The sequence below is a fragment of the Sebastes fasciatus genome, chromosome 1 (genome assembly GCF_043250625.1).
Source record: "Sebastes fasciatus isolate fSebFas1 chromosome 1, fSebFas1.pri, whole genome shotgun sequence".
Classification (NCBI taxonomy): Eukaryota; Metazoa; Chordata; class Actinopteri; order Perciformes; family Sebastidae; genus Sebastes; species Sebastes fasciatus.
In genome coordinates this window covers 4,614,111-4,758,289 of record NC_133795.1, presented here as the reverse complement: position 1 = coordinate 4,758,289, position 144,179 = coordinate 4,614,111, and the positions used below count along the sequence as shown (strand labels likewise).

At 41.6% G+C, this 144,179-nt stretch overlaps 1 protein-coding gene across 11 annotated transcripts; it reads left to right on the top strand.

Annotated features, from left to right (window-relative positions):
• The first annotated feature begins 34,392 nt into the window (after positions 1-34,392).
• Positions 34,393-117,566, top strand: chl1b (cell adhesion molecule L1-like b). 11 transcript variants are annotated; one of them, XM_074646875.1, is made up of 29 exons: positions 34,393-34,532; positions 79,419-79,616; positions 82,060-82,077; positions 84,561-84,669; positions 84,911-85,101; positions 85,707-85,829; positions 87,041-87,211; positions 87,517-87,543; positions 87,685-87,799; positions 87,934-88,115; positions 89,235-89,366; positions 90,891-91,031; positions 91,967-92,078; positions 92,936-93,102; positions 93,187-93,352; positions 93,472-93,596; positions 93,971-94,072; positions 94,415-94,612; positions 94,826-94,896; positions 95,616-95,838; positions 97,986-98,101; positions 98,316-98,520; positions 98,656-98,778; positions 103,982-104,161; positions 106,251-106,322; positions 111,490-111,621; positions 113,173-113,245; positions 113,368-113,447; positions 115,593-115,733. In XM_074646875.1, exons 2-28 carry the CDS (start codon positions 79,517-79,519, stop codon positions 113,426-113,428), a joined length of 3,435 nt encoding a protein of 1,144 aa, XP_074502976.1. In that variant the 5' UTR covers positions 34,393-34,532; positions 79,419-79,516; the 3' UTR covers positions 113,429-113,447; positions 115,593-115,733. The 11 variants fall into 11 exon arrangements, with proteins under 11 accessions (XP_074502976.1, XP_074503044.1, XP_074502223.1 ...); XM_074646943.1 differs by lacking the exon at positions 106,251-106,322 and having other exon boundaries at positions 115,593-117,566; XM_074646122.1 differs by lacking the exon at positions 113,368-113,447 and having other exon boundaries at positions 115,593-117,566.
• Positions 117,567-144,179: the final 26,613 nt, after the last annotated feature.

Here is a 144,179-nt window from a genome sequence, read left to right as displayed (position 1 = left end):
GGACACAAGTTTCCCCGTCCTCGCAATGTCAAAGATCTGGCCAGAATTTATGTTTACAACATTAAAAAAATGAACTAACACCATCAACAGAATGTGAAGAGGTTACAGTGTAGACGTTAAGTCAAAGATATCTAGGTATTGTGTTGCAGAGATATCTACTGAAATGAGCTACCGGCTAGCCTCGACCCGTCTTGTCTTGTAATACCACCTTTACAGGCGATAGTGGGTCACTGTAGCGTCCAGTCTGCCCAAAGGGCTTGACACGTTGAAGGTATAGTGTCCATCTAGCCTTTTGATAGGTGGTTTATTGGATTAAATCCAAATTGGCAGATGTGAGAAAACAACTTGTATTTTCATTTCATCCTCGCCGCCACCAGAAGACGACTTCGCCGGTAGTAGGGCGGGCGACGGTTCCGGGAGACGGGCCTTCAGTTCTCAATTAGCTGTAACAATTAGCATTCAGCAGCAACAGAACGTTTGTTGATCCAATGGGGAGTCAGAGCAGTCCCCCTGGATAGACCCTGGCACTGGGGTTTGTGCTGGCTGAATTCATGTTTCTACATGTCATCGTTTCCCAAATGCTCCATTTTAAATGTCCACACAGATACAAAGAAGCCAGTGTTTTTAAAAACTGCACATTCGAAGGCGTTTTCAAAAATATTTGCTTTTGTGACCAAAAACTCTGTTTGCGTGCGGACAAGAGGCCAAAATGTAGAGAAAAATATCCGTTTTTAAAAATATCTGTATATGTGTGGACAGGGCCTAAATCACCAATATTGACAAAATGTTCCTGCATACATTTCTTTATAATGTTTGACAGCCCATATGTTATAATACCTCGGGCTAAAATTAGAAGGGTTCCTAATTATTTATTTAAAGGGGACCTTATATGCTCTTTCCCTTTCCTTTAGTGTGTTATATATGTTTTTTTTGTGCGTGCAAAAGGTCTGCGAAGTTACAAAGCCCAAAGTCCACGCCAAAGTTACAGCCTCTCCTGAACTGCCTGAAACGCCTTGATTGAAGTCCCGCCTTTTCTTTCATAATGTGGTGATGTCACCAAGTAACAACTTTTGCATAACGGCTAGTTTGGCACACCCTCAAACAAAGCTAGTTAGAGCGGAGCTGGAGCAGAGTCCGAAGAGTTTGGTTTGGTTGACCAAACAGTGGGCCAGCTGACCAATCAGAGCAGACTGGGATTTTCAGGAGAGAGCTCAAACAGAGCATTACAGACAGAAACCAAAATAGAAGTGTGAACCTGAAAATAAGCATAATAGGTCCTCTTTAAAAGTGTTTTTTTTATTAGTAAAGCCCCGTCCTGTGGTCCCCCACACTGGACATTATTTATTAGATTTAACACTTTCTCAGGAAAGTAGGCTGTTTCTACTATAATACACATTCAGTATACTATAAGTGCTTATGAAACATTCACAGTAATGTTATTTTAATAGCTTGCACTTAAGCCTATACACAGGCTGTATACCATTGAATTTATTGCATCAAGCACGACACACGTCGTGTTGAAACAGGCCAACGCATTTACACGGATGCTTTGTTTTCCAACCCAATCAAGGGCAAATAAAGCTTCCTCACAAAGACCGAAGCATTGTGTGGTCCTCCGCACGACGGTCAGGTGTGTAGATGATAGATTCCAGGCTACGAGGGAAAGGTCATCTTGCCTTTATTAAGATGTCATCTAGACTTTATCAGGATGGAGAGCACTAAAGGCAGGCACACTGAAAAGATAGAGTTGGATGGTAGATGGGCCATCAATAGGCTAGCTGGATGAAAAATTGCACAATGGACGCATCATGTGAAAAGGATGGCGATGGCTAAGGCTGCAGTAAGGACACCTTTAGTGTTTATGATACAAATAAAACGCTAATGAGGGCTTGATTGTATCCACTATGTACAACACAAGTTTGTGTGGGACATTAATGTTCTACAACTGAACCATTTCATCACCGTATCTCTCCAGTCTCACTCAGTCAAGGACCTTCACCGTCCCGAAATGTGAAGTCGCTTTGCTGAAAGGGCTCTGCTGAAAAGGATGACAGCTGTTATTATTCTCAGTAAACCTGAGATAGGACAAAAAGAAACAGGCGCCAGAGAATTTGTCATCTGTAACATGAAGTCAAGATTAAAAAAGAAAAGAAAAAAAGGAGATGGAGAGAACAGTCTGCTCTCAAACTCCAATAAAAAAAAAGCCCATATTGTAATAATAACCTCACATGAGCTCCATCTGAAATGTACACGCTTCAATACCTTAAGTCTCCATGAAAGCTGAATTATATTGTAGCGCTGAATGGATTCAAATCAGCGCCGAGCTTCGAGGATCTTGCCCGGCAACAAGTACATATTGCTGCATTGTGACTATCGCTTCCCTGTTAGCGAGGAATGGCTCAAGCCCTTGAGGTGACCACAAATCCATAAGAGCTTCCACCTAAAAGGACACTGGCAAGTTTAAAACTCAGGAAGCAAACACGGAATATGCCTTTTTTATTATTTTTTTTTACTCAGGGTGTTTGTTGTTCGAGTGGGTAGTATCAAGAAGGAAAAAGCGCAGTGATCACACTCCCTTTTATTCCTTGACATTTCCTCAAGAGGATGTCACAGAAGACTTAACCTCAACAGAAAAAAATCTTGTTATATCGAGATCTTTTTTTTCTCCTCCCCCCTCCCACACCCCATCATAACAAGATACAGTACTTTCATGTTATAATGACATATTTTTCTTATTATTTTAGAGACACACCATAGTATTTCATCATAAAAAGAAACTTTTCTCGTTAAAAAGACATGCAAACTTTTGATTCTCTCATGATAACAAGAGTTGGCTCGCTGTCATAGCAGGGAAGTTATATGTGGCTTTAACAATAAAAAGATTTGGACCCAACGGACATCAGAGAAAATGACAGTCCAGTTTTATTTATGACTCAGAATTTCTTGTAATTTAATAATAAATCCATAAAATGTAAAGACTTATAAAAATAGGGGTCAAAACTGCACTGTAGGTTGTAGACACCCGTACTCTCTTAAGTACTCTTACAAAAAAGAAATTGGTTCAAGTATGCTATTGGTATACTTTTTAGAACAAGTACACTTGGCTTATACCGACAAGTATACAAAAAAGTCTAAGTGTACTTAGCAAGTATACAGAAAAGTCCAAGTATACTTGGCTTATACTGAAAAGTTTACGGAAAAGTATAATTGCCTAAGTACTATAAGTTCACTTAAAGAAAACTTACAAGTATACTTGCAGTAAAATCTATTAAACTAGTCCTTTATGGAGAGTATACTTTAAAGTCAACTAAAAACTAAAACTAAAAAGTGGGCTGCAAGTATAGAACTAGTAAACTACTACCTATAAGTCCACTTGTAGTTCATACTATAGTTGCAGTACAAAATACAACTTGGATGTAAACTAGTTAATGTAAACTAGTAGTCTTACATTTAAAGTATACCTAAAAGTATAGTTTTATAAACTAAAAAGTGGGCTAATTTAGTCCCAAGAAGTATTTAAGTATATTTACAAGTATACTACTAGTACATTGATATTAGTATACTTATTACATAAAGTATACTTGGGATTATACTTGAACTATCCTTAAGTTTACTTCATAAAATAAACTTGAAGTATAGACAATCTTTTTTTGTAAGTGTAGCTCCTCTTCCAACATGGATGGTTTTACATACTGTCATTTTTATTGTTTCATCTGGACAAAGGATATATCTGAGCTAATGTTTTTTGTGAAATTGGGAAAATGTGGTGCCAAAATGTTACTGTAAAGGTGTGTTTTTCTGAAGTTCGTGCTTATTTGCCGCAAACTGTACAGACATTAACCATAGCTAGCTAGCTAGCCACCTAGCAACTGCACCATGTGTGTTTCTTTCTGTGACAGTGCAGACTCTGACTGATCTCAAGACCTACTAGTCTTTTATTAGGCTGAAGCTTTGACCGTTGCCATGGTAATCCACGTCCAAATCAGTATGCAAATGCATCAGTTTTCCTTTTTATTATGATGACACTGTATATGCATTACCCCAAAAACCCTAAATAGCCCATGAAAAAGACGGATAGCGCTGTTTATTGTGTGTAGAGGATGTGTGTGTCCGACACGTTCTCACATACTGACGCTTTGTCAGACCCCTCGGCGTCACTTTTCGCTGGCAGTAAACACGTGCTTAATGTTGTGAATTAAACAAAAACACTTGTTTAGGATTAGCCAACAAAAACACTTAGTTAGGTTTAAGGAAAAACAACATGATTGGACTTAATATTACTACGTTTGTCCAGTGAAAATGTGACTTGATGTTGTGAACACGGGACACGTACGAACAGCTGTTTTTTTATTTGATGGTTGATCTGGTTTTGTCTTTTCAATAGGCTACAATATAAGTAAATAATGACCGTAAGTTTGAGGAAAGTTTGACAGCTTGTGTTGTCGTCGTTGTTCGGTTCATACCCCGGTTTAGGAGTCACAGTTGGGTGCAAAATCTGTACAGCGGGGAAAAAAAACAAGTTCTTAAGGATTCTTTTGAACAGTCAGTGTCAAAGACAGACACAACCCTCCATCTGGGGACTGAGGCAGCATTTTGCCCACTGGCAACTTTGGTAAACTACTTTTATTCTAATAAATAAAGAACACTTCTGTATTACACTGTTCTTGACTCATGCTGTAAATTTTTCATTACAATAAGAGAGAGAAAATAAACTCTAGTAGTTTACAGCATGATCATACACTAAAAATAAAGTAACTTAAATACTGCACACACATTTCTGGACATGAATAAAGACATAATGGCTAATATAGATAGGTGTATGCATGTTAGAACTCACATTCCTTTATTCGAAAGTGCACTATTCTTCCATAATCCAGTGTAATGCATATCGGTGGATGACAGAGGAAAGAAGAAACCCCGAGCTTCAACTCCAGGTATAAATTTCCCTGATTTATTGTATAATTTACATTAACGTGAACTACTATTACATGAACTGAAAGGTAAGCAGCTGTGGCTGCTGCAGCGCTGGAACAGTGAGGATGCATGATAGATAATGACTGCTATAACCTTTACATGATTACAGTATGCATTACCCATTAGAGCTTGTTAACCTGCATTAACCACATTTTACTGCAAATGTCCGTTTTATAAATGCCATTTATGGTGATGGTGTGTACCGCCGTGCATTGTGCGAGCTATAAATGGGAGTACTGTATGTTGTATAGTTTTTAAGCTCGGTTAGGGGAGCGCTGAGCCTCCGCTCCGTGAGGTTTGTGTTCAGCTCTTAAAGAGATGTGATCTGACCTTATGGCTCAGGATTGATCTGCGGTAAAAGGATTTTTATAGTGATCTCAAATTTGACTGAGTCAGGCCCCGGCACGCTCTGTATCATATTTTTCAAATGACATTGCTGTACTTCTCCACGTTAATACGTATTCTGTGTCCGTTTTATTTCATTTTTTCAACACCGTATTGACTGGCTGATATTTAAAGCTCGCAAGTGGCTCAGCCATCAGCACACGCCAAGGAGGGACTCAATCACAGACTTCAGAGAGGTATCAGGTTTGTTTTCAATCTTTTTCCTTCTCTATGCACCAATAATGTCGTCAATCTGTCTGTCTCGAGATGTCCCCTGCACTTCGGTGTCCATTTGGCTTTCAGGTCACAAGAGATGGAGTTCAATATGAATGGGTGATCCCCTTGAATTTATTGAAATAGTCTTTTAAACCTACCGGACTTATTATTAAATATTCATGTTGTAATATAAAGCCAGAAATACATTGTACCGCCAAAGTATGTTATGTGGGATGCTTCTTTGCATCACGCTCAAGCAGGGGAGTATTTTATAACCATGCCAGGGGAATCTATCTCGCTACAATAAATCAAATGTGTTGGCCAGTAATTATTGCCTCTGCTCTCTCTCAGGGATCGAGGGATTTCACTCGTGAACTTCCTCTCATTGGGCTTTGGAGTGCTAGCCCTTGTGTGTTTTGAAAGACAAGTGAGCAGAGAGCCGAATGTCAGTTTAATTGGTGTGTTTGCGGCTCCCGTTGCACGCTCCTCGCCAGCTGCAAATTAGTTCCAGGGTGCAACTCAAGGACAAAAGGGCTTGACACATTGATATGTGCACACAACCATGATCAGTTACTGTGCGGCGCGGCGTCTGAAGAACGTTGAGTGCTGATGTGAGAGGGAACGGCTGTCTGCTGATACTTTTTAATGATCCGGAGGTGCATGTTTTTGCATTCCAATGTGGCCTCTGCTGTACAGTGTGTACACTTGTGTACATTACGGAGCTCCTTCTGGGTCGTGGTTTAGTAATAATTGATAGTAATGATGCTAATAATGCTGTTTGCATCAATAGTAAGGGGGCATCATGGAGTGCTGCTCCGGAGCAACATCCCTGGTTCAGTGTAGCGTGTTGCAGTGCAGTCTCATAGCTCAGTCTCTTTGTTCACTGTAGTGCAGTGCGATGATGTAGGTGCATTTTCATGCTCCACACTGTTGACAGCCATAGCTGGAAAACCTGGCTCAAACATCGATGTATATAACATCAAGTCTCCAGGAGGAGCCCCCCCATCCTCCCCCGGCCTCCCCCAATCTTTGTCTATTCTCTTTGTGTTTCCTGGACCGGCGAAACACAGCGAGCTGGAATAGGCTCCTGGACAAGGAGAGACTTCGAAACCAACACATCCACTGGAAATGTGATAGAAACCATGTTCAACTGCACTGAATGTGATATCAGCCATCAGAATTTTCAACACACACATACACTTTAGACACATAAAGGTGTTTGCACGTCAAGTCCGTATTTTTCGTATGTGGTTTTTCTTCTTAATCTGTCATCCGATAAAAAACGTTACACACTGAGTCCGATGCTTTCATTATTCTGTTCTTTGTGAAAAGAAGAGACAAACCTGAATGAATAATGTGGGTGCAATGGATAGCACACGTCCCAAACGGGGCTAATGAATGAATGACATTATGAAGAAGCTATCGTTTATAGCTGCCTACAGCACTATCACTACTGTCTAATCTTTACGCATCTTTTCTTTGCAACCATCTCCGATTCCATCTTTAAATTCTGCATCTCTGTATTCTTTCATTTCTTTATCGTAAAGTGCTTTGTTCTGGGAGACGAAATGAATCAGTTTATTAGATGCCATTTTGGATGATGACATTTGCCCGAACGGTGGCTCTCAGTGGTCAAACAACTCTCTTTTGCCTGCGAAAAACGCATACAAATTGAACCTGTTCTGGAAACTTTAATGCCGTATAAAGTTTCGGAGTCGGTCTATGAACGTGTTTGACACAATGTGAGGTTGTATCTAATTTTAAATGCACGTCAATTTAGGACGAAAATACTGACTTGGTGTGTAAAGGCCTCAGCAGTCAAGTAGGACTTTTAGCATTATTTTTAAGGTGACATTACTATACGATCATCAGCTACAATACACGTCCTTTCACTGTCACCATGAAGGTGGAAGTACAGCAGGAGTTCAAGTGTTGATTGCTTTCAAAGGAAATGTGAGATGTGTGTGAGAGCAGAATATGTGACTAACATGGTGATGGTGCTACAGCGGGTGTGGAGGAAAAATCCACACGGAGGTCAGTTTGCCAATATATTGAGCCAGTATTGTCCTTTTATCCTTTTATTAAACACTGGATGGAATATTATCGCTCTGATATATTGGAGGCTCCTCACTGACCACGCAGTGCAATTTCATTTTCTTTGGATGGTTTTTGTTATTGAGTTCATTTGTTCATGCTGTGTGGTAATGTTTTCTCTATACGTATTCATCATTTAAATGGCCTGTGCGTGTATACCAGGCTGGATTAAAGGGATACTTCAGATGTTTTTTAAGTGGGGTTGTATGAGGTACTCATCCATAGTCAGTGTATTACCTAGAGTAGATGACGGTCGGCACGCCCCCAGTTTGGAGAAACAGACAGGGGTACCAGCACGGGAGCAAAGCAATGTACTGCTGTGGACGGAGGCAGCAGCAAAATGTGTTTTAGCCACCTTAAAAAAACAATATCAGTTTAAGTGTACGCTATATTTTGATTGCTTTACCTTGCTGTCAAACAGCCCTTTCTGACGGGGAACCGTTATAGCCTTTACTATCATACATATTATCCCTTTATATAGTTATGGCTAAAATATTATACTGTATAGCAGCATTACCATTCATTCATTTGGAGTTGTGTTTTTTGGCCCCCTGACAAATGTAACTTATTTTAGCTCTGTTTTGGTCTTCAATGACTTATGCCAAGAAGCTGTTTCTCACCAGTACGATGCGATAATGCGTTGCGGAAATGTGGAAAATCAAGTGCGAATTATCCGCGTTGCCATGTTCCATTTTCGTCAATGAGGCCCATTGAATTTCCTCCTAAATAGTGCCGTGTCCACTCCACACAAGAAACACCTATCCAGATAGAGAATGTCTAAGGGTTAGCTAACGTTAACTACACAATAGATAAACTAATCGGACCCCAAATTTGATGCTAACGCTAGCTGGTTTCCGTCGTTCCGTGACCAACATATAATGTTAGCAAGTGCACATCAGCAACATTTCCATCTTCATCGTATCTCAGCTGCTGGGATGTCAGGCCAGATATTGTGCTTTCTTTGTCGTACATTATTGGCTGTTTTGTACGGGACGGCCCATTGTTATTCTGAAACACCAATAGGCTGAAAAAAGTCCCATTGGACCGAAAAAAGTCCCATTGGACCGAAAAAAGCCCATTCCGTGCAACAAACAGAAGCACATGGCTACTTATTATGCAGAATGAAAGCGATCAGAGGATTTCATTAATCAAAAATATTTCCTCATGCAGAAATCCGCCAAACTGAGGTCTGTCTGAATATTTTTTCCGCTGCATGAATGTTCCGTCGGGGTGTGCAAGCATTCATAACAACCCACGCAATCTGTTTTTATGAATTTCCGTGTGATTTTTGTCGGACGAAAATCCTTGCTTGGTGTGAAACGGCTTTAAGTCTCAGAATGTCTCATACAGAATGTTCACCAAATAGTTGCTGAAGCAGGTAGTTACAGAGTCCTACAGATAACCGGAGCTTTTTCAATGAAAACAGGTTCCTGCTTCAAATGGAAATGAAGTACACATTCGATGTAAAAGGGACTTTAAAGATCGCCAATACTTCTCTGGGGATTTGTTACTAACAGCGACGTCTTTCATATTACACAGTCATTTCATCCATTGTTAATATAAAAAAATATAGATTAGCGGGGCTTTAAAGAAAGTGAATGTAGTACAGATTAAACTGTCTATGGTTTTAACACAATAGTACAAATAATGACACATGAAACACTTTGAGGAAAATAGACCATAAACTACTTCCCCATACTGTGTAAATAGCCTGCACTTATATAGCAATTTTCTACCTTGAAGGATAAAGAGCTTTACAACTTGCTTTCACCCGTTTCACACACTTGCACACGAGTTACCCCGAGCCACTGCCGCCCATATATCTATATGCATCTGTATGAGGAACTTGATTTATATAACCTATTTTCTCATAAATATGTTTCATATTTATACAGTATCTCTTATATCTTGTTTATTTTATTAATGTAGTTTATATTCCCTCATGAAATCTTTATTTTGAGCAAGTCGTAGCGTGTATAGTTTATCATGTTGGTTAATAGTTGTTGTATTTTTGGATATTATATACTTGTTCATATTATATACTTGTTCGTGTTATGATACCAACGGGAGTGCATCTCTTTTATACACCTTTCCATCACTGGCAGGATGTTCATGCAGCAGTGAGGAGGCTGTGGAGAGCAGTATGCTATAACTGCCATGCTGCCTCTGCATGTCGCCCCGCTCTGATAATTGCGCCTTGCATCGCAATCACTTTGGCCCAAGATCCCATCGGCGAATGACACAGGTTGTTTTTCAAGCTGCTTCTTGGGACAGAGCAGGACTGTAAATAGTGTAATGTTTCTCTCTCCAGGGAGCGATGAAGCATTGTTGTATTCACTCTTGCAATCTGGGAGCATCACAACACCATTTTTCTACTTGGAAAAGAAAAGAAAAAGAAGAATGAACGCCTGGCTCTCTTGGTTTTAACAGTACTTTCATCCTGCAACAGGTTATTCACTGGTGATGTGTCTTCTCTCAGGTAAAGCTGCATTAATTTGTTTTGCTGCAGTTAAACAGAGGATATGAGGGAAGGCACGGCTGACTCCAACCCATTTTATTGAAGTCTGCGATAAATAAGTACCCGAGTGCCGCTTTCACCGCCTCGTCTGCTCCTCTGGATATACCTCGCTCCCATCGCAGCCGTTTAGGGAGGCTAGAAATGTTATTGCTCTGTCAGTTTTATCTCACATTACCTGAGCTGCAGGATGTCCAGCGGTTTGAGTCTCAACCCAGTTCTGGAAATTGGAAAACAAAAATTCCCCGAGACAGACAAAATTGCTAACGTGGCTCCTTTGACAAAAAAAAATAGTTCCAAGGAACGTTTTAAAACTAGCATCAGAAATTAAAGACACCACTACAGAGCTGGCTATGAGCTCCAGCCTGCAGGCTGTGGGAGGATAATTAATGTCAAAACAGTGCAGTGGTACAAACACACTTTGGCTCTGCTCTCGGCCTGACATGGCTACAACGCACCAGCAGGCTTCACAGCTCTTCCAGCGTTTTGGTGGAGACACATTCCAGCAGACTGCACTGCAACGAGCCGCCTCTGACTAGCCCTCTAATGAGGTTGGGGACTGTCAACAGCCTTCCCTGGTGCTTTTCCAGCCGGCCGGGGTGCCTGCTCCCTACCCGATGCCCTGCTCCCTCTGGCCCTGCCACACACTTCACACTGGCTGCACCGATTAATCAAATAAGGCCTTCTGCTGCTCACTTTTGCATTTTTTTTTTTAAAGATTGCAGCCCTTGAGAAGTGGTCTTGACGGGTGTAATAATTGGAAAACTCTCCTGGCCTTGTTAGCAAGGCTAAAGTAGGGTGGCGAATGTGCTCCGATGCTATAATTGAATATTTGCAGCAGCAGCAGAAGCAGCAGTGTTTGTGCACGTGCAGATTATGGACACGTTGTTATTGCATCAAGTCACACAAGGCCACTGAGCCGTCTTCATTACAGAGCACATCCTGCCGCCTGCAGCCTCCCAGTTGTGTGTATGCTTAACACTCTACTATATGAGCACTTTCATTAAATTCCAATACTTTTTTTTCCCAGAGACCAAAGAGTTCTTACTAGGGCTGTCAAAGTTAACGCCATAATAACACGTCAGTGCAAATTCATTTTAACGCCACTAATTTCTTTAACGCATTAACGCAATTTGGGATTCTTAGGTTGTAGCAGGCTCAGTTTTAAAGCTAGAGTAAAGATACTGGCATCATATGAAACTAGAAAACCTAAGAAATACATTAGTACTAACCATGTCATACTGGTTGCCTGTTGGACTTGAGTTTACCATGTTATAATTTGAGCATATTTATTTTATGCCAAATGCATAAATGCAGTACCTGTGAGGGTTTCTGGACAATATCTGTCATTGTTTTGTGTTGTTAATTGATTTCCTGACAAATGTCCCTTTAAGGTACATTTTGAACGGATATAAATTTGAGATTAATTTGCAATTAATCACGATTGACTATGGACAATCATGCAATTAATCCCGATTAAATATTTTAATCAATTGATAGCCCCTAGTTCTTACTGCATGCTAAATGTATAGATTTTGATTCAAAACATATCTTTATAATAAGTGCTGTTATGTATTGTACAGAGGATATCCACCATGTGAAAGCACAATGTCCTAAAGCACTAACTAACAACTAATTCAATTTTTCAAATAATTTGAAGTGTGAGGTTACAGCACAGTATTTTTGCTGCCAGTCACTACAGACTGTACAGATTTTTACAAATAACAAGCTGTTTTCGATTAGTCCAAATGAACAGATGCTCTCATTCTCTCATGGCCTCGGCGCACAAGCACATTTAGTCAACCTCATAAAGCCAGAGTACAGTTACTACACGTCTAGTTCTCTGCTCACAATTAAAAACTGATTTACCGCAACTATTATTCAACCCAGTTCATGAAAAGTTTTATATTTGCTTCTTCTTTTTTTAACACCTGGTGTCTTTCCAGGGAAGAGTCCACTGGGACCATAACATCATATGTTTTTATGTTTCCTGCAGCAGAAACCTATGGTTCATTTGTAATGAACAGCATCTAAAAGTGCACCAACAGAAAATCCAAGGAAAAAGACATCACCGTGCTGACAATACATCTGTAAGTGCAATGCAACACACAGCAGCATAACGGCAGCTCACTAATGATGCAGAATGTCACATAATAAATGGGGGTCTTGCAGTGTTCCACTTTGAGGGTGCTTTATTACATATAGCATACACACCAACATACACATATACCTTATTGATCAGAAGTCTGTATGGAAGATTTAAAATGCCTAAATAAAATGTTGGAAAAAGCACATGTTAAAAGGACAATTATCAAGCTTTTTAGTCGTTAATAATGTAATTGATTGTTTTCCATTATGACAGAGCAAATCACAGCAGAGAGCAGCATCGACCGGCCAATAAACACAAAGTACTGTAAGTTTTCATGGGGAGGTGCAAGGTAACTACTTTTTTCATTTGTCGATTTTGTGCCTCCTCGTCTCCTCGCTCCTCCTTCCCTGGAAATCGATCTCAGCGCTCCATCTTGAAGGACGTCCCAATTCCTAAAATGCATCTCGAGGAGCAAGGAGCGAGGAGGCTTGCCAGAGGAGCTATAAGCGAGGATACACAGTGGGGTCCTTTGCAAAAGTCTTCTCAGCACCCGTGACAAATAAAAAGAGGCGTAACACACAAGCTGGAATAATCTCAAAGCATGGCAGAACTTTACAAATATAACTGTTCCTTTTGTATTCATAAGATGTACTGTAGTTATTTAAAATCATCAAATGCACAATCAAACTTTGTTTGTGTAGCGCCTCATAAAGCTCTGTTCTAACCGCATTCCTTCATGACATTTCACCTTCATATTACGTATGTTTTTATCGTTGATTGTAAGCTACACCCAATTCAACTGCTATAATCATGACATGAGGTGGTACCAAGAAAGATGTGGCTCTATTGGTATCCACAACTCTTGCAAATGTTAACGCAAAACATAACCCTTCTAATGTGTTCCGAACTGAACTGAACAGGACTGCTTGGTGCCATTAATGCCTGTTGCCTCGCCTCCTCCACTAGCATCTCCCTTGGGCGGGAACAAAATACGACGAAAGGAGGCGAGGAAAAGAATAAAGGATGTATAACTGGGAAAAGAGAAAGACCCATTGTCTACGACTTATGCCAAAATGAAAAGCTAGAAACTGTCCAATCCCAGCTTGGGGGGGCAGAACCACAGTTGGAGCTTTTCATCGCTGACACAAGATAATGGCAGCTATGACAGACAGCCTTTCACATTAACTGTGCATTCCAATAAACCCATACTACCCTACTATTTAGTTTGCCAGAAACAGATTTAGTATGTCCCAAAACACAGTATGTCAAGTGCAGTACGCCAAAAATACCAGGATGTCCTCCTACATCCAGTCGCATTTTGCAGTTTGCAAGCCAGCATGCTTTTCTGGCTGTTCTGACCCACAATCATCTGTGCAGCGGATTAATGAGCTACAGGGTCAAAGTTCAAGGCACAATGTTGTGAAGAAGTGTTATGTCCAAATTGTATGCATCCTGCATCCTGCATGTACGTACTTTGCAGCTGCAGTACGTACTAAAAGTAAAAAGAAAAAGTATGAGATTTGGAACGCAGCTTAAAACAGTTTCTTCCTCCTATGGTTCAGCCCCCAAGACGTGATATGTGAATGCTATTTCAATAGATTTCTTTGTTTGATTTGTTTTTATGTGGGCTTTTTATATCTTCCATATACATTAGAGATCAATTAAATTGAGTATTTTCATTTTATGCTATATATCAGATGGACATATTACTTCACCATTTACTTTACTTTTCATTTACAGTGGCTTATATAAAACCTATAATCTTCAATTATATGTCATTCATTTCACATATCGGTTTAAAACAATTTAATAATTACATGCAAATAACTTAAACTTAGCTAGATTAGAATGGATATTTATTCAAAATACCAGCAAGATAAAGTAAAAGCTTTCACACTAAAAGCACAAAAGCTTCAAAACTGTAACTTCTCCAGCATCAGTTGATGGTTCACAAACACAGCGTGAGAGTGAGGACAGCACTGTCGCTCTGTTAGAACCACTTTGGCAACACGCGGTGTAAAGAGCAACACGGTCTCTGGGGCTGACAGAGGGGGCCAGTGGGTTTCTTAATTGTTGAAGAGGGCCAACTACAAAATAGAGAAAAAAGAGAGCAACGGATCAACTAAAGCTGCTGGAAAAAGGGCATGCAGACTCTACCCAAAATAACATGAAACCTCTGTGGTCAAAACATTTATGTTGTGACCGCTTAACTCATTAATTCATTTAAAGGCCATTAGAGCTTTACATGTTATAGTTTGGTGGTTTTATTGTAAGAAGAGCTGCTTGTGTCTTGGTTGATAACCTGCGTGCTCCAGTCAGCGTCAGTTCAAATTGGTCAATATGTGGCGAGGCGTGAATTGTTTGGTCTCTCCCCGCAGAGCGACGGGTGCCACGTTGGGGGGGCTGGCGGCAGATGGTGTGGGGTGTGAGATTAGCCTGGCGTTGGCACATGGCAGGAGGCTGGGCTGGTATGAAGTATAGCTGTGGATTGAGAGAGGAGTTCAGAGATCTCCACCATGAGAACCAGCGCCGAGGAAGAAGAGGAGGAGGAGATTTACATACGTGTCAGTATCACCAGCTCAGCTTCAGACAGCGTTTCTGCAGCACCTCGGGGGAACAATGTTAAATGCAACATTTTTTTTTTTCTCTCTTTTAAGTTAATCCAAACAGTCAGCACATAGTACTGTATGCTTTTTATGCTCCATTTTCTCCCTCTGGGCTGAACTGTGTGCCAGAAGTTTATATATAACAGGATGAATTACTAAGTAATCACTGACCAGCCCTACTTTGCATACGGCTGCGCTGGGAAAAATAGACTTCTTTATGTTATTGCTACCATAAAGCAGGAGGATGCTGCTGCTGCTGGAGTTCATTAATAACAACCCCGGCCCATAACTCTCCAAGAAATATGATGTGTTTTATACGTACAGGAGCGCACATTGGAACAACTATATCTTTACTGGGGGCAATTAAGAACGAGAACCTCGCTCAAGGGCATGAAAAGGAGTGGCTCTTAGGATTCATCTCCCCAGTGTTAAAACGCTTGGCTATTGACCCTGTGCAATACACCCTGCTGACACAGTCGAAAAGGGACTTTAATTATATATTCAAGAGAAAACGGTGGGGGGAAAATAATGGGATACCCCAGTGGCAAGGAAAGCTCAAAGTCAAGAGGAGCTTGAAAAGAATATTGAATTAAAAAAAGATCACTTTTTCTTTTTGTTTGATGGTGACAGTCGCCTCTGCCCCTCTGTGGGCACGTGTTAATAAATTATGGTGCTTGATCATTTTCAGGCATTTCATTTGTGATATAATTTTGCAACGTGAGATCTGGGTGTTAAAAAGAACTTGAAAAAACACTGTAAGAAATTGAATCCCATGGGGTTTTGAGGAGTCTGGATTTGCAGGAGGACTGGTTCAAACTGTGTAGGAGCACATGCAGCCAGAGGAGGGCGACTGAGACAACAACAATGAAAGGAAAATAGGTTTCGCTTGGAAGTTGTAATTCTTGATGCGACCAACAGAGAGAAGCAGAGCACAACTTTTATACCAGCAGGCTCATGTTTGAAAGAAAGGGATCTGCATTTTGAAATCCTCTGAATGTTTCCGTGGATCTTAGTCCGTGAATCAATTTGTGTCAGTCACTGCCCACTGAGGACACATCTGAGGTTATCTTTTCTCAACAACTCACCTCTAAATCCCCATTATCTTCCAAGGATTCAGACCATGTTTGACAAAGTAGACTGCTGAGCATTAATCCCCGTGCACATCACTGATTTTGCCACTGATGCAAGGTCACACCGTGACACAAATTATTAGCACAGGGCGAATACAAATCTACTTATCAGAGCCTGCTACTTGTAAGGGCAGCCAATCAACTATTCAACACGCTGGAGGACATGTCAAAGTGAAAAAAAGCACCAGAATGATTGAACGAGAGCAAGGAATGGAAATTCTTTTTTTTCTGTTTTGAAAATGACTTGAAGCCCACAGCTGTGGATCGAAGTCTGAAATACATTCTTAAATGAATAAATTGTGGAAAAAAATATAAATAAGCGAACAACATGTGGAAGAATTTGCCTCGTTATTAACAGTTTTATGGGAGTTGAGTTTTGATTATAGACTTTTTTTTACTTCATAACGCCCTTTTTTCAAATATTTGTATTTCATAATGGTATTTTTTCACATTGACACTTTGTCACGTTTTATTTCATGTCACTTTTCTATTTCATATCACTTTTCATGATCGTGATGTTGTCACCGCCCCCTCACCTGTCAAATTTAGCCAGCTTTCTCCTCTCTTACATTGAACAACAATGCCAAAGTAATTCTGAATCAGCCAAGTAGTTGCCGCTGCAAGTAGTAAGTAAACACAGTACACAAACCTCTACCTTTATTTAACTTAAGCCAATTTCACACTACACAACTTGCTGTCTCATAACCGTGAGTCTTAAAGTTGTTGTCGTTTTCCCACTACATGACTGACCGGTGCCAGGAGGTCACACACTACAAGATCTTTCACCAGGAGGAATCTCAGATGAGGTCTCCAAACTATGCGAGACACAGTGCTAATGTTGTTGTTGGCACGCGTTCACAAAATAGCCTGTTTCCACCAGTTTCCATACTCTTTTTTTTTACTATTTATTCCTCTCGGTGCAACAACAGCTTTGGCATGTGTTGCAAATGCAACTCATACATTCAAGTTCCTATTGTTACAGGCGACCCCCTCGTCCTCAGGTTTCCCCTCAACCCGTGTCTTGTGCTCTCATTGGCAGAAGCTTGTGGCCTGGAGTCCCCGACAGATCCAGATATTTAGTATGCTAGATATCTGGACTGCGTCTGTGAGGCGTCGGCGAGCGTCGGCGAGCCTCACACCGATTTGCGTCTGATCTAGGGCTTTCGTCAGGGAGCTCTAAAAACTGTCGGAGAGTGGAAAATCAGGGCTAAAGTTGTGTAGTGTGAACTAGGCATTAAAGGTGCAGTGTGTAGGATTTGGTGGCATCTAGCGGTGAGGTTGCAGATTGCAACCAAGTGAAACTTCTCCATTGTGCCAAGCGTGAAGAGGACCCACTCCCTATGTAGATATAAACAGCTCATTCTAAGGTAACGAAAACACAGTTTTTATTGTCAGGTGATTAAACACTAAAGGAATTATATTCCATTTCTACCAATAGATCCCCCTAAATGCTACACACGGTTCCTTTAACAAGGCTGCTACCTACCTAGCACTGTCTCTTCACTTCAGCAGCATCGACATACACTGAAAATCCAAACTGTACTTTTGACTGATGGAAACATTGTTAAGTGAAATAAACAAGCTCTGAATTAATTATCCAATATTGACGTGCTTTTATTGGAAAAACAATCCAACCAGCGCTGCAATATATATAATAAAGCGTTCTCACTACTAAGTTTTGTAATAAATATTCATTATGTGTACTGAAGTGGGAAATAAGTAGACACAAACACGTTTAGGGGTGGAGGGGTAGTCTATATGGAGAAGGTGTGGGGGGGTGAGGTTCTGTGGAGGGGGGGACTTCATCAGATCTTCATCTGAACACAAAGAGGCGAGACAGAAACTCAATTACTGGGAAATGGAAGTCTCCTGTCGTGTGACAGTGACAGTGTGGGGGGGGGGGCTACGACTTCCGAGATGATACCATCAAAGTCCTCCTTTATTTTGCTCGGCAAGACGAAGAGATGCCGCATCCCCGGTGCTGCCCGAGGGCACGCTGATGTCATCTGCCTGTCACACACAATGACAGGAAGCCCTTCGCCGCTGCACGTAAATGAATCGCTGAATGGACTGGTGGATTCATCAGGTCCTACAATGAAACTGGTCAAGGCGGTGATAATGGACGGAGAATGCATTAGCATTTTTCCCGCACACTTGTGACCTGATATGTGCTGCGATATATCCTGTGCTCATGATAAGCTCCTCACCGCCTTTGGTGAATCCATATTGCTTTCATTAGCGGAGGTGTGTGATGCTGTTTGGAATTCATATTGCAAATATCAGACGCTGCTCTTCGGTGCATCTGGGAGTTGTTTGGGTGGTGTTCTCGCTGCTCATGCTCCACCCTTGATCCTCAGAGACACAATAGAGACAGAAAAGAACTTCTTGGGAGTGTTTTCTGGAGGCTCATGCAAATCAGGGCATAATCGTGTGTGTCTTTTGAGGACTTTGTTGCAGAGGCAGATTTATCAGCAGGGCCCTTTTGTGACGGTTCCCAGTAAAAAGGGAGCGGAGACAAACATGTGGTCCGTCCAGATTATACCTCATTTGAGATCTACAATAGCCACGTTAGAGCGTTTAAATGGAGGCCCGAGTCGTCAACCTTCACCCTGGTGACGGGTCACAGATGCACGGATTGTTAACTGACCGCTGCTCGCTGAAGCAGACCGCGAGGATGAGACATCCATGAATGCCTAGAAGAGTAATTCCCCCCTGATAAAAATAAATCCCAAACTCACCGCTGCCACACAACATTTAATGAGATGCAGCCAGATTGCTAATTGACTTCCTGAATTCCACGTAGCCCCTTATCTCCATGGCAACTAAACCAGACACCTCTTTCGTATAGCAGGACGAGAAGAAAAGTTTTTTTTTTTTATTTAAAGCCTCCATTCACTCCGTTCTCTTTTGTTCTCTGAATAACCCATTGATGATTACATTTCAACTCCGCACTCATTCCAAACTATTAACAGCTAATGTTATTAGAGGAATAATGAGGTTTAATCAATGCAACACATGATTACACAGATCCTATCTGTTAGGAGCATGAGTATTAATGACTCAGATGTACAAGGCAGGATTGTGAAAGGAGGAGACTGTGAGGTAAGGTCATTAAAAGAGAGGTTGCGGCAGAGGGAGGGGGGAGGAGGAGCAGGGTTTGTCGGAGTGTCTGGCTCCCCGCTGACACCAACATGGCCCTCTCTGTTCTCTGTCAAAGTGACATCAACCAGTCCTGAATCACTGTTGCCGGCCTCCTGACGGCGCCTGTGTGAATCCCTCTCCCTCGCTGACACGCTGACCCCCCCCCCATAGATCAGATTATGTGTCCACATCAGACGGGTAACAAGATCCAGGATGTCTCGTCCTGCTCGGGCGACACAGGAAACAGGCGTCGCAGGAACATGCTGTAAATTGCACGAGAACACGCCGCAGACGTTCGTTCCTCTAAACAAACTCTTGATTTGTTTTTTGTGTGGTTTGCTACACTTGACTTCCTCTGCTCGTGTTTACATCAGCGTGAACCTGTGTTTTAAAGTGAAATACATATTATATTTCATACAGGAGTTTTTCCACTCTGGTGTCAGGACCACATGTAGGGTCAAAAGGTATAAGCGGCTGTGTTTGTAGATTTCAAAGACTCATATGTGTATATATTTTTTTATTTAAAGGGTTACTTCAACAACTTAATATTGCACTTCCATATAGTTGGAGGATTGACAAGCTAAAAAAAAAATTCAGAATTGAAGCAGGAAAGGTCCAGATATCCTGACATTTAGTTCCTGGTATGAGACAAGCTCCAAAAGTGTTGGATCCTACATTTTCCATATAGCAACTCTAGACTGTATATAAGAAGTGGACGTAGTCAACGTGACGTCACCCATTTGTGGACTACGGTTTTGAAGCCTTGAACTCATTTTAGGTAGGACTGAGTGCAGGATACATGTAGGTTGTCAACCATCTAAATCTCCCCTTGATGCTGTTAGTTATGTGCCATGCCATCATTCCAACGGCCCATTATTCCAAAACCCAAATAGTCCGAAAAATCCCTTTGGACCGAAAGCCCGTTTGTCCAATTTGTAAAGATATATTTTTTTTCTACCATGGCGAAGGCATGACCTGCCCTTCTCGGCCTCTGATTGGCTTACCCAGACATTCTTCCCCTAAACATAACTAATCGCACTCCTCATGCGTAAAACTAACCAACCAATCCAACCAACGAAGGCAGCTATAAGAGGCAGAGTGGCGGATTATGTCTTTGGTAGTAGAGAAAAAAAAATTGGGAAGGTCAGATGACGTCATTCTGCATTATAACCAGCCATGTGCTTCTGTTCGTTGCAGGGATAGTGTGTATTTTTGGACCGATGGGCTTTTGGAACAATGGCCGTTTGTTTTTGGAAAAACGGGCTGTCAACAAACGGGCTTTCGGTCAAATGAGACATGTTTTGGGGGTTTTGGAGTAATGAGACGTTGGAACAATGGGCAGTCCCTGTTAGTTAGCCGTTTGTCTCAAGCTAACTGAACAGCAGGCCTCTCTCAGTGAACAAGTGAATGGATCCAGTTCTTGAGTGCCTACTGGTAAACTGGTGAACAAAACAACACTTGTAACCATATTAACTGTAGCATGTATTGAATATGGCGACGAGAATGGAAGACAGAAAAATTAAAACTGCAATGCAACATTTTGCTGGTGAAAACTAAAGAAAAATGTCTTTAGTTTTTTTTTTTTACTGAAACTGGACTAAAACTAGCAAAAAATAATTGTCTAAATGTGACTAGAACTAATATATGTTTTGTAAAAAAAAAACTAAAATTAAATCAAAATGGATATGGTTTTTTTTACAAGCTGAGTAGCACTCCCCACAGCTAGTAAACTGACTGTTAAATAGGTCCACCATATAGCACCACGATATATATTATATGGACCTTCCTCCACGCTCTTATACAATACAAAATATGTCATTCTTAAATTCACGTGACAACCCTTTAACTGTTTTTTTTTGGGGAATTCTGGGACCTAAAAACGGGGTCATAATCCAGAAAAGGTGAGGGAACACTGATGCAACCTCTTCTAATTACTAATATTATTATTTTGGCTGAAAATGTCACTTGTCACATTTAATAATGTCATGACAACTCAGTGATCATAATGTGCAATATCTTATACAAATATCTTCATACAGGCAGCTCTTTGTGATTAGTCTTTTTTTTTTCATTACTTTAGCAGATAATAAGAGAGTGTGTGAATTTTCACTCTGACTAATTCTCCAGATATTAAAGGAAAAGTGTGAAGACACTGAAGCAAATGCGAAGGATTATTTCTATCGATTCCCATTGTTTCTTTTTAATTTGCTCGAGGGTTTAAGTCTTGATTAGATGGGGTTCTGGATCTAAAGTTATTGATTTGTTGGTAGACTCCTTTGCAGTCGCTTTGCAGGTTATTACCAATCCTCCCCCCCCACCGCTCCCCTGTGGGCAGCGTTTTGCCCCTCTTCCAAACATGCAGTCGTCCCCTCGGATGGCTCCCGAAGACATTTAATTGAAACGGACAAAATAACACCCCTGTTATCCCGTGGGCCCGATTCTATTACCTGCTTATGCACCTCCCCTGAGAGCGGTGTGCTGCCGCAAAACCAAGTGCAACACCGGTGCATCATTCACACCTTCAAATCTCATCTCGTACAGCTCACACAGCTCACACAGCCTGCAGGGCCAGTCAGAGCAGGAGACATGTTTTCTTGTTGTACTACAGCTGCTGTGTGACATCTTCCTTATCAGAAACCTGATGATGTTTATCCAGAAAACAATCATGAATTAATATACAAACATCGCCGTGTATAAATTTGAGCTCCTGCTTGTGTTCCGGGAGATCTGATATGACCAAGCCTGTCGACCTATCTGCCCGAGTACAAGCGGAAAGGCAATTATTTGCATGATCACACAGTCATTGTGTTGCATCCAACCACAGAGAAATTTAATTATCTAATGGTAAATTCTTTCACAAGAGCAGCGCGGTGACTCTGACCCGTCTTTTCTTGCTGTACTGCTCCATTTCTTTCACCTCACAACATGGTCAGTTGCCTTTTCAAGTCTTGTGTATAAAGATAAGCTGCTACACATGTGAAACTCAGACAGGAAACACAGCTCTTAGCTTCGGTGGCTAAATTGTGTTAAAGGGTGCAGTCAGCGATTCTAATCCAATACGCTTTTTGATAAATTTAGCAAATATCTTTCACGGTCTGCTCTGTGTGTGTGCTGAAAAACAATCTTACACAGCCTTGGCTCTATAAACAGCCCATTCTCACTCCCAACTCATCAAATACCTCAGTTTGGTAAGTGCCCCTTGGCAACCAACGCACAGAGGCACCCTTTAGTAACCGTATGTGAACCAGGCTTTCAACTAATTCCAATGTAAACCCACCTTTGCCGTTAATAGATGGTCTGAGCAAGTGATGTAGTATTAATTGTGAGAGAGTCCATCAAGGGCGGGCGGAAGGGGTGGTGGATGGGTCAGACAAACACAAGACTTTCAACCATGAGGCCGCTGTTCATGTCCCGTGACACTTGACGTTAACTTCACCGACTAACGTCTCACGAGACTCACGATATCGACGAGTCATGTGACTAAAGAGTGACGTGACAAAATCACGTTACTTCTAGTTTCACACGGGACACAAACAGCGGTTTCCTGGTTGAAAGTCTTCAGTCACGTGACTCGTCAGTCCTGTGAGTCGCTAGTCAGTGAAGTAAACGTCAAACACGGCCGTTTCCTAAACCTAAACTAAGTGATTGAGTTGACTAAACCTAACTTCCTGTGAAAACATAGGTTTAGTTTGAAAGGACACTATGCTTGTAACGAGCGTATATTGATACGTCCAAAAGTGACGCAAGAGGGGCACCCCGTGTGTTGGTCTCCGATGCCGAGGGACGCTGACCAAGCGTATGTTTGACGAGTTGGGAGTGAGAATGTGTTGCTATAAATGGAAAACAAACAAAGTGGCTCGGACTGAGCTACACAACACTATTCCAGCCGATCAGCAACAGAGGGGCGTTCACGCTCGTGCACAGGACCGGGGAAAGGCCGTAAAGAGAAAGGCAGTGGGAGCGAAAGGGGCGGAAAATCTGGAGGGGGGTATTTGTTTGTGTGTTGAGTTCAAATATCATCAATCTCACTCCAGAGTTGCTGACTCTACCTTTAATGTTTCATGTGAAGTGCACAGCTTCACCTGCGCTGATTTATCTGATTTTCAACAATAGAAGGTAATACATATTTTAATAGATTTGGAGTATGGATCCCGTACTAAAATCAAATCAATTGTCTCATCCCAGTGGTTACGAAACACAAAGCTACAACCAACAGACAACCAAGCTTGTGCACGCTTGTAAAAAATCCCACATGCTCAGATCTAATGATAACACTCCGTCTTCATCAAGTGGTCCAGCCGTTATATTACTGCAGGAAGAGAGGGGAAGCTTATTCCCCATTTCCTCCTCTGTGAAATGATTGACGGCCGTTTGGCACCAGTCTCCCATCTCAGCTCAAATTTCGTAGCTGCAATATTTGGATTGCTATGGAAACAGCTTTCATACTGTGAGCCTCCCCCTCCCTCCTGCCTTCATCCAGACACCACGGTATCTCCCAGCCTTTATTGGGTGAGAGGATGCTCCTTGTCGCTCTCATAAAGAGTAAATGATTCCACGAAGGCATATGATGAAGCTCTACGAGCAGAGCGATGCGTTGTCTCTTGGGGGGGTTGTGGGGGAACGCCTACGCACAGAGCAATCTGCCACAGGAAAACGCCCTCTCCCAACCTGCTGCTGATATTAATTACGAATCGAAAGCTACGGCTGTGCCTCCAGCGCTTCCTGTGTGATGCTGGGAGGGGCTACGGGACTGGCTCGACAGGAGCTGCGGGGAAGCCACAGATGCTGCTCGAACATTCTCATATAGTAGAAAGTGGGAAAGGCTCTGGCTTTATTCTGATCTCTATTGCTGCAGGTGGATCGGTGAGAGCCGAGCCGCTATAAGTCGGAACAGAAAGCCTTCATGCAATAAATCACAGCTGCCCTCGATCATCGTACAGCATGTGCTCAGCCAAAAGATTCGTCTGTGTCGACTCCCGTTCTGTATTCCTGCAATACAGCCTACAGCATACTGTTAATACAAAAAACTGCTCAGAACCGTCATTGGTTGTACAACTGGTTCTTGTAGGGGGATCTTTATGTGTGCAATAGTGCTATTTCATTCAGCAGTCTCTAATGCCCACAAGGTTAAAAATGATACATTAATAAATTAGATTTGCAAGAGCATTATGCCAAACCATGTAATCTGTATTCTGAGGCATCTGCTATGCAGGGATTCAGACGTGGATTTTCCGGTTCAGTATCTTTTTTACTACAATAATGTTTTGGACTACGAAACAGAATTTAAATAGAAGTTAAACATTTTGTGAAATACCCCTTATGTGCTTTCTTTCTGAGAGTGTGATGAGAAGTTTAATACCACTCATGTTTGTGCATTAGTTGTTAAGCTGTCGCCAGGACGTATTTAGCGTAGCTTAGCATGAAGACTGGAAGCAGGGGAAAACAGCAAGCCTCCTAAAGTTAAAAAGACTAGTGCAGTGCCCGTTCGGGATGCGGCCAATGAGCGTGTTCGGAGCGGGGCCGATTGCAGCATTGTTGAGAACCGCTCATCGCTCGTTGACTCTAGGGAAGTGAAGAAGAATTGAGTTGTAACGTTATCCAGCAACAAAAGTGAACTGCAGTAAATGAGCCGATGTTTGCCCGCTGCAGAAGACATGCTCAACTCTCAGTCCGCAGTTTATAAATAATGAACGTGTTGCATGTGTCCAAATTGCACCTTTGACACTGCACATCCTTGAGTCCCGTGTAATACACCAGCCAAGTAGATTGGGTGAACGGTTCTCAAGATATGCGAAGGACATAAATGTCCACAGACAGACAGAGGTTCTAGTAGATAAGCCTACAAACACCTCTAAAGTTGACTTATTCACAGAGTACATGTTTTGTACAGGTCTCTGTCCCGCCACGATGGGGACGACAAGAGTTTAGGAAGCTGCACAAAATCACTGCACTCAGCTGTTGTCCACTAAGAACTAGTTCCAGCATGTAACTCCACTTAAAAACACAAACTGACATCATAATAATAAAACACACATGATGCAATGCGTTAATTAAGGAGCTCTAGCTCTTTAGAGAGCGTGAACAATACTACGACCTTGAAACTGAGGCATCTAAATGGAATTCAGCCACCATTAATTTGATTATTTACACCTGCGCTTTTCCTCCTGTGACATGTTAAAATGTCTTCTGTGTATAAAGACTTTGGGTGATAAGTATACTGCGCCACGACAGATTGAAGATGTTTTCTTCTCAAATTAAAGACCACAGTTATACAGAATTGTTTTTTTTAATATCCAAAGTCTGCTTACAAAATAAATCAGGACATAAATGTTATGTTTTAGCCTAATTAACAATTTGAAAACCATTATTTCTGTGCAGTTTGTCTGTGTGCGTATTTGATTTAACAACTGCAGTATATTAATATTTGTGGACCAGCAGCTGTGGATGAACATCTTGCAGCTTGGAGCACACACACACACACACATTTGATAACACACTCTTCAAACGGAGGTTTGCGTTTGCCAGCCTGACAACTCGTTGTTTGTTTACATCGTGTGGCGTGTGAGTTTTAGCCGGAGCTGCTGTGTTGTTGTTTGTAGTCAGTCTAACAGAGCAACTCATCTGATGTCGTAAGTCTTTGCCTCGATGGTATTCATGAATATTTCAAGTGTGGGGTCCTGTGTTGCGTTTACTGTGTGAAGAGATCTTTTGCAAAAACAGATATCTCTGTTTATATTTATTTTCATAAATCATGTTTCTTTGTTGTTCGCTCAAGGGAATATAAATCAAACTGGTGTTGGTTTATTCATTTTAAGAATGGCTTTGGCAAATTAACTCTTCATATTGTTCCCCTTTGCCTTTAGAACTTTGAGTGTGTTTATTTTATCATTTCAGAATGAAGTCTTATGTGGGCCAAGTCCGAACCTCCCTGTTATAAGCTCCCACTACTCCATCAGCGTAAATATGCTACGTGCAGAGCTAGTGACGAAGAATAAAAAGTGAGACTGCATACGGTGGGTGGAGGGTCCAACAAACACAGGGCTTTCAACCAAGAAACGTGTGTTTGTGTCCCAAAGTGTTAAGTTATTGTTTATTTTTTAAGCTATGTTTGTGACACGTTTTCTGTACTTATGTTATGTTATTTACGTATGTATTTTACTTAATATACTTAACTTAGTTAAATCAAGCCCAACCGTGATGTTTTTCCTAAACCTAACTAAGTGGCTTTGTTGCCTAAACCTTAACGTCCATTACCATGGATTTGTTGCCTGAACATATTTCCGACCGTTTCACAATAACGATGTGGCGTATAATGACATGTGAAAAGCCTACAATGCGTAATCATGACACGCGGAAATGTCGTGCTATAAGCTTTCCCGTGAGATCGGGTTGAAAAATGACACACCGTTCTTCAGAAGTGTTCCTCTTTTTGGCCGACAGGACAGCAGGATGGAAATAAATGTATTGTTATACTGAAGGAAATAAATTTCACATTTCACAGCGGTACTGAGGTGAAATTAACATACCGATCCCTCTTAGGAGAAACTGCTCTAAAGTGCCTGTGTGGCCTGTTACATATAATAATAATAATGAAGCCACCAACTGTGCTACAAGAGGCTGGGGGAGGAGCAGCTGAAGGAGACGGTGATTCACATCAGTAGACCACCAGAGCTACACAAGGTTCAATACCCTTTCCTCCATTGTGATAAAAAACACATGTTAACTGTTTGTTTATGTGAAACGACACTGCAGATGCGGTTCAACATATTGGATCATCACCATCTTATTCACTTCAAATAAACATCAGCAACAAGGTTAAAAGTATATAAACAAGATTTTCCAAATGGGAATGAATGTACATGTTGAAAAAAGGCCTTTGAATTCGGCTTTAGATAAATAAAACACTGCGCAGCATTGTTATGGGCTTTTGGCAACACAATCCATCTTAATTTTTGGTGAAAGCCTATGGGCTGACTGGTATAGAGCGGCAAACAGCACACAGCCTGCATATTTACTTCCAGCTCATTTATTCTCATTATGCAGCCCTGCAGACGTCAATGAGGGGGATTTCTGCCCCACAGTGATATTCCATGATACAGAAGGAGAGAGAGGGAGAGAGATGGGGGGGGACATGTCAGGAAAAAACAAGACGGAAGCGGGGCGATGGGGGGTGCGTTCATTCATGCTCTGCCCGTGAACTTTGACACCTTTGACAACGTAGGGACTGTTTTCAGACCCTACGTTGACGGCACCAGCTCATTCTTTTCCCCTCGCTCAGTCTCCGTTGGAAATTTCGCATTCGCTGTAATGAGGCCCTGCCCTGTCTGGCTGGGGAGGTGCCACGATTTCATATCTTGGGTTTACTTCCCTCCAGTAATTATGGTTTATAAGGCAAACAACATGTCACCTGAGAAATGATGAAGCCTGAACATGCATAATTTCTAAAGGAAGGGAAATATCAGAGAGAAAAACTGTATTGCAGGGTATTTTATAACAAGCTTTCCAAAAGTGTGGGTTGTCGTCCAACCATGGGTATGAACTGCAATTTAATAGATTGATGAGAAGCTTAAGAATAATAATAACCTGTGAAACATTTCTTTATGGCTGGTTCAAGCTTGAAAAATAAGCAGTATTTTGATTAAATAGTTTTGCTTTAGGATAATTATTTTTATACAACAGCAACATTTTTCTGGCATATATACAAATCTGAAATTTGTTTTAATGTGTTTTGCATTAAAGCCCATTGAAAACTTCGTTTCAAATTTTAAGTATCGACAGTCAGGGGCCGGGCCACTTGAGCAAACAAACACTTGTTGAATCCTGATTGGTGTAAGGAAGTACGCGACATCACCTTTTTTTCCAACCAAGCCCCACCCGCTTCAAACATGTGAGTGCAGACAAAGAAAGAAATTTCTCCTGTGAAATACCTAAAATAACTAAATTGCATGTTTATGTGTGACCCCAGACAGCTGCTGCTGCTCCAGTCCTCATTAAGAAAGTGGATCACATCACTCCAGTTCTGAGGTCTTTACACTGACTTCAAAATACCACTGTTGGTTTATAAAACACTGAATGATTTAGGGCTAAAATACATGTCTGATCTGCTGCTACATTATGAACCATCCAGACCACTCAGGTCTGCTTTCTGTCCCCAGAGTCAAAACTAAACATGGAGAAGCAGCGTTTGATTTTTAATGCACCATATATCTGGAATAAAACTCCCAGACAACTTCAGGTCAGCTGTAACTCTGACTTCTTTTAAATCAAGGATGAAGACTTTTTTGTTTGACGCTGCTTCTAATTTTTAAACTTTAGTTCTGGTATTTTAAACCTGTCCTTTTCTATTTTAGCTTGTCTTTATTTTCTATGCTCTTAGATTTGTAATGACTATTTTAAAATTGTATTTAAATGTCCTTTTATAATGTGTTTCTTTTTCACTTTGTCTCAATGCATTTGATGTTACATGTAAAGCACTTTGTTGCTGAAATGTGCTACATAAATAAACTTGCCTTGTCCATTCTAAACACCCAAAATGTGTTTTCCGGGCCTTTAAAGCCTCTGAACACCCACACATGTGTTTTCAGTTAATCTGGCTGATTCGACCTCAGCTGTGGTCATGTATAGACTAATTGACTGACATCCTCCTGAGTCTCCTGTATTGCTTAGTTGATCCTGTTAGGGCGGGACAAATTACACCTTTATCATTCTGATTGGTAGATGAAGATTTGCCCATCAAAGCTTCGGCCCACCTTCAACCTGAGCAGAGGTCTAATCAGCCAGAATAACTGGAAACACCTGTCTGGAGAGGCTTTAAGACATGTTTAGGATGGCACCATCTGCAAAATATAGGAACATGAGTCAACTTCCATATAATTCCACCTTTTAACCTGGGCCTCTGCAGGGTCAGCTGAGAACTTGGGGCCTTTAGCTATGTATCACATTTACCACTTATAGACGAGACAGTTCCTGCTGAAAATAAAGGAAGCAGATGTTCCACCAAATCCAATTTGATTTGATAAGAGCACTCACTGTTAACACGGAGCACCTCACAAAGATATCCCGTTACATTTATTGCTCAGTCAAGCCCATTGTGTAATCCATTCAGAGTGGTGATGATACCCTAAATCAGGTTATTTGGATTCAAGTCAATCTGTTCATTTCCATTCTTTGTGAAACAGAGAGGTATTAGTCTTCCCTCTGTGGTGCCAGCTGGATGAAGATGAATCCACCGTGGACAGAACAGGAAGACGACCCGGCTCAGAGCTCTGTATTGTGTGACTTTGTTACCTTTGGCCCTGTTTCGACCCCTCCCTGTTCAGGTGTCCTCCTGATGGGAACCAGTTAGCCATGGGAGACTCCCAGTTGCTTTTGTTTTGAAGATATTTGCAAGGAAAAACTCCAATCTGTTTAGAATGAAACAATGTTGATGCGTAGATTCAGGGCTGTAGCTATCACTGAGGTCATAGACTTTGAAACAGCATGCACAGTATACTTTCATCCTGGGAAATAAAATTCATTGCCAGTATAATTAAACAAATAAAAATTTAAATATCCACATAAGTTAAAAAAAATGTAGAGACTTTAATTTTGGTGCCGGTGGGAGGACATTGGGAGGGACTCATGACCTCAGTATTTCTGAAATCCGAACACAGTCTCACGGCAGTTTGTGAAATAGTCACAAAATGTGTATCTATTTGATTCATCTACATAGACACGAATTTCCCTTTTTTTTCGTGACGTTCAGCACGACTTTCAACAAGGTACTTTTTGTGCGTTTTCCAGCAACACGTGGCGCACATGTCAATTTCTGCTCCAATGTTTACAAAATAAAACTATTCAGTTTGAGTAAAAAACAGATTGATTTGGTTAGGTTTAGGCAATGAAACTACTTAGTTAGGTTCAGGAGAAGATCACGGTTTGGCTTAAAATAACTCCAGAAGTGATGGAACTTAAGTACAGAAGTTATGTGACAAATCAACGTTGTCACATTTCAAATAAGTAGTATGCTATTAATTTAATATAAATATATTAGTTGTCTATAGCGAGTACATTTCAAATATGCTGAAAGTGCAATTGTAAAGGACTCATAAAATGTATTTTAATTGCACTGCAGGTACATGTACAGCATGTATGAAATGCATATGCAGTAGTATATTTGTTGTGTACTTAAAATAGTCCCATTTTAGTACCGTAAAGTACAATAAACACGCTTAAAGTTGAGCTTTTGTACTACTTTTGTACAACTAAAGTATAATAAGTTAAAATATATTTGTTCCATTTTAACACTCTTTACGTATACTAATTATTAGTCTGTGTGCTAGTACACTTTAGTGTGCTGTAGCATACTAACATTAAGTACACTTTAGACTACTTTTTTGCACTAGGGACAACTTAAGTACGGAAGTTATGTGACAAAAACAACTTAGTTAGGTTTAGGAAAAAGATTGTGGTTTGGGTCAAAATAACTCCAGAAGTGCCATAACTTAAGTACAGAAGTTATGTGTCAAATAAATCCACGTTGACTTCTGGTTTCACACGGGACACGAATGCCGGTCCCCTGGGTGAAAGTCCGTTGTTTTTTGATCCACCCATCCACCCCGACCTCTTCCCGTGTTCGCCACTCTTTTTACTCTCCGGTTCACAATTACGTGGATTACATCAGAATTGATTTTATGCTGACCATCATGAAAAAAAATGTAAATTCGTTTATAAGTATATGAGTCAATACATTAAATTCCCTGACTATTTTACGATCTGCTGTGCGACTGGGCTGGCAATCCTGGCTTCAGCTTCAATAGTAAGACCAGAACAAGAAGTAGTACAGCCAAACGGTGGTGTACTAAAATTAGACAGGTTTCAGGTCGACACTGAAACTCATCACAGACCACAGACCAAGTGACAGCTGTCTCCTGACACTGACATTCAGTCACTGATATGAGTGGAGGAGAAGGATGTGAGCAGAGAGAGGTTGAAGTTAGACATTATATCTAGAGTAAACACCTTTTTTAATTACAACAATATAAAACAAAGTCATTAAATACAAAATCTTTTATTTTGGGACCCTAAATCCAGTCACTAGATAGCGCAGTTGTCTTGACAACAAAGAACTATAAATTTAAATTGCCCCAGTGGGTCAGGAATGACAGTAAGTGAGCGTCTGAGCGTGACCGGCAGTGGTGAGAGGCCCTTCCCACCTTGTCATTTCCAGGTTGGGACTCCTCTCCGTGTCGGTCTGTGGGTCTGAGGTTATTGGATAAATTGATTTCTAGCTGACCTTTCCTGCCCGCTCCGCCGATGCAAAGACTTCTTAATGATCTCGTGCTGTCAGAGGTGCTGAAATCACACATCCCTGCAGAGACTATTAGTCTGTAATACACGCGTTGGCATTATGATGAGGGGAGCGGACAGTGTTGATATACAGCAGCTCGACAAGAACAACGTGAACACCTGTTAATGTTATGCAATCCAATACAACAGCCACGCAGTGAATATACAACTGTTTTGTAGAGACCTCAGAGTGACGTTGATTCAATTTAAAATCTTAAATCTGTAGCTTTTGAAGCTGTAATTTTTAGTGCTGCGATGATGTATTTTTACATTGTAAGATGCTTCTCTTGCTCATGTTCAACTTCCTCACCTTCAGACATTTTAAACTCATTTGTATCTACTCCTTTTCCCTCATTGAAAAATTCAGAATCAACAAATCTGCAAATATTCTTTATTCTAAAAGTTGAACTACTGGACACAAGATGTCTCCTACTTCACTGAAGAGTCCATTCTCAGTGTACGTGCACTGGAGGTTTCAAGTTTCAACATCACACTTCTTTAACAGGGCTCGAAATACTTTTTTTCTGTGTACATTACTTTTAAAATGACATACACCAAAAACATTTACCTGCACAAAAAAACATTTTTTACCGCACCATTTGGTGTATTTGTCTTTCTTTCTCTGCACTTCTGCCACGGCTAGATTCGACTGAAATTTCATCAAACTTCAGAAGGTAAACATTTATTTGTTTAATGTATGAGAGTTTAAAAATGAGGATATTTTCAATGTGCATAAAAATGTGAGAGCATGGCACATCCCAGATTCCAAAATCAAAGAAGACAAAATCCTAAAATTTCACTTGTTGGCTCACATCACAATAGACATACGCTTACGTGTTTCAGCACAGAGCCTTGTTCAGAGAGTTTAGCACTCCACCGTGCATCCAAATGTTGAAGCGCAACCTCCTTTAATACATGATGTGTAATGTGCATCAATATCCAAGCAGTGAGTGGCTCTTTTTGCACCACAATGTTAGAACTTATACATTTGTTTTTCACTGTGTGAGAAAATGGATGTGTGGCATGACAGCTTTTGAAAAATGTAAATTGCGTGAGTCTCACAGTCAATGTGTGAGAGTTGGCAGCCTTGGTATTGCAAGCCCTGTTTAAATTACATATTGGACCACAACAAGAAGATATTTTGACGTTCCACAGGTGTAATTAATGAAGTGAGTAGAACGTAGACATCGTTAGCGTTATCAGTAACACCTGTGATTTTCCTTCTATGAAAAGTCTGTCTGCTGGGAAAAAGGCTGTAATTGGCTTCCAAACAGATCACAGATTTACAGTGAGTCTGGACTATAAACATGTTTGGAAACATTTTAAATGGTTTGGAAACACTATGAACATGTTTGGAAACACTTCTAACAGTTTGGAAATACTTTAAACTTGTGTGTAAATACTTTAAACATGTTTGGAAACATGGTTAAAATGCCAATGCTACTATGACAAGACGACTACTGACTGCTGACGCTTATGATTATAACAACCCATGCTTTGATACAAAAACACATAACAAATTCACTATAATCACACACTCCAACCGTAAGAGAAAAAACAACTCACTCACTCAATGTCTGCGTGAAGACTTTCATACAGCCGGTACGCAAATCTGCGTTAGAAACTGTAGCAGCCATTGTTTCTACGAGGCTTTTGGGAACCAGCCGCTCACAGTCATCGCAGGATAGCGGCAGCGGCTCAGTCCGTAGGGTGTTGACTTTGGAACCGGAGGCACCAAGTACGAAGTGTGGACTGGTAGCCGGAGCGGTGCCTCCTCCTGGGTGCTGCCGAGGTGACCTTGAGCAAGGCACCGACCTCCCAACTGCTCGGAGCACCGGTCCATGAGCAGCCATCAGTCTGACATCTCTCCATTAATGCATGTGTACAGGTCCTGTTTGTGCCTTTCTGTGTATGTGTACAAAATAATAAGGGTACTGCCGAGGATCAAGAAAGTCTTCTTCTTCAGTTATGTGTGAGATTTGATTGTTAACTGTCCTCCTCCTAAATTAAGCTGCTAAATCCATAATAAAAAAATGTATTATCGCAAATGCAAAACAAACATTTTTCTTTTATTAGAAAGATGTGTCTGATAGAGGGGTGCAACATGGCGTGTTGGTGGGTGGGTACGGGTGGGCCCCCCTAACGACGGCCCGGGCCAACGGCAGAATAAGTTCAGTCCATGGACTGGTGTGAGACAAGATAGCACTTTCGTTGACTTTCACTAATACAATAAATAAATACATTTTAATAAAAATCTAAATATTGAATAGCCTAGAATTAATAGAAATTAAAAAATGTACGTAAACAAACAAACAAACATAGTAACAAATAAATGAATACATAAATAAATAAATACATAAATAGCTACCCCATAAGGGGATAGGCTATTACACAATATTAGGTGCTTCATCATAGATAATGAACATCATGAGCCAGTAACTTGCCCACTGAGAATAGCTGCAACACTTCTATGTCCATCACTCCAGTAATCTACTGGACCAACACCGAATTACTGACTCATATTAGTTTCTCATCCATATTTGAACAGTTTCGTGGTTCCCCTCTCCTCCTCCTCCTCCCTCTGGAACCTGCTCCTCATTCTGCTGCTCGCTGGGAATAATGTCTCTGTCACTGTTTTGGGTGGAGGGTTGGGGGGTGGAGGCTTTAACCGGGTCACAACGTGGGGAAGTTGCTCACGGTTTTTCTGCGTTGCCATGGTTGTTTTGTAAAAACCTATTGACTGCGATCGGGTCCTGCTTTTCTTTGAGTCTAGTCTTTGTGGAGGAGGAGGAGGAGGAGGAGGAGGAGGAGGAAGAAACCGCGATTACTTTTTCTTCCAGAGGCGGAGGAGGGGTGGAGAGAGGAGGGGGAGAGGTAGTAGCATCCAGGGGAGGAAGAGGAGGAGGAGGAGGAATAGGGAGGTTCTCCAGCTTCACACCAACAGCGAGGCAAAGCTGAACAGTTGAACCTCCTCTCTGCTCTCTGCTCTCTTCTTCCAGCGGCGGAGAAACATTCAACTTTCTGAACGGCTGCAGCGACATGAGTTACACCTGAAGGTGAGTTTTTACTATTTTATATTGCATGAGGAAGAAAAAAAGAGACATATTTCCTCCTTGTTGAGTGATGGTAGTTATGGCACTTGTTAGAAATTAGCTTTGAACACGGAGCTCTCTCTGGTACCATGATGAGAGCACCTGTGCAGACTGTATAGGCTAAAGGAGCGACTCTGCATGGCAGGTGGATGCAAATGAAAATAAAAAAAGGGGATTGGAAAGAGGGGAATTATGTAAAGAGAAATGTGGTCACGACTGATGTTATAATATCTCCAGTTTTTCAGGAGTGGGATAATAACTACACAGTTACAGTTTAGTCCTAACCAGTGATGTGGGAGATGAACCAGTGGAGGGCTGATTTAGTTTAAAAAGTGGGATAAATCTGCCTCTGCAAGGTGTGTAAACCTGTTAAACATAAAACATTATCATAATGCATTCTACATTAAAATTAAACTACTTGATGCAAAGGTGCAAGAGTTGATAAGTATGAATTAATGTCATTCTGAGATTCCCTTATTTATATGAGGATGCATGATAATCATCACTGGTATGGAGATGATCCCTTTTATTTATCACTACACTGCCCATTATGATCTCAGCCTGCTTATCACTGGCTCTCAATGCTGAATGCTGAACCGCAGGACTGAATCATACTCTGTCACCCAATGTGGTGAATGGCATTATCTCTATTGGCAAAATGCATGCATGAATTTCCTCCCTGCATGTGATGTGACAGGCTCAGTTGTGTTTAGTAGGGGGAAATGCACGTCTGTGTGTAGGAGCCCTGCTGATGCTTGAGAGCTACAGTAATATTTTGTGTGCACATTTTAACGTGGGGGAACCTTGCATATGCCATTTCAGCAGATTTATTCCTGTACTGTGTAAAGGTAAGTGGTGTCATTGTGGCACTAGAAACAGCACTGAAAGCTTTTTTTTTTTTTACTCTAGAGAATAAGAAAAAAGAATTTCTGATATTTTTTTTCCCATCTCAGCTGGCACCTCTTACAAAGTACTAACAATGCATTTTAGAGATAAAAAACACAAACACGCTGTTTCTTTAATCCTTCTCACCACTTTGGGGATTTGCTCTTCATTACATGCATTTCTGTTTGCGTAAAACATGCTTGACATAAGATTAGAATGAGTGATGAGGCGTCAATGAGCGTGATTAAAATCACATTATAGTGACGTTTAAACCAGAACATTGGTGTTGTGGTGGTTACCTATATAGCTTTGGTAATTGATGGGGATGTGGATGTTGTGCATCATGCTCGTGTGCTTTGACGTGTTGCATTTTTACCAGATATATCTCACAGAGTGATTCCCTCTATATGAATATTTACAAGGTATGCAAATTTTTCACACACTTGTGTGGAAGTGCTGTAAATTCAAATGCTGGTTTCCTCGCGCTGTTGTTGTGTAGTGTCTCATTATACATTATGCCTTTGAGGGAATCCCAGGAAACAGAGAAATGTTTCATAGTTTACCCATAATTTAATATTTGTATTTCTTTTGATGCTTTTCTTCTATTGTTCACAACAATATCAGCTTGTCCTATATTGTCTGTAGCACAGTTTGTGGCACGTTTTCCCAAAAAAATGAAGATTGTGGTAAACAAACACACTATACTCCTAATAGAAATAGCACTGCTCCTCCTAATACTGATCCTGCTGCTGCTTCATGTTAATCAAAAAGACCTTCTGAAGGTCAGACTGCCATTAGTGAATGCAATCATCTCAAGCTGCTCTTCAAGAAGAGGAGATCCTATTTGCGTTGTCCCGTGCTCATCCCACCAGGCCCAACACACATACGTTCTCCAGTGTTCATAGCCACATTTATCGCACATCAGGTAAGTTGGCTGAGATTCATTTCTAGGCCAAAGACAAGAGCCTCTAATGGCACTTGTCATCACACGTGGTCCCCAGCCTCTCTGTATTCAGGGCAGTGGTGCTTTGTGTCCAGAAGTAGGTCGAATGCTTCTCACCAAACAATTTGAGCGAGAGCCAGTAATTGGACAAGCAAAGTGTCGACCATCTCCCAGCCGCTCCATGTCAGCCAGCCCTCTCGCCACTTAATATGCAGCTCCGACCCGACGCATTTCATGGACCTTTTTCATCCTTTTAATCATTTAGATTACAAAATGCAGGAAACAGGACATCCTTTGTAGCTGCAGACCGACTCATTCGCTGCCATACCCCCGCTGCAAATAAATGTCAGCTCGTATGTAACTGTTACTGTTAAGTGAAGTCAATTTTATTCATATAGCCCATTATCACAAATCACAAATTTGCCTAAAGGGGCTTTACAATCCGAGCAGCATATGACACCCTCTATCTTAAGACTCAGTTCAGATAAGGAAAAACTCCCCTAAAAATACCTTTTTAATAGAGGAACTGAAGGAAGAAACTTCAGAGAGACCAACAGAGGAGGCATCCCTCTCCAAGGACGGATGGCCATGCAATAGATGGGTACAGAATAGACCAAAAGTACTGTAGTAAAAGTTTATATTAGTTTACATATGTGAAGAATATGAATCAGGGAGGATGTCGAGCAGCTTCAGGTGTTGTCAAACAGACCTAAGAACTCTGGAGACCTGGAGAGAGGACAGGCTACACAGACACACAAGAGGCAAAGCTCAAACACACCATTCACACAGGTAGGAGAGAAAAACATGCATCTGGAATGAGGCACCGACAGCCAAAAGAGAGAACAAGGAGGAGAAACTAAGGAGCGAAAGAGAGATAGGCACACAGCTTGGACGCTCGTGTGCTTGTGGGACACAAACAAACAGAGGGTTAGAGATGTGCAGTGGTTTCAGAAAGTTGACAGTATTCTCGTCGGCAGGACAAACATGGTGCTAGGTTTTGTAGAATCTTTGAGCCTGAGACCGACCTGCCGGACGGATAATAATGGCAACAGGCCTGAAGTAAACAAGCAACTAACTGAAAGTTAAGGTGAAAAGATGAGTTTTAAAGGAACAGTGTGAAGGATCTGGTGGTATCTAGCAGTGAGGTTGCAGATTACAACTTCTCGTGTGTCGGATTGCGGTGGCCGATGCGAAAATGTGAATGGCCCTCTCTAGAGCCAGTTGTTGTAAGAGTAGAGTGCGTAGAGTGTGTGTGTGCATGGAAAGTGAGTAGTGAAGCAAGAGAGGGAGAGCAGCGGCGACAGTAGTGAGTAACGTTATCGACTCTGGCCAAAGCAGGAAAAGTTAAGAGTTTGTCCGTTCTGGGTTAAACATGAAACATGGCGGTGCAACATAGCGGACTCCGTGAAGAGGACCCGCTCCCTAGGTAGATATAAACGGATCATTCTAGGTAAAAACAACACAACAATTCTTATTTTCAGGTGACTATACACTAAAGAAAATATACTTATTAATATTATATTCCATTTCTGGCAATAGATCCTACTAATTGTTACACACTAGTCCTTTACTTTTGGATTTAAAGATGTCAGATTGTCTGATGTCAGTAGGGAGGTTATTCTAGAGGAAGGGGGCATGATAGGAAAAGGTCCTGCAGGGACAGACAGGAGCTCTATATTCTGAGAGTGGAGAGCACATAATGGAATATAAAGTTTAAGGAGATCAGACAGGTATGATGGCCATTTATTAAGTCATCAAAAGCACCTTAAAGTGTGATCTGACATGGATAAGGAGCCAATGAAGGGAAGCTAAACCATCAACACTTTAATTACTAGCATACAGAGTGATAGAAACACCTGAGCTCACACCTTGCTGTGTTGTTTTCATCTCCTGCCCAAGCATCACAAGCTGGCATTACGTTCAGAGGCAGGAAGTGCGTTGAAGATGTAAAAGATTATTTTTTTTTTTCACCTGTTCATATTGTACAGGTGTGTGTTTGCCTTGTAACAGACATGTTTTCAGTTTGTGTGCACTCTGTTGTCCTGTGTGCATGGGAGAGGTAGGGGTTGAGAGTGAAAAGGAGAGACACAGAGAGTCCTTTCTTTGTGCCGGCGCTGTGTACACCTGGCCTTTTTAACAGTGCGGACTGAAAGATGTATGTATCAAGACTCAGTGATTTGATACGGGTGCAAGTTGAGCCAGAGAAGGCTGGAACCTTCTCCGTATTTGATTTAGAGTGTTTCTGATACAGTCTGTCTGTGATATTTGCACGTTTAAACCACTCTAAAATGTTCCTCTTTGTCTTATCTGTGCTCAGTCTGCAGAAGATGCATCTCTTATGAGCTTCAGCAATGCAATTTCAGGCTCTAATTCAGTCTGTCAGATGGAATCTGAAGTATCAGATGGCTATTAGAGATTAGGAGAAAGCAGTCTAGCAAGAGTGAGTAGGAGTGAATTGCTGCATCAGACTAATTGTCCATTTACGCTTCCCTGTTATCACCCTATCTAGAAGATGTGATGCAAAAAAAAATTTGATTTTTAGGAAGAGCTCTTCTCACAGCTGTGTGAACAGGTACGCTGATCCATAGATAAGAAGTGTAAACCCTAAAGCGTGATTGTGACGATCATTGCACTGATACAAGGCGGTGTTGAGATGTTAAGAGTGTGTTTTCTCAGAGTGGCTGGCAGACGTGGCAGGAAGGTGTGGAGCCTAGCAAGTACCCAGGCCCTAATTGAGGTTCAGCTCAGGCTCCAGCACTACAAGCAATTACAGTGACGACTCATGCTCCCTGTGCTGCAGGCAGAGTTGAGAGTGCTGCAGCGGCGCCGTACCTGAGCCCTCCTCTTTCATGTTTGTCACCGATGACAGCCGGAAAGGCACATTCCAGCCAGTATGTTCTGGAAATGTGTTTGGTTACATGAAATATTCATTTCCTCGGTTGCTCCCCGGCAGTTTGCATATTTATTTACCAGATTTTTTTTTTTTTTTTGATGATACCTGTGAGATAGAAGAGTGTTGGAAATGATTTCCTCCATGCAGAGCCTCTGATGGGGGATGGAGGAGGAGATGCAAAGATAATTATCATCACAATCAAGGTGTATTTCTTATTTAACAGCCCACTGCGTCATTGGGGCCACTGGGTGAACATGATCAATGGCTTCTCACGCCGCACCGACAATTAATCAGTAAAGTTGATACTGAAGGACAAACCTGCGGTGAGGTCAGTTGTTATCTCATATGTTCAGCGCTTCTTTTCCCAGCAGGAGGGGGTTAGAGGTCAGTCGCCAACGCTGGTGATGTGTTATGCACACGTCCCTGCCTGAAGGCATAGATTGGCCTGTCATTGTCCTTTCTCTGTGGTACAGAAGCATTTTACCCAAACGTATTGTTATTTGCAGCCAGCTACAGGACTTGCAAGCTTTCCGTGCAACCCAGTCGCCAGAAATTTTTTTGGCATTGGACGTTTCTGCAAATCACGGATACGTCGAATGCCGACGTTTCTGAGCCAAAAATATCTTTCATAGATACGTTTCATACCAGCCTCGCATCATGCTCGCAGAAACGCAATGCCACGTGGTTTAACGTTGTGAAACGATTTGTTTGATTGGACTTGGTTAAGGTTAGAAAAAAGATCATGGTTTGTGTTCAAATAATAATGTAACAACATAACAACGTTAACTTAACAACGCAACAGAATCACTATAGTTAGGTTTAAAAAAGAACTACAGGTTTTGGCTTAAAACTACTATGTTTGTGCAGTGAAAATGACACTGAATGTTGTAAAAATGGCACACAAACAAACATCAGATTGTAACGTGACACATAAGACACAAACAGCGGTCTCCTGGATGAAAGACTTGTGTTTGTTGGACCCATCTCTCCTCACTTCCCGCCTGCCTGGTGTGTCTCTTTTTGCTCTTTAAACTACGTCACTTGCTCCGACCGAATGCAAAAACGTTGCCATTCAACGTATCCCTTGTTTGCAGAAACGTCCAATGCCAACATTTTTTTCCTGTCGACTGGGCTGTTCTGTGTCCTTCACAATGTCTTGTGTTTACATGTCATCATACAGAAAAAATAAGAACGTCTCGGTGTTGTTATGTCCAAGAGACAACATTTACACACATTCCCCACTTGTTGTGTTATTATCCTTACCTCCAGGCTGTTTGTGAATGTGTAATTTTATGGGAATTTTCTGTCCTCATATTGGATTTAGTGCAAAGACAGTGCTGTTATTCTGCCTCATAGGGCTTTAGAATTGTAATTTTTATGTTTAATTAATCAAATTAGATTATGCTCACTTGAAAACGATAATCATTAAAGAGAACCAACACCATGGTGTTTTATGAGAATTCTAATCCCACTGTGCATTGCTGTCAGCTTCAAACTCATTTTCCAATCGTATTGTCCCCATTCTAGCACGCCGGCTCAGATTTATAAAGCGGCTGTTGAATCAGCGGTTACACATCCTCTAGATTCAAAATAAAAAAAGCTTGGTTTAAAAGGGCAACACAACCATAAGATTCTCTGAGGAACAACAAACATGACATCTATGCCTCAAAGAGTAAGAAGTTATTGCCCTTAAGTCACTGGGGTACAGGGATAATTTCCATTTCAATTGCGGGCTCAATTTGGGATAACTCATGCATACAGAGGTAAGGAGAACAAAGAACGTAGGAATAAAAGTGACAAATGTAGAGAATGGAACAGAGGAGCGCGGGCGGTATCACTGGCTTTGTGTCCCATGAAGGGTATTGTGTGTGTGGCTGCGTGGATAAGGTTGCAAGGGGACCCCTGGGACATAGAAGTGAAGGGCACCGTGGATGAAGGAGGACACATGTGACAGGCAGGGGACACAGAGGACAGAAGTGTAACACGCCTCATACTACGATGCTGGGATGCTGGTACTATTTTCCAGTTACTTTGATGGAACTGTCCATCACAGTTTCTCACATCCCAAATTGCTTTTCTTGTCCAAACGGAATTTCAACGGAATTGTATTGCTAGGCAACAACTGGGGTCCATGTTAACTTCCTGTCAGCTGGTGTCATTCACATACACTGCAACAGGAAATCAACTGGGACACATTTGGAATGATTACGTTTACAACTGTGGAATGGTCCAGAGCAGTTCAAAACCCAAAACCTCATTCAGTTTACAATCATATAAATCAGAGGAGCAATTGATTCTCAAAATGATTTTGAGAATCAAAATCCTTTAATTGATTAATTTATCAAGATATATTGTTAATCCCTGAAACATAATTTGCACGCCTTTGGTGCCACAGTCATGGAACCATAATATTTTAAGGTATTGACCAAAATTATCAAGTATCAAAGACTCTCGGTACTCGGTGCTTTGTCTTGTTAGAAATTTGGCTTCTTTTGTTAAATTGAAAATAAAAGGGTTCTATAGGAAACAAGCTACAGCCGATGACAATGCTAACATGCGTATGTTTTACAGGTATAATGTTTACCATGTTCACCACTAGCACTAAACACAAGGTACAGCTGAGACTGAAGGGGATGCCATTAGTTCTGCAGGTATTGGACAAGTGTAACTGTTGGATCGGTTGTTGTTGTAGGTTGGATAAGGATAATGTAATTGCTCGCTTGCACTTCAGCTCATAAACTTTGTCTTTACCCACCGCCATTTTTCTTGTGAGTGCCTGATTGATACTGTGCATGTGCAACTCTCAACAGAGATGAGAAACAAGCCAGATGTCACAAGTTTAGATCATTTATACGTAGAGCACATTTAAAAACAACAAAAGTTGACCAAAGTTCTGCACAGTGGTAAAACAACAATACAATATATAAGAGGGCTCACTCCTTAGCTACTTCCATCATCAGCTCAGGAAAAAAAACAATGTGTTTTAGTTATTTTTACCACTTGCCCAAGATTTACTAGCCTGACATGGCATTTTATTTCCCCCGGGCAAGAAGGTAAGCCTTTATTATTGAGCCCTGTACAATTCATCCTAAGGGGGGCATGAATGCCTGCACCAAATCTCAGGCCATCCATCCCCAGACATTTCACCACAAATACCTCATAGTGGTGCTAGAGGAAAAGTCAGGGGATCATGAACGTCAGTAGGCTTTATCATCTGGGGACTATGACTTGTATTCATTACACCTGTGCTTTCCCTGCTATGACATTCCAACATATCTGCTGTGAAAAAGGTCAAAGTTCAGCTCACTCTGCCATGTGTTCGCTAAAACCTTGTCATAGTTAAATATATAGTTTCTAAATGTCACACAACACCCTTAATTGTCTTTGCAACCTAGAAAAAAATGTTAAAAATGTGATGTGGTACCATATAAATGTGTACCTGATCATTTGTATGAGATAATGTATCCCTTAAGTGCTGTAGCAGTTTGTCGAGCAGTAGGTGAGTAATGTGTGTCAGTGTGACCGGTCTGCAGTGCTCTATGTCCATAGGCGTCCCCTGGGAACTCATTACACCGTGCTGGCTACACGTTGGGTGCTGTAAGTGGACTGCTGGGAGCCCCGAGCCAGTGCCGCTCCATGTGTGTGTCGATTCGGTGTGAACATGCGAGCGCGGCGTCTGCTCTGCATAGTAAGAGCCTGTTTACTGGCCCAGTGAGGCCCGGGAGTCAAGCACAACACTCTCCTCCAAAATGGAAGATTAGAGAGCACATCAAGCATGATTAGAATCACGAAACAAAGAGGACGTGTTGCCGAGCGGTCAATTTGCTAAGTGGGCTAACACATGAGCAAGAAATATAATCCTTTTTCAGTTTTCTGTCGCAGCAGTTTGCATTGATTCATTCATCCCAAATTGTCATTTAGGGTCGATGATAGCAGGAGAATGTGCAGACAACAAATCACCTCATCTTTTCATCCTAATGGGGACTTTATAGACTTTTATTCCCAATATAAAACTTTGAAAAGAGATAGTCTGGTTCTAAAGCATTGCTCCGTTATTGGCCATTAGATACACCATTGTAGTATTTTGCTGCAAGGACACAGCGGTCCTTTTTTATGTGTCAGAACTTAATTAATTCCCTCATAGCTACAATTTAACGGTTTTTAATGTTGTGATAGTTTGTGATAAGTCTTTGCAGTCGTCCTTCTGCAAAGAGCCAGAACTCAGCATGTCTATTTCTTCATGCGCTCACCCTCAGATAAAGCAAATGTTGAGTGCAAGAATCTTGCCAAGCTGGTATGAATCCAAATTAATTCATCAGCTTGGGGGAGCCCCGCTCTCCATTTTTTTTTTACAAGTGTGACCCGCAGACCACCAGCTCTGAACCGCAGACCTTCTTGACCTCATTATTTTTACAGTGCCAGACTTTTTTGGGTAGAAAACCGAGACTTCTTGCAGAGCACGTCTTTATGGCCTCATATCAGATTGCAAACGATCTCACCTTGTAACATTTACTGCGGTTTACAGCGGTGTTCTAATGAGCATCGGGGGATGGTTTTACGGGCAAAATGAGACCAGTCACGGGCTCTCATCGCGGTTAGAGCTGTTATGATGTCGAGGCTTAAAGAAAATAGCTTCGGTGCTAAATCATTAAGCATTTTAGTCACAAATTTAGTCATTGGAACACACACGTGGAAAGTGGTAGGGGTAAATACTGTTTAATTGCATTAGCTAATCAGTGTAATGCAGGCTGTCCTGAACATAACTACTAGAGTAAGGCTAATTCAGAGTGTAGTGCTCATTATGAAATGCCATCCACTATAATTGGAATTATGTTCCTTTTAGAAAATAGCATGCAAACACTGTAACACTTTCAGGGGATGGTGTATAGGTAGATTTCTTCTGAATGTTGTATATGCCTTTGTATGTCTGAACCTCATTTCTCTTTTACAATATAGTAGAAAATATATAACAATAGTAAAATAGTTTCACTGTTAGACTGACCCAAAGTTCCTCCTACACGTCTTTTAAGTTTTCTTCTTTGAATAACATTCATGCCTCGTTCCTTTACAGAAATACAGCTGCAGGGTCTTTTCTATTCGCCATGACCCCATGAGTGAAACAACATTGTATTTTTTGTGTGTTGTATGAACGATATTTCTCCAGAGCAGACACACAAATCCAGAGTATCTGTAATAAACTAATATAGTAAACTTAACAAATTGTAAAACCTCAGAAGAAAACCTCTTAAAGGGAGGGGTGCAGGAGAATAATGATGACATTGTTCTGTCGCAGCGGCAATGATTAACAGCCACATGCTAATTTAGTATGTTGGAGAATTTGCAGATATGTTGGGGGGGAAAGAAACGGATGTTTGTTTCAGATTAATCCTGTTGATATGTAGAGGAAGAAATATTTTATAGTTAAAAATAGTGCCCTGCAGCTACTGTAAGTAGTACGTGCTTTTGGCTTGTACATTTATCAGTGCTTCTTATCTGGGGTTGTGTTAATCTTCCTTACAAATTGTTTTAGGCAGACTTTACACGTAATTTTTAGGGCTGTCAATGGATTCAAATAGTTAATTGTCATTAAACGCATGATTGTCCATAGTTAATGTCTCTTCAAAATGTACCTTAAAGGGAGATTTGTCAACTATGTAACACTCTTATCAACATGGGAGTCGGCAAATATGCTTGCGTTATGCAAATGTATGTATATATTTATTATTGGAAATCAATTAGCAACACATAACATTGATAAATATTGTCCAGAAACCCTCACAGATATTGCATTTTGCATAAAAAAAGAGACTTATTTAGCCTCCTTCGCGACAAGCCAGTATGACATGGTTGGTACCAATGGAATCTTTAGGTAGTAGATTCATTAGGTAGTTTCATGTAATGCCAGTATCTCCACTCTAGCTTTAAAACTGAGCCCGCCACAACCATAAAAAATCGCAAATTTGCGTTAACGCGTTACTATCGCATTAATTCTGACAGCCCTAGTTATTTTTTGCTTAAAGAACATCGAAACAACACATAAGAAAAGGACAGATTGAGTTTTTCTTCAGCAGACAAAATGAAATACCCTCTAGTTCCTGAACAACATCTGTAGGCAGTTGTAAGAATCTGGGTGAAATCTGGTTTGGGTTCTCTACACTCTGCAGCAGTTCAGCTCCTGGTCAGGATCCACATCGGTTTGAGTTTTGGAGCTCCATCAAAATTCTTAAGTGTGTGTATGAACAAACCGTACACACCATTTCACTGTGAGAGCTTTGCCAATTTTGAAATGGCTCAAAGGCTCGAGGCGTCAGCTTTGAGAAACAAAAACAGATCAATAGAGGTGATCCTAGAGAAATCCTACTTTGATATCCTGGGCTTTAGCCTGGATATGCCCCCATCACTCTTCATGTGACGTGTAACACAGGCTGTTTTTTTTTTGTCTGGGTGCTCTCACTTCTCTGTGGCTTTTCCGCTGACCCTTCCGGTTTCCTGTGATGTGTCACAACCCTGACGCTGTGTGTCATCTTCCCGGTAAAGGACATACGGGTGGTCTTCTCTTGTATGATTCAACTTCAGCACCGCAACTCCTTGAGATACGGTACCGTAGGCAGCTTGTTGTCTTAAACATTGACATTTGCATTTAAATTGACTTCATGCCGCCGTGATTTATTTTCTTGAGAGTGACAGAGTTTTGTCGGCGGCTTTGCCTCTAATTCTCTTGCATCTGCCACAAGTACGATAACGGGAGCGAGGTTATTATTCAGTGAAATTGTAGTCTAACTTTGTTTCATAGCGAGCCACAGTCACACACCAGACACACACCAGCCACACACCAGACACACACAGCCACACACCAGCCACAGACCAGCCACAGACCACTCGTGTCTCACACATTCTCTCAAAACTGCAGATTAAGTTCTAGTCAGTCGTGCGTGATGGCTTTGCTCATGAATTAATTGTAGTGAAGAAAAAAAAAAATACAGAGTGGTGTTCCTACGAACTTTGAACATTTTACTCACAATTCTAGAAACAAGGTAAAGACCACACTACAACAGAGCTCTGCTACTACACAGAAAATCATTTTGCAAAACGAAAATGCACTGAATTCAGGTGAAAAAGAACCTTATTTTAAGTCTTATTTTGATGCAAAGATTTGTTAATTAACAGGAATGTAGCACAACGTGAAATTAAAGATCTGTTGATTTAATTTTGGGTAAAAAGTTTTGGTACAATTTTATTTATATTTTGCTTCTGAGGGACCAGTGTTATTTTGATACAAATATTTGCACATTAGAAGAAATGTAGCACAACATGGAAGTGAAAGCAGTGTAATACCGAGTATAACAAGAGAGAAAGTCCACTATGAGCAGGTGGAAGTGGTGGTTGATGGGTCAAACAAACACCAGACTTTCCCCCAGGAGACCACTGTTTGTGTCCCGTGTGGAACTAAAAGTCAATGTCCACTTACATAGTCCATTTTAAGCCAAACCATGGTGTTGTTTTACTAAACTTAACAAGGTTTGTTGCCTAAACCTAACAAATAAGCGTTTTTTTAGCTTTCTTCTGATTAACCACATGTTTAAAACTGCGATCGTAATCCGTGACAAAATACGTTTCCCTCGAAATGTAATTGTGAATGCAGTTTAGTTGTCTGTGAACAGAGTTGAGTATGGGGCTCTTTTTGACACTATATTGCAGATTGAATTGTAATGCAGACTGACGCGTGTTGTCACACATTTTTATATGTAGTCTTGTGCTAAAATGGGCCTCAATATGCCCCCGTGGCTCCGGTGGCACTAAAAGGGGAATAACACCTGTTTAGCGTATGTTTTCACGAGAGAAATACATGTATTAATCCAAAGCCCTTTCAAGTCATGTTGATGTCACTCCTGTGATTTATACACCTCGCAAAAAATAGTCGGAACAAGAGACTGCCAGGTCTGCGGGGGGTCATGATAATTCAGGGAGCCGTGGTGCTCGTGGGATGACAGGTTGACACGGAGATGCCCTCAGACAGCACGTATAATTGACACCATTAGCCTTGAGGTCTGTCAGTTTTCTGACAGCTGATGAATTCACGTGTGCCATCCCTCCGCTGCAGATAACAAATTCATACCTCCTGTTTTTTAAACCATTTTACACCTCAGTAATCCCTTTCTAACAGCCACTTGCCCCAGCTGAGGCACAGTTTGCTCCCTGTGTCATGGATTTGTGATTATCCTTTTCAGAGTGCGAAGTGGGGGAAGCACCGGCCAACATGTCCTCGTGAAAGTCTGTCCACAGGTCGGATATCCCCCCCAGGGTGCGTATTCTTGTCTTCTTGTTGAACTGGTGCTATACAGGCCCCTCGGCTCTGCCGTGTGGTGTAACCTACCTGCTGCTGAAACATTTGGATCATATCCCCGAGCGCTGAGCCAGTCCCAGGTTCCCCATTTGCAGCCAACCCAAAGTTACAGATGGCTTCGCCTCTTCCTGCGGTTCAGTGGGAGAGGTGGGGAGAGTTTGAAGGTCATGGGCAGGTCTTCTTCCTCCGTTGTTCCGCATTGAATGTCATTACTAACACACGGAGGCCTTTTTTAACACTTGAGCCCCTCTTTTTCTCCACCACCTGCAGCGTGATGGGATTTTAGCTGGGGTCGAAAGTGTGCCAGAAGCACCGCTATTAACCCTGCGCATTGTGCCTTTCTATGAAGGGCAGTCCTCTGGCAGACACTTCCCCCTGTTCATAATAGAGCGGGCCGCATTCCTTCCAGTGAGCACGGACATACTTTGCTGGCTCTCAAAGAAGCTTCATGCAGATTTTGAAACAGTGGACGCTCTTTTCTTCCCCATTTACACAACCCCTCATTTTTCAACCGTGTTTAGAGCAAAGCTGCTCCTCCTTTTGGGGGCTGGTTTCAGCCATCTCAGTCATGAAGTAAACAACATCCTTCCTCTCTACTCGCTACACGACCAGAGTGTAAAGAACTATTCAAATAGAGTGGAAAACAATGAGTGTTCTCCAGTGTGTGTGGGAGTGTGTCATTACTTCACAAAGAGAACCGATGCTCAGTTTGTAAGTTGACAGAGGCATGTTAGCATCACAGTGAGGAGAGGAGGATTCTTACAGCAGCCACAGCGGTGGGATTTTGATCCGTCGCATCGGGGAGATGTAAAGTACTTCAGGGATGCTGTCTTTTTGACACACGATGTCAGCCATAAAACTTACATTTTTTCCCCAAATTCCATGTTTTGCATTTTAATTTTTCTGAATTCTGTGTTTTATGATTCAAGCACATGGTGTCATTGTAAAGAGTGTCTAATCATGTAGTGGATAAATTAAATTTCAATACAAAAATACAAACAGTGATTCAATACAGTTATAAAAACTCCATCATGGCTCTAAATTTAGCTGTTATTGTCGAATTCCTCATTTTTTTTGGATGATGGGCGGTTAACATTTATGTCACACTGACCAAAGCGGACCCTCGTGGACATGCGGACGCGGAAAGTATGAATCCAGCCTTAGTCATCTCAGAGGGCCTCTTCGACATCCGTGTGTGTGTGTGTGTGTGTGTGTGTGTGTGTGTGTGGGGGGGGGGGGGGGGGGGGGGGGGGGGAGGAGGAGCTGACAACACCACCAGAGAACAGAGGACAGTAGCAGCGTGGCCGTAAATGACACCAAAACATAGCTGCATAGTTTTTCTCTGTTCATTCGGCTTAGGCGCTGTGAAGAAACAGAACTTAAATTGCATCCACATTTGTAACCTGACCTGCCAGATGTTTTGTTACACAGAACCATCCGAGAAACCATCATTGGAAACTTTTTGATAAAGGGCAGGCACTTTCAAAAAATAGCAGGTGGCAGGTGATTGGATGAACCACCTGTCAATCAAACTCTTGCCGAAGCCAGTCAGGAGAAGAGCGTAAACATCGTTTCCATAAAGAAAAGCCTTCAGTGACGTTCTTTGCTCTTCTTTCAGTGAAGAAATACCCTCCAGTTCTGATAGAACGGATGCTATCGCAGCATCTACGTTAACCTCTTCAGGAACCGCCATTGATGTTTAGAACGAACAGTCATCTCTCTGTGTCACCTCACCCACACCTGAACAACGCCCGTAGCTGCCGGTAGCTCCTAACAGGATGCTGATTGGTCTATTGTCTGGCTTGCCGGTCTCAACCACATTACATGAAGCCTCACAAAATGGATTTTTGTGTAATATTTGATCTGACAAGAATTCAGCTGCAGTGCAAAGTAACCACATTTTGGCAAATTCCACGATATTCTGCGTTTTACAGTTCAATTTTTATTATTGAATTCCGCAAATCTGTCCCATGTTTTCCGCATCGCTTAAATCATAGGGCCATAAACACTTGAGAAAAATCTGTAGTATTCAGATACGTTATTCAAACACATTGCTGTCGTCACTCAAAGATGTTAAATTACTTGTTTCACATTATCAGTGTGTAATTGATGCACATTGGTACTGTCTGGTGTTGGAGCTGTAATCTAAATTCACTTCATGGTTTTCTAACGCAGATGGTAGACCAGCTGCGACTGAAAGAATTAGTAAAAAAAAGATAAAATTATCTACTCGGTCTGGACCCTCCTACATCATTTTGTGACTGCATCCTTACTCAGAGATGGAAAAAAAAAGAGTGAATATGTGGTGTGAGTGATGGGTAGTCATCTACCGTATAGAGAGAGACTGCCTGTGAGGTGATTCATAGTGAATGTAGCTGGAGGAGCATACTGTTGCTGTGTATTGCCAGTGGAGTCACGTCTGACTGTCTCTTTTTCTGTGAATTGTGAAATGGGGGTCCAATTCTGATGAAGCCAACCATAAGCACAGCTCTAGGTGGGGGATTCCATTATAATGCTCAGCCTGAAAAGACCCCACACTGGCTCCAACAGCAACCGGAGGGGGATTTGTTTTGCTCAATAAGTGGTGAAAATGGTATCAAAATGTTTTTTCCCCCCACACACGGTGGCTGATTTATAAGTCTGCACGTCTCCCGTTTCCTGCTGCTGTGTTATAAAGCAGGAGGTGGGGCCATTAAACTGATGGCATAGCTATGCTTCTCCGTCACTGTCAGTAAACAGTACCCAGTTAGGAGGCTGGGGTCGGCCGCCGCAGTCTGCTGCTTTGATTTCCTGAATTTGTAGATGCTTTTTTCTTTGCACTGCTTACTTTTATAACAAGAGATATGAGGTGAGGACTTAAACTGTGTTAAACATTTACATGAAAGAGAGAAAGAGAGGGGGAAAAAAAGCAGATTTGATCAAAGCTGCATGTGCTTCAGTGCATCAAAGGAGATGCTGTTCTGAGCCATTTGGTTCCTGTCTTGACCCAGTAAATGCAGCAAGGCTGCTATCTCCACAAGAACACGTTGGAGAATCCTTCCCAGGTCTGACCAGGAGCCGAGGAGCCCCAGAATGCAGAGCGCAGCAAGTCCACAGCCATCATCATTAGAGCTGTGCTGCTGTGGACACTAATGGCTGTCCCCCCGTTCTGCTGCCTCGGCACATTCAGAGGGCTCATCCGAGACTCGAGGGTGTGTGAACACGTGAATTAAATCGAGAGATGAATTCACGGTTCCTGTTCTCGCTTTAGAGCCGGATGCAGGGCGTAGAAAAACCTTTTGTAGCGAAAGAACCACCACGAGCGCACGAGCGGTGACGTCCTCTTTCAACCGTCCTCGAATGATGAAAGGAGGCTAATTGGGGAGTTTGTCCTCGTTTATCTTCATTTAGAGGCTGGAAAAGATGGCGTTGTTTACTCGTTTCAATATTGAGAAGAGGGGGAGTGGGGAGGAGAGACAAACAGTGGTGGCAGTGTTAAACTGGGGGATGGGGCTGGTGAAATTGATGTGCTGTGGATGGGCTATGCCTGGACTCCTAATTGTGTTTTAAGCTTTTTTCAAATAGCCATATTAGCACCTTGAAATGGAAACTATTCCAGCATCAAAATGTCTGCATGCATATTTCAGTAGAAGATTTATCGCCTCTTATTTCTCAAGAAAGTGTTAAACGCAATATTTGAAAATCAATACAGGGTCATGACAAGGCACATTCATCAAGTTTGTTTATTTCTTCAGTCATGGTGAGAAGCTTTACATGGCCATCTTTTTCCAATTACATGCAAAGGCGGACATAGTCTAACCCCGCTTTGTGCTGCGATTGTAGTGGCAGTATAGATTTTCAGCCATCCAAATGAACTCTTTACTGAAGAGCCTGCAGTCATTGCGCTTCGCCCTTTCCCTGGTTTTAGGCACAACCATTCCCTCCTCCAAATGTACACTTTACAAATCAATAAGCTTTCACAGTAATTTAACTCAGCGTGCCCCTGAGAGCTGGCGGTAGATTCACTGTATATCATAGGTAGAATTAAATCAGTGCGGTTCCCTGTTGTCCCTGCCACTGAACAGGCTGGTTAATTGATGTCGTGGCAGAAACTCTATGTTTCGTTGTGGCCTTTTATATTTATTTCATTCTGTGTAAGCCATTTATATTGTGGGGTTAACCCAAATAGGAAAGCAGAAAGGTTGTACCGGCTGGATTTATCAGGATATCACCTCCAGATAGTGCATGATTTATATTTGACTTCTGATTCTGGCAAATAGGGCGTCATTGATGATGATTAGCCCAATGGCTGTGCTCTGTCCTACCTGATGCCGATCAATACTCATATTGCAGGCGATCAATCCCCCATATAGAGCACAGGCCGGGATCCCCAGTGCTGCTTTTTGGTTGGAGCCTGACCAGGGTCAGAGCAGGCTGTTTCACAGCTGAAGAATTAACTTAGGGCGCTTTCACAAGCAAACATTGAGTCCACTTTAATCATACTCTGGTGCGATTCGCGAGTTGTGAAGGCAGTAATCGTAGTTGGTCTCGGACCGCTTCCAAGCGAACCAAAGGCTGCCTGCGTTGGCCTTTGTTGAGATGGACACAGGTAAACGAGGACTGACCAATGTTTGCGAACATTGAACATACAGAATATGCTAAATAAAGTCCACAAAAATAGTGCCGTTTATAAAGTCATTTGAGATAAGCTTGAGAAGAAGCTATTCATGCGCATCAGTGCCGAGTCAAAGTGAAAAAAAAACTCTTGAAAGCAATTTAAGTCTGCGACTCCCTGCATAAAGATGGCAGGTCTTGAGACTAAAAAGATAAATGTGCTCCTTCATACACGCTCCTCAGCAAATTAATTTATAAATTTGGTCTGCTTTAATTTGTACCCTTTAAAACCAAACCAGAAATAAGTATAAAACAAACCAAACAATTTCATTCTGATTCGGACTAGCCAAACGGACTATGGCTCGTGAAAGCGCCTTCACTTTTCATGTTCTCATCTGCAATATGCTGCTCTGCCAACTCACATATGGATATTGTGATACCAATCTGTCTTCATTAAGCCAATATCATCCAATACTATAACCCCGCTGCTATGTCAGCCTGGCTCTAATTTTTGTTTTTAATCTTATTACTGTTGATTCCTGACCGATAAGGGTAATCTCATTAGTCTTATGGAAATGGCAAAACCAAAAGCACATAATTGGGTATGCTGGCAGAAGGTAGTTTAACCTCTCTAAATGTCCTCTGACAAACTTGTCCTATCATAATGTTGCTATTTACAAATGCAGCCTTTATTTTGAAATCAAAAACCCTTCTTTACCTCCCTGCTATCAATCTGGTTATTGTAAAAAAGAAAAATATCACAAATTCCATCCCCACATAACAAAACATCTCCAAAACTAAACGTATTGACGCGGTTTTACGATTGCTTGTTAGAGCTACTGTTTCTAGTTCACTTGCATTTTGATCAATGTATTTTTCAATAACCTCGTTCTGGATTAGCAGCCGAGCGCTCAGGCTCTGCAGTCGACTGGTGATGGAGAATCAAAGCCGCCCATTGAGTAGTGTACGCATGTTGCTAAGCTGCAGTGTGTCAACCATTGTTCATCATTAGGCAGAGCTGAGGAAATATGCATTATGGATGATGTAGTCACTCTAAATGTACCACGTAAACTGTTAAAGGCTTTGAGGATGAAAGCTAGGATGTCAGACAGTGAAGAGCCTGCTTCGGACTGACCACAGATCCCGCTGCGACCGCAGCAGGAGATGGAATCGGAGATCAATCAAAGCCTTCGTTAACGAAGCCAACAACAGAGAGGAACTCTGCTCGGTCTATCACCGGCTTCCTAAAAAAGCATCAAGGTGGAATCCATTAAGCACTTCTGTCTTTATGCCATGTTACACCTGCAGGTATGTGGAGAAAGATGATAAAAAGATATATATTCTTTCGGGCATGTGGTCGACTTTGTCCTCAGTCACGGCTAGAAAAGGTCATAAATGAAGCACAGTCTGCTCCATATTGACTTGTTCTATTTGATGTGAACCCCCTTCAGTCACACAGTAACCTTCTAGTGGGCAAACAATATTAAGCATGCAGTATTTGTGTCTGTATTCCAAACTTTGACAGGCAGCAAAAACACATCAATGTTTCTTGAAACTTTGTGAGGATGTTTAAAACTCAGGAAAAGGGAGACTATTATTTTTACTATCTGTGTATTTATTTTTATGTCTACATACAAATAATTATAGAAGTATACACGGAAAATGTACTGTCAAATGTTCTCTCCATGCTGCCCCAACTTCAGCATGTCCAAAACAGAGCAATTCCTAAACCTCCCTTTAATAGAGTCTTTCAGGGAGGCACAGGAAGAGGAACAAATGGCTCTATTCAGTAGCGTCCAAAATGCTAATGCCTTCGGCTCTTAACACGTTTATAAGGGTTCCCATGTCACGACATGGCATAGTCCACCCTAATGGGGGGGCAGTGGCTGGGGGACTGCATGAAAAAAGCCAGACACATAACAGAACATGAGAAATATGACAACAAGACTGCTAGTTTCCTTGGGAACAGGGCCTCCCAAGCTCTTGTTTTCCTTCTGGAAGATGCACGCAAGCATGTTATGTCACATTTCTTTTCCTCACAATGACTTCACTGAAACCTCTGTTTGAAACACGGACCCTGACATTTAAAATATCTATAAAAGTTAGAGGCAGTGTGTGGTTGTGTTACTGTAACAGCCCACACATCAGTGTAGTCATAGACTTTGTGGGTCAAAGGGAAAAAGAGAGGCAATAAAGTGACCGATAGCGCCGTCGTTGGAACTGTTGGCCATTCCAGTGGGTAATATTGAATTCCAGTAACTATGTGCTCCCGTATGTAAATGATGGCAACACAAGGTTCTGTATTGGAGAAACTTTCTGCGAGCAAATAAATGAAGGGGCAGGCAGGGTTTAGTGATTGCTTGGGGAAAGTAATTACTCCTTATCTGTATGGGTGCTGGAAGGCAGTCTGCAGAGCCAGGCTCCAGCCTCCAGGCCGCCGTCGGATTGACATTATGTCAACTGCTCAAAACCTATTTTCTTCAGTGACATTCTGGTCAACCTGTGGAACAGGTTCAATCTCGTATTGACCAGTTTGAATGATTAGAGGACGTCAAACTTTTTCTCTCAACTCGTAAGTCCATTTTCAATATGTCATTTCATGATCCAAAGCATACAGCTGCTTCAAACTGTGTTGACAAGACAATGTCGGATTGACATTATCGAACTATTCAGCAGGGTGAAATGGGATCTCTCAGGACTACACTTCAATCATCCTATTGATAGAAACTACATGACAAGCTGCCATCAATGCTAGTTTTTAACAGGAGCGAATGACTGCGTGAGAGTCTGTCTCTCCCCGAGCAATATCACTGTCGGATCATTTAAGCACTTCAAAAACCTTAATTACACATACCAGTCAACTTTTTTATGCTCAGGTGTCTTAACTTCTCAACTTCTGTGTTTCCACTATCGGTTACATTCATTCAGTCACAGCCGGCTGCCCACTTTCTTTTCAGTGCCACTGGCCTCGTGTTACCACATGAGATTTATTCCAGTCACAGTAAGGTCAATCTCAGAACCCAACGGCTATCGGTCGGACTTCCTCTGCCAAGCGCCGGTCATTGGCAATTTGAGATGTGAGAACGAATTTGGAGTTAAAGTTGCAGTTGGGGACTTTGAGCAAATACGATAAAATGTTATGTTTATAAAACGGTCACAATATCTTGACAGTAGTGCAAAAACAGATAATCTTTGATAAAAATCAGCAAGCACCGCCCACCGGCCGGAGCAAGATTTTTTTTTTTTTTACAGCTAAACAGTACACTAAAAGATGTTTCTGAAAAAATTTGAGGCGAGAAATAGGCATTACAGTAACAGAATATTGATTCATATTTGATCAGCGCTGCCTAGTTTGACCGTTTGATGGGAGTTCAGCACTTAGTAAGCAGTAATCGACAGCTGCTGTAGAGACTGCTCGACTCTGATTGGTTGCCACCAGTAGCACAGGAGAGGAGAGAGGAACATGAAAGATTTTTCTTTCACAGATGATCTGTCTCCTGCACTACTGTCAGGATATAGTGACAGTTTTATAAAAAATAACTTGTGTTGTGCCTCCTTTGCTCTCCACATGGACTGTTTACTTGCATGCTACCAAAGCCCATGAGATTGGTCAATAATACTCGGACTACAAACGGAAACCAGAATGCTTCCGATACCAAAATCTTGTCCCGTTGCCTACAGACTCTGCATTCATGTGCAGATATCTGTTTATAGAGAATACAGTAAGGTATACTGACTTCAAATTTGGGGAAAACAGCATTGGTATTGAATAGGTACGACGGATTACTAGGGCCACATTTAGGGGGAAAAAATTTAGGAGATTTTGAGAATAAAGTCGTAATATTACAAGAATAAAGTCGTAATTTAATGAGAATAAAGTCATACTATTTCCAGAAAAAAAAGTCGTAATAGTACGAGAATGAAATCATAACTTTGCGAGACAAAATGTTTTAATATTACGAGAATAAATTCATACGTTTACGAGAAAAAAAGGTAATTTCCTCCTCGACAAAAGACAAACATTTTTAATATCATGAGAATAAATTCATACGTTTACGAGAAAAAAAGGTAATTTCCTCCTCGATAAAAGAGGCAATTTTCCTCAGTTCCATGTAGTTCTTTCTTCAGAATAAACGCAGTTTCTTGCACAATCTTTTCAAGGTGCTGATACTGATGATAATGTGGTGCTGATGTGCCAAAATATGAAGTATTTTGTTATTTGTGAAACCTAAACTAAAGTATAACTTCACAAGATGCTCCACGTTTCTAATTTTTACTCAGGCGGCACGCTGCTCTATTTCCCCTCTAAAATAACACGTAAAATTACTACTTAATAATACTATGACTTTATTCTCATTATATTACGACTTCTTTTTCTCTTAAACCCAAGACTTTATACTCGTAAAATTCTAACTTTATTCTCGAAATCTCAGATAATTTTATTCCTCAATGTGGCCCTAAAACTTAAAAAGTAAAACTACTCAGAATCAGCAGAGACATTGGAATCGGTATCGGGAACAAGTTTTTGTATTCATAATTTTTAACATATTTTTGATGAAAAGCAATAAGTATTACGGTAAAATGTCAGTTATACGTACAGTAAGTCAATAGTGTGCAGCATGTTTCCCATCATGTCTAAAGGCTGTGGTTCAAAGCAATCTTATACAACAGCACTCTGCCATGAACAAACAGACTACTATTGTGCCGCGACAAAAATCACGGCTGCATCCTTTTCGATGACCCACCTTTGTTGTCATTGTTCCGCAGTTCTTTTCTTCTATAGCACTGAATGTACACTGCATCTCCGCCATGACATCATTGACATGGCTTTTAATCTGTTGACATGAGCATCAAAAGACATAATTAGATTGAGGTTGCTGGCACTTTTAGTCACTTTTGTGTTGTTTGCCTTTTGGAACGGGAGCTCACAATGCTGTGTGTTCATTCGTCAGTTAACCTGATTATTCAGCCACCGCATGGAGCTACTGGGAGGTCAGCAGTGCGTTCGCCCCGCCATCGGTCAACCTGCTATACCGGGATGTGGTCCAAACCACAAAGCAAATCTATATTGCACCGCTCTTTGAAGTATAGCATGCTTGATTGCAATGCGTCTTTCTTTTCCAAGGCTATAGATACAGATAGCATGTCGACACTAATGACGTTCATCTCCATTTCCTTCCCTCACCCTGTCCTGTTGGAGGTTCGATTTTAAGATTAAGGAAATTAGATTTCGTCCCACTCAGTGCAGATGCCAGACCGCAGCGTAGCGGCTACAGCACTTGAACATACACTCTGAACCCGAGGACGGCGGCCTCCTTTTGCTCCAAACACTTGATACCTCTTGAGACCTGAATTAACTCCCTCTTTGCTCATTTGAAATGTAGAGCTTTTTACTGCTGTTACCTCTCAACCTCCCACAGCTTAACCCTGTATGCGGCACGTAACATTACAAATTAAATGCATATTTGGCTTGGCTTTACCAGCTGTAGTTGTAGCTTGCTTTTTTTTTTGTATGTTCTGAATTCTAGAAACGAGCTTGAACAAAATAAATGATTTGATAAATGAAAACATGCAGCCAAGGTCGCTCATGACTCATAATCTGGACACAAATTGTATTGATTTGTCTACAGAGGGGTGTTATAATAGTCTCCTCCAGAGCTCAACTCACTGTTAGTTACACGCAGCGTAGATATGTCTGGAAAAGCTGATGTATTTTATATTGAGGAAAGAACTTTCTAAAATGTTCTTATCATAATGTCCTAGACAATGATCCAGGCTCTCTGATATTTCCCGTTTTTATTTTCCAAAAAAACAATCTGGGAGTGTACCTGTGTGTATATTGAATATAAAAATGGGCAACTACTTCTCCTCTATGTGACTTTTAGTACAACAAACAGCAGACCTCCACCCACGCACAGAAAACACAAAGCTATATTCTGTCTTGAGGCAGAGCTTTTGATGTTAGCCCCGACAAAGGCATCAACTCCAAAAGCCCCTTTCACTGGATTTTTCTAATGCCCCATGTGTCCTTTCAAGTTGTGAAAAGATAACTTTCTGGGTGTGCCTCGTGTTTCAGTCTGAAGCAGGCATTTGTTTCATTTGTTCGAGTGTCCTTTCAAGTGGCGGCGGCGGCTCTTCGAAACATTGAGAGCTTTAAGCTCTTGATTTGGCGAGACACTCCACATCTGTCTAATGGTTTGATGTCGGGTAGATATCTCTGCATGCCTACATTGTCCATGTGGTTACATTTCCTGTTTTAGTGGTTTGTTCATATCATTGTACTTTACTGCTGGTGCACAGAAACAGTAAAGTAATGATGGAAACCAGCCATTTGTATGATTGACCATTTAATATTCAGGCTGGTCTCATACACTGTGTGTAGCTATACCTACGAAAAGTAATGCACTGTAATTTGTGTATATCCCACGCAATCAATTTGTGTGTAGTTAACGTAATCGCAAACAGGAAATATGAACACGAACGCCAAAGTCAGCATTGATTTATTTGTCACATAGGTTACGTACTTAAGTAGCTCCACATCCGGTGATATTCTAAGCCAAACCACAATCTTTTCCTAAACCATATTAAGTAGTTTTGTTGCCTAAACCTAAAGAAGTTGTTTCCTGTGAAGTTTATTTTGAAAAGACTGTATGCATGTAACAAGCGGAAACTGACACGTGTTTCTGGACATTCGTAGGAAAACGAACAAAAAAGAAAGAATACTTTTGTCTTAATAAATCAAACGAACCGTTGCATGAGAATAAGCTGCAATATTACACCCAATGAAAAAAGTGTCCCCGTTTTGCCCCGAGTCACCTGGTGCTGCTTTATGCTCATCCATAAATTTCTCAGGTACTCTCTCTTTGTAATTTATTAAGCTGTCCGTGTCATTCACGAGTCACAGTGAATAATTTATATTGATTTTAGGTTTTATAAGCCACTTCTACCCTGCGCCCCAAGTCCTGGAACATATGTAGCATAAAAATATAACTAGACACTGACAAGCACAATCCATCACGTGGAGCCAGAAGGGATATTTTGCATGGCAGTACAGTTCCTGGTGTACTTTATAAAATAGTGCCTGTGGGCTACTAACACCTGACGCGGGCTAATTGGCTATCAAGAGAGGCTCTGAGAACAATAGTGCTACATGTTTCCCACCGCTGCATTCTTTCCCTCTCATGGTCAAAATGAAAGAAATGTGCGGTAGTGTTGCACAGAAGGTTACAAATGTTTGAGATTCAAGGATTTCCCAGTTGTTGCCAAGGCAAAGTAACATGTAGACAATCTTGCCGGCCCACACACACACTGAAGTAGACGTGCCAGTGTTCTTTTTTTATGTGCTCGCTGAATGGCCGTGAGGAGGAAGCTTGAAAAGTTGTGCAGCCAGCCTATTGATGAGCACGTCTGTGTAAAAGCACACACAGAGGAGGCCTCGCCCTAAACCCCCCCAACCTACACACATCTTTAATTTGTCTCAAATATTGGTCCGCCTCCTCATCTCTTGCTGTGCGTCCATGTGTGACGGATCCCAGCGACATTTTCCACCGCCGGATTAAGTGTGTAGCGCGACGGGGCTGCTCTGCCTCAGTGCACCTAAAGGGCTGACCCCGAGGTGTGTGTGTGTGAAGAGGTGGCCAGCAGGGCGCTCCTTAAAAGGCTATTAGATCCTTACTGCTTATCATGAGTGGGCGTGCAACTAAATTATCTGCCCTGCTTTTCCTTGTCATAGGACTATAGGCGGAAAAAAGCTTGTTTTCCGGAAATAATTAATCCTACTTGTTGGCATAATAATATTGAGGAGAACACGTCGCTGGTGCCTCGAGTGTCTCCTGATGAGCCGTCTTCTCTGACAGGTGGGCCGCCGCTGATGGAGATCATCTTCTCATTTAGCTTCCTGCCTGCAGGAGCTTTCAATTACATTACAACTGAGCCCCCCTCTCTGGAGAAGGGGATTTGATTCAGACTAGTGTGTGTGTGTGTGTGTGTGAGTATGTTTTGCGCACAAGGCTGTGTGTCCAGGGTGTATATCTCAAAAGCAGAGCCAAGCCTGGTTGCCATGCCTACGCATTTTACTAAGAGACACTGCATTTATCTTAATGAGTTCATTTTCAAGCTCATGTTTGCGTCTGTGTTCTCTGTCAGCTGTGTACACAGCTATAGAGCATCGCTAAAAGTCACTTGGGTGAAATAGCTTATTGATTCTTGGGGGTGAAAACATGATTAAATTGAGGTCTAAGTGGACACTTCATCTGAACTTGGAGCTACAGGAGAGAAGAAGAAAAGTATAAGAGCCAGTCGGCTTTTGTCCAGGTTCTGTTCTACGACTAGTTCCTCTTTGATGTGCTTGAATTAATTGCTTCCTTCCTTCTACTTTTTTTTTAGAAACAGGTGGTCACATTTATGTTAACTTCAAGTTTTAATTAAAAAAATGGGGCACAATTTTGGTTATTAGTCTTGAAACAATTGTCACAGTGAATAATGGTTTGTAGATTAAAATCATTTTACTGCACTTTTACATCTTGCAACATTTTGATCTTAGAATAGAGCGCAACAGTGACCGCCCACTTTAGGACTTTTTTGAATGGCTCCAGTTCTGGAAGTGAGTTTCCCATTCATTTACTCCGTTGACATTTCAGAAAATCCTTTTATAAAGAGTTTTAAACATGGAACCAAGCCAACCAGCTACGAGATGAATCGTGACCATAAAACATTTGATTCAGAGCAAGGAAAACATACAACAAACAACACGGAAAAAAAGGAAAAAGGTACAAGACTGTGTACATAATTATTTCAAGAGTGAACGAAGTACTCATACCCATAAACCATTGCGAACGGTGACTCGGCGCCTCTGTTAAATCTGTTGTCGATCTAAAATGAAGACAGTTACAGCTACTGCATACCTTATTTCTCGCCTCAAATGTTTTCAGAAACACATTTTGGTGAACTATGTTTGTAATATAAGACAAACTAACTGAGAAAAGAGCAACATTTTTATGCTGCAGAAGTTACTTTCTGAAACCTCAACACGGTAGTGATGTTAAAACTGTGTATAACAGGATGTTACTCATACAAGCCACCAGGTTGGCCCGGTTTGAAATCCGGGAGCAGATCACGGATCAGCACGTATGGGCGTGAATACGAGCACGTATCCTCACTATCCGCTCGCGGGTGAAAGAACGGATATTGCAAAGAAGGGAAAGTCAGTTGTTCGTTCCATTGCAACATCAGCGCCCGGCAGCAAAGCTAGTAAAACGTCCGTCTAAAAGTGTCGTACAAGATTAAAACAAAATCATATCTATTCTATTGTCATATTCTACCGAACTGGCCCGTGTTGACCAATGAAATATAAATATAATAAGCGTTTTCAGTCCAAAAGCAGCTGTTGTCAAACTCTGGTAACAGCGAGCTCCACCAAGCAAGTCTTCCCTTAGGATTGTGGGTAGTTTAGTACTTCTCCATGATATTGCAAATAAAACATGTTTTTCTTAAACGAAGGTTGATATCATACGGACTTGTGGCTTCTACAGGAGCGTGAACCATCGTTTCACCTTGGATGGTTACGACATTACGGCTAATAATCAACTCCATGATTCAGAATATGAATGGGGATTTTCACTTCCAGAACCTCACTGTTGAGCTCTGTTGTGTTGAATTATAATGACATGCTTTCCACTGACAATATGAATAGTTCTAATTAAGTCAACAATATTGTGCACGATGATTTGTGCAGCCTTGTAAGAGACGGAGCGTTCGCTTGATTTCACTTTGTTTGTAAAAGTGTTGTTTGCTTGTTTACTGCGTGTGTTGTGCAGCCAGAGATGGAACAGACGTTGTTGTGCACATTGTGTTCAGTAGGTGTGCTAATCGGGAGTAGAGATCCCCTGATCACTGCCACGATCGCTGAGCGCACCATCTGTGGTGCTCTGATGGCCGGCAGTCTGGCTGAGAGAGCTGGATCACAGTCTGGTACAGTGTCTCTCTCTCCTGTCCTCACAGGACTGCAGGCAGCTCTGCCGTCACAATCTCCTCCTGTAACTGTGCTGTTTTACTTGACTTGAAAAACCTGGAACCACTTAACACTCGCTCGCAGACACTTCTTAAGCTGCGACACTATTACAATATTAAACATTTCAGATAAAACCACATAATGTGTGCAGCCCCCCTGTGGATGTTTTTGATTTATCTGTCTTAAGATATATGTTGTTTGATCAGTTTCTCTGTAGTGCGCTGCTCTGAATAAATCAGCTGTCAGCGCGGATCTGGTAATAATTGAGGAGGCTGTTAAAGTGCCACGGATAATGGAGAATTGCACTTGAATGTGGGCAATTTCATTGCTGGAATTTAGTCTGTTTTTCATTTGCAGTCACAGGTCGTAAACAGTACCAGTCGCGTATCTGGCAATAATGCTCGGGTTCCTGCGGAGTTCAAATAGAGTTACAACTTGTTCCCAAACTGTGACCTGAAATACACGGATACACATGCCGCAGTAAACAAACTCCACAATCCAGGACGACTTTTCATCAATGCCTAAGTGATCAGTATGAAGATAGGGGGCACCTGTTACCATGACAACTTATAAAACCATACACTGAAATGCATTGGTTTTCATATTGATTCAGAGTTCAGAGAATAACGCGCACGGTATCAGCCAAAGGCAGGTCGGCCTGCTTCTATCTGCGAGTGCCAGGTTGGAGGCTTATTGACCGTTTTTTGACAGACTGAGTAGCAGACGTCTTTTTGGTGAAACGGGCCGCGTGCCCGAAGTTCAATTAAAAGCGTCACGCTGTGTGTAGTCAGCATATTTGCCAAATGGTGGGAAAAGTGTAAATCAGTCTCCGTGCTACCTCAGCAATTTGGTCGTCCTTCAGGGATATCGATGGCTCCACCTTAACTCACCCTTTGATGCTTTAACATTTGTCTTAACCTGATAGGTTGAAGGAGATTGTTAGGTATCACGTGAAACACATTTTGAGGTTTTATTAGGGGCCATGAATTGCGGTGGTGGAACCACCTGCATTTCTCTCTCTGCTCTCAAAGCAGACAGCGGGGGAGCAATGTGGCTTTGGTTTTGAATGAGCTTTGGTGTTGTTTTGAGCTTTTCCTCTCATTCGGTGCGGTCTCACCCAAGGGGGTAGGTGCGGGGGGGCAGCAGGTCAAGAGAGCATTATTTTAATTCCACTGACACAATACGGCTGCAGACCTCCATCTTGTAGCGGTCAGATAACGTTTAGTGATCGCTGCTTGAGGCAGATAAGAGATGTGTTATAAATGAAAGATGTTGTAAACGAGCGCGAGTGGATTACCTCATTTTAAATTGAATTTCTGAATGAGTCACACTCAGGAGAAATCAGTGTTTATGCTAAAAAAAAAAAAATGACAAATGTGATAAACGACAAATCAGCTGCCAGCGAAGCGTGGTGACAGAAAATAATCCGGTTGAATTTATGAGAGTTTATTGAGTTGCACGACCGGCTTAACACTTTTCTCTCCGACTTCCTTTATGGCATTTTAACAATTGGTTCAAAGTGTGAATAAATGTTTAGCCTTCTTGCCTCTGTAAGTCATGTCCAAATCAGTGAATCAACTGGGCTGGAAGTGTGAGTGAGCCAGGAGAGCGGAGAGAAAAGGGAAGAGGCTTTCCCCCGGGGCAGTGCCCAGGACAATGTCAGGTTTGTCTGGCCCGAGTGCATGAACACTAAGCTTTTCGGAACTGGCAGGCCGCCCCGGTACCTACCCATCTCCCCCGGCTTCCAGAGCTGTCCAGCCCCGGAGCACTAAGCATTTGTGCAAAGTTCATAAGGCTTCCCTCTGTTTGTGTGGCCATAATGGCAGCTCCATCCTGTTGTAGCTCAAAGAGTGCTTATGGGCTCTGAGGGCTTCGCGCTGGCGCTGCAGAGGCGTGTGAGTGTTCTCAGTTACTGACTTTGGCTGACTGCTCTCATTATGAAAAGACCAGTGTCCCCCCCTCACCCCCCCCCACCCCCGACAGCTCCGAATCTCAGCCGCCAGTATCAGCATGGCCTTCATCATGTTCCCTGTCTGCCTTTTAAACCCAATTTGCTAAATGGAAACGTCAAGATTAAATGAAAAGGCAGTAGTCCATTCATTTAAGCAAAGAAAGCTACAGTACATCTTAAGTTAAAAGCTGCAGTGGGTAGAAATGGAGCAAATATGATTTAAAAAAGTTATTTTTATAAAACACTATATCCTGACAGTAGTGCATGAGACAGGTAATTATAAATAAAAAGCATTTGCCTCTGTGTCCTCCGGTGGTCCTAGATTTCACAGACCGGAGGAAAACAAGCAGTCAGAGCTGATCTGGAGTCTGCCATCTCACTCGCGAACTACGATCAAACTAGGCAGCGATGATCAAATATGAATCAATATTCTGTTACTGTAATGCCTATTTCTCACCTCAAATGTTTTCAGAATCATCTTGTCGTATACTGTTTAGCTGTAAAATGAGAAAGTTTGTGACCCGGCAGCCATGTAGAGATCAGTTGAGGAAATACCAAGCAAGGAACCGCACCGGACCGGAGTACAGCCAATAGGAACGCTCAATAGGAACGCTCTCTCTGAAATGACCTGTGATTGGCCAAAGTCTCCCATCACGGGCTAGATTTTATAAAGCCTGAAAACAGAGCCATGAGGAGGTGCAGAAGTATCTCTCAGAACACTTGAATTACCATATGCTGAAAGGTTATTATGGAACTTTTGCCCAATGATGCCAAAAATACACTCCCACTTTAAATCAAGATGATTTATGTTCAATACAACAGAAAAGGCATGCAACGTATTTTAAATTCAATTAGTCGTAGTCAGTTGAAATACATTTTAAATTGAATTTGCCCTTAACAAGCTGCTAAATGACTAAACATGTGTCCAGTCCTATTAAATGTACACATTCTCACCTCCACCATTTTCCCAACTGTCAGCATCCGTGAGGCCCGAGTGATAATAACCTTGTTATTTGCGGCTGCTAGCTCCGTAGAAGCGGCCATGCCTTTGGTTGGTTTTCTGTCGCGGTTACGACCCACATCAGCATAATTCAACCATGACCCTCCTCCCCCCTTTCATTTTCTGCCTTTCTCCCCCCCCCCCCGCCCCGTTAAAACCCAAGTCTCAGACTAGGGTCCACACCATACATCATCCAGACCCTTCCCCCTCATGTGTCGTGGGAGAGAGACTGCGTTTTTTTTTTTTTGTTGGGCTGGTGGAAGGCTCTTATCGACAGTCTCAGCGCTCCCTGTGCACTGAGCTTTCCCCTGACACGTCACCCAGCCTCCACTCCAGTCCATATGTATACAGAGTCAGGTCTCTGTTCACCAGCGTGGAACAATCAAGGTCCACTTGAATCCAGTCGCATACTAAAAAGCATTGATTTTTCAATCCAGTATCCTTTTACAGCAAGGAAGAGAGGAGTGGTGATCCAACAACATCTGACAAATGCTGAGCGACTATCTTCAGCGGTATTAGCAATTAAGGAAATTGTGACTGGCTGACAGAGGAAGATTGCAGATTTTCACACAGCATGTGATCTGTGCAACCCCCCCCCCCCCCTTGCCCCCCACTAGCACACACTTCATATTCTCTCTTCAGATGATCATTGCAAATAAACACTTTTCAGTGCAACTTCAGGTGCAGCAAACATCTTTCATGACACTGAAGGGGGGCGAGATGGAACTTGCATTCCTCCACTCTCCTTTGTACACAGCCGGTGAATAGCCTTTAGATCAGGCTTTGTGGGAATGATTGTCAGTGGCTTAATGAGCGCCTTTGCCAAGCGAGAGGCTTTGGCAACATATGTGACTACAGTGGCCCTGTTCCTCTCCGTCTCCAGCTTGTATGACACAGAACAGAACGGGCTCAGCTCTCTCCATGTTTCTGCAAATCTGATTTTACCTAACTCCGTTTTTTTTCTTGTGGATATTATTACCTGGAAAGGGATAGTTGCTCCTCTCATGGGGACCGGAGCTGAGAATGAAGTGAAACCTTGTAAGTATCCCGTAGTATCTAGGGACGTCTGGAAAGCTGTTGCAGCAGATTTGGGTTAAGCATGTTTGGGTCTTTCCATGTGCAGGAGACACTCCGGGAGACAGTCAGTGGATTAGTAGATAGCTGTTTCTACAAAATGATTCACATTGTGAGTGAGTTCATTTGCCATACCAATATTAGGTTTTTTTCCTGAATTTTGTAAATGCAATATACTTTAATGTGAAAACTGAGCTTCGGAGCATACAGTAGAAAAAACCTGCATTTACTGTTTTTTTATTAATTATTTTTTATTATAAGTCCCTTTTTTCTATCAGACCACCCAAACCAGGGGTCACTTTTAGAGAGTTTCATACAACCGAGCCAGAGCCAAATCAGCTCTTTGACTAAACAAAGTCTTCAACGCTCCAAATAACTGTCACAGAGAAAATCAACAGTTTACAACAATGAAAATATTCCAGACGTTCTTGTCTTATTTACTCAGAAGTCTGACACGTATCTGAGTAGGGTGATACTTGAATTGTGAAACTTTCATAAGACCTTCATGGGAAATATGGGACAAGTTAAAAGTAACATCCGGAGTATATTCAGCTGTAATTGTGCTACTTATTGTAAGAATTATGCAAAGCATGTTAAAACGACAGTTCTTTTAGTCAATTTAAATTATAATATTAAATCAGATTATTCTCTATATTGACCAAACAAACTAACAAACAAATGAGGTTAGTGAGATTAGACACATATATAAGTACATAATCACACCAGCTGGTTACACCAGTTCATTGATCTAGATCAGGGTTCTGCAACCTGCGTTCGTCAGTCGTAATATTACGAGAATTAAGTCATAAGTTGACGAGGAAAAAAGTCGTAATATTACGACACAGTTTGTCAGGATAATTTCTGGAACACTCTCTAAACAAATACAGATCCATGTTCACTTTAGCACATTCTGCCTCTTGCCAAAGCCTATTTACATCTAACTGGCACTGAACAGTAACAGTGACGACCTCCAGGTGCATCATTATAGACCTCAAATTAGTTTTATTTACATGTATTGTAAGCTGAATATCCTTAGTGTGAGGATATGTAAAAAAAAAAAAATCATAATGAGATAACTTATTTACGTTATGGGTTTAAAACTATTACATTGAACTTAGTTTTCATCTAGAAGGTACAATATTGATGTTAATTTTCTTGAAATGTGCATTAATTTAGAATGTTGGATAAGTTGATTGTTGTGTTTCTGAACTACTATAGCTTTGCATTGTATTGTAGTTACTTTATCTGTAAGTGTAACTAAACTCATTTGTTGTAGTTAGAAGTGTTGTTGGTCTTGGAAGCTTCTTGCTCTTTTGGTTTACTGCCTTAAGAGATGATGCCCCTTCCTGTATCTCCTGTCTGGTCTGAGCTGTTGCTTGGTAACTAAATGTGTGCATTAAAATCAAACAGTGAGTGAAATACACTCAGTTTATTAGGTAGACATAACTACATCCTCCAAAAGGAAGGAGACGTGTTGATTCAACTGCGTGGTCATTTTGGAGACTGTAGTTTCTGCTGCTGTTGAACTGTTGCTATAATTGGGGTGGACAAAATAATACGAACACCTGTCTGTATAACACAATACAATTCAACATACAGCACCACAGCCTCCAAAATGATCATACAGTTATAGCTACACCTCTCCAAAACAAAAGCTGAACATTATAACCTTCATGAAGGTAGGATTTAGTGCAGCACTGTTGGATTAGACTGCATTAGTTTGGCAGGTGTACCTAATAAACTCGCAACTGAGTGCAACCTATATGTTTTTAACCTCGTAGCAGTTGATCCGGCTTTGATAAGCATCATTTTGAATCATTGACACTTGATTCTAAAGATTAATACATATTTATTAAAGTAAACAATAGCTTTGAAATTGCTGCGATTGACAGATATATCACAGTATTAAGTAACGCACAATAGTACTAAAATATAAGGATGTCACAAGAACCAATGCTTCCTCACCAAGTCAATGCAAAAACTCTGAAAATGTGACGCTACTCATTTTTTCTACAGTACCACAGGTACTGGGGGGAGGGCTTGAGACTAACAACGTCTAAAATCTGAAAGGACATGCATGATGGGTTCAAAATCTTTTCAGTAAAAATTAGTATTATGCAAAGGTACATTCTAATAATATCGTGATGTGTTCAAATGTAATCTTGTAAAATGTAGTTTTTGGTGAGAATCCTGAATAAATACAGCTGTTTGAAGGAGATGTTTTCACACCAATATGTTTGTTTTTAACCATGGTATTGCATTTGGTATCGGAAGTCGTGGTATTTCACTGGTATTGCTATCTACTAAATTTCTGGTATCATGACATGATCTCAATAGTCTACAGATTCATTGAGTTATGATGATGGTTTTATTGTTGTTGCGTCTGTAGAGCATCCTGTGTAAATAGTGAGATTCTGCCTCGTCATATTTTAAAGTCTTAAATCTTGAGCGTCTCGTCTTGAGCCAATTCCTTTGGCTGTGTCTCAACACAGCCTCAGCTCGACCCGATTCAGTGATGGAGAGGCACAGGAACTGGGCCACGTATCCGACAGCTGTGTCAAACAGCTTACCCACACTGACACTGTCCAGATGCTCGGCTCCACACGGAACAGGAAATTCAAATGCTGAATTACAGTCGGCAGAGGAGCTCTCATTCCACAAACTGAAATTATGATTTCGACTGCATGTATATTAGACACCTGAAGGGATTAAAAAAACAGATGAAGCAGCGAAGGTATTTCTGTAAAAGATGTGGTTTTTGCTGCTGCTCTGTGTGTGCTGTAGAGACATCAGGAATTCTTGGTTGTTTGTCAGAAATAGATTCCTTCGGGGTCTGATGGAGGTGAGGATTTAGGATATATAAGAGCCATCGATCATGTCTCGCTGTGGCACAGTTTCGTCTGGGGAAATTGCCAGCATCAGTCAGACGAAGTGAATGAATGTGGAGTGGAGCACGCTGTGTTAGCTCACACAAAATAATATTCCAGTCCCTGCAGTCCAACTGGTGAATTCATCTCTGTGCCGGCTACTCAGCGAGGATCACACACTAATGTGATTATTGTCCTGGGCAAGGGGGCACTCCTGTGGGACTTCAAAGAGAGCAGATCAGAGGGAAAATGAGAAAAAACTGTAAGCTGTGATGCACACAGGTGCAGTGCACTCTCCCAAACCTTTTCTTTTGCTTTAAACATATTAACAGGTTCAAAGTGAGGACTCTGACAGCATCTGGTATGTAGTTTTAGCCTACATACACGTACTGTACAGTAGCATATACAGTACATTCTGTATGATTTATTATCATGTCATGTGATGTGCTCTGGTGATCAGTTTAATCACATCAGTTTTCATTCAGTGTATAAATTATGCAAAAGACTAGAATTAAAAGTTATAATCCGTAACAAAAATAATCAGCCCATCTCATTCCCAGGTCGTCAAATACCAATTTTGTCATGCCTACGGGTGGGCCATATGGCCAAAGTCTTCTATCACGGTATACAGTATGTCAGTTTATATCACTGTAACGGTATATATCACAGTACAGTAATCGTTCTGTAAATTCAATTGAGAATTTGTTTGAAATAAGTAACCATATCTTGGTTAATCCCATTTGATTATGTTCTTCTTTTATTTATTTTTATAACAGTAAAATTAAAATTCTTTTAAAATGGAAGCTTTAAGGTTCCTGAAAAACAATAATGTAAGGTTAACAGGTACAAATAAATACCAGCCTGACTTCAGTCAGTACAATATAAAAATCACACATTTAGAGTATACCAAAAGAAAATATGATTTGACTTTTCCTGCAAAATTTGCTCATCTTTCAATTCAAAAAGCTGACGAAACTCTATCAAAATAAACCACAGTGTGCAAATGTCTGGCAATCAGAGTTCTTCCTCATCTTGGGATGGTTAGGATGCCTCTTCCTGCTCCGTATTTACAACTTTATTCTCCTCATCCATCCATCCATTATCTGGAACCGCTTATCATATTCAGGGTCACAGGGGGGGCTTGAGCCAAATCACATTACCTTATAAGGTAGCTGGTTTCGTGAGATCGAGAGAATTGCTACCACGGTAGAAACGGTATTGCCAAATATCTACTGGTGGACACATTTCTACCATTACACGGTATAGAGTATTTTATATCACCCAACCCTAGTCACACCCCTCGGTGTCTGACACTGACGCACAAGACACCCTTTAGTGTCTGTATGAGACGCACCAGGCTTTCAACTAACTCCAATGTAAACCCATTGGCTGCAATATTAGACACTCAGAGCAACTGCTCCAGTCATCCATTCATGACTTTCACCAGCCTGTTTGCAGGAAAAGGCGTATAAATGCTACGATAATGCGCAAGGTGTTAAGCGTGCAATAAGTGAGCCTTTCTTGATTTCCGCGTGTCATTTGTACGCCATGTATCCTGTACTGACTGCATTGTAAACGCATCTGCATCTAATGTAAGAGTTAGTGATGTACAAAGAGTATACAAAGCGAGAAAGACCACTTCGAGGTGGATGTATCCAACACTACTATCGGACTTTAACCAGGAGATCCGTGTTTGAGATCGTTGTTGACCGGTGTTTTTTTTTGCAAGTTACGTTAGTAACATTTGTCACGTGTTTTTTGTTGACGTTTGTGACGTGTTTTCCGTAGTTGTTTCCGTACGTGTTTTACTAAGTTTACTTACTTATTTTAAGCCCAACCATGACGTTTCCCTTACCATAACTATGTGTTTTTCTTGCCTGAACATAACTGCGGACATTTTTGACGTTCAAAGACATGCAAAAAGCGGAGTACAAAGGACACGCCAAAGCGCTAAAATGCGTATTCATGACACGTGTGATGTTCGTGTAATGTCATGATATGTATACACCTTCCTGTGAGACTGAGTTGCTTTCACTAAGGAGACCGCTGTTCGAGTCCCATGTGAAACCAAAACTCGAAATTGACTTATTTTAAGTTATGGACGTAAGATAACATACGTACATAACTTAAGTCACGTCACACATGTAATGTACTTAACTTGCATATCTAACTGAAGTTATGTAACAAACATACTTATTTTAACTCAAACCACAGTAGTTTTGTTGCCTGAACCTAAGTGACGCCAAGGGGTCCTGACCAATCGTCCGTATGTGACGTGTTGGGAATGGGTTGAAGTAATGGTTAGCTTCTATATGGAGATACTGCTGTTGGTTTTATTCAGTACAGTTTCACTGCTGTTCCGCCTTATTATTCTGAGCACAACTTCATATTTTACGGAGACAAAACAGCTTTCAGACACACAAAAGAGCAGCTAATTAGTCGCGGGGGAGCCTTCATGCTCTTTGTTCATGAAAAAATTAAAAGCTTTTTATAAAAAATGCCACATTACAGACAAGATGAAATCCTCTAGTGGCTGGAAACCTCTCCGGGTTGTTTGTTCTCTCAAGTGAACTACATTATACATCCACTTGTTCATGATCATCCTGCTGTAGTACTGTATGTAGTAACATAAAGCTCTGAAGGGTCACACTGCAGGTTATACGTGGTGTATCCCCACTCTCCCTCTGGTGAGGAGGGTTCATGTAGGGTCGTTTGTTATTTGTTCATATAGAACACCGGGGTCACAAAGCCCACAGTTCATCAGTGCAGCTGCAATATCTTTCTCCAACTGAGCCTCATTCCTCCGTCCTCCTCCTGTCACCCCTCCGCCCAGCTCTAGTCTCCAGTCCCCTTCATCCTGCTAAAGCCACAGACCCCTGAAATATTAATGCAGTGATAATTGAACTGCCATGCTTTCTGAATTGCAGTAAAATCGAGCCAAATCTCAATTAGACAAGCATATTATCTAATATTGCTCCCACTTCCTAATCTCATTTAGCTTCTTGTTTCTGTTATTTTTTCTGATATTTTAATAATAGATGAATCGCATGGCCAAGCACAACGCTGATTGTGGGAATCATTGCCAAAGGTCAGGATACAATTCAAATTCTGAAGAGCAAGTGGGGAAAACTAAATCTCTGAACAAAGAGGGAAATTAATTTCTACATTAAAAGAAAAAAAAAGTTCTGCCACTGATACAAGCTTTGAGAGCCAGACATGGCGTCAGATCTGCAAGCTAAATGAGCTATTGATTGGACGAAATGAACAAAACGACGACCGAAGAAACGGCACTCATTAGAGCAACGCGAGTCAATCGGCGCTTAGTGTTAATCAGCTTGGCCTTTGTTTTAATTGTTCTTGAATGATCAAATGGGAATCAGTGTGGAGGCATTATCAGGAGTGTGAGAGGGGAGTGTGGAGCCGCTGTCTTTCCCCGTCTCAGGTCTTTAACGAAGAGGATATTTTAATCCAGCCTGACAAGACGAGGATCTGCTTAATCCTATTACAGGCTTGCACATTAAACTACAGTAGGCCCACACTCCTCTGCCTGTTGTCTTTGTGTGAGGAAGAAGCAGATGGTGCCAGCTCAAGAGCCTACTGTAGTGAACTTTGAATGGCTGCGCTTGGACCCCGCCCCGTTACTAAACAACACATCCACAAGTGTGGAGAATGCTCGAGGAAACAGCTTGTTGTTGTGGCACTTTTTCCCTTGAAATTTTACTCATGTGATCCTTAAAGTGTGTGATCATTTTTATATATTTGTATATGCGTTTATGGGTCGGAGTTAAGGCGTAATGCTAGACCAGATGGCCGAACCATATGAGTAAAGAAACAGACAGAGCTCGCCAATTGTACCGTAGAAGTGTGCCAAAGTCAGTGAAGGCTGCACAGTGCTCAGGGATACAGTATAACAGTGGTTCTCAACCTGTTTTCCTTGGAGCGGCGAGGCCCCTTTAATGATGCATGGTAGGGGCTTGAAAATAATTTGTATCTACTAAAGGGGGGCCCAGCAGAAAGATTTTGGGAACCACTGCAGCAAACGATACTTCATATGATATTATTTTAAACGACTTAATTATTTACTATAATATCGTTAGAGCCAAAATAGATTTATTTTGTTATTGTGGTTAAATAAATGTAATTTATGGTGCTGTTAGATTGCTGCTAGACTGCCCCGTTGATACAGGTGCCTCCCTTTGTGTGCGTCACACGGGAGAGTAAATTGTTTTTTTGACCGCAGTGAAAATGTTTTTGAAAGGCTAAACACCAACAAATACAGATTGCAGCAGAATATTTCATTAGATTTTGCTACTAAGTAGCAAAAAATATATATCTTTTTAAATAGTTTTATATACATACATGTGTATAAATTATCCAGTAAGTGTGTTAATATGATTTTACATGAGCAAATCTAATTTTGACAACCTCAGAGCAGACCCATCCTGGCGCAGCCCCTGTGATCATTGGCAACCCCCCCTAAAGAGGGTCTGGACCCCAGGTTGGGAACCACTGCTGTTTACAATAGTTTGAGGAAAGATGATAGATTAACAAGAAGTGGAGTAGGACTGGGCTATAAACAATATAAACACTGGTCGTCGTAGAGCATTTTCTAGAATTAGAAATGTCATGTTCTTAACAACGTACTAACATCCTATCACTCGAGACAAAGCTATTTCTGATCAACTCATTTAAGGAACTGAAAACCCACTTCCTCGTCAGCTAAACACACCACATACTGTTGTTTCGGTATCAAAAGTCAGTGAGATGAGTGCTTCTTCTGAGGAAACTCATCACAGACAGCAATAGCTCCTAAATATAAAAATTTGTCATGAAGAGTGGAGCAGGTGGACCCAAACGCAGCAACTTGGAGAAATCATTTGAATTCAAGGTTCAGTGCAGGCAAAGCAGAACTGAACATTTATAACAAAATCAAGGATCCTAAAAGACTGATGAGAAAACCAGGACTTAAATACAAACATCTGATGAGAAGATGAAGTGCAGGTGGAGAGATGGGAGGAGAAGCTCAGGTGAGGGGAATGAGGTGATTAGAAGGAGAACGGACGTGGAGCCTTTTTCACACAAGACATTTTGACTTGTCCCAGTAGGACAAACAGGTGTAAATGATAATATTAATGAATTCCATTTAGTTGCTTTGATTTCAGGTTCCTGATATTGTCTCTCACTGTAGCACTAGTGTGATTAGTAACAACTGTGCTTTTCCTGTGATGACAAGTCAAAATGTCTGCTGTGAGAAAGGCCTGTTGGCAGGGGACAAACACTGGGAACAGGAGAGGAGCTGATTGGTTGGGAAGACCTAACGAGGCTGATTCAGAGGAGGTGTGTAGATGGGAAAGGCAGTACAGGAACACAGGAGGAAAACACACCACAGAAAAACAAACTCCAGTCGTCCAGTCTAAAAAAAGTCTGAGGGCATCTGGATATGGAGCCAGACTGTGATAATGTACTGATAACTCAATTTACCCCCGAGGGTCAATAAAGTATTTCTTATTCTGATATTTAATTATAGTATCCTTTCTGGAGAGAGGGATGTTCGTCCCAAAGCTTGCTGCTGTATTTATACCCTACACCTTTAAGAAGGGTGCCTAATTATGAGTGGGAACTATGTCACGGAGTGGGAGGATGTAGGGGCCAGATTGGGGCTTGGCTGCAAAAAGTCTGACATGAAACAGAATCAGATAGGTGATGTACTGTATACTGTTAGCTAAGACGGGAACTAATACCACAAACTACATTATCTCCTGAAGCATCACCAGCCAATAAAGCCTGCAGAGAGACAGCGCCCACACTCTCAAACACCAGCAATATAGACCCATCCCGGGGAACTACACCCACGCAACAAACTGAAACATTACATCTCATTAACAGATACATAACGCATGTTTTTACTGTTTAACGGCATGGCATGGATAGATGTTGTGGGAAATGAGGGATTTGAACTGATACAAAACTGACCTAAGATACAAGCTTCCTGGCTGTAAACATTTCACACGGCTGGATTTAAAGATTTAGACTGACAAGATGGAGATAATCTTTAACTTTATAAATCAATATTAGCTGCTATGAAGAAAATGATAATGATCATTTTTTTCTTTTTGCCATGCCATCCAGCTTTAAAGCCTCTCAACACCCACACAGGTGTTTTCAGTTAATCTGGCTGATTAGACTTCTGCTCAGGGCTGTGTAGGCATGTACTGCAGAAACTAATTGAGTGACATCTTCCTGAGTCTCCTGTTAAGGCCCACACATAACGACATGTTATGTATAATGTAACAGTTTTGTTCCTATAGTGTGTGGAGAGCAACGATTTAACCAAACAGCACAGCACACACAACAGATTCATTCATGAACAACAAGAGTCCTGACTGGAAAAAAACTAAAATCTAAGTGTAATCGGTTGATGGGCAGGAAGAATAAGTGCTTTTATTTTTTGCACTACTTTGTAATGAACATTCGTGAAGGATGGATGAAGTCACAGAGACACGTTAATAAACACTTGTGTTGTCAAATCAACAAGTTGGTCCTCCATTTCTGAGCTCCATCTTACTACTACTTTATGCTTCACGTTTTGCATTAGGTCAGGCATTAGATGCAGCCGCCATGACGACGGTGGTTGTCCTTCCTTCTTCAGTCAGCTTGGCTCTCAATTGGCTATCGTCCTTTCCCACGTGACTGCGTCATTGGCTGTCCTCGGGGTTCCCCACACACACAGCAGATATCCGATCATAAATACTGAACGTTTAATATTTAGGATTTGAAATCGGTGCGAACAGGATGGACTTCTGTACCGATTGGTGGATGTAAAAAAACACTCTTAACATACCATACACCACAGGAATATCTGGAAAGATAATCTTTAGAACCATAAAAAAAATTGAGGCTTTGCTGACGATTGTCGGGAGGGGGGAATAGAGCCTCAAATCGTCTTGATTCTGGTGTAGCGTGTGCCCGGCTTTAGCTTTATTTAACCTGTCTGTGTGGGATAAATTACACCTTTATTATTCTTATTGGTAGATGAAGATTTGTGACCTAATATATTCCCATCACAGCTATGGCCACCTTCAACCTGAGCAGAGGTTTAATCAGCCAGAATAACTGAAAACACCTGTGTGGGTGTACAGAGGCTTTATGTGAAGCTATTAACTCTTCATGTAGCTGGATTTTGGAAAGTTGGACGTTTTCGAAAACAGGCTGGGTTGTTTTTTATTGATGCGAAGGCTTTAATGATGATGAGAAAAATTAGGTTACAATGCCTTTGTACCAAATTGCTCTACATTCGAAAGTGATTTGGTGTTGTTGTTGACAAGGGGGAAGTTTTGTCGGAGAGCGCCCTACATCTGTCACTCAGACAGAGCTTTAAAGTACGGCGGGAGATTTCCCTTGGCCCACATGTCTTCAGTTCCCTCTGTGTGCCCCCTCCACCACACAGCTTCTGTCCCCCTCTGAGCCGTGGCTAAGTAAGGTTAGGGTTCGTATTGGCCTTCCCACAGTGAGCAGCTTTTAACCTCCTGCCAGCTTCATCAATCTCAGCCTGGTGAGATCGCTGCTGAAGGGGGCGGGGATTAAGAACAGCCTGCCGTCTGTAAATCAGGGGAACTTGAGGGGGCCCCTCTCGTGTGCATCATATAGTATAGGTCCAACGGGCACCTGTGAATGTAGACATCAGCACTCGCAGCAGCTAAACCCCAAGAGCGGACCTCCCTCGAACCAGATGGCCGAGCTGGTTCTCAATAAATGTTTAACGAGGAGAGAACAAATTAAATCAGGAGGCAAATGCTCAAGCACAGTTTGAACAATGTAATCCATCGGAGGTGGTGTTGGGTTGGTAAAGGATTTTTGGCCAGCACAAAAGGACAATGAGAAAACATTTTCTTGTGGGGATTGTAACTCCCCTCCCTCTCCTCTCCTCTCCTCTCCTCTTAACCAGGCCAATCTTACCAACAAAGCACGAGCCAATTAGCCCAAAGCCCTTACCTTTTTGATTTTAATCCGTGTGTTAGCAACATAAATCACCATGTCTGGGAAACACTGAAACAATGGAGAGCCTAAGGCATTTATTTTCTGGATGACTTATAACTCTGAGACACCAAATCTTCAGTTGGATATAAAGTCAATAGGCCTGAATTGTGATTGAGTGGGGTGGATATATATAACGTATAGCACACTCAAAAGTCTGGAGCCTGACGCTGTAGGTGGGTGGGGCAGGGGTCACAATGGTTCAGGAGGCCAGTATTGAGTCACAGACAGAGTTAATACCATTAACATGAGGCATGGTTGAAAAGTTCAGAGTGCACGTTGGTCTGTAAAACGGATCTGCACCGAATGAATGAAATCGACTCTTTTGTTCTTTGGTCAATTATTTAATTACATCCGTTGAACGGGAGTTTGACCTCAGTGTTTCCTATTGAATTTGTGAAGGCAGTAAGAAGAGAAGCCAACGTTTGGATTCAAGCACTATTGTGAACAGCGAGCTCTTTTGTTGACATCGCACAGCTGGTTGAGCACACACTAGTTACTGTACAGCTCATGTCCTGGTGACTACTACTTAAAGGCCGGCCCACACTAAAAGATGTTTTTTAAATCTTAACAGTTTTTGAAAATGTGAGACCCCACACATAACAAATTTAACAGTTTTGTTCTTATAGTTTGTGGTGATTTGACCAACTAACAGATTCCATTCATTAACAACAAGAATCCCGACTAAAAAAAACTGAAATCATCAAAATCTCTCGCGATCAAACGTGACTTCAGTGTAAACAAACATGGTGGACGATGGGCAGGAAGAATTAGCGATGTTAGTTTTTCCGCTACTTTGTACTGAAAATTCAGGAAGCAAAAAGAAAACTAATGGATGAAGTCATGGAGACATGTTAAATAAACACTTGTGTTGCCACAAATCAACAAGTTGGTCCTCCATTTCTGAGGTCCATTGCTTTAGCTTTGCATTAGCTCATGCATTAACCGCGGCCGACATGACGGCGGAGGTTTTCCTTCTGCTTCAGTCAGCTTGGTTCTCTATTGGCTATCGTCCTTTCCCACGTGACTGCGTCATCGGCTGTACTCGGGGTTCCCCACACATACAACAGGATATCCGATCTAAATATTGAACGTTTAATATTTAGGATTTGAAATCGGTGCGGCCAGGATGGACTTCTGAACCGATCGGGGGTTGTAATAAACCCTCTTAACGGGTAAGTGTGTTACATTAACAGCACACACGCCTCGATGCCCTTTCAACACTAATACATTAATTGCAATGCTGGACTTTATCAGTGTGATGCTCCTTGCGTGTCCTGTTTTACATGAACGCCAGCAGAACTCCCTGTAGAATTTCTCTAAAACTCTTTTGCTATTATTTCTCTTTTTCTTATCACTGTGTTTGTTAGCTGTTGAGCTAATTACTCCAGCGTGACCCGACCGAGCTGGTTCCCAGCCAACACGAGGAAGACTAATGAACCGTCACCCCAGACTGGAGAGCACACTGCTACAGACACTAAAATTCCCATTCATCCCTCTTTTCCCTCCTCCAAGTCGTGCACTCTGGACTGATCATGTGCTCATTATGGTCCAGACTCTGGTCTGTTAGCTGGAAAATGATCCAGTGCTCTGTACTCTGCAGCCTGTCAGTGTGTGAGCGCAGACAGCTTACTCTCTCTGACTGTTAACTACGTATATGCTATTTATGCCTCGCACCCCTCAGGCAGCAACATTTGCTGCAATAATAGGTAAATGTGTAGCTGCATTGTTAATCTCTTTGAGTCATTGTTATCAGAAACATGCAGGCACAGATGAAAACAGCACCGCGATTAAATCGGCTCAATGGTATCTTGACTTTGATGGTAATTTTGATTTCAATCTTGGCTCGGTTTCTGCCACTAATGCTGAACATCTGCCATGCATTAATAAATCCACAGGCTCCCTTCATTTGTTTATTTATTTATTTCCATTGTCGCGTGAAAAATACACTTCCTGCTACACACTTCCACAGACATCAAACCACAAAACAAGCTGAGTCCCATGAGGTGGGGAAGGGGGACGATAGGAAGCTTTAATGTGAATATTTCTTTGTCACAGCAAAAATTTGAACTAGCGCAGAGCGAGAGTCCCTGTTGATGCAAATGGAAATGTGCGGTGTGCCTGGTTATGCCTGGCTGAGCAGAGAGCAGTCGGGCTCCCGGTCACGGGGGATTTGTTGTGTTTGGGGTTTGCCTTTTCCGTCTGCCAGCGCGTGGGTGGATTCATGGGGCCTTCTCCGTCTGTGCTTCTTTCACAGGTACCGCATCTCCAGCGCGCCAGAGAGATGAACTGAGGACCGAGTGGGAGACAGCACTCGTTTCTTGAAGACGTCCGAGACTTAAGGAGAAAAAAACCATGAGGTTGCAGAGGAGCCCGGGACTGGTCGCCGTGCTGGGCTTGATCGCCTGTATTTGTGCCTTTCATACGACTACAGCCATTGACATCCCTCTGGAAGGTGAGTGCTGACTTATACTATGCAAGAGGGTACACATCTGCTTCAATGACTTCAAAGAGCAGTTCACTCAAATAACAAGTTGTCATAGCGACTACTTTCTACCAAAGAAATAGTCTCTATTGGAAAAGAAAATACATCATTTTGATGAATATCCAGAAAAACAAGGGAAAGACAACTTTGCTGTTGAGTTTTTAAATGTAAATTTGGAATGCTGTTAGCACCACATGTTGCATAAATCCCAGAGAAAGATATCTCCAAATCTTCGTAAATAAAGCTCAAAATGATCTGGATTGAAGGGGAGATACCTTTAGAGGTTCGTGGGAGAACTGACCATTTAAATCATTGCTTGAACACTGTAAAAATTGTAAACTGGTGCGACTTAAATTTTCCTTCGCTGCTTTCAAAATGTGAGTTGACTGAACTAAACTTGAATAATTTGAAAAACAAGTTCAATTAATTAACATATCTTAAAGGTCCCATATTGTATTAAGTGAGATTTTCACGTCTTTTATATCATAAAGCAGGTTTAAGTGATAAATAAATACTGTGAAAGTATCAAAACGCTGAATCCACGGAGAAATACACACAGCTCGTATTCAGAAACTGTGCGTTCGAAACAAACCGTCAGGATCTCTGTACAATTTTGATGTCACAAATCTACGATATTTAGACAATTTCACAGTTTTTAAACGTAAACATTCTAAATGTGTCCCAGTTTATTTCCTCTTTCAGTATATGTGAATGAAATCAGCTGACAGGAAGTAAACACGGACCCAAGCTGTTTCCCAGCAACGCAATTCCGTTGCCATTCCGTTGAAATGCGCTAAAACGGAGCGTTTCTGATAGAGGGTGAATACAGGTATATTCAGACAGACAGTATTAGAAAAATAATGTGTTGTTTGAACATTAAATCGTGTAAACATGTTCTAGTAGAAACCCAATAATACAAGTATGAACCTGAAGATGAGCATGATATGTCCCCTTTAAGGATTTTTTGGAGAGTTTTACCAAGCAGCAACTTCTGGTTTTGAAAAGTTAAGCCAATTCTAAAGTGCCTTAAACTTGCATTATTTTTAATAGCCAGCAGGGGGCGACTCCTCTAGTTGCAAAAAGAAGGCTGATTGTATAGAAGTCTATGAGAAAATGAGCCTACTTCTCACTTGATTTATTACTCCAGTAAACATTGTAAATTTAAGTTTATGGTCTCAGTCGCTAGTTTCAAGTCTCCTTCAATACAGTAAATTATGGTCCCATTTAGAGTCAAATAGACCATAAAGCAGGGGATGCTTTAGGGCGTGACTACCTTTTGATTGACAGGTCACTGCCACAGCGTTGTCCGGTCTGGGAGTTGTCCGTTTTTTCGTCTTAGAACTTTTTCACAGTGTGTTTTCAGTTCATGAAAGTTAATTCTATCACTTTGGTCACCTAAGAATGTCTTATTCAGGGTTCGGTTGTACTTAGCTCCACCCTCTCGTGTCACTTCTGGGTGCAACACACCAATAAGGCAACGGCCAAAATACCAAACTCGAGGCTTCAAAATGTCAGTCCACAAACCAGTGGGTGACGTCACGGTGACTACGTTCACTTCTTATATACAATCTACGGTTTAAACCCTCAAACAATGCATGCTGGGAAGTCTGCTAATATGCTGATCGCATTTGTTTAGATACTAAATTTGATTTATTTAGTGAACACTTGACAGTACATTCAAGACTTCATGTCAGACGGCCACATGTTGGTTCTGAAATTACTCTGAAAATTAATATCTTATATATTTATATTAGGTTAATGATAAAAGATTACCACTAAATCACCGTTTTACAGTCTAACAGTTCAGTATGAATTCAGGCTGAATTTCTCCATAACAGACACTCACTTATTAAACACACATTAAAAGCTTCATGAAGCCAGAAGACGCAGCAGAGGATGTAAACAAGGACAGGTCATGTAAAAGGAGTCTTACAATTGTTAATGCTCATCTACAGAGAACTTGTCCGTGGTTCATCTTCAAGTGCTTTTATCAGAAAAAAAAGGTATTGAATAATTTAGAGGCAGATATATCACACTATAGAGAACTGTTACAATCAACTAGCGTTCTGTGAATGGAATATATTTACAGCTATTATCTTGTTTGAATCAGGTTTTTTGTTTCTTTTGTGTCGGATCTGCGTGTATCCCAGTTTCCTTGGAAACGCATATCAAACCTCTCCCTCTAAATTATTCAGAAATATCTCTTAAGGGCGCGATAAAGAAGAGTTCAAACAGGTTTTCTGGGCTCACTGATGTCAGAATATCGTGTTAATTCAGTCGTCTGTTTTGCATTACTCATGTGTGTGTTTAAAAGGGTTTATGTAGAGAATGCTTGTGACATGAAGAGATAATTCCCCAACTGCTGACTGGTTTTGTTTTGTTTATTTCCCCCCTGCTGCCGTGGATTTTGTAGTTTTAGGTCATATAAACAGTAAGTTCAGTCTGCCATAACGTAGCTGGTATTAGTGACATCCTCTGCTCTCTCATGTTAATCTCCTTGGCTCGCTGTTGAGCGCAGCGGCAGCTTTACTCACAGCCATATGTGTTGGGTCTGAATCTCATGTGTCATCAGTCATGACTCCATAATACTGGTGTTTAGCTTGTAGGACTCATGGCATGTCCTCATTTTTCCTTTACACTTAGTCACTTAGTACCATTAATACTCGTTGTGTTGTGTTTGTTCTATGCATAGCACATGTCACAACTCTGCCATCACAATATCATACGAGACCAAATGAGAGTTTTGTGCCAAAATAAAACCAATCTAACAAAATGACTTTTAAATGGAAAACCATCAACTCTATAGACAAAATAATCATAAACATCATAGTACAGTGGTTCCCAACCTCAGGGTTTTTCCTGCATAGAGGGATTTTTGGCGCCCCCCCAAAGAGGTTGTAGCCAACGCCAAAATGATAAGAACTGGGAATAAAAAATAACAATTCAAATGTGTTTGATAGCAATTTATCAAACAATGGTTGAACAAGCAGAACATAAACTTAAACACAACGTCTTTGACTTCCGGCAGTCAACTCCCCTCTCATCCACAGTCGCTTTATTTTACACATGCGTCTGGCGCTGGATAAACCAGATAAGCTGCACTGGTTTGACTGGGCCTGAACGCTCCGCTGGGAAGCTAGTGCTAATGGGATCAGTTTTAGTGTCCAGAGTCGGGCTGTACCGGACTCTCCCGGTGGTTTTAACGATAGCATTTAATCTAAGTTTTACCGTCCAGAGTCAGGCTTCTCCGGCATCTCCACGTAGCTAGCTGAACAGTAGGTGGCAGCATGCACCTTTAACGTTGGTTTGTAGTCCGCCAGCAAAGGAGGGTGAAACGCTCTGAATCAGAATGTGACCTGCCTCCCATCTCACAACCAAACACCCCTTCCTCAAACTCACTGCCCCCCCTTCCAATGTTATAATAAAATATTGGCCGGAGGCATTATGTTTTTGAGTTGTCCATCCGTCCATCCGTCCGCCCCATTCTCATGAACTCATCTCAGGAATCTCAGGAACGCCTAGAGGGGATTTCGTCAAATTTGACACAAATATCCACCTGGACTCAAAGATGAACTGAATCGATTTTGGTGGTGGAAGGTCAAGATCACTGTGACCTCACGGTCAGACCATTCTCGTGAGCACGATATCCCAGGAACGCCTGGAGGGAATTTGGCACCAATGTCCACTTGGACTCCGGGGTGAGCAGATTACATTTCGGTGGTCAAAGGTCAATGGTCAAGGTCAACACGTTTTTGGCCATAACTCAATAATTCATATGCTAATTTTGACAATTTCACCCAAATGTCTAATAGAATAAAATGATGACATTTTGGACAGACATGGATGTAAACTGCAACTTGACTGGTTGTCAGAGGCACACAACCGTGAGTCGGTGATACTAGTTTTAACCAGGTTTGTTAATTGGGGTCTCATCAATCTCAACACAGATCGGCTATCGGTCTGATGACGGATAAGCCTCTGGGGGGCATGGGGTTATATTTCTTGGGTCTGGTGTAGCCAGTGGATATCCGGGCCAAGACTTTCCTTTCGACCAGCTCATTGTTTACAGTTCGATTAGCAACTTGAGAGCAAGACTAAAGTTGGAGTTTAGAGACGACGTGTACGACGGGATTGCTTCATGAGTTTGTTTCAGTTTACAAGCTCATTTTTAACCAATAAAAAGCTAAATCACCGTCAGACGATAGCCGATGTGTTCTGAGACTGCATTTCTGCCAATGCGTTCCGCCTTTTTTGTTCTCCACACGGACTGTTTACCTGCATTCAACCAAAGCCTGCTCGAACGTGATTGGTCAATACAAAATCTTGTCCAGTTGCTGATATGAATGAAGAATCTGTTTATAGAGATTATGGTTTCATTTACTCCATCATAAGACATTTTTGTTTATCAAATGGTCATAAATAACAGGGAAATGCATAGATTTCTGTCAAATAAGGTAACACAGATTCATTGCCTTTACTCTACGTGGACCGATCATGCTTACTGTCATGCATAGTCACACCAAAAAGGCCCATTCTGAGCAGGAAAGACCCCCGAATGGGCCCCAAAAAGAATCTGAGTGGTCACAAGATGATTAAAGGGATAAGAAAGAAAGAAAAAGTTAGTTATTTTTCTGACTTTTCTCTCATTTTTGCTTTTTTTCATATGAAATACTGGACTATTTTACTAGTTCAAGCTTCTTAAAATTAGACAATCTAAAAAGTAAAAGTTAATTCCTCAAAAAGACCATGTAACCTGCGGTGAGGGGTCACAAGTACACATTGCTTTGATTCAAGGGGTCACAAGCCAAAAAAGGTTGGGAACCACTGCCGTAGTATCACATTAACTCTGATTCTTCTGAATAGAGGCCTGAGTTGTGTCTCACACGTTTCCATGCTTGTTTGTTTGTTGCCCAGTTGAGCAGCTGCCCACCATCACAGAGCAGTCGCCCAGCTCTCTCATCGCCTTCCCGTTCGACGAGAGCTTCCCCATGACGTGTGAAGCCAAAGGGAATCCCGCTCCAGAGTGAGTACCGAGCCACACATCGCTTCAGATGCAAGAAGGAGGACAGGACGGAGAGCTTGTTAGCAGCCAGACACACACACACACACACACTAATAACAAACCACAACAACAACAACAACAACGACATGTTGTTTTACCATCAACATGTTGTATTTGGGTGCTCTGGTTTAGATCTTTGGAAAATGCTGCTGCAGTGTTAGCTGAAGGACTTGACATTTCAATACTGGCTGTCTTTATGTAGATTCAGATGGACGAAGAATGGGCAGGAATTCGACCCCTCTCTGGACCCCCGGCTGATGAAAGAGGAGGATTCTGGGACCTTTGTGATACCCAATAATGGGAACCTCACAGAGTACCAGGGAACTTATCGCTGTTACGCCTCAAACAAACTGGGGACCGCCATATCGAAGGAGATTGAGTTCATTGTGCCCCGTGAGTAACATACATCTGTGAGTGAGTGTGTGCATGTGTGTGTGCGTGTGGTGCTCTGTTACAGTGCTTTCAATGGGAATCAGGACCAGCAGTCCCGTGTAATGACTGCACCTCTCCATTGTGAGCTTTTCATTGTATTGGACGTAACAGAAAAGTCATTGAGGCTCCCGAGCTCTCAACCCCTCGCAGCATCTCATCTGTAGTGTTGGAAAGAAAGCATGGAGTGTGATGCAGCCTCTCCATCATGTCCTTCGCTACATTTTTCATTTTGTTCCCAAACACAGTACACATACATTCTCAAAGAAAATCCACACCAAGGGGGACTTTGACTAAATTTGGCCGGGGTTCAACCACTCAGCGGCGGCTGTGACAAGCCACACACAATAGTAGTAGTGATGTCTGTTTTGTTTCTGCAGGCCAAGAACTGAAACATCCCAAAGAGTTCAATCTACTGAAGCCCAGAAAACACATTCTGGGCCTCCCACTAAATCCAAGAATGATATTACTGCCATCTCCTGGAGTAGAGGAGAACTGCATTGTATAGTTTATTCATTCATGTCTTGGCTTCATTTACTCACTGAAGGTTCTGTTTTTTTATTTTCTAGATGTTCCGAAGTTTCCTAAAGAAACACTTGATCCTGTCGTGGTGGAGGAAGGCCAGCCTTTTGTTTTACAGTGTGATCCACCTAAAGGAATTCCTCCCCTCCAGATCTACTGGATGACTATCAGTAAGTGAAGATAACCTAATAGTGGTGCAGGTGCAATTTAGTTTAATATACATATTGAAACTTATTGTAATGCTGTATTTAGGTAAAGTTTATGAAAACTTTTTCTCCGAACCTCCTGAACTGATTTTTATTATATATTTTTTATTTTCATTTGCACACACATAAGACTGCATAAAATCCTGATAATGAAAAAAAAATGAGAAAAAAAAGAGGGAGAAAATAAACGAAAAAAATGACAACAAGAAGCACACAAAATGAGCAAGAAAAATAGCTAATCAGTAAACAACAATCCAATAAATACAAAGAAATACATGAAAAAATAGTGGGGAAAAGAAGGAGAGAATACTGTATATATTTATCATCATCAATCATGAATTAAATTTGATGACAGAGCATAACAGACTCTTAACTCTTGATTAACCCCTTAAACCTCACTGATATGAAGGTGGGACGGTCATAACAAACTAATGCTGATACAGAATATACTTTGTATGTGATACTGTCAAACAGTGTGGAATAAAATAATTTTTCCAAACTTGAAGTCACTTAATGGTCAAGGTGGAAGAAGTATTTATATCCTTATTATACAACAATGTAAAAATGCTCCATTAATTATCAGCGAAATATACTTGAAGTGCCAAAGTAAAAGTACCCTTTCTGCAGAAAAATGGCTCCTATGATTGATATATTATTATATGTGACAATTAGATTTATGCTGATGCATCAATGCCTAAGCAGTTTATATGCACATCGGTAGTTCAGTCCAGTGATTTCCAACCGTGTGACCCTCCACATTTTCACAAGATAAATCTAAGGGGTTGTGAGATCAATAATGGGGTACGAAAGAAGAAAAAACTAGATTCTACTGCACAAATTTGTCTCTAATCTTTGCTTTTTTCACAAACCCCTGGTTTATTATATAAAAAAATGCATTCCATTTCATAAACTTAGCATTTAATATAACTATTTTTTAAGTGAAATCTTAATCTAAAAAGCAATTAGTAACTATACAGTCAGATAAATGTAATAGTAGTAGTACAATACTTCCCTCTGAAATGTATGGAGTTGTACAATACTTGAGTTAATGTACTTACAGTTAGATTCTACCACTGCTTAAAGTTACTATGAGTCCAACCTTTTCATGACTGATAAATGCTCTGGGTTTAAGACAAATGTCCATTAACATGAGAACCTCCTCTTCCTGTGCTCAGATCTCCAGCACATCGAGCAGGACGAGAGGGTTTCTATGGGCTTGAACGGAGACCTTTACTTCTCTCACGCCGAGGACAAGGACAGCAGGAGAGACTACTGCTGCTTCGCCGCCTTCCCAAGAATACGAACCATCGTTCAGAAGACCGCCATGTCTGTCATCGTGAAGACAAGTAGGTGTCACTTCAGCGTCTCCGTCTTCACTCAAGTGTTATTTTCCTCTCAAACCAGCGTGATGCGAAACTGATTTGTTTTCAGAGCGCTGATCATTTCCAACATGTTCATTGATGTCTGTATTCATAGCTACACTTCAAAAGCCATCCAAGTGTCAGGCTGTCTTGTTTATGTGCATCTCCTCGGTTTTTATGTTGTGATTTTGATCTTCGGTGATGTTTGTCGTGATGTTTACACGCTGTCCTCATGTTCATTGGTTTTCTTTTTTTTTTTCTCGTTTTCGTCTCATCCACCTCCATTTCAGAAAAAAGTGACATGAGTCCTGAAACTGGTAAGTTTGAAGTTTTTAGAGTAAAACACACTCATCATAAACAGCTGTTTGCACAAGGCAGGTGTGTGTATGTAAATGTATAAAATATAAAAGTGAAGCCATCTGGTTTCTGTTGTCTAATTCTCTGCTTTACTTCCTCAGCTAATGCAATGCTTGAGAGGAGACCCTCTCTTCTGACGCCCTCTAGTGTCAAGGCATCGGAGACACAGCTGGTCAAAGGAGAGGACATGAGATTGGAGTGTATTGCTGAGGGATTGTAAGTAACCACTTATTTGAGTTTCTTACATATTTTGGTACTATTTGTCCAACAGTTTAGTCGCTTGTACATATAATATTCTGTCTTTTACAGTCAATATCTCACAGACTCACTCTTTGTCCCCTCTCCGTCAGTCCGACTCCGCAGGTTGAGTGGGTGAAGATCGGTCATAAGCTCCCCGTTAAAGCGAAACTGGAGAATCACGGGAAACTGCTGATTGTGCCAAAAGTTGAACAGGAAGACGGCGGGAAGTACATGTGCAAGGCAAAGAACACGCATGGAGAAGTTGTCCATTACTTCATTCTGAAAGTAGAAGGTAACTACAGTGCTGTTATTATCATGTCTGACATATTTGAAATCATAAAACTACTGCATTACAAGTAAAAGTAAAGTAAAATCAGAAAGACTCCTTTTACATAATAATGTCCCTTGTGACTGATATATTATTGTGACATTATAATGATTGTTGATGCTAATGCATCAATGTTTAAGCAGCAACTATACTGTTGTAGCTGCTTGAAGTGGAACTCATTTGAAGTATTTTCCAGTATGGATACTTTAGTCCAGTGGTTCCCAACCTCTGGATCAGGCCCCTCCAAAGGGTCACAAGATAAATCTGAGGGCTCGTATGATGATCAATAGCGCAGGAAAGAAAAAAAAGACAAAGCTCTTTTACACTTCCCTCTAATTTTTTCTTTTTCTTTTTGTGAAATATTGAATATTTTTTACTAATTTGGGACTCCAACATTTATTTAAATGAAACCATGTGAGGAGTTTAGAGGGGAAATGTCTCTTTGGTGGAGCTGTTAACACCTCGTAGACATCTGAAATCCAACTAGACACTGGTTTTATGTACAGTAAGGTTATAAACCACTGGTTTAATCTTTCTTATGAGCTCATCCAAAGAATACTTACAATTGTTGTCAAATAAATGTAGTGAAGTAAAATGTACAGTATTTCCTTTTGAAATGTATTGGAGGAGAAGGATAAAGTAGCAGGAAATACTTCATGTAAAGTACCTGAAGTACAGTACTTGAGTTAATGTACCCTCTGCTTACTTTAAAGTTTAATCGTATTTTGGTACATTGGATATGCTCTGTATAGGATGTTCTGTAAATACAAAGAAAGGAGCAGAGTTATAGGCTCAGCAGTATAAATGCAACACTATTATAAATCAAATTAGTGCCTAATACACAATAATGATGCAGTTAGGAGTGAAAGATTGTCTCCTGAATAAACTTGGAGTCGTTGTGCAGCTGTTACTTTTTAGTCGAAATACCCTGTAAATAAGCATAATGTCCTCTGCTGTGAATTGTTTCTCTGGCTGGACCTGTAAACGCAGCATTTATTGCAGCAAGACTCTCTTACGGCTTAGTGTCGTTCTTATAATGCCACTCGTCAGTCTGATAATATCATGCTGATTGTGTCTTCCCAGAGCCTCCAGAGTGGCTGGTTGAGCCTGAGAGTCAGCTCAGTATGATCGGCTCAGACGTGCTCATCAAGTGCTCCGCCAGCGGGACTCCTCAGCCGACTATAACATGGAGGGTGAACGGCGAACCTCTGCAGGGTCAGTCACACTTCAGACTCACTTCACTATTTCAAACCTTGGTTGTTGGAGAAATTGAAGCCAGTCTGTCTTTAATGTACATACTAGGGCTGGGCCATTCATCTTTTTTCTTGATTTCAATTAGGATTTTGGCTTCCAACGATTAAAAAAACAAGATAATCGAGATAAAATAATTATTGTGCTGCATTCTGTTTCGCAATGATGTTCTTGTTTTGTCTTGTTTTATAAATACAGCGCACCCCTTTCCCTTACAGTGGTGCGCTGTCGCCCCTCCCCAGTTGTTCCAATTCATTCATTTGTCCCGCCACAGTTTCATAATGAACCAAAAGTATTCTGACACTTCTCAATGGGTGGGGTCCGCTCAGTCTGCCCGGGTGATTCAACTCGGCGGGTCGGGTGTGGGAGGATCCCCTCGTGGGACCTCTCTCCGGCGGTGGTTGGCCCTTGCTGGATGCATTTTCTCCGTGGCGGTGCATCGCGTCGGGTGTTATGTTGAAGTCCATTTCCCCATCAAATAGTGTTTCCCCCGTGTTAAAACACTTCCCCCTCGGTAGTTAGGGTTAGGGTTAAGGGTTGGTTCAGGTTTGGAAACACATATTGACGGGAAACAGTACTTGACACAACACCGGCTCCAGGTTGGCTTGGAACGGCCCGGGGTTAAGGTGGCTCGGGGCTCCGGCCTGAGCTTTACAACAGTCCTCACCCTGACCTCGCCGCATCCCGGGGCCGTGGAATTAGTGCCTGATTTGCCCTCTCTCCCCGCGGGGATGGACAGGGCTCCCTTCTCCAGGCGCGACTGTCCTCAGCGGGAGGGTGTCTGCAGCGACGTCGGCTCAGCTACCTACCTGACCCGTCTCGAAACACGGACCCTGTTTACAATGCTTTGCGGGTGTGACTTTTTTGCCGTGTCATCAACATTCATATATCTATACAGCCAATGTGTTTATGATTAAATTGTTACAAGTTCTTCATAGATCTAACCTCTTAATGTTGCTCTCAAAGTGCACCAGATTGATGCATTTCACTTCTTTCTAGATGCATGATGTTTCCAAAGTCAACAAGTAAATTTGTTATATAATTGTAATCTCAATGCATGATTACGATTTTTACCATAATCAAGCAGTACATGTAAGGGATAATGTACAGCGAGCCGGTCATTGTTGTGAAAGAAACCCCGACAGGGCGATACTGCATGTCTCTCATCACCCTGAAGGGGATTCTTTCACAACAATGACTGGCTCGCTGTACATTATCCCGCTTATTACACAGCTACTTACTGAAGAAATCAATATTTTGACAAAAAAAAACGGTCCTCCAGAGTTGGACATCAGAACAGCGCCCATAGCAACGGTCTGTTATGCATAGCAATGGTCTGCTATAAAGAAATAACAGACCGTAGAACGCTGTGATTGACCGATCAGAATGGACTATTCAACATAGCCGTGTAATAAACAGTGTTGCCGCATGAAACGGTGATGATCTGAAACTCTTGTATTTACTGAATGTGTCTTTGGTCTATTACAGGGTTCCCTTCAGCCAAGAGGAAGGCGCTTGGTGACACCATCGTTTTACATAAAGCCGATGCGTCTGACAGCGCCGTCTATCAGTGCGAGGCCTCCAACGTACACGGAACCCTTCTGTCAAACGCAAACATCATGATCATGAGTGAGTGCTTTTATTTCTGTGAGCCATCATCATTTTCACTTTCACCATCAAGCACATGAAAAAAAAAACGATTTCCAACGACTTTGTTGTGAACAGTGTTTGTGAGTTAAGTGTCAGACTTTGCAGTGAGTCATCGGGAGACTGCTGACTGACTGATGTGTCGAGCCAGAGAGCTGGCGCGCTGATGTTGGCATATGCCCATAAAGCAGCGAGGAGCCCTGGGAAGGAGGGCTGTCTACAAGCTGTAACTCCTTCATTCAGGCTCGCGGTTCTCCCTGTGGAGCAACAAGCCCAGTTCGCTGCCATTTATATGCTAACAAGTTCTCCCTCAATTCCATACTGATTCCAGGGCCATAAGATAAACATGTGCTGCTTTACAAATGAAGATAAAAAAAAAAAAAAAAACAGCTTTCTGTCGCTCTGCACAAACGTGGAGAGTTTGTTCTCGGTGACACAGGAGTTAATAAAGCTGGACAGTCGCTGAATGCTAAGTCCCGGCGGCTGCCTTTGTAAACAATTAGGAGAGACAGACCATTTTAATGGGAGGCTTTGGCTACAACCGATAAGGTGCACGCGCCTCCCTTACTTATTATTCCATTGTTTTCCCCTTTGATTTAATTTTCGCACTTACACATTTCTAAAAAGCTGACAGCTGAGTCATTTTTTTGACACAAAGGAGCCGACAATTATCCCACGGGGAACGCAACAGTGTTGTCGCCTCATTTAACCCACGATTATCTGCTTCATTCCTTCCTGTTTTGTCTGGGTTTTAAGACTGCTAAATTGCACCCCTGGTCTCGCTCAGAGTTGTTTTTTTACTGCCTAAAACTAAGGGTAGCTTCCTCCATGGTGGAATATCCACACATTAGAGCATCCTCTGCCTTTTCTAACAACCTCAGATTGATGATAAGATTCTGCTGCGTGGTCTTTTACAGATCTGCCCCCCATGATTTTGACCAAGGAGGGTGAGGATTACTCTGCTGTGGAGGGGAAGGGAGTGATGATGCACTGCTCGGTCTTCAGCTCTCCTCCTTCCACCATCACTTGGTAAGTGTGCAGTTTGTTCTCGTCTCCGATTGGACCAGCAGAGAGCAGTAGATCTCAACTGTTAGATGCATACACTCCCCCTCTTTATATACAGCATGTTTCTTTATCAGTGACCTGCACAGTAAACCTCCTGTCACTCAACACTAATGTTCTATTCAGCAACGTTCACAGTGAAGTGTTTATCCAGTCACACTGCTGCTCCGTTCATATTGAGCTTGGAATTAAAAGTACTTTGAGAATACTTTGATTGGTAACACTTTATAGTAACCATCATTTATAAATGGTAAATTGGTAGTTAATTAAACTTAGTTAATAGTTATTTTACTGTTAACAAACAATGAAATGATAATTAATAATGCTTACTAACTATTAGTAATGCTATCATTTCTGTTATGTTATCATTAGTTTATAAAATAATTAGTTTATAAATTATATATTGTATCATAGCTGATAGATATATTGTTGCACACATAACATTTCATATATACTATATTAAGTATTTGTTAATGGCAAATGATTTGTAAACCTTTAAGACATTGTTTGTAAAATAACTATAAATATTACGTAGGTAGATGGACCAAAACTCAATTATTAACCATTGACAAAGTATGAACTATCTATCCAAATAATGTTTATAGATGTTTTACAAACAATTTATTTAAGATTTAAAATAATGTCTTAATCATTAACAAATACTTTATATATATATATTATATAAAATGTGTGCAACAATCAACTGTTAAATTAACATAAATCATAGCAATAGTAATATTATTAAACATTGATATTTATCATTTTGTTGTTTGTTAACAGTAAAATAACTTAACTAAGTTATATTTTTTCTGAATGTTTTCCAGGAGCAAAGACGACTCGTCTGAGTCGGTGGAGGGGCAGAGGTTCACCGTCCACGACAACGGAACGCTGGAGATCGACAGCGTGGAGAAAGACGACTCGGGGCAGTACACATGTTTAGCTAAAAACACAGAGGGGTCGTCGGCCATCGACGCCACGCTTGATGTGAAAGGTAAACAGTTTTTTTACCTGTAAAAGTGTTCCTTAGTTGCTCGCAGTCCTTGAAATGTAACTAATACTCTTGTGCCTATGGAAGATCCCACTAGAATAGTGGCGGCCCAGGCGGACCTGCAGATCTTAATAGGTACCACGGCCCAGCTCTCATGCCTCGCGGAGTACGACAAGTCCTTCAGCAACGACTTTGAGCTCCTCTGGGAAAAAGATGATGTGGCGATAGCCCTCAACTACACTGAGAACTCAAGGTAGGATACTGATTTTTCTTTTTCTTTTTTACAGCATTGCAGACTTAATCCCAGCTGGAAAGCCATTTTACTTTTCAATTTTGTCAATCAATACTGCGTCTCCATCTTTCTGTCAACAGATACTTTGTGGAGGAAGGCATTCTTCAGATTATCAATGTGAGCCACGGGGACCAGGGTGTGTACACATGTGTGGCAAGGACTCCGGTGGACCGAGACGCGGCCTCGGCGCTGCTCATGGTGTTAGGTGAGCTAACATACGACACAACACTCGTGCTCCGGGTGCCAAAGGATCACAGACCCCTGGCGCTACATTTATGTATGAGGCATTCATAAAGGGATCAATATGTCAGGGGAGCCAAAGCAGAGCGTGAACATGCAGACCCATGGCTTTATTAGCGCTGCGCCGTGTCTGACAATCGCCCTTTCGAGATATATTTGACATGTTAAAGTTTAAAAGAAATAGTGGCGGCGATGCAGCTCGTTCCACATCCTCTGGCTCTCGGGATGATTTCATCGAACATTTGTTCCCGTGGCCTTTATATATATATATTTTTTTTTTGCTGCTGAGATTGATGTGTCTGTGATTTTCCAAAGCCGTGTTGTTGTGATGGTTTTCAGACGTCCCCGATGCACCTGAGTACTTGGTACTGTCTGAACACAAGAGCAAAAGTGTGAAACTGAAATGGATCCCCGGGGACGATCACAACAGCTCCACCACAGGTAAAAGACGGAGCATGTGTGTGTGTGTGTGTGTGTGTGTGTGCAGGTGTCAGTATAGCACATACTGAATCAGTGCTACCTTCACTGAACGGTATTAATATGACATACACATTTTTTTGGGCCTCATTCTGCATGTTAATAGATTTCTTTGATACCATCTTGTACAATGAGTCTATTATTGATTCATCCGAGCGTGGATTATGATTAGTCTCCCTTAGGGATATACAAGCCCAGAGCAGGGTTTGAGGATGTTTCTGCACAGCTGGCGGTTAGATAAGCAATCCTTTGGCAAGAACCAAAGCAGCAAGGGAGCGCTCTGATTGTCTTTCTGCCTGTCAACAGAGTTTATTATCGAGTACGAGGAGAGCCAGTGGGAGCCGGGAAACTGGAAGGAGCTGCTCCGAGTACCTGGGAACCACAACTCGGCCGTGCCCAAACTCCACGGCCACGTCGACTACCGCTTCCGCGTGTGTGGCGTCAACGCCGTAGGGAGGGGTCGTCCCAGCGAGCCAACGGAGAGATACAAACCCCCGCCGGCAGGTCTGAGGCTTCATTGTTTGTCAAACTTTTTGATAAGGTCCTCCAGGCCACTTGAGCTGCCAACGCCGCTGCTCTGTGAACTCTAAAAAGACTCCGACCTGCTACATAATTGATTCCGCTCTTGTTGAAAGTCTGTTCTCCTGTGTGCCCGTTTCACCGGAGATTTCTCCCACTAACAATAGCGAAAAAATCTATATTCCTTCTTTTCTACAGCTCCTGACAAGAACCCTGAAAATATCAAAATCGAAGGTCATTTGCCACATGAAATGGATATCAACTGGGAGGTAAGAAATAGAGTTTGGTCTTTTATTATCCTCTTACTGCAAAATGTCAGCTACCTTTACACAGCGGATTATTCACATCTAATACAGGAAGTCAAAGAACAGAAGTTTTATCAATGTTTCATAGGCAATTACCAATATGAATTTAATTTAATAGGAATGGCTCGCTTTTGATATTTCATTCTGTGGTTCAGATACTCAGAAAAGCCATTTTCTGGGATCACTCTGAATGTGTTTCTGTCGAAAGCTTTGATTAGAAAGAGAAAGGAGAGCTGTGAAAAGATATATTTTTTTTTTCTTTTAACACGTACAGTAATATATTCTGCTTTATTGTAAAAAGATAAATCTCTCCTTCACTTATTATCTGGTTGCCCTGTCATGGTAATGTAGTCCCTGAATCCTGGAGCTCTCCCACTGTTAATGATTTGCTTTTGCGGATAATGGTATCTCATTCTATTTCTCACGGTCTGACTTCTGTGAGGAGATAAATCTTTTCATCTACCAATTTCTTAGCAAGCCCAATATCAAAAGAAAAGCCATGCTGCTAGGCCAGGTCAGTTGTTCCATTATTAGATTGCAGGATGATCCCACGGAGGCAGTGACATTGTGCGGTGAAATACAAAGAAGAAGTCTTATGCAACTGTGAACGTCTCTATGAGACCCTTCACACCATTGTTTCTGCTTTTTTTTAATTTTTGCTTTCTTTTCGTCCCGTTATTCAGCCTTTGTTACCCATCGAGCACAACGGTCCCGGTTTGGAGTATAAGGTGAGTTACAGGAGACAGGACGTGGAGGAGGACTGGAAGGAACACATGGTGAAGAGACACTCGTTTGTGGTGAAGAAAACTCCCACCTTTGTGCCCTACGAGATCAAGATCCAAGCCAGGAACCATCAGGGCTGGGGCCCCGAGCCCAAGATAGTGACCGGCTACTCAGGAGAGGACTGTGAGTAGTGATCTTTGTAGACCTCGTTTGATTTTTTTACGGAAGCCCTGAGAAGCAAGTGAAGAAAAAAAAAAAAAAAATCTGGTGATCTATATTCTGGTGATGCGATTCAGCCTCTTGTGGCCGAAATGAGTATTACAACAACAAACACATGAAAAATATTCCAGAAAAAAAGAAATTGCCTTCGAAAACTTTATTTTTTCACCTTTTTTACAGATGACCAAAAAAAAATAAGGAACTTAGAATGGTTATCCGATTAAAACCTTTTACTCACCTGTTTATAAGTCATAAAAACAAAACTATTTTGATCAGACTTTGACAATGGATCACCAGTTTTCAATATTTTTCTTCCCCACCTCAGGGCTTCCATAGGTTTTATCTAAAGCTGCACACATTATTTTTTTCCCCAGCAATGAATCAAATGACTATGAGGAATGTGAAAGGGGGTCGTTCATAGTGACGAACCTGCAAAGAAATATCACCCAACTCTGCAGTTCTCCGTAACTCTAGGGAGCATTTTAGCGCCTTTTAACTCATGGTTTCATTTCATTTATTTTCCAAGCCACAACTCTGCTCTCATCTTTTCCAGCTGCAGCAGCAAAAACGCTCTGATAAACCCGCTACCTGCCCAGCACCAAACAGCACATAAAGTTAGCAACTATCTAGTGAACATAGCGGAGCATTTATTTCCTTCAAGAGTTGGTGGAGACTAAAACGGAGCTAAAAGGACCGTGAATATTGGACATATGTTCAAGTGAGACATATAATAATAATTTTCCTCTTGAAATGAAATGAAAAGTTGAATTCACAAGCAATAAAACATACTGTCACTCAATTCAATACACTCAGGGGGTTTGTTGCTACAGCCTTACTTGCTCTGTTACGACCTGGGACATCATCACGTCATCATTTATATATATATATATATATATGTTTAAGATTTTGAATTATGAAAAAAAAATGAAGTCAAGCTAAACTTTCTATCCAACTTTTAATGTAGGCGGTTGAGCTGAAGTGTAAACTCCCTGTAAACTGTATATTTGGAGAAAAAGTAAAACTTTATATACTTTATGGTGTTCCCAAAACGTCCCATGGCGTGTTCAAAGTCTCTCAGTCCCTCGAGAAGAGTGCCAAGTTGGCAACTCTGGCCATAAGAGCTTTGTGAGGCCACAATGTCAATAGTGGTGTTATTCAGCTTATTGTTGCGTCCCTCTAACCCAAACAACTATAATGTCACTTAAAGCACCTTTAAAAATTAAATATAACATTTTTCCTTAGAAATTTGATTAAAATGAATTTAACAAAAGGTGCACTAAAAGATGCCTGCATTATATAATATTATATAATTACAACATTATTATTATTATTATATCATTCCTACAACATTATAGATTTTCTCTTAATTAAATTGTGGTGAAAAAAAACGTTCTACTCTCAGATCAAATGAAAATATAAAGTGTTTACTGAATACTGTTTTCTTGTTGCTATTTTCAGTGAAAAGACATTACAGATAGTCCTGGTGGATAAAACCAGGTGATGATGATGTGTTTGGAGTTCTGACTGTGTGGTTTCTGGGTATTGAAGTTCACAAACTTAATTTGGGATCTGCCAGAGTACAAAGTAGCCAGTGCAGCTTTAGTGTGTTATGTTCTTACGGAGAAAAATGTGGTTTAATTATAATCTTTCTTTCCCTTTCTGCTTAACTCTGCTTCACTTTGTGAAATAATGTTGAAATGTTTTGTTGAGTTGAGAGTTTGACCTACAGCAGACTTTCAGTTTCACGGTCGTGTACTGCAGCAGTTATAGTTTCTCAAGAGAAAAGCAGCCCGTACAGAAGTTCACTGTATTTCCTGTGTTTAGCTTTCTTCTGGACTTGCCCCCAGGAACTAACCTCAGGTCATGACTCTTCTCCTTGTTGTGTCCTCACTCAAATGTGGTGCTATTAAATGCAGTATATTTACACCATTTAGCTTGTGTGATCGTAGGTAGACTCCAGTCGGATAGATCCCTTATAGGTCCTCCTGTAAATAGGTGCCATTTGAGTTGTTTTCAGAACTCAAACTGGTTTGTCATAGTTGCAAATCTTTCCTCCCTGCTCTCTCTTTCCTTGACTTACTGCAGATTTTAATGTGTGTTTGCCTTTGCAGTTCCCTCTGCTGCACCTGACGATGTAGCCGTGGAGGTGATGAACAGCTCCGTGGTCAAGGTTAGCTGGACGCGTGTACACAAGGACAAGTTACATGGACATCTGGGAGGCTACAGGGTAATACCTCAAAAACAGACCTTTGCTTTTAGACACAGCTTAAAAGGAACGGCCCTGACCTTGCTCCTCAACGTTTGCTTCTCTCACCCCACTCTGTCTCCTTAACTTGGCCAGCTCGATGTTTTCCTGCACAGACAACCAGAAAGAAAACACACATATACATACGGTATGTGTGCTGTACAAAGTTTGATGGCTCCGTGTGTCTCTTCCACAGATAAACTGGTGGCGTCTGCGCAGCCTGACGGACTCAAAGAAAAGCCACGGAGACAAACACACGCTGACGTTCCCCGGGGACCGGGACCACGGCACGGTGCCGGGACTGACGCCCTTCTCCGAGTACAGCCTCATCGTCATGACCTTCAACGGGCGGGGCAACGGGCCCGGCAGCCATCACCTCAACTTCAAAACCCCAGAGGGAGGTAGGATTGTGGAAAAACAGCATGGAGTTTATTGATTCACAACTACAGAAGGGAAAAAAATCTAATAATAGCCAAGGAAACTGGGTTGCAGAATTAGACTGCTTACTGTGTGTATTACCTTCTATGCCCCCACAGTTCCTGAGAAGAATCCAGTTTTCAGGGTCACCGACGTCCAAAAGCACACCGTCTCGCTGCTCTGGGCCCCGCCGTCGGAGCCTAATGGGATGCTCACCGGGTACCTCCTCGAGTATCAGCTCAGTACGTACCCCTACGCCGCATGCTTAACTAACTCTGATATAACGGTGATGCCCCGAGGATGTATTGCTTTTTCACTTGTGTTTACATCCCTGTGTTCCTTTCTGTACCCTCTTAAAAAAGAGAAATTGAGTATATACAAAAACTCACAGGCCATACGTTTCAATTTGGATACAGCGACTGCAGAAACTTTAATAGCCTCATTATTTAAAATGCACAGCCTCTACCTCCATATTGTATTGCTACAGACACGTATTTACAGTACAGGAGTGTGCTTGTAGAAGAAAGGAGGAGGATCTGGGGGATTGTCTAACCTGTGATCCTCAGCAAGGGAAGGAAAATCACTGTGCTGCTCTAATAGGGCCGGGGTCGCGCTGAGATCAAAGTGTGCGTATAGGAGACATGTCAGGGTGATGTCTGCTGGCCTGCATGTCACGATCATGGCTCAGCTAGTGCTGACCAAGGCCACCGTGTCACAGTCTGTTAAGGTCCAGCTTTACTGACCCCATCCTGTCCGCAGGGGACATCGTCACCACAGCTCACCGTCCCCACTCGGGGGGGATAACGTCACTGAACGCATCCCCACGTGCGCACACACTCTGCCCGTCCTTAAACAAAAGTCATAACGGAGCTGAACTACCAACAGCGTCTTAGTGCCGCGTTTTCCCGCCTAATTGAGTTTGATTTGGCGGCTGCACAAGGAGGGCCAAGTGTCACACAGTATTTCAGGAGAGGACGTTTTCATTGTACCACGGCAATAAAGCTGATGGGCGCTTTGAAGTGTGGCTTTTTTTTTGAAGTCCCCTTGAGGGGAGTCATGTGCGAAATGTTGAGGATAATGTAGCCAGCTGTCAGTGTATCATCAGCGGCACAAAGGGAGTCTCAAGCTGCAGCACAGCTGTTTTAGGGCTACGCCCATCTTCAGCGCGGCCTGTAATAGCTTCACGTCTCACAGGTTTTCACAGGAAAGGCCTGTTGTAACATCGTTTAACACACCGAGCGTGCAGGAATACCACGGCGTCTAACGGTTAAATTAACCTGCTCTGAAGTGGCACGTTTTCTGTGTGAAACCTTTTGATCATTGTATCCAGTTAAAAGTTAGAATTAAGTTACTTAAAGCTACTATGAGGAACTTTAATATTGTTTTGTAGGTGGACAAAAGCGGTAGTGTTTCAGAGCACCAGAGTCCCTTTAGAAAACCTCATTTTACTGCAGCAGGGTCTGACAGTCTGCCCTGCACTGATCTGGTTCTAGTTCTCCCTCGCCCCCCTTCCCTCCAGCAATACGGGCTGGGCCTCCAGCAGCGTGGGGTTGGCTCCCAGCTGCTGCTGCCGGGGCGCGGAGCTCTCCACCTCACACCGGAGCTCTGATTGCAGGTCGAAGGCGGCAGCAAAAGCCGGATCTGGGTCCGTCTGAGGCCCTGCTGGAGTCTGAGCTGAAGCAGTTTCTGGTGAACCTGCATGATTTTGTCTGATTTAGCCAGAATCCACCCCTGGTGGCACCGATGACAAGCATGAAGAATAGCCTATATAAATAACCAATCTCCTTGCTGATTTGACTTATGTAGGTCATATAGAGGAATCAGTATTACATTGTTCCATAACCAGTTAAAAGTTCCTCATAGCAACTTAAAGTTAGAATCAAGTGCTGATAGAGGAAAAACTCCGTATCATGTCCACATCTACCAGTACACTTTGTAGTGATGATAATAGCTGTTCACTGAACTCACAAAGAAAGTTTTTGTCAGAATCCCAAAGTTCCCCTCAGCATTGAGTGGGTGGCATGGTCACAGTGCCTTAAAGAGCTGCTAACCCACTCTAAAGCCTGGGGGGCAGCGTAGGCCGCTACAAACTAAACAACTACTGTATGAGGCGCCTACTTCTCAGGAAGCTAGTCCCACCACTTGACAAGGCAAAGATAAGTGTGTCACACTTATGTGAGGGGTGAATATGAGGACTCAAACTCCATGTCATTTCATCGGTTCAGAGCAGTTTACTGCATTAAAGTAGCCACACTTTACATTAACACTGCAAATGCATCCTAAGATTAAACACTGACACATTCTTTCACTTCACTTGCAGTCGTAAATTTGCATGTTTTTTAACACCGTTCTAAATCGGAGTTACTGTAGAAGAACTTCACCGAGTGAAATTTGCGCTGCACTGGTATACACGAGTGGGAGTTAACAATGACCTTGGATGCAATTCATTCTGTTTTTCTTCCCATTTTAGCTAAACTCGAACTGTCGGGTCATTCTCGGATTTCAGTGTTGGTAAGTCTCGGTCTGTTTCACGCTACCCAAGGCCAACCATATTTGGCCCAGGAGGGCTGGAGAATATTTGGAACTGTTGTTGCCCGAAGTCAGTGGAAGAGCCAAAGTCTGCAGCCTTCAGCCTGCTCACTCTATAGGATCATGTGCACCGGCTGTCAGGCCTGAGTGCTTCCGGATAAGTGAGAAAGTATCCGTCCACCAGGGCAGAAACGTGATGCTCGTGGCCTCTTCTCTGCAACAGCCTGAATTGCATAATTTACCCCAAAAAAATGGAGCGTTTTTATCCCTAGAAACAAAAAACCTCAACAACAGAATAAAAACAGAGATGTCCGATAACAGTGGGTGGTGTCTAGGCAAAAAAGAGAAGCAGACCAATACATTCTTGTCATTGTTTCTGTTGCACCTCTTTTACAGCAAAGGTCACCTGAACACCTGCTGTGTTTGTTTTTGTTACAAAGAACATAAATGCCACCTCCCTGCCTACTGCGCTGCTTTTACGTAGTGAAAAATGAGATCCCATCGCAATGTAGACAAAGACAACACAACAATAAACAATAAATTCTGCTTGTGAATGTGCAGGTCAAAATCATTTTTTTTGTTAAATGCTAATAACATTGTAAAGGGGGTACTGAGCCAAACAAGCAAATGACAATGACACTTCTGCTAAAGCCAACAAAAAAAAAAGGCAGATGTGCATTTGTGGCATTTGCTTCATTTGGCATCGTTGAAATGTCTCGTGATTGTCAGTTGGAAGTGTTTTGAAATGCCAGAGTTTTGTGCTTCAAAAACAGAGCGCGAGCTGAAAGTTAAATATCTCAGTGTGAAGTACAGGAATCACACAGTTACTAGAAGAAATACATATTTACAACCTTTTGGTTGTGAGAAAAATTCCCTTATTACAATGCCAGTACAGAATCTGCAGCATGTTAAATGAAACAGTCCCTTCTTTTCTCCTTTTCAATGTATTTACAGTCTAGCTACAGGCTGTGCTAGGGTAGGAGCTAATAGGCACTCCCTTTCAGTGACAGAACAATACCAACATGTAGGGTTTAAGTTATTATCTGAGCTCGTGGAGGTCTCTAAAATAACTAAAGTTAGGGGCGGAAAAAATAAATAAATAATAGCCGGGTGCGCTTTCAGTGAGAGAGAACGAGACAGCTCCTATTCCTCACAGCTGTAGGATCAACACCTTGGAGAGAGCAGCGGTGCCCTGGTTAGCTGCACTACGTGCTATATATTATAAATATAATGTTGGCTGATACATGTAGTGGCCTTTTCTTCCAAATAGGTTGGCTTGCGTTCTCTCAACAGGCTTAGCTCGCCCAATATTCTACTGGGCACCATGGTGGTGAAGAGCAGCCGTACTGTCATTCTTGAAAGAACTTGGTGCGTAGGTCTTTTGGAAAACATGTAACTTTTAGCCTATTTATCTCGTAAATAATACTCTTTGGAAAATGCATTATTTGTATTTAAAATAATGATTACTGGTTAATACGGCCGTCAAAGCAAGTTTCTTTTTACGCCACTAATTTCGTTAACGCAACTTGCAATTTTTAGGTTGTAGCGGGCTCAGTTTTAAAGCTAGAGTGAAGATACTGGCATCATATGGAACTAGAAAACCTAACGACTCCATTAATACCAACCATACAAGCTTGTCACAAAGGAGGGTAAATAACGCTCCAAACTTGCGCTAAATTTCGGCGAGGAAAAACTGGCATGGCCATTTCCTTGACCTTTGACCTCAAGATATGTGAATGTAAATGGGTTCTATGGGTACCCACGAGTCTCCCCTTTACAGACATGCCCACTTTATAATAATCACATGCAGTTTGGGGCAAGTCAGAGTCAAGTCAGCACACTGACACACTGACAGCTGTTGTTGCCTGTTGGGCTGCAGTTTGCCATGTTATGATTTGAGCATATTGTTTTATGCTAAATGCAGTACCTGTGAGGGTTTCTGGACAATATCTATCATTGTTTTGTGTTGTTAATTGATTTCCAATAATAAATATATACATACATTTACATAAAGCAAGCGTATTTGCCCACTCCCATGTTAATAAGAGTATTAAATACTTGACAAATCTCCCTTTAAGGTACATTTTTAACAGATAAAAAATGTGCAATTCATTTGCGATTAATCGTGATAAACTATGGACAATCATGACATTAATCATGATTAAATACTTTAATCGATTGACAGCCTTACTGGTAATGTATTAGCAACCCCCACAGGTGTATGATTTTACTGCTTTCATGGGAGCTCAGACCTCTGCTTACGAGAGCTCTGGCTCGCACGTAACTGGGAACCCTCTCAGCAGGACAAAGAATTGAAAATGAGCGAGACGGCTTCCTTATTACAGTGTAAGAACGGGTTATACAAACTCTAAAACATGTCTGGTTTTCCCATTTTTCAATGTACAAAGTAAGATTGAGGTCCCTCCTAAATTGTTACTCCCTGTACTTCTTACTTTATCTACCGATAGCTTCCCAGTATAATAGCTCTTACCAGTAGGCGATCTGTTAATCTTTAACAGGGGTGGTTGGACCCGGTTCAGAAGGGTGGGTCTCAGAGAAAATTACAAATCCGTCTGCTAAATCAGAACCACGGACAGCGTCATGGATTTATCAACACACAGCACAGTTAGGCTACTGATATTTCAGAGCCTCGGTCGGGGTCATAGATTCTAACTTACACAAACCTCAGTCGGATAAAGGATCAATGAGTCAGACTAGACTAACATATTCAACTATACAACCTCTCTGGCCTGCACTCTCTCTGCTACTATGGGATGGAGACAGGGGATGGCAGGTTAACAATGGAAAATGCATTTTGCCCCTCATATTGCCTACTGTCCCTCACATACGAAATATGTATTTATTTGCACGCCTTAACTGAAAGCATCAACCCTTTCTTTTTATATTTACATCTAGTCAACGACACAGAAGAAGTGGGGCCGCGGCAGACAGTAGACATCAGCAACCCCGTCACCACCAAGTGGATCCTGCGCGACCTGGAGCCCGTGAGCAAATACAAGTTGTACCTGCGCTCCTGCACCAGGATGGGCTGCGGGCCGGTTGTCAGCGAGGAGTGCACCACCACCCTGGAAACAAGTGAGTGATGGGAGTGAGTCCACAAAGCAATTGACTATAGGCGGCGTATGTGTGGATGAGCTCGTCGGTGGGAGACGATGAGAACACAGACGAGCTTTGAGGTTCAGAATTGGCTGGGTCGGCACTCAGGCCGAGCGAAGTAGGTGACGAAGCCATTTCACCATCTAATGGCATTGAACTAGCGGAATATGATATATGCCTGGGCAGCCAAGCTTCTCATATCTCCATGTAAGTAATTCTTGTGGATAAACAATTTCATATGGGCGCAGTGGAGGTTTTCATTTGTCACTGTCATGAGAGAGCAAGTGCTTATTGATTGGACGGAGAGCGTGAGCTATGAAACAATCAGCTAAGAAAGAAAATTGCTTTGAGCAGGAGGGGAAACTGAAGGTTTTGATACCGAATTGTGTAATCATGAAAGAGTCGGCGGGTAAGTCATCATAATGAGCCGGCTTGCAGCGTGTAATCTTTTCTTTTCAATTACATATCGTTTGTTGAGGACTGCATGCCACTCTTCAGGCTGGCTCAAGCTCAAGTCAAGCTGCTGCTAAGATTACGGGGCGGCGGTATGAGCGAGCGGACGGGAAATGAAACAGGAAACCGCAGGAAGAGATACCGTCGTCATAAATAATTGGGTTTCGCTTTTAATACAAACGCACGCCGAAAGAAATTAAGTACGTCATTCAAGTTGTGTTTGTGTGCACAAACAAAAACAGCTCAACTTAACGCTGCAACACACTGCAGGTGTTGAATACGCGGGCGATTACTTAGTGTTTACTGGAAGAATCCTTACAATCACAGAAAGAAACTTAATTGGCTCTTAGGGGTTGTTTATTTGCATGCTTAAAAGCCAGCAAAAAAAAAAATGATTGCAGGGAAAAGGACTCATTTTTTATGTAGGGAGCTGTTACGTGTGTGTGTGTGTGTGTGTGTGCGTGTGTGCGTGTGTGTGTGTGTGTGTGTGCGAGAGACTCTTAAGATCGAAGCATGAAAGTTATTGGTGCCAGCTGTGCTATCGCTATGCATGTGTGTATATGTCAGTGTTGTTTCTGTTAATGGTCTCTCTCTGACGCCACTAAAACGTGCATTGCTTCGAGCATTACCTTTGATCATACAGTGTGTAATGTCAATGTGTGTGAGAGTGTATACATCTGCTTAGCATTGCTTGTCCCCCTTCTGTCTTTTTTCTTTCTTTCCTTTTCTGTTTTTTTTTGTCTCGCAGCTTCCACTTTGGCTCCCACTGTTGGCCTCAGTATGTAGATCTGTGTTCATGTAGAAACTGTGGCATGTCATACCTACATATACAGTTTCAAACTGCTCTAACATGAATCCAAAATGAGCTGCATGTTGGTATGACATGTTTCACAGTCAATGATTATTACTTTAGGTAGCAGGTGCATGATTTAGATTTAGAAACGTGGACAGGTGTGGACACTACAAAGCCCCGAATAAATCATCAGGTTTCGACATCATTTTATTTTTCCCGTACAGAATTGAAAAGCTCCAAACACTCGGCTTCTCTGCAGATAATTGACCTTGTCTGCTGTTTGCCCTTGCCATCAGCAGAGAGCACCCTGATGCCTCCTTTCATTAGAAAATTGTCAACTTCTTCTCAGATAAAGTTTGTGGCTTCCTCTCTAATAGCAATGGTAATGAGTAAGCTAATTATAAATTCATATTAATCTTGGCTCATTAGCGACTGTAAACGAATATTGACTTTTATCCTGACAACAGCAGACTCAGTGCGACGTGTCTAACTCAAGCTGAGGAAATAAATGATGCTTTAAGAGCCAAACCCAGGAAGAGCTTCAGACCGCCATCCCTCTTCCTATTAATGATGTGCAAAAAGAAAATTAATTCACTTTTAAAAAGGCGAGATCAAATCAATTAAAAAAATATCACACAATCTCACCTTGGCGATAAGCAAATATAAAATGATATATTCATTTTCGATTCTAGATTATGTTTCACAGTAGACGTGAGTAGTTACTAATTTTAGAGTTGAAAATAGCATGCGTGCTAACAGTAGATCGTAGCGCCCCGAGCTCTGTCCCGATTGATAACCACAAGGTCTGTCTTTTTTTTCCAGGCAAGTCAGCTTCCCCCTCACCTCCAAGCACTCCCAAGTCCCCAGTGACCAAACCCACTCGCTCCACCATAGGTAGAGCTGCAGCGCATTCTGACACAACAAGCATCAATCCACAGAGACAAACAAAGACAGGGGAAATAAAATATGGAGAAATAGGAAAGACAATACATGTTTATGTTTTGTCAGAACATGTTGCAGTTGCTAGGTGACGTGATGACCTCTGGACTCATTTGGTTGGCTGTCGGCTCAAAGGAAATTACACAAAAACCAAGATACAAAATACCTCTATAGGCTTATTAGCCTTTTCAGATTAGTTGTTTTAATAGTTGGTGCTGTTTCCAGGGGAGATAAGGATTGGAACGGGAAGTAACAGCTCCATTTGTTATAAGACAAGTGAAATCTACGGAAGCCCTGAGAGGCATGTGAGAAAAAAAAATATATTCGTGTGATCCATTTTCTATGTCTGATCTAATAGTTTTCTCTGTTCATGACTTAACAGGTGAAAAAGGTTTTGCCAGTATAATCAAAGTAATAATAAAAAAAGTAATAGTACCAAGTCAAAATCTTACTTAAGTAAAAGTGCAAAAGTATTAGAATCAAATATACGTAAAATATCAAATGTAAAAGTACTTATTATGATGCACAATGGCCCATGTCGGAATAATATATATATTATATCATTGGATCATAATTATTGACTGTATATTACTGTATACATCAGATTAATATTGCAGCTGGTTATGGTGTGGCAAATTTTAAATACGTTCTTGCTGGGCAGCTTAATCTAAAATAATATATCATAATGTATTAGTTGATTCAGATTAATACAAAATATACAGTAAATCTGTCAGATTAATGTAATGCAGTAAATAGTATTTCCCTCTGAGATGTAGTGGAGTAGAAGTATAAAGTAGCAGGACATGGAAATACTCAAGTAAAGTACCTCAAAATTGTACTTAAGTACATTACTTGAGTAAATATCCTTAGTTACATTACATCACTGCTAAGTTCCTTATTTTATTTTTTTTATTTTTTTTTCTTCATCTTTGTAACAGGTGGGGGAAAAAAATTTAGCCGGTAGGGGAAAAAAAATAGTTTTGCCAGATTCATATTCTAAGTTACTTCTTTTTTATCTGTTAAAATCAGGTGAAAACAACTTTTTGTTGTTGTTGTAATACTCATTTTGGCCTCAAGAGGCTGAACTGCACTTCACCACTACCCCATGTTCTAAATAGGACTAAAAGCCTTCGTGTTTTCTTCCCCCTTTTTTACCTTTTAGTCACCTGCCAACACTTTTCTCTTTTTTTCTTTAGTCCTTAAGTCATAAAAACAGGAAATAAAACAATTCAGCCTTAGAAATGGATAACCAGAATTTTTTTTCTCACTTGCCTCTCTGGGCTTCCATATATGGTTTTAATTTCCCTGCTGTACCACGGGGAAATCTAAGATACTAGATCTATATCCCGACAGTGAAGCTGTAGAGTGCAGTCACTTGAAGGGGACAAATATGTCTAATTGTCAGTGATTGATTTGTTGGGCCTCGGTCCCCCCCTCCGTACACATCAGCGTATTGACCCAACAGTCACCTGACATTTCCATGTAATCTTCAACTGGGTAAACAGCAGCACCGCTCAGAGACAAGAAGTTGTCCGGGGCAGCATCTGAGCGGAGAGGAAATAGTGAGGCTGAACGTCCTCCTGGGCCGAGCCGGGGCGGTGTGAGCTCATACTGGGAGGGTGATATTTACAGGACACTGAGATAAGTGGATAAGTGGACGCTGTTGAAAGCTCCTATATCAGAATATTTTCTGGCCTCTCCTTATAAAAAAAAGAAAGAAAAGCCGCCTGACTTTGAAGGGGCGTCTTCCAGGGCATCAGCTCCCTGCTGGGTGAGCAGCTGCTTTCTGCAGCATTTAATAGCAAGCTGAGGAGCGCGGTGACAAAAGACGGCAGCCAGCCTTGGGATATTTTTAGTTTAGGGGCCCTATGTCAGTGGAAGTCATCGCACACTTCCAATGATTGGAATTACCATAGTTTTCAGACTAATCCATCAACATTAGTCAGAGAGTGTCATTCGCGGTGGTTGGGATGGGCAGCGCAGACGCAGGTGTCCTTGTGTGCCGAATTATCACCTGAGCAAATAACACACCTGAGCTGGAGACACGGCAGAAGATTTGCATGTTTGCCATGGGGAAATGAAGTGGATTGTGCTTTGTTGACTGGCTTAGACAGCTGCTGTCAAAGCCTACTTTCCCCATACTAATGATGCACATCATTCACTACATTATTAGATTGTTTGTCTTCCCAGTTGGGCATCAAAAGGCTACATTTACATGATATGTCTGAGGCAGATGAAGCTCAGAACAGATGGAATGTGAACCTGCTTTCAAAGCTAATAACATGAAGTATAGTTATTAAAGCCCACTAATAATTAGATACATCAAAGAGAAATAGTATAACCAGGACAGAGGACATAGAGCTCATGTCCTCACTGCTGCTTCTGTGGAATTAAAATGCACTTTGTTGGCTTCAAAGGCTGATTCAGATTTATTTTTTACCAAACAACTTTATTTTAATCAAACTTTGATCGTGGATTAATTGTTTAAAAGTGTTTAGTGTATAAAATGTATTTAGGTTTTGGGAGGAGTTTGACAGAATAATAATATTTTGTAGGCATAACCTCTGGGCCTGGGAACAGGTGCTGGGTATTTTTCACTATATTCTGACATTTCAAAGACTAAATTATTAATCATTTAATTGAAAAAAATAATCAGTAGATTAATAGGTAGATAGTCATTAGTTGCAGCCCCACTAAGCATTTTTAAATTGGACTGCTTTAGGGCAGAAAATATTAAAGCCAACTTAATATAATACAATTTATTTGATATTTTGCCAAATTTAATGTCTAAGGAAAAAACAAAATCTGAATACTTTCTTCGCATCTTTACTGGCTAATAAAAGAATTGTATCGGTAATTTGACCTAAGTACTGTATTTCTAAAACAGAGGTTCTCAATTTTGTTTCCAGCCAAGGACCCCTTATAAGATAGAGAATATACCAAAGACCCCCTCGCGTGTCTCCCTTGGAATAGTTTGACGCAGCCTAGTCTTCGTTATGTGAAAGACCAACACAAGAGAAATGTGTTTAAACGATATTAGACATGCATTAAACATATTTGCAGCTTCTAAGAGATATACATTTGTTAGATAAGAATGTAATCTATGCTAACTATTATAGATTTAAAAATGTAAATTAGGGCTGTCAATCTATTGAAATGTTTAATCGCGATTATTCGCAAATCAACCACACATTTTTTATCTGTTCAAAATGTACCTTAAAGGGAGATTTGTCAAGTAATTAATACTATTATCAACGTGGGAGTGGACAAATGTGTTGCTTAATGCAAATGTATGTATATATTTATTATTGGAAATCCATTAATAACACAACACAATGACAGATATTGTCCAGAAACCCTCACAGGTACTGCATTTAGCATAAAAAAATATGCTCAAATCATAACATGGCAAACTCGAGTCCATTTTCATTCACGTATCCTGAGGTCAGAGGTTAAGGGACCCCTTTGAAAAAGGCCATGAGAGTTTTTCCTCGCCAAAATTGAGCGTAAATTCGTAGCTTTATATAACTTCTTTCACGACAAGCTTGTATGACATGGTTGGTACCAATGGATTCCTTTGTTTTTTTTAGTTTCATATTATGTCAGTTCACTCTGAAACCTCCTAAAGATTGATTGTGTTAATGCGTTATTATTGCGTTAACGTTGACAGCCCTAATTTAAATAGTATTTGAAGAAAAAACTGGGAGTGCTGCACTGGGTCGGGAAACGGTGTCGGGAATATTGAAGTAAAAAACCAGGTGCTTTTCAAGGACGGGGCAAATAGTCAAATAACAATGAAAAACAGTGACTGTTCAGCTTACTTTGAAAGGAAGTCCTTGGTTTAGGATGGCAGTCTGGAAAACATCCGAGGACTCCGATTGTGAATTAAAAATCCTTAATTTAGACACGGATAACACCTGTGTTCTAATAAGAATAATAAGAACCACATAGAACATTTAAAAAAATCATCACATAGTGTTAAAGACCTTTGCAGATCTCCATTTATCTTTATTTCCATATCCACATTACTCTTGTCGTGTGAGCTGTTGAGGGATTCACCTAATGTCCCCCTCTGTCAGACGTAATTGATACCTCCTGACAATAGAGTTAGGAAACAGAAGAGCACGCTCGCTTTCCTTCATAGAAGGTGAAGAGCAGCATCCTTCATCACATAATGACAACACTCCTCCTCACCCCGCCGTGACGGCTTTCATCTGCTGCTGCTGTGTCCTTTACTAACTCTTCTTTTGCCGTTTCTCTCATCTTCTCTCACTTCTCCTTCAGTCCCGACCCTGTTGAACTTTAGCTCAGCTGTTAGCGACAGCTTCGCAAATATCAGCTGGATATCGGGAGGAGAGCACACAGAGTTTTATATCGCATATATGAACAACCGTAAGCTCTCCTTTTTACTCCGGTAGTTCCTGGACGTTGTTGGAGTGATTTTTAGTGAAACATGGAATAGCTTTAGATGTGTTGTGTGGGTTCCTTCATGTCTTTTCATTCATACCTTCACTAGATAGCTGTGTGTTGTCATGAGTACTAACCCATCCTGATCATTCACCCTCTGCACAGGTGAGGGTGTCTGGAAGATATCAGAGGCCTTAAACACCTCTAAGACTTTCCACATCATTGACGGGCTCGACCCTGCGACCGACTACACTGTGCGCCTTATTCCTAACAGCTGGGTTGATAATTCAAGTATATTTGAAGATGTTATCCTGACCACAGGTGAGGAGGGAAACTAAAATAACAACAACAACAACAACAAAAAAGAAAGAAAGAAAAGCAGGCTAAACTAATTGACCTCTCACGCTGCACCAAGCGCGTCCTTGAGCAGTGACTCAAGCAGCGGTGTGTGGTCCTTAGCGGTGTCACAAGGATTTAATTTAGCTGCGCGGCCTCGCTGAGAGGAATTACATTTGTACAGCGTCCCCTTACTTGATTAATTAGACAAGCAGGATTAGCTGTTTAATATTAATATTGGACCGTTTCCAATCAGCGGCGGCGCCCTGCCACCTTCCGCCTCTGCATCAGATAGGCCCCTGTCGATGTTAACATTCAATCAAGTGTCCTGATGGAAAGGCCAAGGCGTGTCAAAGTCACCGGCTATTGTTCTCCGCAGGTCTGGCCAGCATCCACGGAGGAATATCCACCCAGGGCTGGTTTATCGGCCTGATGTGTGCCATCGCTCTCCTCATACTCATTGTGTTGATCGCCTGCTTTGTCAACAGAAATAAAGGAGGGAAGTATTCAGGTAGGTGCTCGCTTACAAAGCGCACACACACACACATACACACACACATCGCCTCACTTGAATAGTAATTGCTGCTCGGAGCATCATTATATTTCCATTTGGCTGTTTGTTGCTATGAAGGAAATTATCAATCACACTAGAAGCCATTACACGAATATGGGAGTTTTTTTTCTTTCCTTCAGCCACAAAATTATTTTAATGCAAATTCACACATAAAAACAGACTTGTGTATTGATAGGAAAACGAGCCTCTCTACTGTACGTCCGGCATTTGAATTTGGCATTATTTAGACACGCAGCTTTTTCCCCCCAGCAGCAATCTAAACAAAGTGCAGCCCACAGCGAGACTAAATGCAAATGCTGCACACGGGGTGGCTGAGCAGGGAATGATGACATAAGCTCCGCGGTATCTCAATGTTATTCCTGCTATTGGGGACATGAGAGTCCTTATCGGCTTTATTATTCACAGCTAATGGCCATCAGGTTGTCGCCTGTGCAGCGATCGCTTCAGTCGTCAGCAGAAAAAAAGAGCGAGACGCAGCTCTGTCCTTTGTTTTCTCATTAAGTTCTCATTATCACCCGTAGCTCCGGCAACCTTTTCTTTCATTTGCCTGAGCCGTGGCTTTTTTTTTTCTTGCATCATATATAGATGTATACATTTTAATATTTTAAAGATTTTTATATTTATATTAGAGCTGTCAATCGATTCAAATATTTAATTGTGATTAATCGCAAATTGATTGCACATTTTTAATCTGTTCAAAATGTACCTTAAAGGGAGATTTGTCGACATTATCAACATGGGAGTGGACAAATATGCTGCTTTATGCAAATGTATGTATATAATTATTATTAGAAATCAGTTAATAACACAAAACAATGACAAATATTATCCAGAAACCCTCACAGGTACTGCATTTAGCATAATAAAAAATGCTCAAATCATAACATGGCAAACTGCAGCCCAACAGGCAACAGCTGTCAGTGTGTCAGTGTGCTGACTTGACTATGACTTGCCCCAAACTGCATGTGATTATCATAAAGTGGGCATGTCTGTAAAGGGGAGACTCGTGGGTACCCATAGAACCCATTACCATTCACATAGCTTGAGGTCAGAGGTCAAGGGACCCCTTTGAAAATGGCCATGCCAAATGTAGCGTAAATTTGGAGCGTTATTTAACCTCTTTCTCGACAAGCTGGTATGACATGGTTGGTACCAATGGATTCATTTGTTTTTTCTAGTTTCATATGCCAGTATCTTTGCTTAAAACTGAGCCCACTACAACCTAAAAATTGCAAGTTGCGTTAATGCGTTAAAGAAATGAGTGGCGTTAAAACAAATTTGTGACGACTGACAGCCCTAATATGTATATTTACAGAAATTAGATTAAATGGTGCAATCTTTTCTCAGGCTTGCACTGATGTTTCATTCATTCAGTGAGTAAGTGCAGGGACTGAGACTGAAACAGGAGCAGTCAGGGGACACAGTGATCTTCACTGGCAGCCGTCTCTTGAGGAAATCACTGATATCTTCTTTTCATTTTCTGAGCAGTGAAAGAAAAAGAGGACCTCCACCCAGACGTGGAGTCCCAGGGCATGAATGATGACACGTTTTGTGAATACAGGTAAGCGTAACCCCTCGGAGCACTATTTCACCACCTCGCTGCAATTCACGTGCAACAGTGTATGAAATTCTCCTCTGCTGTCCTGTCCTCTCCGTAACTCTCTCTTTCCTGTCGCTGAAAAGACAACCCAGCATGCGCGAGGTTGGCGTGGAGCCTCACACTTCTTCCGTTCAAGACATTTGACGGCCTGAGTAACTGGAAAGTATGTGATAAACAGCGATAGCATCCCTGAGCTGTTTACGCATCGCTGTTTGTCCGAGTGGTAGCATCCCTTTATAGGACTTTGTGATCTTAGATACGGTGTTGTGTGGTTGTTGTTGTTGTTTGTGATAGACATCGCATCATAAAGGGAGCCGCAGCGCCGCTCACATATTGCCATTTTGTGTCCGGAAGGAGCTAAACGCAGGCTGCCCAACAAAGCGGCAGGAGGCTCGAACCAATCAGTGTAATTGAAAGCAGCTCGTCTCCGGGGCAGTAATATCTGGGCCCCCGTACTCCAATCAGTGGGATCTGCACAGCTCAACAAATGCTGATGTAGTGGAGTCAAAAGTGGCTCAGTGTGACAGGATTTATACTCTGTCATGTTGACTACAGGAGCTGGCTGCAGCAGCTATTCATAAATCTATCACTAAGTTTGTGTGTAAAGTCCCTCCTAAGTTCTTTTAACTTAAAGGAATAAAAATACACTTATTTGCTCTCTTGCAGAGTTAGATGAGAAAATCCACATGACTCATGTCTGTACAATGAATATAAAGCTACCTCCAGCACCCAGTTAACTTATCACAAAGCTGGTTCGCCTGCCATTATTTCCTTCTCTTCAGTTTTCATTAAAGCTAGGCTTGGTAATGTTGAAAAACTAGCAAGAATACGCTAGATTTAAAAAATTATCCAACCGAAAAACCCAGCCCAGTGTCGCTGACTCCTTTTCAATGAAAGTAGCTCGCAGCACTACATGCAGCTCCAAAAGTCCCTAAATCTAGAGAGTAAGTCTGTAACACTGAGAGTCTGTTGCTTCAGGCCTCCCTCCAAAGCCACTCCCAACGCAGTGAGCGCAGGAAGGTAGACCACCCAATCGTTTCATTCAGGCCGATTGAAATGATTGGACGGGATTATTACAGTCCTGCGACAACCACAGATACAGGATTTTTTTTCCTTTTTTCACCCCCGCGACAACGTAGTCGGGAGTTTATAGCACTCCACGTGTCCGTCCGTTTGCACGTCACACTTTCGTTTCCGGAGTAAAACTCGGAAACAATTTAACTTAGGAACTTCAAATTTGGTATGATGGTTGACAGTGTGGTCTAGTTGTGCCTTTGGGGGGTTAGAAGTCCAGGGTGCCCAACATTTTTCCAATTTTGCCCAAAAACAGATTTTTTTCTACTTCAATTTTATTTCCGGAGTAGAACTCGAAAGCTATTACACTTAGGAATCTAAAATTCGGTATCATGGTTGACAGTGTAGTCTAGTCCTGAGGAAGGTGAGTTAATAACATCCTAGATTGTGCACAATAAATAATTCCATTAGTTCCAAAAGGGCAAAACCTTTGGCCCTACTTTAGTAGGGATCAGGCACTGAGCGAAGGTATTTGCTGTCAGGATGTAATGAGAATTTCAACAAATATAAAAAAAATTGTTTTGAATATTACCAACTCTAGCTTTAAAACAAATGATGACTGCTGTGTTTTCCAAATTAATCAGACTTACACAAGATCATATTGCCTCTTCAGTTACCATATGACCGGTTGCTGAACAACAATGGAGCATTTAAAAGGTTATTTTTTAAATGGAGTCAGACCAATGGAGTGCTCACTCTACACAAAAAGCAGCGGGGCTACATCACATCACTTCCAGCAAACTTCATGGAGAACAATGAGGGCAAAAGAGCATCACCGATCTGTTTTTAGGCGACTACTCTCTGGTCTAGCTCAGCTTAAAACACAAAAACACAGAATCCGACAGCACATTAGTCTGTCGTTCACTACTGACCTATTTGCGTCCCCTTGTTTTCCACCTGTCTGTCCTCTGCTCCGCTCCTTGTGTGTGAGGAGAGCAGAGGATATTAATGATCGTGTGAAATTTACTTTAAATTCTATGGTTGAAATGGAATTTCAATCGATTTTCAATTCAGAATGGAAATCGTGACACCTGTAGTGATGATTAATATTGTCTCAACATCTGTGTGATTATGTCCCGTTGGTCAGCCAGAGCTAAATTCTATTGTCACAGAGGCTCATCGTAGAGGCAGTGATAGCTGGAGTCTGCACCCCCCACCGTCCTCTCCAATAAGCCATAGAGTGAAGCCATGGGTGAAATGAGGTGATTCTAAATCCACTGTGCCTCTCTCGCAGCGACAACGACGAGAAGCCACTGAAGGGCAGCCAACACTCGCTGAGCAGAGAGATCAAAGCCGGGGACAGCGGGGACAGCCTGGTGGACTACGGCGACGAGGACGTACAGTTCAACGAGGACGGCTCCTTTATCGGCGAGTACGCGGGGCGAAAGGAGAAGAGGGCGTCCGCCGAGATCAAAGCCACCATTCAGACCCCGGCGTGAGGAGCGAAACCGCCATCCGTCCTCTCCCGGACAACGTTTTTCATTAAACCTGCTGGGAGGAACAAATGAAAGAGGAAAACAGACATTATCCATACCGAGCACACGTCGTGTCAAATGTAATGCGTCATTGCCAACTGCACACTGCCACCCTCATTTTATACAGCTCTGTTTTTGTCAAGTTGCAACACAATGACCGTTACTAAATACTGTGTATATATAGTGTATATTATATGTGCGGAGTGTCTTTTTTTTATAATTATTATTACACAAAAAAAAATTTAGAGGGCTTTGGATTTTCTTTTCTTTTTTATCTCCCATTACGTCAGCTGTTTGTACAAATGTTAGGAACATTTCACTCTCCATTGCACATCATTATATGCAGCTTTGCCTCCGATGTCGTCTTGTAGCCGACCAACAGATTAGCGGGAATATCAAGTTTGATATTTTTCAATTGGAGCAAATATTACTGACCTTTTATATTTGAAAACTATTCATTAAATATGATGTAAGATGTGTATAAAGGTTGATTATTAACTTATTTTATCCAGTGGTTTTATACCTGACTAAATAACATTTACATATCATAAACAGTGAATCTCCCTTTGACGTTAGAAGAAAATTAAATGTAGCTATTATGTGTCTTGTTTAGCATTTAGATCCATCGGACAGTATAAATGACAGACCTCAGTCTGTGCTTACTATCGCACACGGCTATAGTAATAACAGCCCCATACACTCATATTCCAGATATGGAAGATATATTGTAATCCATTACACGCTATTATTTATCTGATTATTAGAAATTGATGTGTAAACCAGTCACACTTTTATCACAATTTGTATTAAAAGTACAATTACAGTTTATAGACAAACTATTTTACAATGCTGGCATATCAAATGAAGTTGCTCTGAAACACAATTTAGTTATACAGTAGCCACAAAGTCTTTAGAGGAATGGTTTGACATTTCGAGAAATATGCATATACGTTTTTTGCTGAAGATAAGATTTATACCACTCATGTCTGTACGGTAAATATGAAGCTACGGCTAGCAGCCGGTTAGCTTATTTTAGCATAAAGACTGGAAATGGTAGTCCCCAAGGTAACGATCGATATTATAAGCATAATAATTATCAAACTGTTCCTTTAAAGCAGCAGTCCACTGATTTAGTTGATGGTAAAAATGGAAGCAGTCCCTCTTTTGGGTCAAGCTCCAAACATGCTGGATCCTACACTTCCCATAATTCATCTCTGTCATTATAAAGATGCTGTTGAATTAACACCCAAGTCTTTTTAAATTCCACGCCCCAGTTTGTAACGCAGTAATTTTATAGTCTCAAAATCCAGGTTGAGATAACCCCAGTGACATCACTATGACATCATCAGTTTTCCTTGACAAAGCCACAGAACAGACTGAGTAGCCTAATACTCTTTATGATCAATGAACTGATCTTCATGTGTGAATTGGTGGAGTGCCCCTTTAAGAAGAAAGTGCACTGGATTATAGACTTTTTTTGTAATCAGATTACTGTAATCTGGTTGTATGCTGAGATACAATGGACTGTAGTCACCGTTACATCCGTTTTAACGAGCCTTTACTCTGTTACTTTCGATATACTGCCATTCAAAACACAATCACTTCGTTGTTCAGCATTAACATTAGTACCACCATCAGAAGAAAATTGCAATGTTTTGTAAAATTTCAGCCATTGCATGTTAAGAATGTTAATTGGTGTTTTTTTGATGTCATTAAATTGCTTTACTTTCTTACATCCTGGTAATGGTCTGACTGTTTGGTCACAGACATCACTAATGGAAGATTATTAAAGGTGCTAAATGCGAGATTGGGAGCATTTCTGTTGCCCATGACGACAGCTGAGCCAGCAACTCGTAACTAACGGCAAAGAATGTATAATGCCAAGAAGTGAAAGTCAATTGTTTAGCCATTTTTGACTGGAGGTGACTACAAAACGGCAGTAAAACATTCACCTTAACAGTGCCGTCAAAAGTAAAACTAAATTATTCCTATTCTATAGTCATATTCTACCGAAATGTCCTGTGTTGAACAATACAATAATATAAATATAATAAGAGTTTTCAGTCCAAAATGGCGGCAGTGGCTGTTGTAAAAAACAAACAAACACCAGAGTTTCGTCTCTTTGCTTGTTGCTTGACAGAGCTAACAGTGTTTACCTGGGGAGAACAGGACGGTGGGCGCTACGCTTCCACGATGGTGCCGTTGGTCGGGACAGCGTTATCAGCTGTAACCGCCGTATGAGAGCAGTGCAGAGCCGTCTGACTTCCATTGCTCCCAAAGTAATGTTATTATGGTAAGGATGACCTCTGAGCGAGGTGAACAGCGTTATGACGGTCTGGCAGTCGGCGCTTCACGTTACCACAGTCTTGGAAAGGGAGGAGTGAGCGGAGGTTTACTCAGTTGGTTGCAATCTGCAACCACACCACTAGATGCCGCCAAATCATATGCTGCTTGTTTCTGGACAGACTTGAAGGGTTTTCTTTATTATTTAGAAAAGCAACAAGCAACCTTGAAAGCAGCGGCTCTAAATACATGAAGTAAAGCTGCTCTGAGCTGAGCCACACAGTCGAGTAGGAGCCTCTATACAGTACCACTCTCACTTTGCTTCAGCATTAGGAGGAGGTAATAATCCGTCAATAGAAGAAAAAAAACTAAAATGACACAGTACCATCCGCGGTGCAATAATGAGTCTTTGATGCTCATAACTTCGTCTGCCCTTATTATAGCATTTAGCTCAGCGTGTGTGTGTGTGTGTGTTTGTACTCCCTATAAATATAAAGACTGTGCTACTAGAGCTATAGATGTTACATCAGGTATTTTTCAACCAAGGCTTTTTTTTCTTTTAATTCCCTGACTGAAGAATTGACCCAGCACACGCTAGTGACTTTATGCATTAGACACTGAAATACTGATAATGAACTAATGAAGAAAGGTGCCACAAACACACATCATTTAAAAACGGAAGTGAAAGAATTCACAAAATATTTACAAGGACTCACCGCCGTATGAGAGCAGTGCTGAGCCGAAACTCGGATTACAACACACATAGAGGGAGAGTGACTTCATTCTCTGCTCAGGTAGCCATTAATCCTCTATATCGTTACATGGCAAATACTTGTTTGCTGCAATTTAATGATCTGAATATCATATAGAGCACCTTTAATGTTTGTGATACCTACAGTACTGTTTGTATGCCCCCATAGATGAATACATGACTGGATAAATCTCTATCTCTAATCTCCTTTACCTCCAGTCTGCAGTAAAAATATGACTTCAGATGGAGAAAGAGGTAGCCTACCTGTGGAAACATGCTCATTCCCTCTGAATAAAATAGAAGATGTTTGACAGATTGTTCCCCATTCGTAGTATGACTTTAAGAAATGTCGCGCCGGGGTCAAGCCTCTGTCTGAGTTGAGCTTCTCGTTTGATTACTTTGGCTGCAGGAGAGAATCATGAGAAATCAAAGGAGTGGGCTCAGACAGGCACTGGATCATGGAGCGAGAGCTGTAATCATGTCTGATGGTTGATAGTAGGGAGCGGAGAGTGTCACTGTGAGGGTTCTCACCGCGTGGGTCACATCTGCCGCAGATACTCTATCATCACTCAGCCGGGTTCGCCTTCGCTGCAGCAGTTAGAGGCTTCAGCCCTCACATATACGACCTTCAGGTGTTGATAATGGACCCTCCGGTAGCCATTTTGAAGGTCCTCGGCTCTTTGGCAACAAAGCGAACAGCTGGACGCGTCTGCACACATGCCATCAGCGATGGGGGAAGCTACTTACAGAGCTTAATTCTGCAACATAACAATGGCTGCTCTCTGGAGAGAAGCTGAATTACATCACAGCCAGAGAAATACAGTTTGGATAAAGCCTCTTAGAGAAAATACTTTGAAAAAGACAATATGATACAAGGATTTGTCTGCAGTAATACGACACTCACGTGGCCGTATGTACATTGAAAGAGTTATTGTGATAGTTCCTTCTGTTCATACAGGCCGTGAAGTGCTTACTTGAGGTGGTAGGAGGCGGTTAAATGTTGACAGTGGCTGTGGCTAGTTTGGATTCACAACGATTAAAGTTCGATGAATGTTAGGTGATGCTCGGGCTAAGTCAAGTTTTTGCAGTGGTAAAGACACTGACATTTTTTTAAAGGAACAGTGTGTAACATTTCACGGGATCCATTAGCAGAAATGGAATATTATATTCATAACTATGTTTTCATTTTCATTCTAAGAATCGTTGTGTTTTCGTTAGCTAAGAATGAGCCCTTCATATCTACATAGGGAGCGGGTCCTCTTCACGGAGTCCGCCATGTTTCTACAGTAGCCCGGATAGACAAACCAAACAACGCTCTAGAGAGAGACTTTCACATTTTTATGTTATCAAAGGCCCCCGTGGTTCTCCAACACGCTTGTAAAACTGTGGTAACATGAGTCGCAGAGTGCAAAACCGTGGAACCGCCAGCCACCGTCTGACTCCGTTGCTCCTAAAGTAGTGTTATTATGTTAAGGACGGCCTCTGAGCGAGGCAAACAGCGTTACCACAGTCTTGGAAAGGGAGGAGTGAGCAGAGGTTGCAATCTGCAACCACACCACTAGATGTCGCCAAATCCTACACACTGCACCTTTAAGCTTCCAGCATGTTCCCGTGCTGCTTGTTTCTGGACAGACTTGAAGTTTTTCTTTATTATTTAGAAAAGCAACAAGCAACCTTGAAAGCAGCGGCTCTAAAGACATGAAGTAAAGCTGCTCTGAGCTGAGCCACACAGTCGAGCAGGAGCCTCTATACAGTACCACTCTCACTTTGCTCCAGCATTAGGAGGAGGTAATAATCCGTGAATAGAAAAAAAACAAACTAAAATGACACAGTACCATCCGCGGTGCAATAATGAGTCTTTGATGCTCATAACTTCCCCAGCCCTTATTATCATAGCATTTAGCTTAGTATGTGTGTGTGTGTATGTGTGTGTGTGCACTCCCTATAAATATAAAGACCGTGCTACTGGAGCTGTACATGTTACATCAGGTATTTTTCAACCAAGGCTTTTTTTCTTTTCTTTTCATTCCCTGACTGAAGAATTGACCCAGCACATCGCTAGTGACTTTATGCATTAGACACTAAAATATTGATAATGAACTAATGAAGAAAGGTGCCACAAACACACATCATTTATACACGGAAGTGAAAGAATTCACTAAATATTTACAAGGAGGACTCAGTAGAGGAGGATTTTTCACCTCCTGCTGCACACTTGGTCCTAAATAATGACTGTTAGTACAGACTCCTTATCAGTATGCTGTCTTGCTGCCCTTATGAGAATGAACAATGAATAATGAAGATTAATGCTACACAGGTATTTTACAGGGGAAAATAGTCCACAGTACATTTTATTATGTATTATCAAAGGATAAGACTGAATGTTTAACTTTGCATCAGTAATCACTGTAACCCTCAGACCAATGCAAACTAGGGCTGTGTATTGGCAAGAACCTGGCAATACAATACGTATCACGATACAGGGGTTACGATTCAAAATTGCGATATATTGCGATGCAGTAAGCGAGGCGATATATTGAAATTTTTTAAATCTAATTTTAGGAAAACTGTCATAGTATGAAGAACACACCACCATATGCATTAAATGTGAGTAAAAAAAAGTTGTTTTTTTAATGCAATCAGAACAGTGGGATCTGCATTTGTATTTCAAGCAGGAACACTCTCGTCATAGATTTAACCATTTATTGCACAAATGGACATACAGTTATGCTTGGCGCTTGATGGCTCCACTCTCAAGATGCTCCCTGGATTAGCAAAGCAGCATGCTAAGCCAAGACAGGGAGGGCAATGCAGAAACCCACTTAGTATACAAGAGCACCATGTTAACCTTTGAGCCATGCATGTTGGGACTCTGAACTAGAAGGTGGAGGATGGGGTGGTGGGGGCAAAGCCTTGCCAGCAGCAGCGTTGTGTTAGTGTAGCAGTAAGGAGCTATATTTAAATGGACCGCCTTGTTGTGAGAATGGGCTGCAATTGGTGTTATCACAGTCCTTGTAACCGCCAACATCATAGCACTACTTTGAGAGGACACATTCACTGAGAGCGTAGATATTTTGCCATTAAGTAAAGTATTAGTTAATCTTTGCATGTAAACCGATAATTCAAAATTTATAGTATTTTTGAGAACCGATACAGTATCACAAAACACAATATTGCAATACCTAATATTTTTTTTACATCCCTATGCAAAACTGTCCTTTTTCGTGAGAAATTAGGATTAACTTTGAATTCTGCAAGTCAATATTTCCGCTTTTTCAGCCTATAAATTAATTGAGAGTGGAGCCGTTAATTAGTTTTTTTCTCGACAGTAAGATGCAAAGATTGATGTCAACCTCATGTCTGTGCGTTAAGGACGGAGCTGGAGTCAGGACATGGTTAGTTTAGCTTAGGATAGCATAAAGACTGGAAGCAAGGCTAGCTGTTTCCCTCTGCCTCCGGTCTTTATGCTAAGCTAACCAAGTGTAATTCAGTTTCTAAAAATCGTATCCGCTCACTGTGTTTGTATTCACAACTCTCGCAGCGCCAGGTGAACCTTGGGTATGATGACTGATATGAACGCCACCATCACACCAACACACACATTCCCATTGTGTTGTGTGCAGTGGGGTCACGGGGGTCACATGATTAATTTGACGATGATGTCTTCAGGCAGACTCCGATGTGACACCCCTGAACAGCACTTAGGATAGAGGTGAAAGGATTTGCCTATAATGTGAAAGCCATAACGTACAGTCTCATATATTTAACCAGTCTTTTATGCAGCGTAGCCTACATATCATCCACGACCCCAGTCCATTACAATGGCAATGTCAAAGGCTTAAAAAATGCTCTATTGTGTGTCCGTACCTCTAATGGAATTCGCAGCGGGTAATAGAAGCGAGCGTCTCTACGGGCACCGCCATTTGTTGAGTGATGAATAGAGGAGAGGGGGGGTCAATGACTTGAAGCACAAGGTGGACTTTTAAGAGCTCCAATGACGTGCGAGAGCCTTTTTTCAGGCTCCAACAGCGGTTCATAGAAATCAGAGTTATAAATAATACAAGACTCAAATGAACGTCTGAATTGCCTCGAAGGTCTCGCACTGGAAAAGAAATCGCTGCATTAAGTAAAGAGGAAAAATGGACTCCTTCCTCTGCCGTATAAATTTCTTCCCATGTTGCCAAAAAAAGCGCCGCAAGGCCGACATCACAAAAGCAAAGGAAACAGTGGATCCAATTATCATTTCACAGTGTAGGAGTGATAAAACATCTGCATGCTGTTGCCTCATAGCAGATGACTTCATATATTCTGTGATAAAGCAAGGCACATTACAATCTGGTTCTTCAACAGACAGACACGTAAAGCCACTTACTGGCCCATTGTAGTCTACATCAGAAATTATAAGTGCAAATCAAACCAGGGGATGTCTGATTCATACAGTCTGGTAATGAGAAATCCTGCACTATAGCGGCAGCGAGGCGCGAGGCGCTCTAAAGCAGCGATTCATTTTGGAGCGCTGCTGAATTTCCAGTGCCAGCACGGTCCTGTGACTCTTTCAAAGGGCTCAGGCGTCTGGGACATCTGAGGGACTGATCTCAACATATCGCACTTGCGCTGCAAATGAATTGGTCCCCCAGGTCTCCAGAGCTGTCAGCAACTCACTTTATATGAGAGCTTCATTCATCAACACATTTTTTCTCCCTGTGAGCAGCAACTTTTGAAAAAAAAAAAAGTGGGAAAGAAATGTGGCAAAACTTTTTTTTAAAGACTTGTCCTTTTTTTTTGGTGAGCAGAATATCCATGTGGAACATTTGGGGAACTAAATCATGAAGTGGTGCCTGTCAGGTTGCTGTATTTCTCTGGTAATACCAACGTTCTCACCTCCAGAGACATATGTTTTGTGCCAGTTTCAACATTATACAGTTTAGAAGTCTATCAAGTTTAAAAGGAAAGATGCATTTGGGCTTTATTTTAGTTGTCCTTAAATCCTTAGGAAGTTTCCTGTTTAGGAACTCTGTCATTTGGTAATAATTATAAGGAAACCATTAGTTTCACTGAAGGGCAAGCACCAGTTAAAGCCAAGTCAATATTAAATGATTATTCTTTTTTTTTTTTTTTTTTTACTTTATTCTCCATATTTAGCTGTATTATTAGCTAATCTGCTGACTAATAGTGCCTTCAAATGGGGTCGTGTTGAAGAAGAGTCCATATGAACTCTCCCCTCTTGTGGTATTCACAACCTCGTAAGTGGAAAGTTTCTGAAAGCTCCAAGTTCACGAGTTGTGACGTGATTGTTGATGTTGTCAGAAATGGTGGAGGCCATAGAAGTTCATTTTTTTGGTTCATAATAAGTTCATATATTGTAATTTTAGTCATATATTGTTTTTCTTCGTAATTTTGTTTTTTGGAAAATGTTGATATCCCCAACGGCCTCATCTTTTTCCTCTGTCATTATGCCTTTGCATTCACTGCATTATGTTAGCCACTTGCTAGCTTAGCAGCGGTGTTCTCACGACTTCACTACTTGAATGCCAAGCATATTTTGTGCACGACTTCCCATGTTGTAAACACAAGCTCACAGGTTTCATTTGAAGGCACCACAAAAACTCTCTAGGTTAACCATCAAAAAGTTTCAAATTGCACAGGCTTGACTCATTAGCCGTAATCAGTTGCACCTGTGTGAAGCAGAGATTAGTGCGGTTTGAGCTGGTTTGGATGCATCACGAGGAAGACGCCAGAGGCAAGACATTTTGGAAGATTGAGATGGCATTTGTCTCAGAAACCACAATAAGCTGTTACTGTATATACACTTTATACCCTGAACATTCTCATCGAAGAGCGGACTGGCCGGACCGGGCCGACAGATCTACACCAGAGGGGTGTCCAGAGGACTGATCCGATCCAAGTGAGAACGATGGCCTGGCGAGGTGAGTCAACCACACACACACCTCCCAGATGGGAATGGTTGCATTCACCCACGGAAGTCCAGGTCACATCTTTCACGTCTAAGGCAGCACATAAGGAGAGGCACAAGGTTACAGGCTTGCTAGCCATAGCTATTTAAGATGTGTTCACGAGCCTGGTTTAGCATAGCAGCGGAACAACTGTCAATATTTATTACAAATCTATATAATAAGAGAAATAACTGGGCAGTGAAGACCACAAACAACTAAACAATCCTGCATTTCTCAAATCTAACAAAAATACATTCAACTGAGAACTGAAAAACAAATAAAACATTAACTTTATCTTGACTCTGACGCCATTTCTCTGGAAGCTCAATACAGTCTTGACAGAGTTTCTTTTTAATTAATACCATAATTTTTCTTTCCATCTTCAACATGGTGTATTGAATACATGACATCCTTTGTCCAGACTTCAGGTTATGGTAGGACTGAACCATTTCAGGAGGGACCAATCATTTACCCCGCTACCATAGACTTGGTTTGGCCGAGTTAAACCGCATCAGCTCTGCCATTTGAAATGATTTGGAAATTATACTCATAAAATAACTTACATTGAAAAACACCCATGAAGTCTTCATTTATTCAAATAAGGGAAAAAAATCTGCCAATGAAGTAAGATTACTTCCATACAAATCATCTTGTTTTCAAGTCAGTTCCTTGAAAGGCGACAGAATAACACAAAACGCTCCACAAGAAAAATGACATCTAATTCAAGAGAATGATTTGAATTTATTTCATCATGAGACCATTAGGATTCAATAGTAGTCAACAAATAACTAGATAAGATGTCGATTTGTGCATTGCAGGATAAAAGTCTCTGCGGCATCATTTAAGTAGTAATTTTATCCCGTGGCAGACCAGACAGGTACACACCTTCAGGGTCAAACAACACATCACATCATATACTGTGTATTTTCTTAAGAGATCACAAACCATAGAAATAAAACAGGTTGTACACAAACACGCAGAATCTCCAAATCTCCAGAGCTCAGCTCAATGGGCTCTTAAATATACACTTCTACAGACGAGGGGCAGTTTGAACATTCAAGCATTTATATAGCTTTTATTGTATGATACTTGAGCGCTGACTTCCTTGTGACCCTACTAGAGAAGCAGTTGCGAGGGTAATGATGATTACACAGCAATGTCAACTGTCTGGGCCCAGCACTTGATGATGTGTAATCCAAACTCTCAGGCAACACGGCGTTTTCTTTCTGGGGAGGTGATAATTTACTGGAGAGGTGTGGGAAGCCTGGAGTGAGTGCGCGAATATCCCTCTCAGTGTTTTGTGGAGGGGCTGCGAGCGCGCGAGCACAGACTGACGTTTCTAGCACAGACAGATGCTGAACGTGGGCTCGGCTGCCACCGATTTGGGAATGTAGGCTACGGGGGAACACATGGCGGGGCAAAGGTAGCAGGGGACCCAGGGGAGGAAGGCAGATGGGCCTATATTAGACATCTCAGATAGCTCTGCCTCTCCCTGGACGCTGCCCAACACTGTCAGGTCAGAGAGTGAAGCATCGGCCTCTTCAGATCCAGGTGGCTCCATGTTTGACCTCGCTTCTCAATTCATCGGCGGCCTCGTGTCAACGTCTCGTTCTGCACCGCATTGAGGAGCAAAAATATAAGACAAGTCCGGAAAAGTCTGTTTTGTTGCTCCTGAATTTAACTTTTTACTTGTGAGAGAACTTGTAAGAGAACTATTTAACTATTTGTCAGCTCACAAAGTTGTTACTGTAATGAAAGCAAACAGGTACCTAAACATCAGATACAGAGCAACATAACTTTAATTTGACTGGTGTAATTTAAGTCAAATTGTCCCTCTTTTAGCTCTTTCAGCCATTTGGTTCTGAGTGTTGAAATTGTACAGTGAGTTTATCGGTTATTGTTTTTTTGAGATGATGAGAGTCGTTTTGAGGCTTTGAAACCAAAACATTGAGCTAAAGCAACCTAGAGGGCCCACTAAAGCTGGGGTAGAGCTGCAGAGTGTGGTGATAATTCTCTGGGGATTACGAGCGACGCCTTTCACAATTCACTTTGTCATTCCATCGTAAATATAAAAATATTGATTAATGCAGCTTTAAAGTGATACTTTGTGACATTTCGCTATTCCCCATCTCTTAAAGTCTGCTGCCCTCAACACTTTTCACACTTCTTGCAGCATTTTCCAACAAAGAAATGTCCTATTAAACAGGAAGTGATTTAATAATCTGGATACTTGTCAGCAAAAAACAACAACAACATTGGCAGGGTGCAAAAAAATCCCAATCAAAACAACCCGGCAATACGCTGTTAGCATGTTGACAAAGAATAATTACGTATATTAAAGCTGTTAGAATTATTATTTTCACAATAACCAATTTGTTAATTTTTAACAGGGGGGATGGAGCCGTTTTGTTTTGATCACCTGGGACTAGCGAACCGCCCCATGAACAACTCTATTGGTTGTGTATTCTTACCAGGGCAGGACTGAAGGTGTGACTCAGAGAAAAAGTTGCAATTTACAAATCTGTCTGCTACTTCAGCACCACGAACAGCGTCCTGTTCGGCTACTGATATTTTAGAGCCGCGGTCGGGGTCATAGATTCTAACGTACACAAACCTCAGTCAGATAAAGGATGAATGAGTCAGGCAGACTGGACTAACATATTCAACTATACAACCCCTCTGGCCCTGCACTCTCTCTGCTGCTAGGGGATGGAGAGGAGGTGGCAGGTTAACAAGGGGAATGCATTTTGGTCATTTTGCTTACAAGGGGGACTACATCCCCCCTCAAGTTGCTTACTGACAATAACAAAATCAAATGACGATGTTAAAACAGTTTGACGATGTGGAAGTGGTCGCTCATATTGATGAGCCTACAGAGAATTATCAGCTGAATCTGCAGCTTCGCTCTGCTTTACGGAGCTTTATAGTGAGTTTCAGCTCATTGTTTACTGTCTGGCCCACAACTTTACTGTTCTGGTTCACTCTCACCATTCTCATAGCGTGGTGTTCTGCAGCAGCAGGCAGCTGTTGTCAGAGAAAAAGCTCTAAAAGCCCACCGTACAGCAGCAAACATCAGACAGACACAGTTAGCAACAAAGTTGATGATATGTCAATGCTGTGTTCCTAACATGTTTCCACTGCCCCCAAGTGGGCAGTAAAATCATTAATTGCAGGTTTAATTATCAGCATGGTCTCCACTTAAAAGACTAATACCCCCTGAAACGTGGTAGATCCACATGAAATCATAAAAAACACTGCCACAGCACTTATTACATGTAATAGGTACATTAGTGGATAATTAGAAAAAGTCAAAAGTTCAAACGATGATTAAATCCCATAAAGTTCCTCCACAGTAAATACTCCCCATCTCTGTGTAATGGGAACTGATACACAGGGAAACAAAAGAGTAATCCAGGAATTGCCTGCGGCTTGTATTCAATAACAATGCAATTTCAGAGCTGCTTGTATTATTTATTGAAGTGCTGTTGAGGGCACTGAACAAATTTCCTTTAATGCTTCTTGCAAATCCTGGTTCACTGTTGTTGGTTTGACAATTATTACCCTGGATACAACGTCCTCTGCAAAGGACAAATAGACTCCTCAATGTAAGTGTATGGCAATACATATGTTAATATATTGTATCTGTTGTCATAAGATTACCAGGACATTAGCTCTTTAATTTACAGGCCATCTGGGGAAGTGTAATGCAGATTGCCATATTAGAATATGTGGGGTCTTGATGCATACGTTAGCAACTCTACTTCAAATAAAGTTTTATTGCAGTGCAGCAAGGGATACTGGGAAAATGTATGGCCTAATGACCGAGCTGGGCAAGAAGAGGAGGAAATCACTCTTTGCTAACACTCAAAATGATGCATCAAATTTGCACGTAAAGCAGATTGAAATAATGCAGCGTATTCTCATGCAAGGGTTCGTATAATATCTTATAAAAAATGTATTCCTCCTTTTTTGTTTGTTTTCCTACTAATGTGCAGCAACACGTGTCAATGTCCGCTCGCTACATGCATACAGTCTTTTCAAAATATACTTCTTTCTACACAGGAAACTACTTCCTCAAGTTTAGGCAACAAAACTACTTAGTTAGGTTTAGGAAAAAATCGACTTGGTTAGGATTAGGAAACACTATTACTTAGTTTTAGGAAGAGATTGACTTGGTTAGTCTTTGTCAACAAAACTACTTAGTTAGGTTTAGTCAACAAAACTACGTGGGATACGATTGCCGGTCTCCTGGGCGAAAGTCTTGTGTTTTTTGACCCACTCATCCACCCCGATCTCCTCCCTATGCGGCGTTCACCGGTCTTTATTCTTCCTGGTTCAAGATTACGTGAATTACACACAAATTGATTTTGTGGGATATATAAAATTACAGTATGTTATTAGGTATAGCTGCGAACAGTGTGTGAGACCGGCCTGAATAATGGTGTTCAAATATAAAGAGCTAATTGTGCAAAACAGGCCGTGAACAAGAAATCAATCCAGCGTCTGCGGTCAGCTGCTGCAGTTTCTCTGTCAGCGTTCCTAACATGCATCCAATTTTGTCCCCATCAGATGAATATGGGTTATAAAATGGTCCTCTTAATTTTAGTAATGTATGTTATCCTGCAAAAACTTCTGTGGTGTAATCAATCAGGCGCTGCTTGGTATGAGGCGAGCTGTTTCCCCTGGGCCCCGGTCTTAGCTCCGGGTAAGACTAATGACTCTCTGGCTTGAGTGGCCTGAGCCTCGCCGTGGCCTGAGCCTCTGGCTCCCAGCTGCTGCAGTGCTGACGAGAATGCTCCTCCGCTCTGATCCAATCGGGTGAGGGCTTGTGTTATCTGCTGAGAGTTCGCCCGTGCCGCCAACCACCTGCACGCGCCGCCTCACCGGGGGTGGGGGGCTGTGGCCCCACAGAGGCAGGAACAGGTCTTTCAAAGATTCGGTCCACATTTTTCACGCCAGTTACTTGCGGGATAAGCTCTGAGGCGAGCCCCTAACACGGCACTTTGAAATACCCTCCTACTTTGAGGGGATCAGCTTCGATGCACCACAGTCATAGCAATTTAGGCTCTGTTGCTTCTGACCTTCAGGAGGAATAAAGAGTGGATAGAATAGTGAGCAAAGAAATAATAAACAAGCTTTTTACATTTGCTGACACATAGCGCGGAATGACTGTAATAAATCTGCAGAGAACGGAGGGAGGATCCAGCCTACAAATTTAATTCAGGGAGATATTTTTGGGTGTCAAAACTCGCTTTCTGTCTCTTACTCTCTGTTTCAGAGAGAGTAAAGAGAGTAAAATGTCCTCAGGCGGTGGCACCCTTTCCACCTGACATTAACATGCCGCTCTGGCTTTATAGTTCATCTCCGGCATACACATTAAAATCCAATTTCTCTCTCCCTCACCAAACGTTTGTCATGCAGAGCATCTCCTCCTCCAATATCTTCTTCCATTCTGCCAGAGCCGATGGAGCGTCCATCATTACAAATGCATGTTTGGCAAGTAAGCATTGTTCAAACTCACATAACTTTTATTTAAAATTCCAGACAAGATGCCAAGGTGTTATACAGATACCAAATATGTCCTGCTGAACTGTGGGGAGATGTGCATAAAATGTCCAATGTGACATCTAGGACGTCTTCATATTATGTAATGAGGAATCTCTGGTTTTAATATAAAATTCAATGTCAGCATCATATGTCTTTATGTCTCTTATCTTGAGAATTCCCACCCAATTCTACACTTAACCCTTTCACAGTGTGTTTTCACTTCATGAAAGTTAATTATAAACTTTTTGGTCGCTTAAAAATGTCTTATTCAGCATTCGGTCGTACTCAGCTCCACCCTCTCGTGTCTGATTATTCTGGTTGCAAAAACCAAGATGGTGATGGCCAAAATGTCGAACTCGAGGCTTCAAAACAAACTTGGGCGGCTGTGGCTCAGAGGGTAGAGCAGGTTGTCCACCAATCGGAAGGTCGGTAGTTTGATCCCCGGCTGCTCCGGGTCACATGTCGATGTGTCCTTGAGCAAGACACTTAACCCCAAATTGCTCCCGAAGGCATAGCCATCGGTGTGTGAATGAGTATTTAGATTAGATCCTGATGGGCAAAGTTGGCATCTTAGCAGCCTCTGCCATCAGTGTATGAATGTGTGTGTGAATGGGTGAATGCTGACATGTAGTGTAAAGCGCTTTGAGTGGTCAGAAGACTAGAAAAGCGCTATATAAGTCCAAGTCCATTTACCAAAACAGCAGTCCACAAACCAATGGGTGATGTCACTGTGACTACATCCACTTCTTATATACAGTCTATGTTTTCAGCCCACAACCTCTCTTTAACTTTGTTTCCAGTAGCAGCAGCAACTAACTTGGATGCAAAATGTAATGATTTATTCTCTCAAATTTATAATTAGTTTTTTCAAATTTTGTCATTAGTGCGTACAAATGACATGCTCTCGATTCATTGGTGGAGGGAGACACCCGCCCTGAGGCTCTGTCTTTTGCTCTCCTGAGTAGCGTCAGTTTTGGACGTGTCAGAGTCGGCATGTCAGACTTGTTACATCAGTACAAAGGTTACGTATCAAAACTAAGGTAAAATAAGACACTGACTTGGTTTCACACTGGACAAAAATGTACAAAAAGTAGGTTAAAGCCTCTGAACACTCGTACATGTGTTTTCAGTTATTCTGGCGGATTAGACCTCTGCTCAGGTCGAAAGTGGCCGGAGCTTTGATGTGAATATATTAGGTTAAAAATGTTCATCTACCAATAAGAACGATGGAGGTGTAATTGGTCTCGTCCTTACAGGTTAAACAAAGCTAAAAGGAGACTCAGGAAGATGTCACTCACTTAGTCTAAACACGCTCACACAGTCCTGAGCAGAGGTCTAATCAACCAGATTAACTGAAAACACCAGTGTGGGTGTTCAGAGGCTTTAAAGTTTATCCTCTTTCACTTTGCTCTCCAATCTCTAAAAGAGTCTGTAATGCTGCAGATGAGGAAATCTTACTAATTAGGAAGGAAGGAGAAATGTCTGGAATGATGTTCTGTTTGTTCCCACAACTGTTTATATGTAAGATTATTATTATTATTAATGTCTGGGTGAAGCAAAAATAAGTATTCTGAGTTTGTCAAACCACAGAAAAAAAATATTATTATTCATTTGAATAGGTTTCAAAATCAGGAAAAAATAAGTAGTATTGTCTGCTCTGAAATACTAGGGGCATGTCCGCTAAAGGCTCTGAAACCATGCCTAATTATTGGTGAGTGGCTGTGCCACTAACCTGGGGCCGTATGGTCCTAGTACGTTATGATAGGTTGGTTTAATTTTGATACGATCATATTTTTGTTTCGTTCTCCTCGCTACCTGAAGACTCCTTTGCCGGGAGTAGAGGGGGGGCACCTCCGGGAGACACACCTTCGGTTAGCGGAGCTGTAGCAACACAAATTCAGCCAGTGCAAACCCCAGCGCCGGGGGTCTGATCCCGAGGGACTGTCCCGACTCCCCACCGGATCAGCAAACTTTCTGTTGCAACCTTTACACAGGTCAGACCCAGCGCTGCCGCCTGATCCGTTCTGTCTGTTATTGTGTCTAACCAAGTTTCACTCGAGGAGGAGTCTACATTGGACGTACACTGACTGTGAGGAATTGCACTGAAGGATATTGCAGCCCGTTTCACGGCTGCAGCGTTCTCCCTCAATACTGGACCTAATACAAATAAAAATCATTGTCCCCATTAATCACTTAGACACAAAAACATCAGAAAATAGAGTCCAGGTTGAAAAGTTCCCCTTTAAGTAATAAAATGTCTTCTTTAAAGTATGGTAAACAGACCTTTTAAATAGAAACCACGAGCTCAAGAAGACCTCCAGACCATACATTCATTCTATTTGAGCAGCCTGCGGTTTAATTAATCTGCATGCTCTTTCTGTGAACATACATTTCCATTGCAGGATTTTCTGTACGTGGCCTGGAGATCAATTGCATTACTATATTTTGTTCTGTGGCCAAACGTATTGACCCCACGTGTTGGCTTGCAAATGGATTTGAGGCATTTCTGTATCATCCCCCTCCTACGAGCGGATCACCCAGAATGCATGTGGGAGTGATACTGTGTTGTGTCCACAGCGAGTCGGACTTTGCGCCGCAGCAGACAGCCACAAACTTAATAACATAATCCACCAGCGGTGCCATCGGAAAGATTATTTTCAGGAACGATGACCTCGTTGACATTGATCTTCTCTGCATGAGAGGAGATGAAAGAAGCTAACAGGTGACGCTTATCTGAGCAGATTATCTGATTTCATTGTCTAACTGACCGGAATCCTGCTGCTACCGTTTGGCTTCAGCAGAGCTCACATATCTTAACTTGATCTCGGTCTATAAATCAATTTGAGGCTTTGTGTTTATTTTTGTGTCTTGAGAATGTTCTAGCAAATGTAAAAGGTTAATAAGTAAAGCTGAAAGTTTACCGACTACAGAGGGAATACGACTTCATCAGAGCAATAATAAATTACTTCTTAGTCCAACCATATTGGGAATATTATAAATATGACTTGTATTTGTAACAAAAGAAAAGAAAAGACAAAATATCACACTTTGTTGTGAAAATCAAATAAAACACTTTCCTCCAAGAAAGATGAAGTTCCATCTCATTGATGAGGTAATGATGTATACTGTGGGTCAGGCAGGGAGAGGCGATAATGATGATAGTCATTTAACATATTTACTGGCGTGCACTGGATTACCATCTGCAATTTTATGGTTGATTTAGAATCACTTTATCCTCTCTTTTATAGCGGAGATTTCACAATCAAATGTGCATCAGCCATCCTTTTATCATCTCATGTTTGCTGAGCCAGCAAAGAGCAGTTTATTGCCATGGAGAAAAAAAAAGGAGTATTTCATTACGCCCCAATAAAAATGCTTTTTATCTAAGTCTGTTTTCAAAGGGAGGCCTTCATGTTCGGCTGGCTTCTTGACCGGTGCTCATCATTACCGAGCCTTTGCCCGAGCACTGCAGTCTTTACAAGGCTGAGTCAGTCAATGGTTTGAAGGATGATGGATTGACAAAATGAACACCACCCCCCATCACCTCCTTTATTAACTCTCACATTAAGTGAATGTGCAAATGTAATGTGGAGACGATAACAGTCCATGACAGTCACCATCTGAGCATACTGTATTAGGGATGATCACATCAAGTTCTTTTGGCCCTGATCCCGTTCCAAGTCATTTAAAACAGTAACTACACCCTCAAGTTCTGCTAGAACCCTCCCAGCATATTGTAAAAAATTCAAGATGTGATGGGTGAAAATTAACGAACTAATCTGTTTGAATGACTCTTCTTAGTGTCCGGTGTTATCAGCGGTAACTGCCGTATGAGCGCAGTGAAGCGTGGCGGTGATTAACTAGTAAGTAGGGCGCACACACACACAAACCCTGCGCACACACTCCTTCATGCACACACGCCCTTCATGCACGTGCCCCCCCCACTAACTCACACGCACACCACCTCACTCAGACGCCCTCCATGCACACACCCCTCAATACACGCCCCCACCCTTGACGGACACACCCTTCATGCACATGCCCCACACTCATAGGAACCTTGACACCCGACACGCCCCCTCACTTACAAGCACACGCCCCACACACCCTACACGCCCCCTCACTCACCTTGACGCACACACCCTACACGCCCCCCTCACTCACAAGCACACGCCCCCGCACTCACAAGCTACTCACTCATAGGCCCCGCACACGCCCCGTCACTCACAAGCACACGCCCCCTCACTCATAGGCCCAACGCACACCCCCTCACTCACAGGCAAACACCCCACACGCACATGCCACCTCACTCACAAGCCCAACAAACGCACACACACCCTCACTCATAGGCCCGACACAAGCACGCACCCCCTAACTCACAAGCACACACCCCCTAACTCACAAGCCCCTCACTCATAGGCCCAACACACGCCCCCTAACTTACAAGCACACGCCCCACACACGCCCGCTCACACGCACAAGAAAAGAACAAAAAAGTGTGGAATTTGTTTTAAATGAATATTTGTGAATTGATATATTTACATTTTCAGTATAGGAACCAATAGGCGTGTTGCTACTGAAGACAGGGTAGTGGAAGTGCGGAAGTGCAACAGATGGTCGAGCACATTGTTGGTTTTAGTGTTTTCAAGGGAATTGTGTGGCGGTACGGATTCCTCAGATTTCAGCTGATCAGAAAGAAGCCTGAGAACCAGTTTCTAACCGCATAACACACAAACAATTACTTGGAGAAACAAATCTCACAAGTGCCTTCACAATGAAAAAGGCCTCTTCAATTCTAATAATATGCCTCTTTGATAATAAGGAAATGTGTATAAAGGGGGTTTCAAAATAAACCAATAAACAGAAAAGCCTGCAGGAATGCTCAAAATTCAATCAGATAAGTTAAGACAGCAACAAAGTCTCCAAAGGGCCTAAAGACCAGAGTTTCTGGCTGACAATAACTGTTGAAATGTGGTTTGTATTACATCAAGGAAGGATCAGAATACCCTGAGTGTGTAGCACCTCTCTTAAGCCCTAAAGAAAGGGCGTGATCACACCCTGATTGACCGAGAGGGGAAATGCACCAAGCTGCTCTCAGTTCTTAATCAGGAGCCTCATGCCGCATGCATTCTGCTCAACAGGTGATCTGAATAACCTCCAATCAACTCAGGGGGATTGTGACCTTCAGCTAAAATAACCACATTATAGGTGTTTTACACATATCACTCACACAGTTATTTACCTTTAACACAATTTCACAATAAAAACATAAATTCATTCTCATCACTGGTGTCACTGGCTATAAAAATGAGCAGGACAGCTTCCCTCTCCTGAGCCTCAACCTCAGCACAGATCAACCCTGTCTCTCACAAAATTACATTCCCATACAACTAAACTGTACTGTATAACCAAGATACGTTTTGAGTGAAAAGTATTTACTCCAAGATTACGGTTGCAGTTTTAAACAGTTTTAAACACGTGATTAACGTTGTAAATGGAAAAAAAACATCATGGTTTGGCTTAAAATGACTATGACATTGAAACAAAACAAAAACCAAGATGCAACAAAACTACTTTACGGAGCCTCCCTAGACCCCTACGAGAAAATTTTTATCAATTCGTGCCCTCAAGTTAGTAACTCGTTCCCTCGAGTTACCTAACTCGAGGGAACGAGTTACTTCATAGAGCACATCTTCCAATCATTCCTGACAGTCCACGCATTGCTGATGTACGGAGCCCCCCTAGATGATGTACTTCGGTAAAGTTGAAAAGATATTGACAGATTCAAACTTCCTGGATCAATAACTCATAACCAAAACATTGTTAAAACACAAACAACGGCCTTTTCTAACCGTAGTAAGGTAGACAACAAGCTACAACCTCATTTTAATCAAAACGAGCCGTCCTTCGAGCTGGCGTTGCACTTTGTAGATGGTCCCTGACCACTCGCCTCACAGCCGCCTGCGCATAGAGACCAATGTTATGTGTCCAGCTCTGAAGGGCTGAAACATCACACGTGATGTCACATGATGGGGTTTTAACCTGAGGAAAACAGTAAGTGGACTGTGAGTTGAGAATATTTTGTCAAACTTCATGCGCTTGGCTCTAATTTCACATATTTTAAAACTTCTTAGTTACCTCTGACACCGATCTTATTGATTATCATTAGTGTCCAATGGCTTCCGTCTACATTACCATACTGTAGGAGAAACCGGCCTGCAGGCTGTGATGTTGTGGCACGCTGCCAACTTCATACCTTTCCCACCTGTCAAGTTATAAGCACCGTGGTTGTCTTTGAAATTAACAAAAAATAAATTTGAGCAAACAGATGGGCGGCGGGAACTGTGTTTACCCAGATGGCTTTTGAATTGACAAAGAAGCAAACGCCGTAAGCAATGACTAATACCATGTTTGCTATGAGATAAAGAATTTTTACTTGAGGGAATTTGTGTTTTCTTTATCCTCAGGTTTACACCAGAGCATAATGCAATAATTTAAAACAAAAGGTCATAATTAAGATGCTAAATCGTATTAAAGGCTTACCAACATCTACAGAGATGATGCCAACGCAGTCGCAGCAACATGACGGCAACACAAACACAATATATCCACACAATCACTCTCTCTCTCTGCAATGTGGCGTGTACCTGCTGGGCAAACACATGGCATTCTCCCTCTGAATTTAGACACTTACCTGACATCCAAGTAAATTACTTTTTACTTTGCCAGTTAGTGAAAGTTGAGTGTGAGGTTTTTGGGTGTTACTCCACCAGATAGATGCAGACGGTTTATTGGACCAGACTTTCCAACACAGGAGTGATATTAAAAAGAATATGGTCTTAGAATAAAATAAATTCAAGTTCCATCTCTTCAGTAGAAGGATGGATAAACTGTACAGCAATACAACTTCAACACTGAAGTTGTAATACTTAAGATTGCTTATCTCTGTGACAAATACATACTTTTTTAATGCATGCGTCATGATAAAAGCCACCTTGTATTTCCCAGTTAAACGCTTTACTAATGAAGAAGCAGCATTAGGAAATGTATGGCTGCAGTAGCAGCAATCTCGGAACCCTTCGGCTATCGGTCTGACGACTATTTAGCCACTGGGGGCAACGGACAATATTTCGGTGGTTCCGGTGTAGCTATCCGGAAAATGAAAAAACGGGCGAAGACTTCCTCCTCGGTGCAATGACCATTGTTTACAGTCCGATTAGCGACTTGAGACGCGAGAATGGAGTTGAGAGACGACATCTACGACCGGATTGTTTCATAATTAGCCAGTTCACACTCAGATAACAGTTCATATTTTAGCTAATAAAAAGCTAAATATGATAGCCAGAGATTGCATTTCGGCCAATGCGTTCCGCCTCTGTTGCTCTCCACACAGACTGTTTACCTGCATTCAGCTAAAGCCGGCTTGTACGTGATTGGACAATACTACTTGAACTAGAAACGGACTAGAAACTGAAACCAAAACACTTCCGATACCAAAATCTTGTCCCGTAGCATGCAGTTTCTACAGAAACAGTCAGGCTACTATATAAAAACTGAAAAAAGGACTATGTGGAGACAAAATTACAAATGCAAATACATTGAATGGCTATTGCTGAACAATTGTCAACCATAAATAATATCAAAAACAGGGTTTGAAAGATTATAACTTTTTTAACAGAGTGTACAAAGTCATATAATACATATAATATACCATGAAAGATGAGAAAGGGTCTTGTTGATGTATGTCCAGGATGTCTTTCATCTCAGTGGTAGGATGTCCAAGTATAATAAATATTTTCAGGTTTTCTTTGCTACCTATTGTATGTGCCCAGTGCCAGACTTTCTGTGGTATTCTGATTGAAATTTTTGCTACAATATCAAACCCCCAATGTCTCGCTGTCCCCCTTCACCTGGTTGACATTACAGGAGTTAAAAATGAGGAATATAAGGTACAAAGTCTGAGTTAGAAAATCCTCAATGAGACTTGCAGGAATTCTGCCCATTATCTGCTACCAAGCCACGAAGGTCCCCAAAATATAATGATGAGAATCACAATGCTGTAGAGCAATAATGCCATGGTCTGTCCCAGGTGTAAATTCATGGCAGATCTGAGCAGTGTCTCCCACGTCATCGACATTTCCTTCTATTTTGGATCCAGATTTGTGTTCAAAACTTAAATTTTGCACTTCTTGCAGGTGGAAAAGCTTCTATGCGTTACGCGCATTTCACAAGGACAAATAGGGTGACTCTTCACATATAACATTGCACTTAAATAGGATAATTACAGTCACTTACATCCCCCCCCTGGGCCCGTTTTATGCTCTTTTATTAGCCTTTTAATTTTTTATTGCTTTTATGTGCATTGTTTATCATTCATTGGCCCCTTGTCCTTATGTACTGCACCTTAGCTGATGTACTACACCAAACCCCCTTTTGGGATTATTAAGGTATCCTGTTCAGTCCCTTTATGTTCTGTCCTGTCCTACAGAAGCTTTGCAGTCCTCCCTCGTGATTTAGGCTAATAGGGTGGGTGTGATAGGGCAAAAATGTACATGTACAGTAAGTTGTTCTTTCCTATTTTCATAGAATTGTTCTTGTGCACTCTGCAATTTAATGTTCCCACGCTTACCCCGGTGAGCAGCCGGATGTAAGAGGTTTGAATAATCCCAGAACACAATTGAAATTGTTCTTGATTATACACCCTGTGGGATCAGACTGTAGTTTTGTATATAAAGACCTATTGTTCAGCGTGTCACCAGGAGATAGAGACATTAAGATAATGCACACCTTGAACACCCTCTAAAAGGGAAACCACGAGGCATCAGCTTGGAGGAGGCAGTTGTTACCTTGAATTTAGTACAGTGGAGGCTATCCAATCTGGACTTAGACTTTCATTGACAAATACATGACTGTATGCAGCACCTCTTTGTTTACCCACGAGAATTTACAGAACATAGCAATAGCACGGTCTTGATTGAAAGATATAACTCCAAATACACTTTTATTTTAGGTAAACAGCCCGTTCTCATTCCCAGGGGCGTCATATACCGACGCTTACTCAACCCGTCAATCTCTAGATCTTCATCCTCCTAAATACCTCACTAGTAGAGGTCAATTTTCGGTAAGATTTGTGGTATTAAATTGTCAAGTAGCTTTTCACATCTATCAAAAAACTTCATCTATCAAATATTTCAAAAGTTGCTTAAAGGGTCATTTAATTGCTGTTTTGTAATTGCTTTTCCCCATGTTGTCCATGTATCTGTTTTTATCTTTATTTTTCTTTCCACTCAGTGTTATGTTTGGTTACGATTGCCCAGAAGTCTTTGCAGATTTTTAAACCAATCTCCCCTTCACAATCACTAACCATACACTTTCATGCATACATACACACACATTTGTCTTTTTTTATATATATATTTATCATTATTCTTGTTATTATATATCTTGTTCTAATTGTTTATTATCACTATTATGTAGTCATATTATGTATTTATATTAATCTTGTCTCTAGGTGGAGGCTTCAAATAAGCCCAGTGGGTTTTTTGCCTCTTCCTGCACTTTATATTATTCATTTATTTATTGTTATGTTGTGTAGTCTTAAATTGTGCAAAATAAATGAACAAAACCAATAATTAAACAAACGCTAACAAACTATAAAGTATACGATCCAAAAGAAAATCTATAGTTCCTCTCAGCTCTACAGTGTTTTAGGGTCTTTTAACTCATTGTTTTGGTTTGAAGACCTTCTCATCAACCTTGTTTACAACAGCAGCAGCTGTTTTCAACAAGAAATCTCTAATAACGCTAGCTGTCCAGCACTAACAGGAAGACTGACAAAGTGAATGAACACAGTGGAGCATCGAAAGCCTTGAAAGATCAAGGCCAAATATTTTCCTCAAATTTGATGGAGACCAAAACACAACCAGAGCTTTGCTAACAAGTTTGCAATATAAACTTTACGAATCAATGTAAAAAAAAAAAACATGTCAAAGGTGTGCACTTTTTAGCTCGGTGTAGAGCAGGGGTCTCAAACTCGCGGCCCGCGGGCCAATTGCGGCCCGCAAGACGATATTTTGTGGCCCCCACCTTGATATGAAAGTTTAATGTTAGTGCGGCCCGCAAATTTTTTTTGGGGGCATTTTTATTGACAGGACAGTGGATAGAGTCTTGGAAAGGGGGGAGAGAGAGAGTGGATGCGGAAAGGGCCACAGGCCGGATTCGAACCCGGGCCGCCGCGGTCAGGACCAAGTCTTGTTACATGGGCGCCCGCTTTACCAACTGAGCTAACCAGGCGCCCTCGGCCCGCGAGTTTTATGTGAATGGCAGTTTGCCGTGGAAGGTCCCTTTGTTGCGCGAGCCCGAGCTGAACGAACCTACCAATCACAGTGGGGTATATGGCTCCCGGGGGCGGGCAATCGGCCGGGCTTGATGCAAGCAGAGAAACATTTCACAACAACTATGGCGGCGCCCGTGTAACATCGCATAAGCTTGATTAAAGCTTGATTTATACTTCTGCGTTGAATCGACGCCGTAGCCTGACGTGCACCTCTCCAGAAATGTAACTACACGTCCCGGCGACGCAGACCGCAACAGCTGTGATTGGTCCAGTCGCTCAGCGATGCTGAGCGGCCAGGACCCCGGACAACCACAGAAAGTTCTACTTCTCTCTGCCTCCATCTTTTCAATGTTTGTTCACACAAATCCACTCAGATATATTTTCTCTTTTCGGCGTTCCAGTAATGTCAGTAAAAGTTCTGTGGTTCAACAGTTATTAGCTCCAACTCCGCTCAGTTTCTGTTTGTAGTACAAGAAGAAGAAGAAGAAGAAGGAAACTCATAGAGACGCCGCCGCCAACTAGCGGTTTGGTGGTGTAATTGCAGAGCAACACAAACACAGCAGGCACAACTTTATTGCGGAGTGACACCAAGTGGAATGAATATATATCTTGTCACACAGCCCCAATCATGTCTTTTTCAAAGCCTGCAGTGAAGAGAAAGGTTGGTGACGAGCACAGACAATTTCAGGAAAAGTGGGAGACGCAATAGAGGCCATGTTCAGAAGAACCGTTCATGTTCTTCAATGTTCCATTCATGTTCAGGACAGTTCGTGTTCAGAAGAACCGTTCATGTTCAGAAGAACCCATTCAAGTTAAAGAACTGTTAATAATGACGTTTGAGAAGATTGTTTTTTTTTTAACAATGCTTTTTTTGTGGAATACCTGATGCGGCCCAGCCTCACCCAGACTCTGCCTCCAGCGGCCCCCAGGTAAATTGAGTTTGAGACCACTGGTGTAGAGTTTTACCTGCAAGCTGCCAAAAATAACAACAACAAAACACAAAAAACAGATTTGTGAGGCTTTAAATTGAATCAATGTAGAGAGAAACTTAACACAATAATAATAAGGTAAACACTATGGAGCACACATTAGCCTTTTGTTAATTACACCAACATTACTGCCTTGTTATATCCTTAAGTGTAGCTAATATAGGCTTGTGTTTGTTTTTATTTAATTTGCTTGAAAAAAAACATGAGGGTTCATTTTCTAAATGGCTTCAGGCCTCAGAAGCTGCCTGTATTGAGTACTGTATTAGTCACGTTAATGAAGCATTTTAAATGTAAACCGTGATTTCTTATATTTCTCAGAATGACTTATAAGTACTCGTACTCAAGTAAACAAAATACATTATCTAGTCTTGTTGCTGCATTGCATTATGGTCCATTAAGTCTACTGTCTGTGAAGAAACTACTTTGGAAATTATATCTGGTTTCGAGTTCTCCAACACATGTACATGTGTGCTTATTGTATTGCCAGTAGTCGCTGTAGTAGTAGTATTGTTCGTGCTGGTTTTGTTCTTCATGTAACACATTTTGTCAAACAACTCACTCAAACTCAGCCTCGACTAAAACTGAAGCACGCTCATATCAGTGTCATGCTAATTTATTTAAATTATAATTTGAAGGAATATAATCATATTGCAATTTTATGCCTGGCATATTTGAAGATAATGACATTGCTACAAATAACATAACTACGTCTCATTTAAATGATAATTTTGTGTCTTTGTGTATTTTTTTTCTCTGCATGCAGAGAGCCGGGACGGCAATGTGGGTCATTTGAATTTAGGCATTTAAATGACAAAGGATGCTCACACTGGGACACCGCGACGGCTCTATTCGGTTTTGTCTCATTTAAGTCAAAAGTCTTTCATCAGCTTTCGATTTGATGAATGAGAGAGCAACTCGGGCCGCGTGCTCTACTGTATGCCGATGCGCCAATACTGTGACAAATGGCTGCGGGCCTGGTGACTACAAAGCACAGTAAACAGAGCCGGAGCTGCTGCCGCTTCACACAGACGAGCTTTCCACAGGGCTTCCTCTCACATCATTCATCTCCTTCATGAGTTGATGAAACTGTAGAGAACGCACAATAAGGATGGCGTATTAGTTCATACTGTACGCTGGAGGACACAGTTGGTTTTCTGCCTCATCCGTGAAATATGGCTCTCGTGCACAGCTGTTTCCTGCCTTAGATCAACATGGAGGGGTTCATATTATGTAATGTTGTACGTTTCAAGCAAATAAACAAGTAATGAGGAGTCAATTAAGATTTCTGCCCAACATTGGACTAGACTCAACATATTTGAGCTGTTTCTGGCGTTTTGATGACTTTTATTTCATACTTCCTTTATTTGAATTAATAGCTTGGACAAGTTTTATTTTGTTTTATCATTAAACTCAAGGTAAATGAAAAAAAACATTTTGTTCAAACAAAGACAAATAAAAGAGGGAGGGGGTGCGTGAAACCTCAGTCCAAAAATACAAGGTTTGCACACCCTAATATATCAACTTGCTCCTTTAAAGGAGCAGTGTGTAACATTTAGGGGGATCTATTGGCAGAAATAGAATAAATATGAATAAGTCTGTTTTCTTTAGTGTTTAATAACCTGAAAATCTGAATTGTTGTGTTTCCGTTACCTTAGAATGAGACGTTTATATCTACATAGGGAACGGGTCCTCTCCACGGAGCTCACCATGTTGCTCCTAAACAAGTGTTTTTGTTTAAATCACAACATTAACTACATATTTACTGTGACTGAAAAGCGTCAGTATGTGACAAGTCGGGAAGATAATGTGTTGTTAAAGGTCTAGTGTGTAGGATTTGGCGGTATCTAGTGGTGAGGTGAGGAGATTACAACCAACTGAAGCCTCTCCCGTGTGCAAAGCGTGTTAGAGAGCTACGGTGGCCGACACGAAAATGCGAATGTGAGTGGTGAAGCAAGAGAGAGAGAGCAGCGCCGGTGACGGAAGCAAGTAACGTTATCGGCTACAGTCCGAGCAGGAAATGTTAACAGTGTTTGGTTTGTCCATTATGGGCTACCGTAGAAACATGACTCAGTGAAGATATAAATGGCTTATTATAAGATAACGAAAACAAATTATTCTTATTATCAGGTGATTATACACTAAAGAAAACATACTGATTAACAATATATTCAAGTTCTGCCAATAGATCCCTCTAATTATTACACCAAAGGTCCTTTAATTCAGCTCTCTGTCTTTAGAGGAATATTTCTCCCTTAAAAGCACCATTGGTAAAGCAATTTACTCACCGCGTTACCTTGAATTCTTGAAGTTCACCGTGGAGGCATGCTGAAAAATAAAGCTTTCTTCAAGGATTCAAGGTAACATGCGGTGGGTAATTGATATACAAATGGTAATTTTAAAGGTGAAGTATTCCTTTAAAGCTCAGCACAGGGGACTAAAATGTATTTCATTCAGCTTCAAGGCTGAGTGTTTTTAACCTTTCACCA

Coding starts and splice junctions, on each gene's coding strand:
- chl1b (XM_074646122.1), top strand. CDS start 79,517: ATGAGGTTGCAGAGGAGCCCGGGACTGGTCGCCGTGCTGGGCTTGATC. Junction 104,162..106,250: donor CACCACCACCCTGGAAACAA/GTGAGTGATGGG, acceptor TTTTTTTTCCAG/GCAAGTCAGCTTCCCCCTCA. Junction 111,622..113,172: donor TAAAGGAGGGAAGTATTCAG/GTAGGTGCTCGC, acceptor TTTTCTGAGCAG/TGAAAGAAAAAGAGGACCTC.